This window comes from Garra rufa, chromosome 14 (assembly GCF_049309525.1).
Source record: "Garra rufa chromosome 14, GarRuf1.0, whole genome shotgun sequence".
Lineage (NCBI taxonomy): Eukaryota > Metazoa > Chordata > Actinopteri > Cypriniformes > Cyprinidae > Garra > Garra rufa.
The window spans coordinates 28,418,054-28,562,232 of NC_133374.1; the positions used below are offsets into that span (position 1 = coordinate 28,418,054).

Genomic DNA, 144,179 nt, shown 5'->3' on the forward strand with positions numbered 1-144,179 from the left:
AGCTTTATCTGGTTATTGACAATATTTGAAGATTAAAGGGATGTAGTTTGCTCAATATGGAAATTCTGTCATCATTTACTCACTCTTATGTTGCTTCAGAGCTGCGAGATTTCGTCTGCCGAGCACAAAATGAGAAAGTCAGAACGACTTTTTTTCATTCTGCAGATGTGACAAGAAGTTGTCGAGCTCCAGGAAAAGCATTATTAAAAATAACATAAAGGTAGGTTCAAATCTGCTGAATCTATACAATAGCTTTGTGTGAGGAACAGTTCTTTTGTTCTTTGTGAAAATTATTTAAAGGGAGAGGGTCAGCCAAAAAAGAAAATTCTGTCATTAGTTACTCACCCTCATGTTGTACTAAAACTGTAAGACATTGTTCATCTTTAGAACATGAATTAAGATGTTTTTGATGAAATCTGAGAGCTTTCTGACCCTGCATAGACAGAATGCAACTGACACATTCAAGGCCGATAAAGGTAGTAAGGACATCGATAAAATAGTCCATGTGACATCAGTGGTTCAACCGTAATTTTATGAAGCTTTGAGAAAGAAAACATAAATAATGACTTTATTTAACAAGTTCTGCATGTGTCGTGGTACTCTTGTGAACCCGCGTCGAAGACTGACAGGGAAGAGAAGAAAGTGTTGAATGAAGTTGTTATTTTTTGTTTTCGTTGCGCACAGAAAGTATTCTCGTACACTGTAAAAAGTTTTCACCAGTTTCAACTTAAAAACTTAAGTTTAGTAGCTGCCTTAAGATTTTAAGCTAAAACAACTTAAAGTGCATATTGCAGGTTAAAAAACAATTCGAGATAAACATATATTCGTGAATGAAAATACTATACGAACCGTTAATGCGCTATTTGAAAATATTTTACAAGACCTAAGGGCACAAATTTAGAAGACAAAGTGACGGTTTCCTTGACAGCTCTCAAAAACAGCTTTTTTTCCCACACCGCGTCATATGACGTCACGAGAGGGAGTCGTTCGCCTAGCTCTGATGCTATTCAGTAGGAGCAGTCTTGAGTTAGTGTGTTTTCGGTAGTTATTTTTAATTTTAATTGATCATCGTCATGGTAAATTATTGTATTTATGGAGGCTGCACAAACTCCAGCCTGTCAGGACATCGTGTCCACGGGTTTACTTACAATAAAAAGAACGGTGCTATCTTCTGTATATGGGTGCGTTTGTGCGGATGAAGTGACGGGCCTATACTAATGCATCTGCTTCGAAAAACGCGTTCACTTTACTCTGGAGGATTATCATCCCGGCGATATGATGCAGTTCAACATGAGATGCTGAAGCAAGAACCAAGTGAGGCTCAGAGCCGGTGCAGTTCCTTCGGTGCACAAAGCAGCTTCATCGGGTCCGCTGTCAGACTGTGGTTCGTCCGAAGCCGTCAGAGATGCAGCTCGACGAAAACGGGAACTGCACCGTAAGTTTTGTTTTTCTTCTCACAACTTCTCATAAATACCAAATCCGTGAACATATTTATTTAAATAATGAGACAACGAGATGTGTATACGTTTTTGTAAAGCACCGTAGCTAGCTTGTAAGCATTAGCAATATCATTTTAAGAACTGTGTAAAAACGGTACCATATAGGAGAAGGCATTACTGGTCAGTTATCCTCAGTTTGTTAATATTATAATCATCAAGTCTAGTTACAGCTTGTTCACATTGTTTGCACAGCTAATTTGTAATGTATTGTCATGTGTTGTGTTTATAGGGCTTTGGGAGACATTGCAAGACATGAGGCTGTGTGAAGATCTGAAGCAGTGGAGCCAGCTGTTATTAACCTTCACTAATGTCACACATTAGTGTGATACCCACACTGAAAATATTTTTCTTTCAGTAGTATATGTTTTGTACATCTACATGTATATATTAACAGTTGCAATGTTGTGTTTTAAGTTGGGTATTAACAGTACTATGAAATAATATTTATGATTTATTGCTGTATAAATTAAACTGAATTGAATTAGCCATAAATGCAGCTCTGCTTGATATATATGTTGTAAACTTCATAAAAAATGTATACAGTAAGACAATTTGTGATTGTGATTATTTTTTATTGTTTGTCACCAAAATGGGGCCATTCAAAACCTTTATAAAGTAATCCTTCCTCTGTAAACTGTCTAATAGCTGACACAACACATGCAGGTAAGGGCTTCCTGATGAGCAGACAACTTTATGCTGTCAATATTAAATGTCTTTTACCAATGGCATCAAAAAGTTTTACTTTACATGTATTTGTCACCTAAATATAGTCAAACTGTAATTGAGATAAAATGTTACTGTTTATTTGTACGTTTTTTATTTGTAAGTATTTAGCTCAGAGTAATAAATGATCTCTACCATAAGCTTACTCATGTCTGCTGGCCTGGAGATGCCCCTGCCTAAAATGCATTTAAGCTATATGTAGAACCTATTTTGATTTCAGACAGCAAGCCTCAAAGCCTGGGTGCAGAGTCAGAGACAGCACATCAAGTTTGGGGGTATTTCCCATATAAGCATATAATAAAACAAAAAGGTGTTTATCTCTCTCGCGCGCGGTAATAAAAACCCGCTATATCACGTAACGTTTGCATCGGAAATTAATGAGTATGACACGCTTGATCGACAACGATCATTCGTTTGTGTTACTGGTAAGTAGAATCAATACTTTTAGATGACAAATGCTATGATTTTGCCCGATTAGATATCGTCAGCTAACACTGATCTCTCTCTCAGACACCTGCCCTGTTCTCCTCACACCACAACTTAATTTGTCTCCTCTGACCGCTGTTCTGTTTAATCCTGGCATGTCCCTGCTCTCTTGGCCACATAGCAGTCTCATATTTGTGTCTGTGGTTCGTCATACAAGTGTAAATAAACATTTTAAATGTTCTCTGCGTCCGAACAGTCATTGCGATCCATTGTTTTCCTATGGTTTACATTGACCGCTCTCCCTCTCGTTACGTCACTACCGGTTTGCCAGTTTTTCAGATGCGGAAGTAAAATTCTCTCACAAAAACGACTCTAGAAGCCTTAACAGCGTATTTTGAAGTATATTTTAAAGAAAATCTGGTTCCTACATTATTTTTCTATACATCAATTCACCGGAGTCTCTAACCTGCAATATGCACTTTAAGTCATTTAAACTCACAAGTTATGTCAACTCATTTTTTATTGTAATAAGTTAAAATGACTTGTAGTTTTAAGCTGATTTAACTTAAAAACTTAAGGCAGCTGCTGAACTTAGGTTTTTAAGTTGAATCTGGTAAAAACTTTTTACAGTGTAGCTTTATAACATTGCGGTTGAACCACCTATTTTATCAATGTCCTTACTACCTTTCTGTGCCATAAAACATTTCAGTTGTGTTGCTGTCTACGCAGGGTCAGAAAGTTCTCAGATTTCATCAAAAATATCTTAATATGTGTTTTCCCGAAGATGAACGGAAGTCTTGCGTTTTTGGAACAACTTGAGGATGAATAATTAATGACAGATTTTTCCTTTTTGGATGAACTAACTCTTTAAAATAATTGAAAATCCATAAAATTAGATCAGTTTATTTTGCAACACTGTGTAAAATATCATTTACATCGATTCTATCTTTACTACAAGTGTATTTTGTTTTCCCTGAACATTGAGAATGCAGAAAAGAAATGTCACTGAATGGTAAAAGAACGAATATTTAATGCTTTCATGGCCAAGGGTACTATATACAGTTGAAGTCAAAAGTTTTCATACACCTTGCAGAATCTGCAAAATCTTAATTATTTTATCAAAATAAGAGGGATCATACAAAATGCATGTTATTTTTTATTTAGTACTGACCTGAATAAGAATAAGATGTTTCACATGAAAGACGTTTACATATAGTCCACAAGAGAAAATAATAGTTGAATTTATAAAATGATCCTGTTCAATAGTTTACATTCACTTGATTCTTAATACCGTGTTGTTACCTGAATGATCCACAGCTGTGTTTCTTTTGTTTGTTTGTTTAGTGATAGTTGTTCATGAGTTTCTTGTTTGTCCTGAACAGTTAAACTGCCTGCTGTCTCCTTTCCAACAATGACTGTGTGATTTTGAAGTCCATCTTTTCACACTGAGGACAACTGAGGGACTCATATGCAACTATTACAGAAGGTTCAAACACTCACTGATGCTCCAGAAGGAAACACAATGCATTAAGTGCCAAGGGGTGAAACATTTTTGAATTTGAAGATCAGAAGAATATTTTGTCTTCTGGGAAACATGCAAGTATCTTCTGTAACTTCTAAAGGTACTTAATAAAAAAAATATATATTTAGGCAAAATAAGAAAAATGTACACATCTTCATTCTGTTCAAAAGATAAAATGGTCTCTTAAAGGAATAGTTCACCCAAAAATGAAAATTCTGTCATTAATTACTTACCCTTCTGTCGTTCCAAACCCATAAGAACTTTGTTTATCTTTAGAACACAAATTAAGATATTTTTAATGAAATCTGAGAGCTTTCTGACCCTGCATAGACAGCAACAAACTGACACGTTTAAGCTTTAGCTATTTCAATTGAAAATTGATTAAACTTGATTAAAATATGATTTTTTTGCAGTTATCAGTATCAGCTTTTAATCTCATTTACCCTTGTACACATTTAAACTACACTAAATTTTGACATATTCCTCATTCAAAGTTCAGTGCAGCTTCGGCAGCCTTATTCTCTGTCATTGTATGGAATAGAGCAGCTTGCACATTGTGCTAAATATATCCTTATGGTGTTCCACAGGACGAAATGGCTTGGAATCATATGAAAGTAAGTAAATAATTACAACAAATTACATCAATATTTTATCCAAAATAACCAAATGGATCAAAAATGAATCAAAGCGTAAACAAAGGCAAATCAAAATCACAAACACTCTGACATGTTCAAAACGAACTTTTTTTATTATAAACAGAAGGCATCAAAAACAAAGCAACGTCTGTCCCTCATTTCCAAAATGATTTACAAGTCATCATCCATTTGTATAACTCTAATATGTACAAAATAATCTTTCAAACTCCTGAGAACTAAATATAAAAAAAAATGAGAAGATAAAAAGCACGTTTAACTAAGCGTGAACATCCGCCGCTCAATGTTCTGGCCTCATATAAAAATATGTTTATTCCATAGACAAATATCTCCCGCCAGAATATGTACAAAAAAATAATATATACCGCAACTGGCCATCGTAACACTTAAAAGTGCTACTGTTGTAAATTTCCAGTGAGTTTGCACCATTTCCGGTGCTTTTGAACAAGAGTCATCTTGTTAAAGAAAGGCAAATACAGAAAATACAGTAATAACAGGAACACAAATAACAGAAAAGCGTGTCATTGAATGGTGAAAGAATAAATATCTGATGCTTTTAGGTACGGCCAAAGGCACTATGCTTGTAAGTATTTATTCAAAAAGGAAGATATGTAGTATTTTATAACCATTTTTGTACAACTTCGGCCAAGCATGCAAGAGTCAGAAAAAATAAAATAAGTAATAATAAATAAAAAAGAAAGCTTTGTGTGTGTGTGTTTTTTTAACCTTTCTGTGTGAAATGAGAAAAAAGCCAATTCAAATCATTTTAGAGGTCCAAACTCAATTTTGGAGGTCTTTTTGACTTCCAAACCCTTTTACAGTGAGGTAAAATCTTACAATATTGTCTTTTAAGCATGTTTCAAGACTTTTTTCCTAATAATAAGGGATCCAAATAACTGTCCCGTCAAGCTACAGATGAGAAGCAGCCCAATCTCTTGAAGAAAAAAAGAAGAAAAAATAAAATAAATAAAAAAGAAAGCTTTGTGTGTGTGTGTGTGTGTGTGTGTGTGTGTGTGTGTGTGTGTGTGTGTGTGTGTGTGTGTGTGTGTGTGTGTGTGTGTGTGTGTTTTTAACCTTTCTGTGTGAAATGAGAAAAAAGCCAATTCAAATAATTTTAGAGGTCCAAACTCAATTTTGGAGGTCTTTTTGACTTCCAAAATCTTTTACAGTGAGGTAAACTCTTAGAATATTGTCTTTTAAACATGTTTCAAGACTTTTTCCCTAATAATTAGCGATACAAATAACTGCCCCGTTAAGATACAGATGAAAAACAGCCTGATCTCTTGAACAAAAAAATAAAAAAAGTAATAATAAACATGTTTTTGTGTGTGTGTTTTGAACCTTTCTGTGTGAAATGAGAAAAAAGCCAATTAAAATAATGAAAATACTGGGCTTAAATGCACTGTAAAAAAAATTGGAGGTCTTTTTGACTTCCAAAATCTTTTACAACGAGGTAAACTCTTACAATATGGTCTTTTAAACATGTTTCAAGACTTTTTCCCTAATAATTAGCGATACAAGTAACTGCTCCGTTAAGCTACAGATGAAAAACAGCCCAATCTCTTGAAGAAAAAAAAAGGAGAAAAAATAAAATAAGTAATAAAAAATAAAAAAGAAAGTTTTTGTGTGTGTGTTTTGAACCTTTCAGTGTGAAATGAGAAAAAAAGCAATTCAAATAATGAAAATACTGGGTTTAAAATGGACTGTAAAAAACATTGGAGGTCTTTTTAACCTCCAAAATCCTTTACAGTGAGGTACAATATGTGACCCTGGACAACAAACCAGTCATAAGGTTAAATTTGACAAAACTGAGATTTATACATCATATGAAAGCTTAATAAATAAGCTTTCTATTGATGTATGGTTTGTTAGGATAGGACAATATTTGGCTGAGATACATCTATTTGAAATCAGAAATCTGAGGGTGCAAAAAAATCAAAAAGACTGAGAAAATCACCTTTAAAGTTGTCCAAATTAGGTTCTTAACAATGCATATTACAAATCAAAAATTACATTTTGATATGTTTACAGTAGGAATTTTACAAAAAATCTTCATGGAACATGAACTTTACTTAATTTCTAAATGATTTTTGGCATAAAAGAAAAATCAAAAATTTTGACCCATGCAATGTATTTTTGGCTATTGCTACAAATATACCCCAGCGACTTAAGACTGGTTTTGTGCTCCAGGGTCACATATTGTCTTTTAAACATGTTTCAAGACTTTTCCCCTAATAATTAGCGATACAAATAACTGCTCCGTTAAGCTACAGATGAAAAACAGCCCGATCTCTTGAAGAAAAAAGAAGAAAAAATAAAATAAGTAATAATAAATAAAAAAAGAATGTTTTTGTGTGTGTGTTTTGAACCTTTTTGTGCGAAATGAGAAAAAAGCCAATTCAAATTACGAAAATACTGGGCTTAAAATGCACTGTAAAACATTTTGGGAGGTCTTTTTATCCTCCAAAATCTTTTACAGTGAGGTAAACTCTTACAATATGGTCTTTTAAACATGTTTCAAGACTTTTTCCCTAATAATTAGCGATACAAGTAACTGCTCCGTTAAGCTACAGATGAAAAACAGCCCAAACTCTCAAAGAAAAAACGATTTTTGTCTTGAAAACTCAAAACAGGCTGTACCGCAGCTGTAGCAACACTGCCGCTGATTTATGAACAACGAATCCAGGCATTAGCAACTGCCGTATCTTTTTCAACAGGCATGCAACGCGTGACCATCGAGACCTATGGAGAAAAACAACCTTGCGTGCTTGCGAACAGATGCTCGGCACAACTCGGAGACGGAACGGAACGAGGTCTGTTTGCAAGAGGGCCGAAAATATTAATTACAAAGTTCGATCTTTGAGGTGAGGCATGCTAGAGGAAGCTCATGCGGCACATGTCTGCTGCGCGCCAGACAGTTTATTCTGGGAAATCCGAAGCTCTCGACACAGGGATGGGAGTAGGGTGTATGAGTAGCAAGGGTGGAGAGATGGAGAAAAAGAAAAAAGAAATCAGCATCAAATTAAAAGGAGGGAGCTAAATTGGCAAAGGCCACATGGCTTCGGTAAAACCTCAGGGGCCGACGTGGTCCTTTTGATCTGTCGTGGCGAATGGCAACCCCCATCAGCCTATGACAGGTCCTCGGCGAAACCACATGAAACCGTTCTTCTAGGACTACTTGCATTGCTCTCTAACTTATCCATTAATGAAAAAGACACTGCTGTAGGAGGGGTGTGTGATGAAATAGATCAAAATATAGACCAGCTGGGATAAAATTGCATGTGTCAAGTGAAACAAGCTGTATTTCCAAAAAAAAAAAAAAAAAAAAAAAAAAAGAATGCTTATCAGTATTTTTGGTCTCTTTTTTTTTTTTTTTAGAAAAAATATGTACATATATTTAAAACTAATTAAATGTAGCTGAGAAGGAAAAATTGCATAATATACTTGATTTATGTTTTTTTTAAAATAAATGTATGTGTTTTAAACATAAACCTAAAAAAGATACTTAAAATAATAATAATAATAATAATAATAATAATAATAATAATAATAATTAATATATCCTTAATAATTACACTAAATGTAAATAACTAAATATTCTTTAAATGTATTTAATATATTTAATATATGAATATTATACGTTTTCAAGAAAATGTATCTTATTTTAGATTTTTATATATTTTCTTTTATATATATTTTTATATATTTTCCTGAGGAGCAAAAATTGTGTGAGATTGTATTAAGAATATTCAGAGATTTGCTTTTAGTAAATTTTATTTTATAGTTCTCTTTATTAAAAACAGGTTTTGTTTAAAACAACAACAAAATTGTCGGTGGTGTAAGGAAAATAAAATTGATTCAATATATATATTGTATTGTTTTACTTTCCATTTTAATTTATTTAATACATTTTAAAAAATAAAATAAAATATAATAATAATACAAAACCTTTATTCAAAGGAAACCAAACATAAATATTTTTATGTCATTTATTATTTTATTTTAAAAATATTATTATTATTATTTAAAACATTTATTGGTGTAAAAATATCACATTTTTTACTAAAAGTAATTTTTAAATATTCTTTATGCAATATTACAACAGTTTTGCTTCAAGAAAATGTATCTTATCTTAAATATTTTAAAATATAAAATTAAGATACATTTTCTTAACAACATATAATATTAATATATGTTTAATATATTAAATAAATTTAGTTGAGGAATAAACTTAGCATAATACATATTTAATAATGTTTATTTTTCTTACCCCACAGGCATTTTTTTATTTTTTTATGCTTAAAATAACAAGCATAATAATAATACAAATAGTAAACATAAATAAAAAATATTTTTATCTTATGCAATTTTTTCTTATCTTATTTTAAAGATATTATTATTATTATTATTATTATTATTAAAATATATTATTCTTACTCCAGTTTTGAACAAAACTTTTTAATAAAAAGAACAATAAAATAAAATTTACTGCAAGTAATGCAATCTCACACAATTTTTGCTTCTCAGGAAACTTTTCCTTCTTTTAAATATATTAAAACTGAAAAATAAGACACATTTTCTTGAGAATATAAAATAATATATTAAATAAACTAAATTTAGCTGAGAAGTAAACTTAGTAAATTATGCTTATTTTTCTTACCCCACTGGCATTTTTTCTTGTTTTAATTGTAATCTTAAAAATTGAATTTCTATGCGTAAAATAATAAGCATTGTATAAAATAATAATTATAATAACAATAAATACTTACAAAAAAAGCCATGGAAAACCATGTATACAATCTTATGCAATTTTTGCTTCTCAAAAAAAAATCTTAAAGATATTGATATTATTTATTATAATATAATATTACTATATTCTACTAAAAAAAAAGATCAAAATACTGATTAAAAAGAGAAAAGAAATGTGAGACTCAAGACTTTCAAACTCAGTTTGTGACTCTTGATGTGAAAGTAAATTAATGTTTTGCTCCTACACTGGAGAAGTCATATGTATATATTTAATAAAAAAATAAAAAAAGTGAGAGGAAGGAACCAAGAATACGCTGCACCTGGTTTTAAAGCTAACAGTCATGTGCAATGTGGTAACTGGAATGGTTACGCACACAGTGTAGCTTAATTTTAGCAGACTTGTTTTCTTTGTGTAAATCCACCCTATGATCATAAACCATGTAAACCTCTCCCTTTACATCCTGAAGTCGCAGCAGTTCACCGAACGAAAACCATCCAGAACATCTCTGCAGTAAATTACAGCCGTTTACTAAGTGTAAAACGTTTAGATGAAGTCGTAAACCAAGCACGAAGAATACATAAAATACATTTCGAACGTACACTTTATCTCACTCTGCCGAGTTAAATAACACTTTCTTGCTGATTTTAAATTATAGCTGTCCTGTAAAAGTCCCCCTGCCTTTTCAAACATACCATTCCCTGCGTGAAATCACAGATCCATCCACGTGAGACACGTAGTCGCTGTCTGTGCCGTTGTCGTAGCACTCGTTCTGCAGGTAAGGGGAGCCGTTGTGTAGCGGCGGCCCACTGGGGTTCACGCTATGATGGTTGTGGTGGTCAGAGTAATACGTGCCTTCTCTCTGAAGGCTGAGATTGTCCTCCCAGCCATCTATGTCTTTGTGGTCATTGGGATAATCGGGATAGATAATGTCTCCGTCGGGTTTAGGCTTCAAGTCTTGGCTGCCGTTGCCCGAGTCGTCTCCATAAACGTCCTGAAGCTCATGGGGTTGAAGGACGTCCAGTTGCGACTCTTTCTGCATGTCGGACGGTCCGATGTATTGTTTGGTGTAGTAGTCTCCTCTGAATGTTCGGCGTTGACGCATGTAGAAAGCCCCTGCTAGTGCCATCAGCAACACCAGGATCAGGATCCCACCGACGGCGCCACCAACGATAGTGCCCAGGCTGCTGTCCGGCGGAGAGGCTTGAGTCGGCGCGGTGAAGTGGGCACGTTGGTTGATGGGAGCTGTGATGGTTAAGCTGGAGTCTGGAAGAATGGGCTTGGTGGTTGTGGTGGTTGGGGCTACAGTGGTCGGTGGCGGCTCTGAGAGGGCGAGATATAGATGAATGTTAAAATAAAGGCAAACGGATATATAACTAAAGACAAGTTGTGAAGAAAATGCATCAATATTAGTATTCTGGTTTGTACTGGTTATCCAGTATTAACAGTGAAACAGTCGGAGTTATATAAAAAAAATGTCCTGGCTCTTTCAGGCTTTATAATGGCAGTAAATGGCTGTTGAGAAGCCCAAAAAAGTGCATCAATCCATCATAAAAAGTACTCCACATGGATCCATGGTTTTATAAAGGCCTTCTAAAGCGAATCAATGCATTTGTGTAAGAAAAATATTCATATTTAAAACTTTATAAACCGTAATCTCTAGCTTTCGCTAACCGTTGTATGCACATTCACAAGAGACTGGCTTTCCAGCGAAATACGTAGGATCCAAAAATGAAAATTACCCCATGATTTACTCATCCTTAAGCAATACTAGATGTATATGGCTTTCTTCTTTCATACAAATATAATTGGAGTTATATTAAAAACTGTCCTGGCTCTTTCAGGCTTTATAAAGGCAGGAAATGGCTGTTGAGATTTTGAAGCCCAAAAAGTGTATCAATCCATCATAAAAAGTACTCCACATGGACCCATGGTATTAATAAAGGCCTTCTAAAGCAAATCAATGCATTTGTGTAAGAAAAATATTCATATTTAAAACTTTATAAACTGTAATCTCTAGCTTTCGCCAACCGTTGTATGCACATTCACAAGAGACTGGCTTTCCAGCGAAATACGTAGGACCCAAAAATGAAAATTACCCCATGATTTACTCATCCTTAAGCAATACTAGATGTATATGGATTTCTTCTTTCAGACGAATATAATTGGAGTTATATTAAAAACTGTCCTGGCTCTTTCAGGCTTTATAAAAGGCAGTAAGTGGCTGTTGAGATTTTGAAGCCCAAAACGTGTATCAATCCATCATAAAAAGTACTCCACATGGATCCAGGGGATTAATAAAGGCCTCCTTAAGCGAATAGATGAGTATGTATAAGAAAAATATCCATATTTAACAAACACATCGATTAAATTCTTAAGGCCTTTATTAACCCCCCGGAGCCATGTGTAGTACTTTTTATGATGGATGGATGCACTTTTTTGGGCTTCAAAATTTCAACAGCCATTCGCTGCCATTACAATGCTTGGATAAGCCAGGACATTTTTTAATATAACTCTGATTATATTCGCCTGAAAGAATAAAGCCATATACATCTAGTATGGCTTGAGGATGAGTAAATCATGGGATAATTTTCATTTTTGGGTCCTACGTCATCCGCTGGAACAGTTTGCAGAAGCTAGAGATTTGGTTTATAAAGTTTTAAATATAGATATTTTTCTTACATGAGTAAATCATGGGATAATTTTCATTTTTGGGTTCTACGTCATCTGCTGAAATTCCACTCTCTTGTGTGCATTGATTCGCTTCAGAAGGCTTTAATTAACCATTATAAAGCTTGGAAGAGCCCGATTTTTTCTTTATATAACTTCGATTATATTCGTCTGAAATAATAAAGCCATATACATCTAGTATGCCTTAAAGGTGAGTAAATCATTTGATAATTTTCATTTTTGGGTCCTATGTCATCCACTGGAATGCCACTCTCTTGTGAATGCGCATACAACAGTTAGCGGAAGCTAGAGATTACGATTTATAAAGTTTTAAATATGGATATTTTTCTTACAAAAACGCATCAATTCGCTTCAGAAGGAGCCATGTGGAGTACTTTTTATGATGAATTGATGCACTTTTTTGAGCTTCAAAATCTCAACACCCATTCACTGCCATTATAAAGCTTGGAAGAGCAGAACTTTATAATCAACAGTAAGAAAGATAGATTTGCTAAAGATTAAATTTAACAATGTAAAAACACTTGCTTTATGACAACAAAATAAATCTAAATGTAAAAACAGGGGAAATGAACATGAATAATTAAATATCCAATAGTGATTGAATCTCTAATATTAAATGACAATTGTTCTCATAAATTTGTCCCAAAATAACCTGAGGAGAAAAAAAATAAATAACAGTCGGCAGATGCTGTGAGCTTCAGGAGAAAATAATGTTTAGAGGCAGGTGGTTACTTAAAGGTTATTATTCAAGATAAAAGGACAGAACCTGCAATGACTAAGAGGAAAAACAAAATCCTGCTGATGTAACAGCAGGTTCAGGCACCAAAGGGCACAATTATATGAATTTGGAGGCTTGTGAAGACACAGTACCAATGAACTAGTCTTCAAGACTGGCACTTAAATCTTTTCAGGGAAATTAAAAAGAGAAAGGATGATAGAAGTATTGCACTTTTGGCTGGTACAAAAGAACTATTTGATGTATCCATTTTCTGCATGGGACATCAACTGAGGATGACTTTAATTTGAAGAGAGTCATTCTAAACTTCTCCAAGGAACAGGAGCTAAGTTCCTGATTTTCCCTATATCATTTAGTTTTTCTCTATCCTTCTGTCATCCGTGTTTGTGCACTACGAAAGTCCAAAAGCTGCCACAATATTTAGATTATGATTTAACCACAGAGCTACATAATAAAGATTCCTCATGTTTTGCAGCCTGAGGAAGAGCCAAATATGTGGTAAAAAGCACAGTGGCAAAGAGCTGATTGAATTAAAACTGCTCAGAGTTTGGTCCAACTTTATTTACGTCATAGCAGAAACCTCCCAGGCCAAGTGTGGACAGTTTGGCACGTTCAGCAAGCTTTCAGGAAGAGCTTCTGCTAACAGTATTTTCAACAAGAGATTCAGGAATTCACGTATTCAGTAACAGGAAATACAGACTCAATGATACAACACAAATGTCAAACACAAGAACACATCCTGTGAGTTTCGTCAGATTCTTCCAGGCTGTTTCAAAATTTGCCAGAATGCTGAAACAAGTTTAGTGAACAAAGTAAATCTAAATCTATGAGAAAATAGAAGTTTGCATCACCCTAGTTTCCTCAACAAAAAGCCAATAGTATTTTTAAATTGGGCTTTGGATGATTTCAGAAAATGAGTTCTGTGTCTAACAAAAGTTCATGATTCTTACATGTTTTGTTCAAGATAAACTCCACAAATGAACACAGCTTTTAATAAATAGTTTGGTGTGATGACAATTAATGTCCCAAAAAACCTCTGTAGTCCCATTTAACTACTTTTTAGCAAGTGCCATTAAAGGGAACCCCAGGTATTAAGACTTGTATGGCTTAATATAACGAAGAATTTTTTTTTTTTTTTATTGAAATATATAATAGAAAACTCATGAAAGATTTACGTTATTTTAAAAATCCACATCGTTTTATACATATTTTGGACTATAGGGGACGCCATTATTTTAGTGATGCAAAATGATTGCACTTGGTGAGCTACTGGCGCTATCTGTTATTTTTACCGCAACCCAACTCTGAATAAGCCACTCGGAAAATAAAATACAGATACAATGCCACATTGTGCGCTTTTTAATTGTAATTTTCAGTTGAAGGGCAACAAGAGAAGCGATGTAAGTCTTCACTGGTTTCCTAACGATAAGAAGAGAAGAAAAGAATGGGAAGACGCCTGTGGACAGATAAAACTTTCTAAAGACCCGCGTCTTTGTTCTCTCCACTTCAGCCCTGATTCCTTTGAGACTTTTAGTAAACACAGCTACTGAAAGAGCTTACAAACGACAGAGACAAGAAACGCCAGATGCCATCCTGGGAGGATGTAAACATGTTGATGCTTGTCGTGATGCCGCGGCCACTGTAGGAGTTTGTCTGTGCGGATTCCACTCAATATCCGGAGGCGTTTAGACACCTTTTGGGAAAAATCAATGGTACAGCATTTGGTTCAAGCCTACAATTATATCCATCGCCAACGGTAAGTTTTTTTAGTAGCTGTGGTCATCGTATCAGTATTTTATTGTCCGAGTTTAGGTAGTGCCAGCAGCTCACCGAGTGCAACCATTTCACATCAATGAAATAATGGTGCCCCCCATAGTCCAAAATATGTATAAAACAATGAGAATTTTTTAATTTACAGTTACATAAATCTCTCATGGGTTTTCTTAGCATAATTTACATTATATTAAGCTATAGAAGTCCTACTAGTTAATACCCAGTGTTCCCTTTAAAGACAAGTAAAAGCTTTAAAAAATCTTTAAAAAAAATAATGAGTGGGGTAATATTGATGTGTTTTGTGTTGCAGAATAAAATGTGTAAATAGTTTGTGTTAACAACAGACCTTCTTTACATATTACATATTCAAAAACCCAATGGAATCCAAAGTCCAAAAATGTTTGTTTTCGCATTTTAGGACTCTTAGGATTCCTGCAGCACTCTATAATTCAATTAAATCATAAATGGTTTATTTATTCAGGACATTCGTTTGTTAAAGGAGAAGTTCACTTCCAGAACAAAAAATAAACCCTCTTGTCATCTAAGATGTTCGTGACTCTCTTTCGTTAGTCATAAAAGAAATCATGTTTTTTGGGGAACACATTTCAGGATTTCTCTCCATATAGTGGACTTCTATGGTGCCCTGAGTTTGAACTTCCAAAATGCAGTTTCAATGCAGCTTTAAAGAGCTCTAAACGATCCCAGCTGAGGAAGAACGGTATTATCTAGTGACAAACACTTGTCTTGTCTTGCTCTGCCTGAAGTTTGTTTTTTGTCGAAAAACTCCCATCTAATTTTCTCCCTCAACTTCATAATCGTCCTACATCACTGTTTTACAATTTTTTAAAAGAGTGTTTTATCTTCTTTGAATGTTCACTTGTTCAGAGTTTTTTAACCTACCCTAATTGTTTTGAACCAGAGATGCACAGACTACTCAAGAGGTTAGAACCTCAGGTTAAAAAGTACATAAATTGTAAAATAAAGAATTGCCAATCATTTGGCTAGATGAGACCCTTCTTCCTTGGCTGAGATTATTTACAGCCACCATAGAAGTCCACTATGTGGAGAAAAAATCCTGAAATGTTTTCCTCAAAAAACATAATTTCTTTATGACTGAAGAAAGAAAGACATGAACAGCTTGGATGACATGGAGGTGAGTACATTATCTGTAAATTTTTGTTCTGGAAGTGAACTTCTCCTTTACCTCAGCAACAAGTTAACAGCAAACTCAATATCAGTTGAGCCAATTCTCTAGTGCACCATGGAGAACTATAGAGAGCTTGCTGCCTATATAATGTTCTATGTCAGTTATGAGGTTCTAAGGTAAAAAAGTGTGTTTAAACATTGTAATTTTTATCCAGCTTCACAGAGTCACCAACGTTTTTCTGACAAATGCCTCACTTGAGTAAATGACTGTGTGGGTAAGTATGAATGGTGTCTCTTTCAAGAAAGTAGATAGAATGTCAGGACATAATTTATCACCCAGTGATCCTCCCTCAAACTTCATCCCCCCATTGAGAAAACATCATCACTGTTATCTGTGGACCTGAAAGGTTACAAGAAACTCACCTTGTACCATGAAGTGTACATCCTTAAAGTTCTGCCCAACATCATTCTGAACTTCACACCTGTATTGTCCAGAGTCGCTCGGCTCTAAAGGACGAGTAAACACCAGGCTGCCATTAGATATGTCCACACCTGCAGGCATTGGGGCGTCCAGTCTGGGGAGTGACAAAAGACATGATTATCAGTCTAGAGCTTGTTGACAAGTTTTGCAGCAGAAAACCACCCTGAAGAAATTCCCTGAAGCTCTTGAAGTTCACTATTGATCTGACATGTCCAATAAGATTGGAAGTAGCAAACTTTAGTTTAGATGACTGTACAGACCTGGTCCAGAGGTAGAAAGCAGCAGGTGGGTTGGCAGTGGCTCTACAGTCCAGCTGTACATTTTTTTGTCCCATGTACCACACGTCTTGCTGGCCCGTCACCATAACATCTGGAGGAACTGTAACATAATTTAAATCATTGTTACATGATTTATATATAATCATTGTTGATATATAATCTGAGGGTGCAAAACAATCTAAATACTGAGAAAATCGCCTTTAAAGTTGTCCAAATTAAGTTCTTAGCAATACATATTACTAATCAAAAATTAAGTTTTGATATGTTTACGGTAGGAAATTAACAAAATATCTTCATTGAACATGATGTTTACTTAATATCCTACAAATTTTTGGTATAAAAGAAAAATTGATAATTTTAACAAATACTGTGTATTTTTGGCTATTGCTAGAAATATACTTGTGCTACTTAAGACGGATTTTGTGGTCCAGGGTCACAAATGGTGGTTGTCATAAAAATGTATTACAATTCAAAGACTGATTCTTGGGATTTAAGAAATAGTATTGATTCATCAAAATGAATACTGATTAAAATCGAGTAATGGATATTGTCATCTCAGTGCTAATATTTTGTTAAACGTCTACGCTGTTCTTTTCTATACAAAGAAAATGAAACAACACTGACAAAAAGCCACCTCTGAAGTTGTGTACTGTATTTCAATTATTCTCAACCCATATGATAGCTTTGTAAAAGATTTAAATTATTCTCATTGTGTGCTCCATGACTGAGAAAGTCATACAGGTTTGGAACAACAAAGTTGACTAAATGATGGCAGAATTAATTTGTTTTTGGGTGAACTATCCTTTTAATCCACATAAATACTACTTTGGAAATTGACTTAACGTAGTCCTCAGTAATTTTTTTCCTCGGCAATAAAACTCTTATATTATTCTAATAAGACATTAAAATTGAGCACAAAAACCATTCTCACGCTTTGGATGCGAGTCCCAGAAACAGCAAGGGGAGATGTGATTGGCTAACTCAATTACACAGAAACCTCAGGATACTGAGGCTTAGCTGTGGCTGAGAAAATAAACCGACGTGTGATATGGAGAGAAGATTCAGGAGTGAAACAGAGAGCCTTGAGATTCAACCCCAGCAGTCTATATAACAACAACACGATCAAATTCTCACCAACATGGCTAGTGTTTTACTTTCTTATTGAACAATGCAAACACAAATCTGTGTGTAAACCTGAGATTTAGTAAAAAATCTATTTTATAATTTTAAAACTTAAAATGAATTTGCTTGAACAGCATGAAGTCAAAAGTTTACATACACCTTGAGGAATGTGCAAAATGTTAATTATTTTACCAAAATAAGAGGGATCATTATATTTAAGTACTGACCTGAGTAAGATATTTCACATAAAAGACCTTTACATACGCTTGATTCTTAATACTGTGTTGTTACCTGAATGATCCCACATCTAATTTTTTTTGTGATAGATGTTCATGAGTCACTTGTTTGTCCTGAACCATTAAACTGCCCACTATTCTTCAAAAAAATACTTCAGGTTCCACAAATTCTTGGTTTTTCAGCATTTTTGTGTATTTGAACCCTTTCCAACAATGATTGTATGATTTTGAGATCCATCTTTTCACACTGAGAACAAATAAGGACTCACATGCGACTATTACAGAAGGTTTAAACGCTCACTGATGCTCCAAAAAACCCCCGATGCATTAAGAGCCAGGGGTGTAAACTTTTGAACGAAATGAGGATGTGCACATTTTTCAAATTTTGCCTAGATATCCTATTTTTGTAATTTAGTACTGCCCTTCAGAAGCTACAGAAGATACTTACATGTTCCTCAGAAGACAAAATAAGTTAAATTTACCCTGATCTGAAAAGTTTTTACTCCCCGGCTCCTATCGTTCTAGCGACCTATAAAGTGGAAATACACTTTTTTACAGTGTTTGCATGGCCAGCTTTGTCTATGATAAAACCATTAGTATTAATACATGCATGAGGTTGTAAAGCTCAAAAGTAGTTTTCTCACTTTTAAACACTTTAGAAGGCAATGTGTGATTTATTGAGCACTAAAGCCTCCTTCTGTCAGTATGAACTCCCCCACTTGTATTTCCGCTCCTGTTGCTGCCCTTGCTGCGCTCAGATCAATATTTCATAAAGCACCTCCATTAAGCAGCGCAACGTTCAAACAGACAGCAGCCAAACAGTTCAAGATGCCAAAGAGAAGCACACTGAGGATTAAGATGTTAAAATTACTCCTAAATTGACATCTTGTGAGTTTGAAAGTGGCAAAAGTGAGCGATTAGCGCTCCTTCTGTCTTACAGGAAACCCATGGAGATCTTGAAATACAAAACAGGAGTAAAGATCTTCTACAGGGAGAGTGTTGATAAAAGCAATTCACACTCACAAAACACATTGAGCCGGTAGGGAATGCGGAAATCTTTGGATAGGGCCGGGTGACGAACAACGCAGCTGAGGGACCGGCCAAACGCATCCCGGGTGGGGGCCCAGAGGTACTGTACTAAAGTGGTGGTAGTGCCTTCAGGCTCCAGCTGAGTGTCGAGTATTGTCCGGCCCGGCAGGTCTGATTCCCAGAAGACCTCCGCTGCTGGACGACCCCTTTCAGCTGTACATGTCGCCACCAGAGTTTCGCCATACCCTTCCGACAGAGCCGGGGAGCCGGGAGACACATAGACCTTTGGCTCCACTGAAGAGAGAAAATGAGAAAGAGATGAAGCAAAAAAACTGAACAATAAACTCAGACAACATGAGCTACTGATATGGAACCTGCAGGATGATATACAACAAGATGAATAAATAAGTAAGGAAAGAAAAAAAAAAACATGTAAAGGGTGGAAACAGGCTTTAGTACACTCAGAATTGATTTATTACTCCAACCCTACAAATTCACATTAAAAATGGATGATCTGAAATTACTGAGTGCTGAGGTAGGAGTACAACAACATCCCAGAGTGCGTCTGAGTGGCTTCTGTCTCTACAGAAAGTGGCATATTAGTGTCTTAATATTATTGAGGGAGTCCGCATGGATTTAAAGAGAACAAAAGGAAAGACACATCGTGTATTACAGCCGAATCAATCATTGTGAAATGTTCAGCTGCCCTAAGCAACAAAACCCTACACCGCTTGAATTAAAACAACTGATTCAATTTCAGCTATTGTTTTTATTTCTGAAATAACGTTAGCAAAGAGACCACTCACCTCAAAGGTTACATTCACACTACAAGCCAGTGTCCAATTTCAATTTTCTGTTCAAATTTTTTTGTGAGGATATTCACATGACCTTATAAATGCGGTCCATATACTACACTACACAGGCATGCATATAAAATCCTAAAATGAATAATTTATTATATGAAAATTAACAAATACATTAAAAATTATATCTTCTTTTATTATTGCATGAAATTAGAAGAACTTCTTACATGAAAGTCTTACATGACAATATCATAATCATGACTTGATCTTTAAAATACTACCACTACCACCGCTACTAGTGCAAATGTATGATTTTTTTTAAACAAATACATTTCTGTTATATTTTATGTAGTATTTTTTTTTATTGACAAATGAGTAAAATAGCACAATTTATCACAGATTTGAATAACTACATATTAAATATATAAAGCTACAATTGTAATTAAATTATAACCCATTGTTGACATAATAATGTATTGATAGGTCCTTCCAGATATTTTCACGTTTGCTACCGTTTTGAAAGAATTCATTTTCTTTTAAACAAAAAATAAAGTAAAAACAGTAATATTGTGAAATACTATAACAATGTAAAGTAACCGTTTTCTATTGTAATAGATTTTAAAATATATTTTATTTCTGTGATGGCAAAGCAAAATTTTCAGTTACTATTACTCCAGTCTTCAGCTTGGAAGCCCGTTTCCGCCACTGAAGAAAGAATAAAAAAAGGTAATTGTGACTTTTATCGACTTTTTTTCTCAGAACTGCATGACATAAACTCGCAATTGCAAGTTATAAAGTCAGAATAGTTAGATATAAACTCACAAATTGGACTTTTTTCTCAGAATTGCATGATATAAACTTGTAATTTTATATCATGCAAAAAGTACTAAAGTCAGATTTTGTGAGATATAAACCCACAATTGCAACATCAACAACACGTAAAAAAAATGAATTGTGAAATTTTAACTAGCAATTGATAAAAAAAAGATCTAACAAAAAAATTCTGTGATATAAACTATATAGCAATCTTTTGTCCCCCTGAGAATTTTTATTCACATTATTATTCACAATTGCGAGTTTATATCTCACAGTTCTGAGACAAAAAGTCCGAATTGCAAACTTTGTTTATATCTTGCAATTCTGATAAAAGTTCTTGCAATTTTGACTTTTTTTTTTTTTTTTTTACAAACTTACAATTCTAATAAAAATAATTGAATGATTTAAACTCGCAATTGCCAGAAAAAAAGTCAGAATTGCGAGTTTGTAATTCTGAGAAGTTCTGAAGAAAAAAAAAGTGATATAAACTCACAATTCTGAGAAAATATAAATCTTTTGTCTCACTCAGAATTTGACATTATTTGTCACACAATTCTGAGAAAAAAAAATCAGAATTATGAACTGCATAATTCTGGCTTTTTTTCCTCGCAATTGCATGTTTCTATCACACAATTCTGACCAAATTTCTATATATTTTTTTTTTTTTTTTTTACAAACTCTCAATTGATAATTTTTTTTTTTTTTTTTTTGCAACTGGAAGTTTATATTTTCAGACTGACACATTTTTGACTTTTTTTTATAAACTCGCAATTTTGAGAAAAAAAAACGGCATTTTTTTTTTCTCAGAATTGCATGGTATAAACTTGTAATTTCTAGGAATACAGTCAAAATTTGCGGGTTATAAACCAGCAATTACAAGAAAAAAAAAGTCAGAATTGCAAGATTTAACCTTGCAATCGCAAGAAAAAAGTCCAAATTGTGAGATACAAACTCACAATTCTGAGAATTTCTAAAAAAAAATGTGTGATATAAACTTGCAATTCTGAGAAAATATCAATCTTTTTTCCCCCTTCAAAATTTGACTTTTTTCCTTGCAATTACAAGTTTATATCTCAGAATTCTTAATTTTTTTTCTTAATTCTTAATTTTGACTTTTTTTTTTAAACTCACAATTCTGAGAAAAAAGTTCGCAATTCTGTCTTGCAATTGTGAGAAAAACTCAGTTCATATCTCACAATTCTGAGAAAAATCTCTGAATTGCGAGCTGCACAATTCTGACTTTTCTTTCTCGCTATTTTGAGTTTATATCTTGCAATTCTGACCAAATTGCGTGATATAAACTCGTAATTACAAGAGAAAAAAAAAGTCAGAATTTGCAGCATATAAACTCGCAAAAAAACCTGAGAAATTCTGAGTAAAAAAACTCAGAATTGTGAGATATAGTTATAATGTCCAATTCTGAGTGGGAAAAAGACTTATATTTTCTCGGAATTGCAAGTTTTATATCTTACAATTCTGACTTAATAACTCACAGCTGTGTGTTATAAAGTCAGAAATGTGAGATTAAAAAGTTGCAGTTACCTCTTTTTTTACTTTATTCAGCAGCGAAAACAGGCTTCCATACTTCAGTGTCACAAGATCCTTCAGAAATCATTCTAACAAGCAGTGTTGTTTTTGACAACCATCTTAGATTTAATCTCAGTCTTTTGGACTAAAATGCTTATTAGTTTTAGTCAAATTTTAGTCACTTCTATATGTGATAGTTTTAGTCCAATTTTAGTCGACGAAAAGTCAAAAAGGTTTTAGTCTAGTTTTAGTCAAAAAAAGGGGAAAAAGTAGTCTTTTAACAAATTAATGTAGGTCAGTAAGTATTTTGCTGTTGGGTAGTGTCACTTATAAGTTGTGAAAATAGCAGCTCTATAGTTCAACACATTGCGAGCTTCCGGATGGACTATTTTCACCAATAATTACAATAATGAAGGAATGGTTTTAGACATAAAAGACATATATTTGAAATGCACCCATAGGTCCTCTCGCCGTTTGCGACCACCCTGTGTGCAAACTGCCGCCATCATGGTTAATCGTCTGTCTGTCTGAGTGACAACAATGTGACGTGTTGAGCACGTTGTGCGCTGCACGCCAGGTGGTGGGCGTAACCAAACAAGGATGGAATGCTAAAACGGCTTGCCATACTAGTATGGCAAAGAGTATTTAATTCTAAAACGGCTTGCCATAGCGGCAGATACTTTTTAGGTTTTAATTGGCATGCACAATAAGCAGAAATGTCGTGCATTTTAAACGTCTGCCGGACCACCCACTAACATTTTCGTCTATTCTCGTCTCGTCAGCGAAAACTCACACACGTCTCGTCATGTTTTAGTCATCAAAGAGCCATTTTTACCTCGCCATCGTCTCGTTATCGTCATGAAAAAAAGTGGCGTCAACGAAATGATTTCGTCATCGTCATCGTTGACGAAAACAACACTGCTAACAAGAAACATTACTTATTATCCAACCTAAAAACAATTGGGCTGCTTAATATTTTTGTGTAAATCGACATATATTCTTTTCAGGATTCTTTGATTAATAGAAAGTTCAAAAGAACCTATTTTATTTGAAACAGAAATCTTTTGTAACATTACAAATGTCCTTAATGTCACTTTTGATCAATTTAATGCACCCCTAATTTCTTTCAGATCTAGTAGTGTATTGCTTAACACTAGCAAAGGTCAAAACTAATATTTGGGCCTTAGAGGCTGCATTCACAGTTCACTGTTAATAAAATCGTATCAATACTATTTAAATTTGTCCTTTTCCCTCTTTCCTTTCTCCATCACTCTCTCTAGAGAATTGCAACAGCTGCGCTCTTAAGAAACAGTTTTGCCATGTGGGCCAGGAACGTCAACTTAATCCTACACGCAAGGCCGTCTGCTCCACACACCTGTTCTACTCTGTTTACAGCCTGCTCCTATATACGAGAAATCTAAATAACCCCAGGGACCCCTAATGCCAAAAATAGCCCCGCGGCACCTGAATGGTGGGGACCCACAGTGTATCACAGAGCGCTGACATCCGAATGCCAAAATAAGACCCACCCTGCATTCATCTAACCTGAACTTCATGCCATCTGCATCACACTGGAGCTCTGCTGACTCAGAGTTTGCAGGGGCATCTTGGCAACTCATTCACACCCAACCCTCCTGATAGAAGACAGGGAATGAGAGCTAGTTGATCTGATGTGCAGGTTGTGGGTGGGCGAAAGCCCTAGAGAGGGTCAGAGTATTGATTTATCATCAAACGGGGCAAGAAATAGGGCTGGGTCACACAAATCCTGCTCTGGGTTGCAATCCAAGGCTATCGCCAAAACCACAGTTCCCCAAACAATTTTTGTCATTATAATGGACTCCAAGTGAAAGCAAAGTAATTATGTTAAAAAAGGGAAGAGAATGAATTGTGGGTACAAATTATACCGCTTAGCTTGCGTGCCGCATCTGATGTGTTTTATTGTAAAAATTCACACGGCCATTGAGAATTCCTCCGATGATTCATCATTGTTAAATTTGCAGGAATAGGGATGGTGGCTTCGAGCTTGTGTGCAAAAAACACACAAACTCGAAGCAGCTGATGGGCCAGTGGCTTTTATAGTTTTAGAGGTTTAGGGAGTAAATTTCTCCCTTTTCTGTGAAAATGCCAAGGACTAATAGGGCTTCGCCTTAACGTCTAAATCAGTAATGGAATTTCAGACCGGATCGATAAAATTCTGATGTTTTACCACTTATAATAAAGAAAAAAAATTTGATTTAGTTTGACTGGGAATGCAGGAAATAAACAACTAAAATGGCGCCCCGCAAAACAGAATAGAAGGAATGTGCTATGATGCCAGTGTGTGACAGATATTTTTGTCATCTCTGTAGCGTCTGACAACACTTCATTTCACTCGAGCAGAAAAGGGGCTCTGTGAAGGGTGTTTCCAGTCCTTTCTATAATTACAATCTACAAAAATAAGCCATTCCAACTGAAGTTTCAAAATCACTTCGCTATAATACTAGTCTTGTTTTCAATAGAGGATTTTTGGAATGTTAGTTAATCACATTTAAGTGCCTTGCATAAATAAATGCATTAATAAAACCATAAATAAATAAACAAATGTGTTAGAATAGAAAAATAAATACTCAGAATTTGCAGGATATAAACTTGCCATTGTATGAAAAAAAAACTCAGAATTGCAAAATTTCAAGACAAAAAGTCAGAACTGCAAGATACAAATTTACAATTCTGACTTTTTCTTTCTTACCATTGCGAGTTTATATCTCAGAATTCATTTTTTTTTCTCTCAGAATTGTGAGGTATAAATTTGCAAATTGCAAGTTATAATGTCCTGTTCTGATGGGGAAAAATACTAATATTTTCTCAGAATTTTAAGATACAAACTCGCAATTCTGAGAAAATATCAGTCTTTTTTCCCCCCTCAGAAGTCAGTGCTCCCCATTTTTTTTGTGTGTGTAAATCAACATATATTCTTTTTTTAGGATTCTTTGATGAATAGAGTTTCAAAAGAACCTCTTCTGTTTGAAAAATAATTATTTTGTAACATTACAAATGTCTTTAATGTCACTCTTTGAATGATAAAATAAATAAAAGGATGAATGAATGAATGAATGAATGAATGAATGAATATATAAATAAATAAATATTTTTATCTATGATTTATTATTGTTAATGTTTGCGTAAAAAACAAACAAATCTGGGTAAAATAAATAAATGTATAAATAATAATAATAATGATATAGGGTTTTCTGTATTTGTAAATAAATAATAATATGATGCATACTAATTTTTATTTACTATTATTATATCTATATATTGCAATAGTACAAAAAGTACAATTTCTTTCAACAAAAACATTTCATATGACATCAGTTTCAAATCTCTTAGCAAGAACCCATGAATACAAACATGAATTCTTCTAAACATTAAAATAGCAATAGATGCTTTTTACACTAAGTGCAAATAGCAGTATATATATTTACACTATGTAAAAATAGTATTTTCTTTGCAATAATATTAGTTAGGTTCTATATATACTACTTTGTGCAAGTGGGAGATATTTACATATCAGTATTATAGTACATTATATAAAACAGTATGCACCAATAATGTATTGAGTGTAAATTATCACCTTTATTAAAATGATTAAATGGATGCCGCCTTATTGGGACAACAAAGCCCTCTTTACACCTACCCCAACCTTAACCGATAAACACTCGTGAGGCACTTATTTTCCATTTTTCGATTATTTCCTTGATTTTATTGCAAAAAAATACCTTTCTGATCTGATATGATGTGAAAAGAAAGAAGAACGAGTTTGGCAACAGGTGGATTCGAACTCGGGTCGTTCGCGTCAAAAAAGTCACCGCTACACGCTTTCCCGTTCATGGACAGAAGTTTGTGTAAACAGCATCTGCCAACAAGGTGGGCTATTTGCACTTAGTGTAAATAAACACTCTGTAAAAATGTATGGCCCAACAACTATACATACAAAATGATTCGCCTCAAAGAATTCACAGTTATATGGTTATATAATGTAAGAACTGTTCACAAAGATATACTCACCCATAATGTCCACAGTTGTGGATGCTTGCATGTTTCCAAGTTGGAAGGTGACCACTTTACAAGTGTAGGTCCCAATGTCTGCAAATCCCACGCCTTGCAGGACAATGGACACATCGTGCACTGAGGGCTTGATGAAGTGCACACGTTTGTTGTACTCGTCAGCTACGGAGGTCCCGTATTGGGGGTTGAAGACGGCTAAAGTGACGGTGCCGGAGGGCAGCCGCCGTTCCCAGGAACTCTGGGTCAGACTGAGGTTTGTGCTGACCTCCACCCTGCAGGTTAAAGTAACGTTTTTCCCCAGCACTGCAGTCACCTGCTCAGGAACCACAACCTTGTTGGCCCACACACCTGGAGAGATACAGATCAGATCATCAGGAATAATGATACAGGAAATAGATTAACGGTTGTCAAGTTTCCATTCAACATTCTAAAGAAGATTCCAAAAGGTGGGTTTGGAGCAATGCACCAGAAGAACCATTTTTGGTTCCTCAAAGAACCTTCTTAAAAGAACCATTTTTTTGGTGTGAAGAACATTTTAATCATCTAAAGAACTTTTTTCTACTAATACAAAAGGCATGTTATTTTTTATTTAGTACTGACCTGAATACGATATTTCACATAAAAGATATTTACATATAGTTCACAAGAGAAAATAATAGTTGAATTTGTAAAACTGACCCTGTTCAAATTTTTACATACACTTGATTCCTAATACTTTGTTGTTACTTGAATGATCCAGTGTTTTTTTGTTTGTTTTGTTTAGTGATAGTTGTTCATGAGTCCCTTGTTTGTCCTGAATAGTTTACTGCCTGCTGTTCTTCAGAAAAATCCTTTAGGTCCCACAAACTCTGTGTTTTTTAGCATTTTTGTGTCTTTGAATCCTTTCCAATAATGACTGTATGATTTTGAGATCCATCTTTTCACACTGAGGACAACTGAGGGACTCATATGAAACTATTACAGAAGGTTTGCTCACTGATGCTTCAGAAGAATTTGAAGATCAGAGTAAATTTAACTTATTTTATCTTCTTGGAAACAAGTATTTTCTGTAGCTTCAAAAGTTTTCACCCCCGGCTCTTAATGCATAGTTTTTCCTTCTGGAGCATCAGTGAGCGTTTGAACCTTCTGTAATAGTCTATATGAGTCCCTTAGTGGCCCTCAGTGTGAAAAATGAATCTCAAAATCATACAGTCATTGTTGGAAAGGATTCAAATACACAAAAATGATGAAAAACCAAAGAATTTGTGGGACCTGAAGGATTTTCTGAAGAACAGCAGACAGTTTAACTGTTCAGGACAAACAAGGGACTCGTGAACAGCTATCACTAAACAAAAAAGCTGTGGATCATTCAGGTAACAAGACAGTATTAAGAATCAAGCGTATGTAAACTTTTGAACAGGGTCATTTTTATAAATTCAACTATTATTTTTTCTCTTATGTGAAATATCTTATGCATTTGGTATGATTCCTCTTATTTTGGTAAAATAATTAACATTTTGCAGATTCTGCAAGGTGTACGTAAACTTTTGACTTCAACTGTAGCTGAGAGAAAAGCTCCTTAACTATAAATTGTTACTGTGAATCAGTTTAAAACGTTATATCCCTAGTGAAAAGAAAACAGCTAAAACTAGTTGGCTAGTTTTAGCTGGTCATAGCTGGTCAGAAGGCTGGCTTTAGAGGGGTTCTGGACACTTTTCCAGCCTAGTCAGACTGGGAGACTAGCTAAAACCAGCTACTTCCATCTTAAACCAGCTAAGACCAGCCAACCAGCCAAAGCTGTTTTTAGCTGTTTTTAGTTCAGCAGGGATGCTCTTAACCAGTTCCATCTGTCAATTCTTGCTGACATCACTTCCATCAGGAGAACCCTTGAAAGGTCATAACTGAAGTACAGTAGTGGGAGATCGCGTAAGGCAGATAATGAGGGCTCGTGTTTTCCCCAGCCTTAATTACGCCCCATGCGGGAGGCCTTCTTTCTCAACTGCAGCAGGCTGAGAGTGCTGTGCCACACAGCCCGTGCTTCACATCCATAATGAGCACCATACAGACCCCCGCGTCACACTGCGGGACGCTCCGACTGTCCTCTCTGTTAACTGTCTGAGCACCTTGCCTAATAAATCCGCTGGAACAAGATGAAAAACACCAACAGGCAATTTAGGAGTTTTTTACTGTTTAATAGGTCTCTTTAATCTGCGCCTGTGCCCTTTGCATGTTTATTTGAACATACTGGAGGTATTTGCTGATTCATGTAAACATGATATTCTGGCGAGCTGGCAGTTAAGACAATGGAAGAGAATGATTGAAAAAAGGTATTGGGAAGAGAAAGAGAACAGACAGGGTCCATAAGGGGTCCCATCAAAGACACAATGATGTTAAACTCAAGAATTTTGACAGTTTTAAAGCTATTAAGTTGGAAAAATTATCATTTTTCTTCTTCTTATTTGGGAAAACAGCAAAAATATTCTTGCTTCATACTGTACTGTGCATGTTTTATTTATGTTGAAATTAAATACCTCTACATCCTTTTACAAAAAAGTGTATATATGCTATCCCACAAAATAATATTTTATAAATATATAGAAATATAATTGCTATTTAAAAAAAAAAGTTTTTTACTTCAGTACATTAAAAAAATGTAATTTATTCCTGTGATGCAAAGCATTTTCAGCATCATTCAGAAATTATTCTAATATGCTGATTTGCTGCTCAAAACACATTTTTAGAACAATGTACATGTCTTCACTTTTGATCAATTTAATGCATCCCTGCTAAATAAAATAATTAATTCTTAAAAAAAAAAACTGACCCATGATTTTTAATGGTAAACATAAATGTAATTTTTTATGCAACATAAAAGCTTGTATTAAAAATTATATAAACATTATAAAATAATAAATTCATTAAGAAATAATTAATAGAAATATACTTTTTAATAATACTGTAAGCTTAAATGCAATGATTTTTTTTGTTGTGAAAAATTACCATAAAAGTCTGTATTAAATATAATACAAAAATGATAAAGAATTTATTTAAAAATAAATGTCAAAAGCATGTTTGTCATGTGGATGATTACTAACATTAATAATTCTAATTAATACGTTTTCAAAAAAAAAACCTGACCCATACCTTTTAATGGTAGTGTAAACAAATGCATAGATTTTTTTTGGTTGTTAAAAAATTACCATAAAAGCCTGTATTAATATGATACAACAATTAAAAAATATAATTTAATTTAAAAATAAATACCGAAAGCATGTTTGTCATGCTGTTGATTTCTACTAAGAATAATTATTTTTCATGAGTTTCCAAAAAAAAAAATAAAAAAAAATAAAAAAAAAAATTATGCATACTTTTTAATGGTAGTGTAAACATAAATGCAATGATTTTTTTGTTATTGTTGTTGCAAAAAAATGACCATAAAAGCCTGTGTTAAGTATGATACAAAAATGATTACAAAAAATAATAATTTAAAAATGAATGTCAAAAGCATGTTTGTCATGCTGTTGATTACAACTAAGAAAAATTCAGATTTAAGAGTTTTCAAAAATAAAAAATAAATAACCTGACTCATACTTTTTAAGGGTAGTGTAAACTTAAATGCAATGATTTTTTGTTAGTTTTGTTAGTAATATAATAAATAAATAAATAATATAAAAAATATATAATTCTGATTCATGAGTTTCGGGAAAAAAAAAAAAAAACATGCTCAATAATGCAACTATAATGAAAGTCAAAAAGAAAGTGTACTGGATGGTGAAGATTCTTTTTGTTAAAGCATTTACATGAACTCTTCAGTATGCAAATTCAGTTTTTGTAAGCCTTCTTTTCTAAGCAGTTGAACTTTTGGTGCTGTATTACTGGCGTACTTCTTGTTTGTTTCATGTAAACATTATTTTACAGATAGTTTCGTCACTTCCATTCCATGTTCTTTCCTAGTAACCTTGCATGGATACAAAGCAAAACTCACTAAGCTTGTGAAAAGATTGGAAAATAACACATCTTTAGAAGACTTTTTGCCCATACAATGAAAGCCAATGGGGTCCAAAACAAAACTTGATCTCCATACAGGTTCAATTTTCATTTTTGGCCAAACTATCCCTTTAACATTCACTCTTGTTTAGTAAACAACAACACGCTGCAGCTTAACCTCATGCAAGAAATCACAGTGTCCTGAAAGCAAAACAAAAGAACACATTTCCGTGAAGATCACTGGAAAACACAGAAATTATAGGCTACGCAATTGGAGCTGTGCAAAACATATTTTGAGAGAAACACCGAGCGGTGAAAATAAAATCTCCTCAGTCATTAAAGCCCACAAATTGCTGCACTTTGGATGGAAAAATTGTTAATCGAGACACTAAGCTTTCCTCTCTTTAAAAAGAACTAAGAGCATTTAATGCTGCTTGTACAAATGACCGTGCTAAGAAGTGTTCCTACCATCAAAACAGTCACAAGGTAAAACCCATACTATTTAAAATACATAGGCTGGGTATACGAGACCATATCATAAAAAGTGGGTCTATGGAGGCACTAAATAGTGGCTGATATTTTCAAACCTTGGCAGCTGCATACTAGTGGTAAACCTCTGCTATTATATCATGCCTGTATGGGTGCAGGCTCTCCCTCTGCCTGTTCCCCTGCCCACCCTGTAATTGCAAGAATACCACCACACACACACACAAAGACAGAGGGAGGGTGTGTGTGTCTGAGAAAGAGAGAGAGAGAGAGAAAGAGAGAGAGAGAGACTACACTGCAATCTGGCTGACTGCTTGAATATCAAATTTGCTGAGACCAGAGGATCACCCATTTCAATTCACACTGAGATCGTTAAAGAGTCATTTACGTCAATCGGCAAACTGAGTGGAGGGTGCACCGGTTTACCTGTAAGACTCAATTTTTACTGCTTTGTTATGGATAGATCACCCAAAAATTAAAAATCTTTAATTTACTCACCCTTATTTTATTCCTAATCAGTTTGACTACTATAGCATATACATATTCAAAAATCAGTAGTTATTAAAAAAGACATGTATAAAGAGCATCAAGAGCATTTCTTTGCATCCGTTTCAAGAGGACATGCCTTGTGTTAAAAAATCTGAGAGCAGAATACAGGGGTTTTCGAAAAGTGTCAATGTGACAATCTTAATTCAATGCTCATGACGTAAGACGCTGAAAAAACGACAATGCGAGACAAAAGATGTGCATAAATAGGACCAAAAGAATTTCTTTGTGTCCGTTTAAAGAAGATATGCCTTGTGCTTAAAACTCTAAGTGCAACAATAGAGCAGAATACAGGAGTTTCGAAAAGTGTCAGCGTGACACTCTCAGTAATGCAATGCTCATGACGTAAGATACTGAAAAAAAGGCATCTGGCGAGACGAAACAGCCAAAAACGTTTGCATGTGTATAAAGGCCAATATTTCAAAAATAGCACAGGCTCAATGCAAGAACACACAGACCACAGACAGATATTCAACAAATAAACAGACTTTTAATGCACAAAACTCACAGTTAGTAACTTTCTTGAAATGTACTGGTGGATTTAAAGCACCGTCACTAAAAATATAAGTATAATGAAATTCTAAATAAACTATACAATAAGGTAGTGATTCTAGTAGGGCTAGATTTTTTTCTGGTCGACTAGTAAAAAGTTAATTTTAAGCATTATTTGACTATTAGTTGTACTTTTATTAATAAACCATAGAAATCATAATAATGATCCTTTGATTGCCTAAATAGCGCACGCAAAAAGGTTTGCCACAGCACACCGGTAGATATAATAATTATGAATGTGTCAGGAAAAAACAGCAAGGAGACTGCATAAACGTTTGAATAATTTATTGGCTTAAGAGATGAAGTCGGGACACTGACTCGCCATCTCCGCAGTGTTGATGCGCCTGTATGCATGTTTCATACGGATTATACATAATCTAAGAATATTTGTTTTCTATTGGAATTTTTTTATTTAAAAGTAGGCTAGACATTTCACTCTCTCTATATATATTTTCATGTCTGTAAGGCAAGTATACATGGAGTTTTGAAGTTTCACGCTCAAGTTTGCAGAGACAGAGACAGCAGAAAGCACATCCCGTTTGCTTTAGTTATTTTACAAAAGCACAGCGTTTCGTTGTTATTGTGGGTGCACAAAAATAAATCTAGTCTTTACAGATTCGAAAGATGTATTACTTTTATATTTATTATTTTTATTTACACTGCACTGAACCTACTCGATAGTATGAACAAAACGTTAATGTGACGTAAAAAGGCAATCGCAAACATGTTGTTTTAGCTTGTTTTTACAATGTCTCATCTTTCAGCTCTTTCATCGTGAGTCATGTTTTTCAAGGGATTCTTACCCAAGGACTCCACATCCTAAGTCCAATTCCGTGGCAGCTGAGCTACCGAGCAAGCTTGTTACCTCCAAAAAGTGAAACGCATGGAGCTGTAATCATAACTGTGTAAGAAAACGATTACAAATGCTCGCTGTTTTACTGCCTCTAGTGTTCATTTCTGTTGGAAACTGCAGTGATATTTACTAATTGGTACGTATTTCACGTCTTGTGAAAAAGTTCCCACAGGTAGGATTTCGTCATGAGATCAGGTAGAGCAAAACAAATGAAGACACCCATTGACAAATGTTAATGAAGAGGAAATATCTAGAATAAAAATCATTGTCCAATTCAATGCTACAAGATTTTTAAATGTAAATTCTTTTTTTTTTACATTATAAAAATACCATGTGAAGTGACTTTCAACCAAAGCTGAGGGCGTTCAGTAAGACGTTATAATGACTACTTATAATGAATGGAGCTTAAAACTGTGCTTAACTATCAACAAAACTTAAAACCAGGCAAACTTCAGATGTGGTCTGACGTTTGATGTCGGGCTGCCACATCAAAACCCAGGTGAGCACAAGGAGATTTAGAGTTCTTAGAATGCAAGACAACATAATTTTTACTCTCAGTCCCCTTTTTGCTTCAATGACAGCGGTAATAGTGTTGCATGAGTATGTACTACCAGACAATCACTATTTCAAGCACTAGCTGAATACAGTTGTATTACTTTATCATTGGAAAACCAGGGTCATATGCAAAGGTCTGGCCTGTTATTTATGCTTTATGTTTACGGTTGCCCTGTGCATGTTTGTTGTGTTTAGGGCAGAACAACACACAGTCTGTGCTGTCTCCACTTCACTGCAGTCTGAGCTGTGGGAGCAGCTGTCACCTGTCTACCAGCCAACCCACCACTGACCTCGCAACCCTGCCCTGTCACGTACACACATACATTCTACAAACACATCCAACGGTGCTCATCAGGGAGGATAACGAACACACACTGACAAAAATATCGGCCCGCAGTCGGCTGTGAAAACAACTCCAAAAACCTATACGCACCACCCTGATGAAATTTGTGGTATGCTACACAGTTTGGACGTCCACAAATGGCACATGTTCCATCTTGGCCTGTCTAGAATCTCAGAAAAAGAGTGTGTGTGAATTTTGCCACAAACCACACTGATTAAAACAGAATTAAAGGAATATGCCAGGTTATACTCTATCGACAGTAAAAAAAGGAATTGTAAATGTAATGTAACTTTTCTAAAACTTCCCGTTTCTTAAAGCTGCAGTCTGTAATTATTTTGTGTTTAAAATGTACTAAACTTCTATAATACATTTTTTGGCTTATCCTGAATCACTATGGAACACCTATAAGAAGTTTATTATTGATTTTATTTTTTCTCTCTGTTATATAAAACAGAGAGAAGTATCTCTGGCTACAAAATTCTTCCACAAGACGCATTCAGTTCTGTTTATTAAACGCTACAGAGTGCCTAAAGTTACGGACTGCAGCTTTAATGATTTCATTAATGATTCTTTTAGTACTTTTAAAAAATACAGATAAAAATAAATGCCATTTAATGACTAAATTATGAGATTACATTTAAAATAATAATATGACTTAATAAATAATAAAACATAATAATTGGTTCTAACTATGCATTAAAAAACAATTCTAAAACAAATATATTCCTTCAATAAACATTTATAAAACACTAGTGACAAAATTCATAATGTGTACAATAAATTACACATTGTCATAAGAACACTTATTTAAGTCTCACAGTTCTATGTGTTTGATTTACTAAAAATAACAGAGTCATGTTGAGAAATCCCATTAGACTGATTGGGATGTGTTTTTGATTAAAGTAATCATTTGGGATTCAAAATACACTGGCTGCTCTGTGTTCACTTAAAAGAACCTCCTCATCTGTGCAAAAATGTGTAAAAACCATCAAAGGAAACAAAATGTAATTTTCTAATTTATCGTCAATGTAGTTTGTTTTTTTATCATTATTTTAAATTAGATTTTAGTTTTTTTGGTTCCCATCTAAAGTTTTAGTAATTTTGTTGTGTAGTTTTAGTTTACTTTATTTTAGTACTTCAAAAGATAGCTGCAAGCAGCAATTATGAGGCCAAGCACAATCAGAGGCAAAATAGGGAGCACGGAGTGGCAGACCAACTGCAACAATAAGTAATTAAAACCAGTTTAGGATGATTTTAGTCAAAATGGCTGAAAAATCATAAATACAACCTCTGGTAATATGATTTAAAATTTCGCTTTTGACCAATAGGTGGCACTGTTATCAAATCGATTTGGTGTGGTCAGAGTAAAGAGACAATTGCACATACAAAGTTAGGTGTCAATTTATCAAAGCTTTGCAGAGATACAGCCTCAGATGTAGTCTGGCATCATGCCTCAAATTTGTTGCGTCGCTATGCAAAAACGGTTTTGTTTATCGATACAAAATTCTTAACTTTTTATCGGCACAGTCTGAAGATGATCTGATTCGATTTTGGTGAAAGTCGGACCGACGCTCGAGGAAGAGTTTGAAAAAGTAGGTTTTCAACATAAATAAAAATGGCAGACAGGAAGTTTGTCTCACTATGGCATAATTGGTATCTATATTGTCAGCATGACCCAAGGAATATTTTGAGACCATTTTGTTTCATTGTAATAGGCTAATGCAATTAAATTTCATAATTAATGGTTAATGAATTACTTATCACTCTTGACCAATAGGTGGCGCTGTTATCAAATTTATGTGGCGTGGTCAGTGTGAGGTGTGAATGACAAATACGAAATTTAGTACAAATATGTCAAAGCTTTGCAGAGATACAGCCTCAGATACAGTTTGGCATCTTTCCAGCAAATTCGCTGATGCACTAAAAGAAAAACTATTTGTTTATTGACACAAAATCCATAACTTTTTGTCAGCATGGTCTGAAGATGATCATGATCAGAGTCAAATTTGGTGAAAATCAGAGTAAAAGTCTAGGAGGAGTTTGAAAAAGTAGTTTTTCCACATTAATCAAAAAGGTGGACAGTAAGTTCATCCAATTATGGCATAATTGGTATCGATGTTCTCTGCGATATCCAGTGAATATATTAAGACCAGTTTCATTACAATAAGCTAATTTAAACAAAAGTTATTTGCATTTTTCAAATTTTTTTTAAATTTCATTATACCTTTTGGCTGCCTCCAAACTTTTTGAGTACAAGTCAGGGCATGGTGCCAAGGACACATACCAAGTTTCGTAACAATACATCAATGCGTTCATAAATTCTAGCATTTTACAACAAAATAAAAAAAATGGCCGAAGCCCAAAATGGCTGACATGGGAAAATTGGGTATGGTTCCAAACCTAAAGAGACCAGTTTCGTGATTTTGAGAAGTCATAAGCAAAAAGAGCAATTTTTCGTATCTTCTGACCACTACTTGGCACAGCACCGAAACACTGCAGTTAGCCTCAGGTCATGCTTGTTATTACACACACCAAGTTTGGTCACAATACGCCAAACCATTGTGGAGATATAGCCTCATATCCATTTTTGTGTGCTTTTCGTAGAATTCGTTTGTGTGTTATTCGAGAACGGTTTGATTAATCAACTTGAGTTCCATAACTTTTTGCCAGCATGGTCTAAAGTTGATCTGAGCCAATTTTGGTGAAAATCTGACAAACCGTCTAGGACAAGTTCGAAAAAGTAGGTTTTTCAAACAATTAAACAGCAAAAAAAAAAAAAAAAACTTATGATTTATGAAAAAAAATCCGTCTATGCCTTATGGTGCGTTCACACCGGATGCGAATGAAGCGGCAAGCGCGAGTGATTTACATGTTAAGTCAATGCAAAGACACGAATAGCCATCCTGCGGCGCGAAACGCGCGAATTGAGCGGCGTGCATTGAGCGTTTCAAGCGATTGCCGCGCCATTTGCGCGAATCGCGCAAGTTCAAAAATCTGAACTTTGGCGAAAATCCGCGCCGCGTTAACCAATCAGGAGCTTGCTCTAGTAGTGACGGTGGCAGAAATCCGAAACAACAATGGAGGACAAAATCACCGTTGCTGTCTGTGGTAACTCGGAGCTGTACGATACATCTTTGGACTTTTCTAGAAACAGGAATAAAAATCTTGCTAGGAAGAAAGTGAGTGAAGAGGTCGGACAATCTGGTAAATTTTAAAAAACGCTCTTTACTCAATTTGACCTACATATACATAAATATTGAGACTACAAGCAAGCTAAAGCTGGCAAATTGAGCTCATTCACCTATTTTACAACTACTTTCCCGCTGACGAGTGGCAGACGCCCCTCCCATGACGCGAATTCGCGTCTGTTGTGAAGAAAATGTCTACTCAAATGTTCAAGCGTTCAACTACGCGCGAATAGCACGTTTTTTCCGCGCAAGTCGCATCCGGTGTGAACGCACCATTAGGGTTCAAAAACCACCCCTAACCCGGACCCTAAACATACCCCTCACAGAAAATGTACAAAATCGTTTGAGGTCGTACAAATTAGCCACCTAATAAAAGATGTACGAATTGGTAGTGAGATAGCGTTGGATCATTGCTATTTTTTCTTTGTTCTACCAAACTGAGGGATGCATTGAAATTCTTTTCAGGCCACAGATGCTGTCAATACCACTTAAGCTGTGTAACCCTGAATATTTCTTTAATATACAAAGTTCTTTTCGTAAAGTCTGATATGCAACAGTATAGCTATAGATGTCCTGCTCTTTAAATAGAGATGAACAGATGGCCTAAACCTCAGATATCTGAATCAAGGCCAGACAGGCAAATTTCTATTGGTTGCATTTGTTGTTAACATGAAATAATAAAACAAAGACTATGAAACAGTCTCTGATCTGTCATTTAAGGGACTGAAAGCCAATACAAACATTTAATGGATACGATTACACCATTCACAAGCATCCACAAGCATGCAAACTTTGCTTGAGGATATTTTAATCTAAAGGCTTCTATCGTTACCTCAATCCAGGCTTGGCTTAATACATAAAACTTCAAAAAGCAAGTAGGCCTGGCGAAAGTCATCTGAGGGCCAGCTCAGCCCTGCCAATCAGATTTTAAAGACTCAATAGGAAATGAGAGGTATAGTGTGACTGCGTTAAGTGAAAAAAAAATTGGCAAAGGTAACAAGGAACAAATTGAAAGGTCCCTATACAGAACGGCGAGGAAGAGTGAGAACAAGAAGGGGAAACAAATCAGAAATGAATTAATGAAAGAGATATGCTCGGGCTTTGAAGCATTCCTTGTGTTTGTTTTTCTCTCTCCTGACATCACTAACTACTACAAGCTGTTCATGGGGTCCAACTGTATATTCGAGCTCTCCGCTATGCATTCCACTCCTCGTCTCACGCGCCAAGTGCCCCAGCGTGAACCGAGATCCGAACCTGACCTCACCCTCTTGTGAAACATCTTAACTTCATTTCGGTGTGGGGAGACTTGTCCCAGAGCCCCTGGACTTTTTGTCAGGTCACTGGGAGGGGAAAACCGGCTGATGCATCCCCTACTTTCAGATTTCAAAAAAGGCAGGAAACATACGAGGCCAAACTCTTCTCTTGCACGCAACAGCTCACTCAGATTAGGGTTGTTTTTTAAGACCACGGTGATGTGGCAGGACGAGACCAATGAGAACATTCTAAATGAATGCTTTGTTAATGTCATAATGGCAGTGGAGAGGTGATGAACGTCACCAGAAGTGCACTATAAAAGATATAAGAAGCTTTATGAGAGATCAGACTGAGGTAGGGTTAGATGACAACAAGTCTTGTTGTTGAACAGTCCATCAACAATTCTGTCATTATTTACGTCTGATAATTTAATTCCAAACCTGTATGACTTTCCTTTTGTAGAAGTCAAAATAAGAACTTTTGAAGAATGTTCACACTTGTCTTTTCCACACAATAAAAGTAAACAGGGATCAAGAAAAGCAAGAGTTTTAGTGAATAACTGCTTAGATTTTAAGTCTATTCATTAAACGTAATAAATAAATACACAAACAAACAAAAAAATATCCATTCAAATGTTTTTATGCTCATCGAGGCTGCGTTAATTTGATTAAAAATACTGAAAAAATGCAATATTGTGAAATAATATTACGATGTTAAATAATGTTTTTCTATTTTAATATAGAATAAAATCAAATTAATTTCTGTGATCAAAGCTGAATTTTCAGCATCGTTACTCCAGTATTCAGTGTCACATGAATCTTCAGAAATCATTTTAATATGTTGATTTGTTATCAATGTTGAAAATAGTGCTTTTTAATATTTTTTTGGAACCTGTGATACTTTTTTCAGGATTCTTTGATGAATAAACAGTATTTAAAATAGAAATCTTATATATATATATATATATATATATATATATATATATATATATATATACACAGACACTACCGTTCAAAATTTGTAGTCAGTAATTTTTTTATAATTTTTTAATAATTTAAAATGACTTGTAGTTTTAAGCTGATTTAACTTAAAATTTTAAGGCAGCTGCTGAACTTAAGTTTTTAAGTTGAAACTGGTGAAAACTTTTTACAGTGTAAAACGTATAATGAAAACAGAAAATTTACCAATACAAGCTAATACAAATTATTAATAAATTCAATGGTAGAATGTAAATAATATTAAAATACACTGATTCAGATTTGGGGCAACATAACTGAAAAAAAAAATGACATTTTCATTTTGGATGAACTGTTCTTTTAAAACTCAGCAGTTTTTCCCTCTCATTATCCATGCAGAAAATAAGGGTGATGTGAGAAAAACCAACAAATAAAAAATGAAGCTTGACCACTAATGTGCATAACAAAAAACAAAGAAATAGCTGTGGTTAAACAACTCTATTCCATGACTGTCTTTAAAGCTGCTAAATACAGATTGACTAACAGACAGATAGACCACTGATTTAGTTTGCTGTCAGTTCTCATTAGATGTTTGCTTGAGGACAGTGTGACTTTAATTGAATTTCCTCACCTTTGGTCACAATGCCAATGATGTAATAATGAATGTCAGAGGCTAAAGAGACGTGACATGCAACAGCTGTCCTTGACATACCAATGCTAGTTAGCTGTGCTGTTTTGTGGCCATGTGCTATGGTCATTGAGTTTAGTGACAGGAACCATTCTCCTAGAGGGTCTTACAAACCCATGCCAAAAGAGGAAGGGAAAATAAAGTTATCAAAGTTCATGACTCCTAAAAAGACCTGATTGCTGGACCCACAGACACTACTGTGCAGAATAGAGACAGTACGCTCAAGGCTTGAACAAATGTTGAATGCATTAGGGATGATTATATTGGGTTCCAAAAGGAAATCATAAATATTTAAATATCTTTGTGGTTGGATGCCCCAAAGAAAACACTCTGTCTTAGGAATCAATCTATGTGGGATTAAAACCACAGACTGAGAAAAAAGGCTTTGCTGAAACTTGCTTTGCTTGAAAACAAAATGTTGACACACTGTGAAACAAGAATAACTTTAGTCCACTGAATCAGTAGCGCTATTAGGTTATAGTCAAGTTAGTCTTTAAAAGGGAAGTTCACTTCCAGAATGAAAATTTCCACTCCCCAGTGTTATCCAAGATGTTCATGTATTTTATTATTCAGTTGAAAAAAAATTAAGGTTTTTGAGGAAAACATTCCAGGATTTTTCTCCATATAGTGGACTTCAATGGGGATCAAAGGGTTAAAGGGTCCAAATTGCAGTTTCAATGCAGCTTCAAAGGGCTCTACACAATCCCAGCTGAGGAATAAGGATCTTATAGTGAAACGATCTGTCGTTTTCTAAAAAAAGAAAAAATATACTTTAACCACAAATGCTCATCTTGCACTAGCTCTGCGAAGCGCATGCATGTCTTCACGCATAGCGTAATAAAAGTCACACGCGGTTAGTTCTTAATCTGTGTACTTTGGTTAAAAAAGGTACACTCTTAAAAATAAAAGTGCTTTAAGGGGAGACACTGCAGACAAGAACTGTTTTTTAATGTACCTGTCAAGTTTGAGATTTGGGCTTTTTGGTTTTTCATAAAGTGTTTTTTTTTAGAATAGTGGAAAGAAAACATCCAAAAAACACTGTTAGGTGTTTCTTTTTAAGCACTTTATCTATTTGTGTCAATAGAGTTTCAATTACAAGGCATATTTTTAAAGGCTGTTTTCTCAAAATGAGTTTTTTTCTTCTACACTGAGCCATAAATCTACACTTCAGTAACACTTACACACGCCAAACTTTACATTTTTATTCCTGTCTATTTCCTGAAGGTTTTTACAGAGGGATTTGTTCATATATAATTTGCTTGGTTTTATACAACATTTTATTCGCCAAAAAAAAAATAGTGTTTCCTGTCTGTCTTTTTTTCTGAATTATGGCGTGATGAAATGAGATACCCGAAATTCCCTCTGTAAAAACTTTTGCCTCTAATATGTCAAACAAATTAAACAAGGATTTTGAAACTGACTTCAACCAGTGTTTAGATTTTGGTTTGCAAATTAGCACATATTTCATTAAATAATGCCTCATTTGCCTATTTAAACCTAACTTTTTAGAAAATTTGTAAGACAAAAAATTAATCAAGCAACTGGGTAAGTAGTAAGGTGATAACTATTAGTTATTTTCTTTACCCTATTTTCCTGCACTGTCTCAAAAGATTCTTTTTTTGGTTCCACAAATAACCATTAAGTCAAAGGTTCTTTAAAGAACCATCTCTTCCATACCTTTTTATAATCTGAAGAACTTTCTTTCACCACAAAGAACCTTTTGTGAAACAGAAAGGTTCTTTAGATGTTTAAGGTTCTTTATGGAACTATTTAGACAAAAAAAGGTTCTTCTATGGCATCGTAAACCACCTTTATTTTTAAGAGTGTAGGGTAGGGTGAAAAACTCTTCAAAATTGTCCAACATCATTGTTTTACTGTTTTTTTTTTGTAACGGGTGTTAGACTTTCTTTGCATGTTTCCTTTGTAAACACTGAGTCTTTACTTCTGCCTACATCACATGTGCATGATTAGGTAATGCGTGAGGTCGAGCTATTGCAAAACAAGCATTTGTGTTTAAAAAGTATATAAATTTGTATTTTCTTAGAAAATAGCAGATTATTTCCCTAGATAAGACACTTGTTCCTCGGCTGGGATTGTTGAAGCTGCACTGAAACTGCAATTTAGACCTTCAACCCATTGACCCTTTGAAGTCCACTAATTTGAGAAAAATCCTGGAACGTTTTCCTCAAAAACAACTAAAGACATGAACATTTTGAATGACATGGGGGTGAATAATCTATCAGGAAATGTTTATTATTTCAATGGGTTTGATAATTAAAGCATCCCTGTGGTGAAAATCAAGTTTTTACCACTGTTGTCAAAATGTTTAAAGACAAACAATGTGCAAATTCATCAGTCAACACTATTGCCGTGTATTACCTCCTGCATTTTCTGGTACAACTGGCAGTGTACAACAGGAAACAGGCAGTTTCCAGTTGTCACAAACAATCCCCCAATCCTGTCAACTTCGGGGTGGGGCTCTTCATATCATTAGCATATTACGGTAACAGGGTTTGTGTTAAATCAGCAACATATTATTAGCTGTTTGATAATGTAGTCAAGCCAAAGGCTAATGATATTGATATCAATTACTGTCATGTGTCTGACACTGTTGAGAGCGATACATAAAACACATTACCATTCGGATGAGGCAGGACTCTTTTGAAAATTCATGAATTCTAAATGAGGTAAGGCTGTTGAGTTATATTCAAGCCATTTTAAAGGGATAGTTCATTTAAAAATTAAAAATCTGCCATTAATTATTCTCCTTCATGTCGTTTCCAAACCAGTAACACCTTCACTCATATTCAGAACACAAGACATTTATGATGAATTCCAATCACTTTCTGATCCTGCATAGCAAGCAACTGACACGTTTAAGGTCCAGAAAGGTAGTAAGGACATTGTTAAAATAGTCCATGTGACATCAGTGGTTCTACCGTGATGTTATGAAGCTACGAGAATACTTTGTGCACAAAGAAAACTAAAATTACGACTTTATTCAACAATTTCTTCTCTTTCGTGTCAGTCTTCGCCACCATTCAAGTCGTTATTTTTGTTTTCTTTGCACACAAAAAGTATCCTCGTAGCTTCATAAAATCTAAAGTTGAACCATTGATGTCACATGGACTATTTTAACGGTGTCTTTACTACCTTTCTGGGCCTTGAACATGTCAGTTGCAGGGTCAGAAAACTATTGGACTTCATTAAAAATACCTTATTTTGTGTTTTGAAGATGACGATGACGATGACGAAATCATTTAGTTGACGCCACTTTTTTTCATGACGATAACGAGATAAAAATGGCTCGTTGATGACTAAAACATGACGAGACGTGTGTGAGTTTTCGTTGACGAGACGAGAATAGACGAAAATGTTAGTGGGTGGTCCGTCAGACATTTAAAATGCATGACATTTCTGCTTATTGTGCATGCCAATTAAAACTTAAAAAGTATCTGCCGCTATGGCAAGCCGTTTTAGCATTAAATACTCTTTGCTATACTAGTATGGCAAGCCGTCTTAGCATTCCATCCTTGTTTGTCTTTTATGTTCTAAAACATTCCTTCATTATTGTAATTATTGGTGAAAATAGTCGATCCGGAAGCTCACATTGTGTTTAACTATAGATCTGCTATTTTCAGAACTTATAAGTGACACTACCCAACAGCAAAATACTTCCTGACCTACATTAATTTGTTAAAAGACTACTTTTTCCCCTTTTTTTGACTAAAACTAGACTAAAACCTTTTTGACTTTTCGTCGAGTAAAATTGGACTAAAACTATCACATATAGAAGTGACTAAAATTTGACTAAAACTAAGAAGCATTTTAGTCCAAAAGACTAAGACTAAATCTAAGATGGTTGTCAAAAACAACACTGGATGAATGAAGGTCTTATGGGTTTGGAACGACACAAGGGTGAGTAATGAATGACAGAATTTTCTTTTTTGAGTGAACTGACCTGTTAAGTAAAGACTTTAAATAGTGGAAACAAACTAATTAACTGACTGACTGATCATTACATCTATACATGCATTTGTTGTACAGCGGATAAAGAATAGCAATAAAACTGAACAGAACATCTAATTTAAAGAATTTATAAGAAGAAAAATCCTTCTTTTCTTTATTTTGTGACACGGAAATAATGTTATTGTATGAGACTTCCAATTCATTAGCCACTAGGTAAATAACTAGAATAACAACAAAGTGCATGTAATGATACATTATTACTGTTTTTGTACAGCTAAAATACTGTATACATGCAATAAAATACCGAAATAAAGGAAGAACTCAATTCACACCTTGCACGCTTCATTTTTGTTGCATTAGCACTAAAAGTGCTTCTTATTTGTGTTGGAAAGTGAACAAGAGAAATATAAACTACATTTTTCAACACACCCATTTTATTCCAAACAAAATCTCGTCGTAATTATTATTCTGGACCCATTAAAAGAACCTCACAGGAAGACTATGTTTTATACATAAACCTACACTTTTGATTGAACAAATCAATGTCTCAGGGCCACCTGACCTGTGTTTATTGATATCTGGTAACATATGTTAATCATATTCTTATTAGTCGTAAAAACATCTGAAAGCTGATATATTTACTTCCTTGGAAACAATGAAACAATTCTCTGTGTGCCAAGAAAGCCTCCAACTTAATTCAAATAAAACACAAACATTCTGACAGGCCTCCTCCCTCAGTCAGGCTCCCTGAACATTTCCTTCTTCCTGAGGAACGCTTCCTCTCGCTCTCTATTATGGGCCTTTTCACATCTGATTAAAGACCAGCACTTAAAGGCAAAAAGGAATCAATAATGTTAGCGTTAAAGATGTCAGACGTTGCCGCCCCTTCACACCAAAATCAAGCCCCAAACAATGAAGTCTTTACTGAGACTCATTTGCCTGCAGTAAACACTAGCTACGCTCCACTTGTCATCTTGACTTCTTGACATCTTTTGAGACAAAACAAAGAATGCTTTCCATAAGCATTGCCATTAACATTATGAAAGGGGGTCAAAGGCGAACAATGTAAGGGTGAACTGCTTATTAGTGGTGAAAAATTCTTCCGTGTCTGTGTTATTCATTCTTGTGTGTGAATGAACAGTGGGTAATTTAGGAGCTGGGTAACAGAGGTTAGAAAAAGGGCCACCGCTCTGCTCCAACAGACTAAAAGAGAGCTTGTGTGCTTGTGACTACATTTAGTTTGAAAGTGACACTTTAAATTCTTGCACATGGAGTAACAAGGTTTTGTGTGTGTGTGTATGCGTATGTGTAGTTTCCCATTTAGCATTCACGTGGCAGCTGAATGCTAAATATTGAACTGAAGTGCAGTCAAAATCGTGGGACTACTTCATAGCTGTGCAGAAAATTAATCAAGACTTTAGAACATTTGTCAACCACTCAATCAAGAATGCAACGATCTTCATGGTATAAACATGAATTGATACTTAAGAGTGTAAAAGTGTAAAAGGCTTTGCAGAACGTGTTTTTTTTCCCGCTTTTGGTACAAATTGCATTTAACCATACTGTGCTAATCAACCAAATTTACTTGAAAAGCTTATTAAAATGATCAAATACACCATCATTCAAAAGTTTGGAGTTGGTATCATTTTTAATGTTTTGAAAGAAGTCTCTAATGCTCACCAAGGCTGTATTTACAGTTGAGGTCAAAAGTTTACATCCCCCTTTCAGAAATTTGTAAAATGTTAATTATTTTAACAAAATAAGAGGGATCATACAAAATGCATGTTATTGTTTATTTAGTACTGACCTGAATAAGATATTTCACATAAAAGATAATAGTAAAAATTACCTGGTTCAAAAGTTTACATCCCCTTATTACTGTGTTCTTCCCTGAATGATCCAGCATTTTTGTTTATTTGAACCCTTTCCAACAAGGACTGTATGATTTTAGGAATGAGGGACACAAATGCGACTATTACAGAAGGTTTAAAGACTTACTGACACTCCGGAAGGAAAAACCATGCATGAAGAGTCGGGGGTAAAAACTTTTGAAAAGTGAGTAAAAGTGTAAATTTTTCTTATTTTGCCTAAATATCATATTTTTTTCATCTAGTGCTGCCCTTCAGAGGCTACAGAAGACAGTTACATGTTTCCCAGAAGACAAAATAAGTTAAATTTACCCTGATCTTCAAATTCAAAAAGTTTTCTGAAGCATCGGTGAGCATTTGAATCTTCTGTAATAGTTGCATATGATGTCCTCCGTTGTCCTCAGTGTCAAAAGATGGATCTTAAAATCATACAGAAAGAGTTCAAATGCACAAAAATGCTGGAAAACCAAAGAATTTGTGGGACAAATTACCATACCATATTTCTAAAGAACAGCAGGCAGTTTAACTGTTCAGGACAAACAAGGGGCTTATGAACAACTATCACTAAACAGACAAAAAAAAAAAAAAAAACACAGCTGTGGATCATTCAGGTAAGAACACAGTATTAAGAATAAAGGGGATGTAAACTTTTGAACCGGGTCGTTTTTATAAATTCAGCAATTATTTTCTCTTGTGGATTATATGTAAACATCTTTTATGCGAAATATCTTATTTAGGTCAGTACTAAATAAACAATAACATTTTGTATGACTCCTCTTATTTTGGTTAAATAATTAACATTTTGCAGATTCTGAAAGTGGGATGTAACCCTGCTGAAAAAACCAGCTAAAACCAGCCTAGGCTGGTTGGCTGGTCTTAGCTGGTTTAAGCTGGAAATGGCTGGTTTTAGCTGGTCTCCCAGCCTGGCCAGGCTGGTCAGGCTGGTTTTAGCTGGTGGTTTCCCAGCCTGACCAGCCTGGCCAGGCTGGAAAAATGGCCAAAACCCCTCTAAAACCAGCCTGCCTCCCAGCTTTGACCAGCTAAAACCAGGCTGGTTGACCAGCTAAAACCAGCCAACCAGCCTAGGCTGGTTTTAGCTGGTTTTTTCACCAGGGAAACTTTTGTCCTTTACTGTCTTTACTGTCACTTTTGGTCAATTTAATCAATCCTTGCTGAATACATGTATTAATCTCTTCAAAAATAAACATCGTACAGACCCTAATTTTAAACATTAGTGTTAGGATATTTAAATGTAGATTTTTTTTTTTTACTTTTCCCTGCTGAAAAAACCCCCAGCTAAAACCAGCCTAGGCTGGCTTAAGCTGGAAGTAGCTGGTTTTAGCTGGTCACCCAGCCTGGCCAGGCTGGTTTTAGCTGGTGGTCTCCCAGCCTGACCAGCTAAGACCAGCCTTACCAGTCTGGCCAGGCTGGGTAAGTGGCCAAAACCCCTCTTAAACCAGCCTCCTGACCAGCTAAACCCAGTCTAGTTGACCAGCTAAAACCAGCCAACCAGCCTAGGCTGGTTTTAGCCGTTTTTTTCAGCAGGGTTAGTAGTATGTGTTTGGTAACTCGGAGTCTGAACAGTTTTAACACAGAAACCACAGTTAAGCTCAAGTACAATTGCACTCATTCTAAATACTGTTGGAGACTCCAAATTTAGCACCTTCCTGACCCGTAAGACTTCCTTTTGCAGTTTCTAAAGAGCCACTATTCTCTTGCTTGCTCAACGATTTCCTCAGAATACCACATTGTTCTGAAAAACGATCCTAATTTGAAATCCAAGCTGGAAACTCATTTTAAATGCACTACATTAAGCATTATTCCTCTGAGCGCCTGATTAAAATGTGAGTTTCAAAACAAGGTGACTAAGGTATGGAATGTGAGCTGTTAATGAGGCTTCACAGAACAGCACGCTATCCGAGTATACAAGGGCTGGGTTTTTGACTTCCTTCCCAAACTCACTGAGAACTGTTTTCCTTCCCTTCTGAGTCTTGGTGTTCATGCATACACTGACAGGAAGCAGAGCTCAACTTAGGGCTGTTCAAACAAAAGGGGTGTGAAAATCTGTTCACATTCTTCGGATCACTAACACAATGATTCGGTTTGCGAAACAACGTTACCAGAAACCCGCTATATGTCCTCCAAAAAGTCCACTGAAACAAGTCTGCTGGCATGTGCCAAAATCAAAGGATGAGATGTTGTTCCTCAAGGCTTTCAGGGGGTTGAAATGTTGCCAACAAAGACACAGGACACTCAAGATGTCACAAAGGGAAGGGCACACAAACAAGACTGAATTAAAAAGCAAAGTAATGCAGCAGTTTAGTCAACATGAAACACAATGGACTTAGTTTACTTTCTCTGCACACTCCCTTTCTTTTCTTCACCCTGTCCACAAAATGGCAGACCAGAACACTAATCGGTATTGATAACCAATACCACCCACCTTGAGCGCTTTGTCCTTAAGTTTGCCTGGATTCCATCAATTTAATACCTTCTCCACCTGTGCAACCATTAGCTGTAAAGTCAACACGCAACATTAGCACAGGTGGGAAAGATTCTGCGACAATTTAGTGTCAGTTTACCTAACAAATCAAGTACTTGTGACACTTTTGACACAGATCATGAAGCTATGTATAAAAAACCACCATGCTAATGTAAAGGTAACACTTTACAATACGGTTCATAAGTTAACTGTAGTTAACTACAGTAGTTAACATTAACTAAGAATGAATGGTGTTGATTTCAACATTTACTAATGCATTATTAAAATCACCAATAGTATTTGTTAACATTAGTTGATGCACTGTGAGCTAATAATGAATGACTGTAATTTTATTAGCTAACATTAACAACAATGAATAAATAGTGTAATAAATGTATTGTTCATTGTTCGTTCATGTTAGTTAATACATTAATGTTAACAAAAGACAACTTATTGTAAAGTGTTACCAGTTTAAAAAATGAAATTTAAAATTTTAAAATTTCACATTTAATTAAATGTGTTACTTGTTATGTATGTAAACACACACTTTTATTTTGCATGCGATTAATCGCGATTAATCGTTTGACAGCCCTACTTTTTACTTATTTACTATTTTTTACACATACACAGATTTATTACAATGTGTTACTTACTGTTTATTTGTAATTATTAGTCAAATTTAGCAATCTTTTCACCAGTTTTTTTTTTTATTAAATCCTACACCAATTTTCTATCCAGGGAGAATCTGGTCAATTATACAATGCTGGTTTTCCAAATATATACATTTTTAAAATACATTACATTAAAAAATGTATCTCGTGACTTTTTCAGTGATGAGCATACTTTCCTTTTTTTGTATTCTAGTTAATATAGATTTTTTGAGAGCATAAATTAAAAACGTCTAGGTGATACAATTGTCCTGATATCATCATTAACAAAAAGCCTCATTCAAAGAAATTAATTCTTAAGATTAAACTTTTTAAAGCAATTTAGCATCTTTCTGCCCAATAAAAAGTCATATGACATGACCAACAATTATGAAACATACCATAAAAATAGAAAATATCATAGAGACCTTCATGATTGTTTGTCAAACTACTATCACTAAACAACAACAACAACAACAACAACAACAACAACAACAACAACAAAAAAACACAGCTGTGGGTCATTCAGGTAACAACATAGTATTAAGAATCAAGGGTATGCAAACTTTTGAACAGGGTCATTTTTATAATCTCAACTATTATTTTCTCTTGTGGACAATATGTAAACATCTTTTATGTGAAATATCTTATTCCAGTCAGTACAAAATAAACAACAACATGTATTTTGTGTGATCCCTCTTATTGTGGTAAAATAATTAACATTTTGCAGATTTTAAAAGGGGGGTGTAAACTTTTGACCTCAACTGTAATTTATTTTTTAATGACAAGGTCAGAAGGTTTGTTCAGGATGTTAAATGTCATGTGTGCGACTCCCCAAAAATGTAATGGTATTCATGAATTATTCATTCTTGATATTTGAAAGAAAAAAAAAAAAAGTATTAATTTATATTTTAATATTTAAAAAAATGCATGCTTTAATTTTTCTTCTTTTTTTAAGAATTCTCTTTACTGTTCACACTTATGACACTTAATGTCATTGACCCTTATCACATGGTCTCAAATGATGGTAATACAGGGCACATAATTTAGTCAGGTCTCTGCAGATTCACCCACCAAAGGTTAACCAAGTTCAACAGGAAATCCTTATAAGGCTGTTAAATAATCATTACAAGTTCCACAATAAAGCTTCCCTGTCATACCAAACCATGGACTCGTGCTCTCATGGGGTAGCATGCGGTCATATTTACAATAGAAATAAAATTCCACTAAAACCACCTTCATGTCTCTGCAGGACCTTTACAAGGACCCCACACCCTTCGTATCCCTGTGATTGCCTCATACATCAACAGCAAAAGAGAACGCAGCCGAGGCCTCATCAACATCACAGCACATGGACTGCGTTCCTGCCGGTAGCCCTCGTTAAAAACTTCCACAGCAACTAACAATTACAAAGACAGCATGGAAGATCATTGCACATAAAATGCCCTCTTTGTTCCAATGCCCAGACAGAGGGGGCTCTCAGAGCAGTATGAACAGATGGATTTGATTCTGTAAAGGAAACTAGAGGTCGTTCAGCACCAATCACATGAGTGATGCACCCGGAAAAGATCTAAATATGGTCAATGCATGTGCTGCATCGATCTGATGTTACGGCATAAGCATTGCAAGTGACAATACTGACTGTGACCATGCAAATACAAGAATGGAAAATACATTAATTCAATGACATGCCATGCATTCAATCAAGACAATTGGGTCAATGACAAACTACAGCTATTTACAGCTATTTACTGTTTTTTTTTTTTCTTTCAGCACCTTTCTGCATGAATTGGCACATTTTAAATGAATTTGTAATACTTTAATAATGTAATACATCTCTCTCTCTTTCTCTCTCTCTCTCTCTCTCTCTACATTTCTAATGCTTTCTTTTGAAGAAATGTGCCTTTTAATGTGACTTTTCTTAATTATAATGTCAGGACAGCAGTATCCTCCTGACATTTTTTAATTTTATGCACCCCAAAGTATTCAAATGTTTCAAATAAGTTTAGAAAATAAAGTAACTGTATGTTCGAGTTGCATTTTTTGCTGGATTTTTTAGGGGTTTAAGCGCATAGCACTGAATGGCCAAGGATCAGCAATCTCAACGTACAACTGAGCAGGGAAACCAAACCGTAGAGACTTGAAACTTGGAGGGATGATAGTACTCACACCGTTTACAACGTCACCAAGACTCACCCCGATCGGCCTGGCGGGGGCGCTACAGCGATCAAAAGTACGAAATCACTTATAGTTCTTAAACCGTTCGGCACAAGCTCAAGTGTCTTATGCCACTGAAATCTTTGACTCATGCCAGACAAAATGCACGCCTGGGATTCAGAAAATTTCTGGCATTGCGCATTTTTTGAAAAACCTACTTTTGAGAACTAGTCCTAGGTTTTTCGCCTAATTAAACTTTTAACTTTTGGATGGAATATGATATCTTGGCCAAAATCACAAAAAGTTTGTAAGAGCTGAATCTGAGGTCACGTGAAAAAAGTTTTGGAAAAAGCTTGGCTACTTGGTGGTGCTATAAGAGGGGAGAGAAAAAAAAAAAAAAAAAGCGGCCATAACTATTAACCCGCTTGTCCTACCGACATGAAAATCTGTATGCACAGTCTTAGGACATTTGCATATCTCAAAAAACAAAACAAAACATGGCCACCGTAGGCCGATGAACTTTGAGCACCTATTAGACAAGCTTAACGGAGGTCGATTGGAACGAAACTTGGTGGACCTGTTTGACTCATGGCCCTAAAGGTCTGTGACAAATTTGAAAGATATTGCCCACTGGGGGTGAGGCGAGGCGCTATCGCATTTATAGAGGGCGTAAATGATTGTACATTGTGCACATACACATTTCACACATACGCACAATATACATATCATACAATAGACCTTTTGAAAAAAAAAAGCCTCTAGAACCACTGCTGTCAATTAAACCTTTAGTTAAATGATTGAAAACATCTTAAAACCCTACTTTTGCAAACTAGTCCTAGGTTTTTTTGCTTAATCTGAAAAAAAAAAAAAAAAAAAAACACTGCAGTGCAATTCCCTGGACTCTTTACATGAATAATAATAATAATAACAACACTGAAATTTAGCCTTTGGGAAACTATAATGGGGTCGTTTAGAAAAGGGGCCTGTCCAAAAATGCCCAAAAGCCCATAAAGCCTAAATGAAAACTACATTTAAAAAAAAAAACATAATATTTCTGTGTTAAGTGACCTGCATTTGCCATTGATTTTATCATTGATTTAGGACATTACAAGCTTGATAAGAGTAGCTACTGGTTGTGGCTCACGTTAAGTTCAAGAAATTGATGCTTGCATTTAGAACAATCACAGGCTCTGCACCCGCTTACTTTTCACCATTATTCACCATTTCACCATTATGAATTCTGAGATCCGCTAGTGAGCAACGCCTCATGGTACCATCACAGAGAGGCTCAAAATCACTTTCCAGAACATTTTCATTCAATGTTCCTGGCTGGTGGAACGACCTTCCTGTTCCTATCCGGAATGCTGATTCCCTGACAATCTTCAAGCGACAGCAGAAAACTCATCTCTTTCAACACTATTTGATTTCATCTTGATGATTAAAGAAAAGTTGTTCCCTTTATTTATTCCTTCCCTTTTTAGCTTGTACTTGTTTGGAACAATGCCTGAAACATGGTATTACGAGCACTTTCTGTGTCTGTTTGCCTCTTTAAGATGAATCGCTTTATGTATTCCCCAATGGTAAGTCGTTTTGGATAAAAGCGTCTGCAAAATGACTAAATGTAAATGATAATATAGTATATCTTTTTTTTTTTTCACATGTGCTTAGATGCCCTGAAACCTTAAAGGCACTTAAACCCTGGTAATTGCTGCCTGCATTTTACAATTAAAATTAAACAATAATTTTAGATTGTACTATTTTAAGAGTTTACACCGTTTTATAAGAGAACTCACTAACTTTTTTGCGTCAGGTAGGGTTTAGTTTATGGCACTTCCCATTCATTTCTATAGTAGCCGTAAACAGAGACTGACTGTTGCACACCTCTGATGGAAATTCAATGATGTCAAGGCTGTAATGTGATTGGATACCAAGGCACACGTGATCCAAGTTGACTGTTACGCTTTCTCCAATAGTAAGTAATACAGACCAACTCTGATTTTACTAACATGGTGTTTTAATGAAGCCAGTTAGTTAAGAACTCTAATAAAGCATCATCCAAAACACCAGCATATGCCGGTGACCACCCTGCTCTTTTCAACAAAATAAATACACTCATAACAAGGAACAGCACTTTCCCAGGGCTGAAGGTTACTGCATTACATTGTTTAATGGAGAGCAGCCCAGTTACAGAGCCTCTGATTATCACATCTTCCAGGATGGAAGACATTCACAGCAAAATGCTTCACTGCGGTCATGGCTCGCGCTCCGTGCTGCCTCAGCTCACAATAGGCTCTAATAGTCATTTCCTGATGGAGCTCCTTCAAAAGAATCTTTTAATATGATTGTCAGATTCCAGCCTGCAGTTATAGGCTAAGTGAGATTAAAATGAAGTACAAAGACTTGCTGGATGATGCAGCACACATAATAAAGACTGTTTGAAAGTATGCATGCATTCTGGATCACTATTGACATGCATTGGTTTCTTCTATGCTCTATACAAAGCGGCTAAACTTAAGTATCTTTTCGAGAAGCAAGCCAACAAAAAACAATTAGCCTAAATCACAGTCTGGCTGATCCGTTCAGCACGCAGCAATGAAATAACACAGGCTAACCTATATTTGTGTGGCGCATTACCTGCATGATGGAGGAGCTGAGGCTGCATTGCATTCACCTTGGTCTAATTTGTCCGGTCAGGGTGACACTCGCTTACTGTATTTCCATAACATAGATCTCTCTCAATCTACAGCAGCGAGGGTATCACAGACACCCTGTCCTTAGGTGACCCTGGATTAGTCTGCATGTCATTTGCCGATAGCGAGCGCAGTGAATGGCCTGTCAACTGAATGTATACTTGAAATGACCCTATGGAATCAATCTGCACACTGCAGAAAAAACAAACTGCTGATTTTACAAAGCCTCAAATCTCATTCTCTCTTCAAATTACATACACGTTGGATTTATGATGCATGCATGAAAGGTTATTGGCTACAATTATTTATCTCCCCAGACCAAAATGCTATATTGCAGATATATGATTAATACAATTTAATGATGAAAAATTATATATATTTAATATAAACAATTATATAATTATTTAATTACATATAATCCACGTAAGGAATAATTGACGACGGGCTGTTGAATTCTTAGGAAATAATGCAATTTTTCACTGAATTCAACGAGCCGATGTCAATTATTCCGCTTATACTGCGGTTACCACACCTCAAGACATCGATCAGATGATATATTTCAAGACAATCGTCCAGTTTTTGTCCTTAAAACGTTATTGTGAGTAGGATTAATTTCTTACGAACCTCATCCTAAGCCTTTGTTGCTAATTCCGAAACGTCATTTTAGACCTAGCAACGACATTTGAGCGTTTTTATAGCAAACTAATGCAGTTAATATTGAAGTTTAGACAGACCGGCAGACAGACGGCAAGAGAGAGGGAGAGAGATATAAAGCTTGTGAATTACCTTTCTGAGTCTGTGCATCTCTCAAAAGTGATCGGCAGCATTGCCTCTACTAATAGTGAAACTTTAAGTTAATTTTCTTCAAAATTGTCATGTAGTTTTCAAGTTAATAGTCAGATCAGCGCTAACAACATTAGCGAGTATACTAACGTGTGTGCTAACTGTATGTGTGTGTGTCTGTGAGGAAGAGAGAGTGGGAGAAATTGAGTATGCGCTTTCTGTACATAAAACGTAATTTTGTGGGAAAACATGGAAATAATCTGTCATTTTTATCCTATTGTTTACTGTATTTATTTGTTTGGCCAGTGCTGTTGTGGGTTTTGGTTATTTAGCTGTTTTAGGCTGTAAGACCTTTGAAATAACTGAAATCGTGTGGCGGAATAATATAGACATGTAATGCGGTTAAGTGCTGCCTGGAACTATGTTTTCCCTGAAAATAATGCACAACATTAGAACGTTCGTCAGCCAATCAGATTCAAGCATTCAACGGACCTGTAGTATAATGTATGATATATATACACATGTTAACAATCAAAAAACCTCTTAAAAGGATAGAAACTTCTGTCACCCTCATGTTGTTCTAAATCCGTAAGACCTTCGTTCATCTTCAGAACACAAATTAAGATATTTTTGATGAAATTCAAGAAAATGCACACTTGATGACACTTTCAAGGCCCAGAAATGTAGTAAGGACATTGTTAAAGTAGTCCATGTGACATGGTTCAAACGTAATTTTATAAAGCTATAAGAATGCTTTTTGTGTGCAAACAAAACAAAAATAACAACTTTACTTCACAATTTCTTCTCTTTCGTGTCAGTCTTCGACGCATGTTCATGAGAGTACCAAGAAATTGTTGAATAAAATCACTATTTTTGTTTTCTTAGCACACAAAAAGTATGTTCTTACCTTCACACAGGGTTTGTCCAGATAATGCAAAATTCCAGGACTTCAAAGGTTTTCTCAAGCACTACATTTACTTCAATCAAAGATCTCTCTTATTAAACAATGTCTTCCATTTCAAATTCTAAAAATAGAGAAACAGATAAATAAAAATATACTAATAAAACAAAATGGCAAAAAATAAAGTGAAGCACATGTGAAGTATTACTACTAAAGTATTACAAAGTATACTACCCTTTTACTATAGTAAAACCACTGTTTACTTTCTTAAGGGATTTGTATTTGTATAGGCCTATACTTTCTTTATTCTGTCTTTTTGTTTGGTTGTTTTTTTGTTTGTTTGTTTGTTTTTATAACTGTACTGCATTAATGGTGTGATGTTTTCTACTGTTTAAGAAAAAAAAAAAAATCACAGAATCGCTCCGAAATCTTTCTCTGAAACAAATGATTTGTGAACCCACACAGAAGTCCCGATCTGAATCAAATGATTTGCAATTCACGCTCCGAAGTTCCTATATAAAAATCAAACTTCAAATCACGTATGGCGAATCATTTGATTTGAAACATTCAATATGTGCTCCGAAGTCCTGTCCTGAATCAAATGAAATTCAAAAATTCACTATACGCGATCCGATTGGAGCGCTTCGAAATAGTGAATTATTTTGCGACGCAGTAGTTTAACTGATTCAGAGTTTCGAAAAGCTCTGTTTAACCCATAACTACATGCGGTACAAGCAATGTCAAAATTTGAAAATGTCTCTTTTAATTTGATCTGTTTTTTGCTAGTGAATCGCTTGAAATGAATGATCGAAGTCACGAGTTTGAATCCATCGGAGCGGTTGAAGCACAAATGACTCAAGTGATTTGATTCATCTGTTCCTCTTTTAGCATCTTCAGCCATGTGTACATGTTTACGACACTGGCAGTACTTGCTTAGCTTGATTATTTTCTGACATTAAGTAAAATAAGTGAAAAAAGGTATGATGTTTTTTGAATTGCGTGAATTTTGTGTGAAAATATATGTGCTTATTGACAAAATGAAACACTTATTTCATAGATACATTGTCTTTCAATAATTCAAGCACTTTTCAAGTACCTCTTTGGGAATATTGCTATTTTCAAGGGTTTTCCAGGCCTTAAATTTCAAAAAGTCAAGTACTTCAAGCACTTTACACGCCTTGTACGAACCCTGTGCATAACATTACGGACTATTTTAACCATGTTCTTACTAGTTTCTGGGCTTTGAATGTGTCAGTTGTGTTGCTGTCTATGCAGGTTCAGAAAGCTCTTGGATTTCATCAAAAATAATATCTTGTGCTCCGAAGATGAACAAAAGTCTTACGGGTTTGGAACGACATGAGGGTGAGTAATCAATGACAGAATTTTCAATTCTGGGTGAACTATCCCTTTAATTATTAAAGTGACATAGTCTGCCATACTCTTGTAACTTCATTCCACATCCATTTGTGTTTCTTATTACTTAAGTCAGCATTTCTCCTGTCTGACCTGTAGAAAGCCAACATTAGCAGCTAGTCTGTGAAAGCGTACTATCATGACCCATGACCTAACCCTGCCATTTTGCAAATGCTTTATTTATGCTTGCAGAGTTGCTTGCTGCATCCATTTTTCCACCCTTCCCATTGGGCCACAAACTATATGATTATAGTCATTCTGTTTAACATACCACTTCCTCTTGCAGTGTTTTTTTAAAGGGCAGGCGGAGAGTTTCTCCTATTTTAACCTAATATTTAAGGCAACAAAAGTGGAAGGTGCCACTGGCAGAGTGCCCAATAACAGGTCAATACTTCCAGACTCTGCGGCTTCAGTCCTTTTCCTCTCAGGCACTAAAGTACGCCCTTAACCCCCTTGCTTACACACACCCACCCTTTCACTTGTTCTACACCAGATACATTTACACAAACACTTTTTACAACCATTCCATTCTGGTTCATCAGTCCGGGTGTTTCTTACATGGAATCATCACTGAACATAGAAGTCTCAGGTAACAAATTTAGGTTATAAAAACATTGTGGGAACATTGTTTTGGAATGTTTCTGAAACACTGAACTTTCTTGTCTTGATTAGAACATTAAAGTTTCCAAAAAAACAGTTCTTAGAACATTCATCACGTACAAATAACATCATAAGGATTTTCCAAGAATGTTGTTCTCAGAACGTTTTCTCTCAACATTATGAGAACGTTCATCAAGTGTAAAAAGACATTCAGAGAATGTTGATCTCAGAACGTTTTCTCTTAAAACTTGAATACAAAACCAGTCATAAGTCGCACGGGTATATTTGTAGCAATAGCCAACAATACACTGTATGGATCAAAATTATCGATTTTTTTTTTATGCCAAAAATCATTAGGATATTAAATAAAGATCATGTTCCATGAAAATATTTTGTAAATCTCCTCCCGTTAATATATCGAAACTTAATTTTTGATTAGTAATATGCATTACTAAGAACTTCATTTGGACAACTTTAAAGGCGATTTTCTCAATATTTTGATTTTTTTGCACCCTCAGATTGCAGATGTTCAAATATTGTCCTATCCTAACAAACCATACATCAATGGAAAGCTTATTTATGATGTATAAAACTTAACTCAATTTAAAAAAATTTACTCTTATGACTGGTTTTGTGGCCCAGGGTTACATATATGTCCCATAAACATTACTTTAAGAATGTTTTGTCCTAACATGTACAGTCGTGGGCAAAAGTTTTGAGAATGACACAAATATTAGTTTTCACAAAGTTTGCTGCTAAACTGCTTTCAGATCTTTGTTTCAGTTGTTTCTGTGATGTACTGAAATATAATTACAAGCACTTCATAAGTTTCAAAGTCTTTTATTGACAATTACATGACTTTTATGCAAAGAGTCAGTATTTGCAGTGTTGGCCCTTTTTTTCAGGACCTCTGCAATTCGACTGGGCATGCTCTCAATCAACTTCTGGGCCAAATCCTGACTGATAGCAACCCATTCTTTCATAATCACTTCTTGGAGTTTGTCAGAATTAGTGGGTTTTTGTTTGTCCACCCGCCTCTTGAGGATTGACCACAAGTTCTCAATGGGATTAAGATCTGGGGAGATTCCAGGCCATGGACCCAAAATTTCAACGTTTTGGTCCCCGAGCCACTTAGTTATCACTTTTGCCTCATGGCACAGTGCTCCATCGTGCTGGAAAATGCATTGTTCTTCACCAAACTGTTGTTGGATTGTTGGAAGAAGTTGCTGTTGGAGGGTTGTTTTGGTACCATTCTTTATTCATGGCTGTGTTTTTGGGCAAAATTGTGAGTGAGCCCACTCCCTTGGATGAGAAGCAACCCCACACATGAATGGTCTCAGGATGCTTTACTGTTGGCATGACACAGGACTGATGGTAGCGCTCACCTTTTCTTCTCCGGACAAGCTTTTTTCCAGATGCCCCAAACAATCGGAAAGAGGCTTCATCTGAGAATATGACTTTGCCTCAGTCCTCAGCAGTCCATTCACCATATTTTTTGCAGAAGATCAATCTGTCCCTGATGTTTTTTTTTGGAGAGAAGTGGCTTCTTTGCTGCCCTTCTTGACACCAGGCCATTTTCCAAAAGTCTTGGCCTCACTGTGCGTGCAGATGCGCTCACACCTGCCTGCTGCCATTCCTGAGCAAGCTCTGCACTGGTGGCACTCCGATCCCGCAGCTGAATTTAGGAGCTCTTTAGGAGACGATCCTGGCGCTTGCTGAACTTTCTTGGACGCCCTGAAGCCTTCTTAACTTCCTAACTTTCCTTGAAGTTCTTGATGATCCTATAAATTGTTGATTTAGGTGCAATCTTAGTAGCCACAATATCCTTGCCTGTGAAGCCATTTTTACGCAACGCAATGATGGCTGCACGTGTTTCTTTGCAGGTCACCATGGTTAACAATGGAAGAACAATGATTTCAAGCATCACCCTCCTTTTAACATGTCAAGTCTGCCATTGTAACCCAATCAGCCTGACATTATGATCTCCAGCCTTGTGCTCGTCAACATTTTCACCTGAGTTAACAAAGACGATTACTGAAATGATCTCAGCAGGTCCTTTAATGACAGCAATGAAATGCAGTGGAAAGTTTTTTTTGGGATTAAGTTAATTTTCATGGCAAAGAAGGACTATGCAATTCATCTGATCACTCTTCATAACATTCTGGAGTATATGCAAATTGCTATTATAAAAACTTAAGCAGCAACTTTTCCAATTCCCAATATTTATGTAATTCTCAAAACTTTTGGCCACGACTGTATATAAATTTTAAAAAAGGTCAGTTAAAGTTGTGAAAACTTTCCCTGTCAGCTGGGATGTCTCAAAGTATAATAGCCCTTTTCATTATGTAAAGCTGTAACTGTCGAGTACAATAAGTGTGCAACATTTCACACTTCATTACTTCATTTTTTAGTTAATTAAGTGCATCATCTGGGAATTTTGATATGAAACTTTTTGGAAGTGAACACACTACTCACACTGTTATAGAATAGTGCATAAGTACGTCCACTGGGATGCACCCAGTAAGTTTTTGTTAATGTTTAGATATCAATAATCAGCTACCAGTGCTTTTAAACTTCATATTGACACCTATTGGCCGGGATGCACTTCACATATTTTGATATTAATATGACACTGACACTTTATATAAATTGACAATAATATCTGAATGCATCTTTAAAGTAATAAAAAGCCATGGTGCTACTAATTAAAAGTCTAATAATGGTATCTGGTCATCTCCCCCCCCCCCCCCCAAAAAAAAAAAAAAAAAAAAAGTTAGATCATATCAAACTCGCACAAATAAATATTTAGATTTTTTTTGCATTCATTTTCATTTAAGTATATGTTATGAAGTATAATAGACACGATTTTTTTTAACTTAAAGTGCCCAATAATAGAGTTTATTATTGTAATTTTAAAAACAGTTAATTTTAACTCTTACAGTAAACGGAGCATATACACTAGGCATGCTATCGCAGGCACCCCATCCCAGCTCGCTAGGTAAACTTCACCGCAAACTTGCATGTTAACTTTAAGGAAGGCTAAGCCTAATTCAGGATGACATGTTATCATACTGAAAAAGATAGGGTACCCACCAGTGCAGACGCTGAACAGAAGCCCCATGAGAGGTAGAAGTCCATGGAAAAACGTGCTATTCCCAAAGATGTGTCTTACTTCCTCTGCCATGGTTTCAGACTGCAGTAGTGAGTTCCTCCTTGTTGAATCAACTCGGTTGTCTGATCCACAGCAGCCGAACCACGCGTGGGCGGTACCTTCAGTCCAGCAGCGGTTTCCGACTAAAAATAAACCCGTCAACAATGCGGAGCATTGCGATGCAGTTAGCATTTACTCTCTTTCAGACACAAATGATTGATGGAATTATAATAGCAGCAGCTAAATGAATGGAGAAAATACGACTGCACAAGTCAAAAAGCGAAAGGGTGTCCCGGGATATCTTTAAGGTTTTTTGAAGCGCCTTAATCACTGCGGTCACACCATCTGCGCTTCGTAAAAGTGCGGTCACGCCATCTCCGCCTAAAGTTACGTTACGTTGCGCGCCTATATAGATATTTACGGTAACAAACACCTCCGACCTAACGCGGCGCATTTCATGTTACTAAACTGCTTTTAAGAACTGCATACCGTAGTCAGGACCAATGCTATTAACAATCTCTCTATCTCTGTCTCCCCCCCCCCCCCCAAAAAAAAAACTATTAATCTGACATGCGCAAAAAAATCATAAAAATATAAAAATCGAATTATTTTCTTCAAACTCCAACAGATTTTTGTTCTGCATCCTATCACTGTGGTGATTTACATGCTGTTTAACGGTTTCATTATTTTATAATTGAATACCAAAGTTTTTTTTTATTTATACCATTTTTCTCAATATAGACATTTTTTTAAATCATAAAAATATGAAATCAAACTAATACTCCAGCAGATTATTGTTCTGCATGTCCTGTATGTTATATGCTGTATCATTTATTTTAATTACATACCAAAGTCGACATATGCTATTGACATTGCTATATAGGCATTTTAAAAATTCATAAAAAAATGAAATCAAATTGTTTTCTGAAAACTCCAACAGATTATTGTTCTTCATCTCCTCAAGTACCACTGTGGTGATTTTCAAGTTGTTTTACTGTATCATTTTTTAATAATTTCATACCAAAGTCGACATATGCTATTGACATTGCTATATAGGCATTTAAAAAAATTCATAAAAAAATGAAATCAAATTGTTTTCTGAAAACTCCAACAGATTATTGTTCTACATCTCCTCAAGTACCACTGTGGTGATTTTCAAGTTGTTTTACTGTATCATTTTTTAATAATTTCATACCAAAGTCGACATATGCAATTGACATTGGTATATAGACATTTTAAAAATTCATTAAAAAATGAAATCAAATTGTTTTCTGAAAACTCCAACAGATTATTGTTCTACATCTCCTCAAGTACCACTGTGGTGATTTTCAAGTTGTTTTACTGTATCATTTTTTAATAATTTCATACCAAATTCGACATATGCCATTGACATTGTTATATAGGCATTTTAAAAATTCATAAAAAAATGAAATCAAATTGTTTTCTGAAAACTCCAACAGATTATTGTTCTTCATCTCCTCAAGTACCACTGTGGTGATTTTCAAGTTGTTTTACTGTATCATTTTTTAATAATTTCATACCAAAGTCGACATATGCTATTGACATTGCTATATAGGCATTTAAAAAAATTCATAAAAAAATGAAATCAAATTGTTTTCTGAAAACTCCAACAGATTATTGTTCTACATCTCCTCAAGTACCACTGTGGTGATTTTCAAGTTGTTTTACTGTATCATTTTTTAATAATTTCATACCAAAGTCGACATATGCAATTGACATTGGTATATAGACATTTTAAAAATTCATTAAAAAATGAAATCAAATTGTTTTCTGAAAACTCCAACAGATTATTGTTCTACATCTCCTCAAGTACCACTGTGGTGATTTTCAAGTTGTTTTACTGTATCATTTTTTAATAATTTCATACCAAATTCGACATATGCCATTGACATTGTTATATAGGCATTTTAAAAATTCATAAAAAAATGAAATCAAATTGTTTTCTGAAAACTCCAACAGATTATTGTTCTTCATCTCCTCAAGTACCACTGTGGTGATTTTCAAGTTGTTTTACTGTATCATTTTTTAATAATTTCATACCAAAGTCGACATATGCTATTGACATTGCTATATAGGCATTTAAAAAAATTCATAAAAAAATGAAATCAAATTGTTTTCTGAAAACTCCAACAGATTATTGTTCTACATCTCCTCAAGTACCACTGTGGTGATTTTCAAGTTGTTTTACTGTATCATTTTTTAATAATTTCATACCAAAGTCGACATATGCCATTGACATTGTTATATAGGCATTTAAAAAAATTCATAAAAAAATGAAATCAAATTGTTTTCTGAAAACTCCAACAGATTATTGTTCTTCATCTCCTCAAGTACCACTGTGGTGATTTTCAAGTTGTTTTACTGTATCATTTTTTTATAATTTCATACCAAAGTCGACATATGCTATTGACATTGGTATATAGACAATTTAAAAATTCATAAAAAAATGAAATCAAATTGTTTTCTGAAAACTCCAACAGATTATTGTTCTACATCTCCTCAAGTACCACTGTGGTGATTTTCAAGTTGTTTTACTGTATCATTTTTTAATAATTTCATACCAAAGTCGACATATGCAATTGACATTGGTATATAGACATTTTAAAAATTCATAAAAAAATGAAATCAAATTGTTTTCTGAAAACTCCAACAGATTATTGTTCTACATCTCCTCAAGTACCACTGTGGTGATTTTCAAGTTGTTTTACTGTATCATTTTTTAATAATTTCATACCAAAGTCGACATATGCAATTGACATTGGTATATAGACATTTTAAAAATTCATAAAAAAATGAAATCAAATTGTTTTCTGAAAACTCCAACAGATTATTGTTCTACATCTCCTCAAGTACCACTGTGGTGATTTTCAAGTTGTTTTACTGTATCATTTTTTAATAATTTCATACCAAAGTCGACATATGCAATTGACATTGGTATATAGACATTTTAAAAATTCATAAAAAAATGAAATCAAATTGTTTTCTGAAAACTCCAACAGATTATTGTTCTACATCTCCTCAAGTACCACTGTGGTGATTTTCAAGTTGTTTTACTGTATCATTTTTTAATAATTTCATACCAAAGTCGACATATGCAATTGACATTGGTATATAGACATTTTAAAAATTCATAAAAAAATGAAATCAAATTGTTTTCTGAAAACTCCAACAGATTATTGTTCTACATCTCCTCAAGTACCACTGTGGTGATTTTCAAGTTGTTTTACTGTATCATTTTTTTATAATTTCATACCAAAGTCGACATATGCTATTGACATTGGTATATAGACAATTTAAAAATTCATAAAAAAATGAAATCAAATTGTTTTCTGAAAACTCCAACAGATTATTGTTCCTCATCTCCTCAAGTACCACTGTGGTGATTTTCAAGTTGTTTTACTGTATCATTTTTTTATAATTTCATACCAAAGTCGACATATGCTATTGACATTGCTATATAGGCATTTAAAAAAATTCATAAAAAAATGAAATCAAATTGTTTTCTGAAAACTCCAACAGATTATTGTTCTACATCTCCTCAAGTACCACTGTGGTGATTTTCAAGTTGCTTTACTGTATTATTTTTTAATAATTGCATACCAAATTCGACATATGCAATTGACATTGCTATATAGGCATTTTAAAAATTCATAAAAAAATGAAATCAAATTGTTTTCTGAAAACTCCAACAGATTATTGTTCTTCATCTCCTCAAGTACCACTGTGGTGATTTTCAAGTTGTTTTACTGTATCATTTTTTAATAATTTCATACCAAAGTCGACATATGCTATTGACATTGCTATATAGGCATTTAAAAAAATTCATAAAAAAATGAAATCAAATTGTTTTCTGAAAACTCCAACAGATTATTGTTCTACATCTCCTCAAGTACCACTGTGGTGATTTTCAAGTTGTTTTACTGTATCATTTTTTAATAATTTCATACCAAAGTCGACATATGCAATTGACATTGGTATATAGACATTTTAAAAATTCATAAAAAAATGAAATCAAATTGTTTTCTGAAAACTCCAACAGATTATTGTTCTTCATCTCCTCAAGTACCACTGTGGTGATTTTCAAGTTGTTTTACTGTATCATTTTTTAATAATTTCATACCAAAGTCGACATATGCTATTGACATTGCTATATAGGCATTTAAAAAAATTCATAAAAAAATGAAATCAAATTGTTTTCTGAAAACTCCAACAGATTATTGTTCTACATCTCCTCAAGTACCACTGTGGTGATTTTCAAGTTGTTTTACTGTATCATTTTTTAATAATTTCATACCAAAGTCGACATATGCAATTGACATTGGTATATAGACATTTTAAAAATTCATAAAAAAATGAAATCAAATTGTTTTCTGAAAACTCCAACAGATTATTGTTCTTCATCTCCTCAAGTACCACTGTGGTGATTTTCAAGTTGTTTTACTGTATCATTTTTTAATAATTTTATACCAAAGTCGACATATGCTATTGACATTGCTATATAGGCATTTAAAAAAATTCATAAAAAAATGAAATCAAATTGTTTTCTGAAAACTCCAACAGATTATTGTTCTACATCTCCTCAAGTACCACTGTGGTGATTTTCAAGTTGTTTTACTGTATCATTTTTTAATAATTTCATACCAAAGTCGACATATGCAATTGACATTGGTATATAGACATTTTAAAAATTCATAAAAAAATGAAATCAAATTGTTTTCTGAAAACTCCAACAGATTATTGTTCTTCATCTCCTCAAGTACCACTGTGGTGATTTTCAAGTTGTTTTACTGTATCATTTTTTAATAATTTCATACCAAAGTCGACATATGCTATTGACATTGCTATATAGGCATTTAAAAAAATTCATAAAAATATGAAATCAAATTGTTTTCTGAAAACTCCAACAGATTATTGTTCTTCATCTCCTCAAGTACCACTGTGGTGATTTTCAAGTTGTTTTACTGTATAATTTTTTAATAATTGCATACCAAAGTCGACGTATGCAATTGACATTGCTATAAAGACAATTTAAAAATTCATAAAAATATGAAATCAAATTGTTTTCTGAAAACTCCAACAGATTATTGTTCTACATCTCCTCAAGCACCACTGTGGTGATTTTCAAGTTGTTTTACTGTAAAACTTTTAATAATTTCATACCAAAGTCAAAATATATATATATATGATATCAAATTGTTTTCTGAAAACTCCAACATGTTATTGTTCTTCATCTCCTCAAGTACGACTGTGGTGATTTTCAAGTTGTTTTACTGTAAAACTTTTAATAATTTCATACCAAATTCAAGACATATGCTATTTACATTGCTTTATAGATATAAAAAATCATCGCGGTCATCGCGACGGCAAGGTCGTGGCAGGGGAATCTAACGTCTCCGTTCCCTCCTTCACGGAACGAGGGTTACCTACATAACCTAAACGTTCCCCTTCAGTCGAATCACTTCCACGTTACATTGGGAACAAGGCAAGGCAAGGCGAGGCAAGGCAAGGCAAGTTTATTTATATATCACATTTCATACACAATTGCAATGCAAAGTGCTGAACATAAAAGGAATTAAAATCATAATAGCATAAAAATCATAAAAATTTAAAATAATAATCACAACAATAAAAACAGAGAATTTAAGAACATTTAAGATCATTTAAGATGAAATGTATTTTAAAATTAATTAGCACAGTATACATAAAATAATGCAGTCTGTTCGGACGTAGCACAGTGCTCATTCAATAAATGCACAACTGAACAGATGAGTTTTGAGTCTGGATTTAAATGTGGCTAATGTATTAGCACATCTGATCTCTTCTGGAAGCTGGTTCCAACTGCGGGCGGCATAATAGCAAAAAGCGGATTCCCCTTGTTTTTTGTGAACCCTTGATATTACTAACTGACTCGATCCTAGTGATCTGAGTTGTCTGTTAGGTTTATATTCAGTGAGCATATCTGCAATGTATGTAGGTCCTGTAGTGCTTTATAAACAAGTAAAAGTACTTTAAAATCTATCTTAAACATAACTGGTAGCCAGTGTAAGGACCTGAGAACTGGTGTAATATGCTCTGATTTTCTGGTTCTAGTCAGAATCCTGGCAGCAGCGTTCTGTATGAGCTGCAACTGTCCAATGGTCTTATTGTGAAGGCAAGTGAGGAGGCCAGTTGTACGGAAGCATGGTTGGGGGGCGGAGCACATGAGATCTTTCCATGTGGAAATAAAAATAATTCAATATATCCATAAGTTCTTAGGGACATACGAGGGAAACAGAGGCCTTCTGGTTGACCACCGGAAAATACTGAAACATATATTGCCACAACCAGCGGGGCGAAGGAGACCCGGCAGGAGCACAGTCAGGAACTACTCCGCAACTAGCCCTGACTGCGGGGCATGGAGGACCCAGGGTTAATGGGAAAATAGCACACGGATCCTCATGGGAATGGCGCAGCAAGCCGACACCAGCCGACCTCCCCTCACCTGAAGTCCTTATGTTAGGACACGGGAGGAAACAGCCTCTACGCGAAGGTTATAAAACCTAGCGAAGGTATTCAGTGTCGCCCAGCCCGCAGCTCTACAGATATTTGCTAGCGAGGCGCCATGAGCCAACGCATAGGATGAGGCAACACTCCGTGTGGAGTGGGCACGAACACCTAAGGGGCATGGCAGTCCCTGATACAAGTATGACAGGGAGATGGCATCTACCACCCAATGAGCCAACCTCTGTTTGGAGACCGCATTCCCTTTCTGCTGACCTCCAAAGCAGACAAAGAGCTGCTCGGTGCGTCTGAAGGGCCGAGTGCGGCTTTCATATATGCGTGAAGCACAGACTGGACACTACATAGCCAAACCTCCTCCAGGGTCAGAGCTTGCAGATTCACCACCTGATCGCAGAAAGGCGTGGTGGGAACCTTGGGCATGTAGCCGGGTCTCAGGATAACGTGAGAATCGCCTGGCCCGAATTCTAGGCACGCTTCGCTAACAGAGAAGGCTTGTAGGTCCCCTACCCTCTTGATGGAAGCCAGGGCAGTCAGGAGTGCTGTCTTAAGTGACAGAAATTTTAGCTCAACTGACGCCAGTGGCTCGAATGGGGCGTCCCGCAGGCCTTGGAGGGCGAGGGAGAGATCCCAAGAGGGTACGAGGTGCGGTCTGGGAGGATTGATCCTCCTCGCACCTCTCAGGAACCTCACGATGAGTTGGTGCTTACCAAGCGATGTTACACCTACTGCATCATGATACGCTGCGATAGCAGCAACGTACACTTTGAGAGTCGAAGGGGACAGCCTGCCCTCCAACTTCTCTTGCAGGAAGGAAAGCATTACTGCAATCGTGCATCTCTGTGGGTCCTCTCCGCAAGAGGAACACCAGTCAGCAAACAGACCCCATCTCAGTGCAAAAGCCTGCCTGGTAGACGGGGCTCGGGACTGAGCGATAGTTTCTATCACGGCCTGAGGAAGGAGAGGTCTGCGGGTGTCAATCCTTGCCCTAACAGGGAGGGGCTGCCGTGAGGGAGACCTAAGTCCGGGTGGGCCACTCCCATGGCGCAACCAGCAAGACTTACACCTCGTCCTCCCTGGACTTGCACAGACGTACTTGAGCCCCGGAGGTCAGCTGTGTGCCAGTGCCACTTTGAGAAGAGGCGACTGGCAAAGGGAGGAATCGGGAAGGGCGAGCGAATGTGGCTGGGCATTGGCGAAATAGCGTCACGGGGTGGAGTCGCCATTCCGCAGGGTGGTTGGACTGCCGTGGAAGCCAACAGGCCGTACGGTTAAGTTTCCCTGGCATCATGAGAATGGCATGTAGCAATGTCTGCCACGTTTGACTCCGTAGGAGCAGATGGTGGATGAGCTCTAAGTGCCCGTTGCACACAGCATCTCAACCTGTGGAAAGCCACGGGCTGACTAGTCAGCAACACTGCAGGAAAACTCCAGTCCAGATTGAGCCGAGATGCTATGTCCATCTCAGGACTCGATCGTGCTGAAGCGGTCTCACATGAAACGAGCTCAACGGAAAAACGGCTGAAGCTGTCATGTGCCCCAGGAGCCTCAAAATTTTGAAAAGGACCGATGAGTTGTGCCTGCATAATCATAGGCACTACAGCACTGACTGCGCACTCTTGGTGGCAAGGCGGGCTGTCCTGTTGACCGAGTCTGGCTCCAGCCCGGGAAAAGACATCCCCCTCTATTCTAGAGGGAGTCTGCTCTTCTCTCGGTTGGCCTGAAGGACCAGATGGCAGAGGTGCCGAAGCACCAAGTCCCCAAATTCGCACAACTGAACTCGCGAGTGAGCTGAAAGGCACCAGTCATCGAGACGGTTGTAAACGCGAATCCCTGTCTGCCGAAGAGGGGACAGGAAAGCTCCCGTGGCCTTAAGAAGGATGCGGGGAGAAGGGGACTGGCCAAATGGAAGCACTTTTCACTGAAACACTCGACCCCCGGGGGCAGACCGCAGAAGGGGTCTGAGCCGGGGAGGAATCGAGACGTAACAGCGAGTGTTCTTCAACCCACCCCTGGAGACGGAAGCATACTCGTATGCACTTCATCGTGAGCATCTGATCCGATAGCCTGAAAAGGGGCTGAAACAGAGCTCCATCCAGGATGGGTGTTTATCCACCATTCTTTCTGGGCACGTTGAAGTAGAGACAGTAAGACCCTAACTTCAGCTCGGCTGGAGGGGCAGGCTGGATCGTATCCTCCGCAAGCAGGACAGAGGCAAGCTTGAAAAGGGTACCTCTGGTAACAAAATGGGAACAAAAATGTAAAGGGTACCTCTGAACCTGGGCGGACGCCTGGAGAGCTGAATTGCAAAGCCAAGCCATGCCGTACCGTCCGTATCAACCACCGTGGCAGTAGCAAGGGAATTGACCGTCGTGACCGTGGTGGGGCAGCCTGGGGGGAGACAGGGAAAAGAGACTGAACCCAGAAGGATGTACGTCCTGGAGAAGAGTCAACCTGCACTAAGCAGTGCTTACCTTCTTCCCTGGTTTCTCTTTTTGAGAAAATGTGGGTACCGTCGAACTGGGGGCGGAGGGTGGCGAGGGGAGAGGAGCTGGGGAGCGGGCAAGATGAAGAAGGTGCCCGCCACATTTTGACCAGCTCCTCGTGCACCTCTGGGAAGAAACCTCGGAGGGGTGCTGCGCCGCCGGGATGGCATCCTCACTCTCAGACTCTCCCTCTGATGCTGCAACAGACATCTCCCCCTCCTGTGGAGTGCCAAAGGAGACGCTCAGCCCGGCATGCGGGGAAGCGTACTGCTCTGGCATCTCGGCGGGACCACGCTGAGGTGCGGAAGTCCGCAGGGCGTTTGGGGCCGGCGGAACGTTTGGCACAGTGATCTGCAAGTCTCCCTCGTGTCTCCCACGGTGGCTGAAAAACATTGATGGTTTAACCGCCTACTGCGGGACGATGAGTGGAGCCGTCTCACGAACGAGCGGTGAGACTTCAGCATAGCCATGGTCATGTGTTCGCAATGAACCCACAAACCATCCGGGAACGCTGCCCCAGCATGTTCACGACCTAGACATGTGAGACAGCGTTCATGTCCGTCCAGAGAGGTGAGGTAACTGCCGCACCCACAAACGCACGGCCGGAAAGCCTTTCTTAAAAGAACGTCTAACACAGCCGTGAGAAATTGCTCTTTTAGTCCCGGTCTGCCCAGGCAGGAAACCGCGGCACCACTGTGCACTCAATGGGGCTTGCTCGCTGGAGGCTTTGTTGAGGCCGTGAAAACGGGCGCCTGCAGGAACACTTCTTTTTCTTCTGTCCCAATGTAACGTCGTAGTGATTCGACTGAAGGGGAACTAATAATCTGTTTTTAGAGTTTTCAGAAAATAATTTGATTTCATATTTTTATGTTTTTATTAATCATGTATTTATAGAGAAATATTATTGGTCCAGATTTGGTATGCAATTATAAAAACAATTAAACTGCATGTTAAGCTGCATGAAAATCACCACAGTGGTACTTGAGGGGATGAAGAACAATAATCGTTTGGAGATTTCAGAAAACAATTTGATTTCATATTTTTATAAAAAAATGTATATCTATAAAGCAATGTAAATAGCATATGTCGACTTTTTATTAAAAAAGTATACAGTAAAACAACTTGAAAATCACCACAGTGGTGCTTGAGGAGATGTAGAACAATAATCTGTTGGAGTTTTCAGAAAACAATTTGATTTCATATTTTTATGAATTTTTAAAATGCCTATATAGCAATGTCAATTGCATATGTTGACTTTGGTATGGAATTATTATAAAATGATACAGTAAAACAACTTGAAAATCATCACAGTGATACTTGAGAAGATGCAGAACAAACATCTGGTTGAGTTTTCAGAAAACAATTTGATTTCATATTTTTATATTTTGTTTATACCTATAAAGCAATGTAAACAGCATTTGTCTTGACTTTGGTATGAAATTATAAAAAAATGATACAGTAAAACAACTTGAAAATCACCACAGTGATACTTGAGGAGATGTAGAACAATAATCTGTTGGAGTTTTCAGAAAACAATTTGATTTCATTTTTTTAATGAATTTTTTTAAATGCCTATATAGCAATGTCAATGGCATATGTCGACTTTGGTATGAAATTATTAAAAAATGATACAGTAAAACAACTTGAAAATCACCACAGTGGTACTTGAGGAGATGAAGAACAATAATCTGTTGGAGTTTTCAGAAAACAATTTGATTTCATTTTTTTATGAATTTTTAAAATGTCTATATACCAATGTCAATAGCATATGTCGACTTTGGTATGAAATTATTAAAAAATTATACAGTAAAACAACTTGAAAATCACCACAGTGGTACTTGAGGAGATGTAGAACAATAATCTGTTGGAGTTTTCAGAAAACAATTTGATTTCATTTTTTTATGAATTTTTTTAAATGCCTATATAGCAATGTCAATAGCATATGTCGACTTTGGTATGAAATTATTAAAAAATGATACAGTAAAACAACTTGAAAATCACCACAGTGGTACTTGAGGAGATGTAGAACAATAATCTGTTGGAGTTTTCAGAAAACAATTTGATTTCATTTTTTTTATGAATTTTTTTAAATGCCTATATAGCAATGTCAATGGCATATGTCGACTTTGGTATGAAATTATTAAAAAATGATACAGTAAAACAACTTGAAAATCACCACAGTGGTACTTGAGGAGATGAAGAACAATAATCTGTTGGAGTTTTCAGAAAACAATTTGATTTCATTTTTTTATGAATTTTTAAAATGTCTATATACCAATGTCAATAGCATATGTCGACTTTGGTATGAAATTATTAAAAAATGATACAGTAAAACAACTTGAAAATCACCACAGTGGTACTTGAGGAGATGAAGAACAATAATCTGTTGGAGTTTTCAGAAAACAATTTGATTTCATTTTTTTATGAATTTTTAAAATGCCTATATAGCAATGTCAATTGCATATGTCGAATTTGGTATGCAATTATTAAAAAATGATACAGTAAAACAACTTGAAAATCACCACAGTGGTACTTGAGGAGATGTAGAACAATAATCTGTTGGAGTTTTCAGAAAACAATTTGATTTCATTTTTTTATGAATTTTTTTAAATGCCTATATAGCAATGTCAATAGCATATGTCGACTTTCGTATGAAATTATTAAAAAATGATACAGTAAAACAACTTGGAAATCACCACAGTGGTACTTGAGGAGATGAAGAACAATAATCTGTTGGAGTTTTCAGAAAACAATTTGATTTCATTTTTTTATGAATTTTTAAAATGCCTATATAGCAATGTCAATTGCATATGTCGAATTTGGTATGCAATTATTAAAAAATGATACAGTAAAACAACTTGAAAATCACCACAGTGGTACTTGAGGAGATGTAGAACAATAATCTGTTGGAGTTTTCAGAAAACAATTTGATTTCATTTTTTTTATGAATTTTTTTAAATGCCTATATAGCAATGTCAATGGCATATGTCGACTTTGGTATGAAATTATTAAAAAATGATACAGTAAAACAACTTGAAAATCACCACAGTGGTACTTGAGGAGATGAAGAACAATAATCTGTTGGAGTTTTCAGAAAACAATTTGATTTCATTTTTTTATGAATTTTTTTAAATGCCTATATAGCAATGTCAATAGCATATGTCGACTTTGGTATGAAATTATAAAAAAATGATACAGTAAAACAACTTGAAAATCACCACAGTGGTACTTGAGGAGATGAGGAACAATAATCTGTTGGAGTTTTCAGAAAACAATTTGATTTCATTTTTTTATGAATTTTTAAATTGTCTATATAGCAATGTCAATAGCATATGTCGACTTTGGTATGTAATTAAAATAAATGATACAGCATATAACATACAGGACATGCAGAACAATAATCTGCTGGAGTATTAGTTTGATTTCATATTTTTATGGTTTAAAAAAATGTCTATATTGAGAAAAATGGTATAAATAAAAAAAAACTTTGGTATTCAATTATAAAATAATGAAACCGTTAAACAGCATGTAAATCACCACAGTGATAGGATGCAGAACAAAAATATGTTGGAGTTTGAAGAAAAGAATTCGATTTTTATATTTTTATGATTTTTTTGCGCATGTCAGATTAATAGTTTTTTTTTGGGGGGGGGGGGGGGGGGAGACAGAGATAGAGAGATTGTTAATAGCATTGGTCCTGACTACGGTATGCAGTTCTTAAAAGCAGTTTTTTAGTAACATGAAATGCGCCGCGTTAGGTCGGAGGTGTTTGTTACCGTAAATATCTATATAGGCGCGCAACGTAACTTTAGGCGGAGATGGCGTGACCGCACTTTTACGAAGCGCAGATGGTGTGACCGCAGTGCCTTAATCGATAGCCTATATATTCCGTCGTCTATAGGCTGCGCATTTGAGTTGTCAACGCTACTATTACAGATTCTTCAACTTCATTTGGTCGTGCTGGAATGCATTTTCTAAAATGTTACTTGTAACATTACAAAACTAGATATATTGGAATGGCTTGGCTCAATGGGGTGCTGGGAGATGTCGCCCAGTTCACTCAGATTAAAGAGTGAGCCATGCTGGGCACGCTTTCCATGATCCTTGTGTTTTATTTATGTCTTCCAAGAGTGATAAATCCCCAGCTGAGTGGTGCCATTTACACCAATCAATCATTTTTATTGGCCCTCTTTTGAATGTAACTCTTCTGTCGCTAAAATGCAAAGAATTTTGGAACTTGATACACACACAGACAAACATTTGCGTGGAGCTCGAAGAGGAAACATCGAATTTTCTCAAAACTATTAGGTAGTTAGTTTAAAACTTTGTAACTAAAGATCTGCTGATCATTATACAATGTATCGTGATAGTGTGTTCTTGTCGTTACCATAAAGTGTTACAAAAAAAATCTAGCAAGAGTTTTATACTGGGGGCCTCCAAATGAGTCCATACACAGAAAACCCTTCACTTGGAGGATTCTCAGTATAAATACAAGCCATATCAAGCCTTAATGAACATAATTTCAGAAAATTAAATGTATTAAATCTATTTCGTAACATTAAGTGTAAAAAATTTCAACTCTCTGATCACCTAATAATTTTGTCATCATCTCTGGAACACAAAAGTAGAATGACAGTTGTATGGAAGACAATATTAATGCATATTAAATATTACGGAATAGATAAATTATGCATTAAAATGTATGGTGACTGGGCCTGCCATTCTGCATACAATCTACTTTAGTGTTCAGCAGAAGAAGAAAAAAGTCAGTGATTTGGAATGATTACAGAAATCTATTTTGGCTATCCAATTACTATTATTTGTTTACAGGTAATAACAGACTTCTGTATTGTAATTAGACTATTATCACGATGCTGTTTTTCCACTGTTTTCCATGGATAATAATAAGCATGACATTGCCCTCTGTTGGTCAAAACTGTGAACTTCCACATGCAATTCACTAAAAAGAACAAGTGCACCTTTCTGCAGCCTTCAGATCGAGGCGGGGCTGAATCTGGGGTGGGGCTGCACGTGTCTCCCCGCCCACATGCCTTCTCATTGGTAGTAGGTAAATTAATGACGTCGACGCAACATCCCTCCCACAACTCATCTCATTGGTTAGTGAAATGGATTGACGCCAAATGCAGTTGGAAACAATACTTATGAATTATACGTTTAATATAAACGCTGAATCCTTTGCTTATTTATTCAGCTTTCAGATGTGTACAAATCTCAATTAAAACGTACGCTTATGACTGGTTTGTGGTCCAAGGTTACATACATTTACAAGCATGTTATGCAATGTTAACCAGTGGTGTTTATTTACAGCTTTTTTTAATTATTGTCTTAATTGTTAATAAGATACATAAATGTGGAAAATTATCAGCAAGAGTGTCCACTATCCTTATGTTATTAAATTAATAAATAGAAAAGTGTTGATAAACATCAGAGTTGTTTATAAATACAAACATTTATGACACATGAATGAATTATGACGACACATGAATGAATTTCACTGTTATTTATTTAAGATAATAATGTTCACAGTTATTTCTGATTCTCACTCCCGATCTTTGACACGCGAAACAGCAGTCTGGGTCCTCTGTGCTCATACATTAATTTCTCTAAGAAATTGAAATAACACCCTATAACCATCTGTTGACCCTATACTAAATTGAAACATATTTTAATTTCTTCTAATTTCGCTATTAATTTACCATATCGGATTACTTCCTTGTTTAGTCAAGCCAGCTAAGGCATTTCTGGTCAACTGTACTGTGCCGTAATATGAGCGTACTTTGTTCGTTTTCTCTACATAATCCATTCACAATCGAAGAAAAGTGTTGTTTGTCTAAGAGGAACAAACGTCCATGTATACCGTTTCAAGAATGACAGAAAAAAATAGAGTAATTCGGCTAAATATGCGCGATTCATTGCTATGATTGACAGTAATAACTGGACCAAACATCTGACAAGCTGATGGCAAAAAAGAGCTTAAATGATTCAGACTAAATTTAGAGTAACAAAACTACAGCGGGAACAAGTATGGTTAATAGATCAATTTTAGAGTTCAAGATAAAACTTAAAATATGTTATTAAATTTTATAAAATATTTAATATTCCTATCGATTCACATTGAGTGCATTATTTAATTATTATACCATAATTATTTAATGTATTTGTAGTGAACTATATATTAGTATTTAAATAATTTACCCTTATAGGCTGTTTGTGTGTGAGCTTAATGATTTTCTGCACTTCCTATACTATATAGGCCTACTTAAGGACGGTACTACAATGTAGTACTACAAGTACTACAATTTATTATACTAGTAATTTTATAATAAATCGAAAAGCAAGACCTCTTGAAAAATTTAGGGAGTTTAAAAGGCAGCTGCATAATAAATAATCCTGTGCTGCCATCTTTTGGTTATATGGGTAATTCCATATTACGCTCCAAAGTCAATTGTCTTCTTTCAGTTTCATATTTCCTGCACTCTAATATGACGTGTTCCACTGTTTCTTCATGCCCGCAATATTCACATTTCCCTGTGCCATGTTTACCTATTTTCAGTAATGTTTCATTTAATCCCGTGTGTCCAAACCGAAGCCTTGATATTATTGTCTCTTCTCGCCTATTCCTCTCTGTACACCTTATTTCTCCCACTCTCCTTTGAATCTATGAAACCACCGTCCTTTCCTATTTTCTTCCCATTGTTGTTGCCATTGTTTCTTTAATTTATTTTTAATAATAATTTTTGTTCCTCTAATAATAACTGTAAAATCAATTTGATTATTTTTAGTAACTTCCTTTGCTATTTTATCTGCTATTTCATTTCCCTTAACTTCATAATGTCTTCAACGTCATTACTTTGCCACCAATGAGATGAGTTGTGGGAGTAACGTTATCTCGACATTATTCATTTACCTACAACCAATGAGAAGGCATGTGGGCTGGGCGACACGTGCAGCCCCGCCCCAGATTCAGCCCCGCCTCGATCTGCAGGCTGCAGACAGGGGCTTCTCGAATTAAACATCTCAATTCATTGGACAGGGCAATAATACCATTAAACACCCCTCACATTTCAGCAACTGTCCCCTGAAAATTACTCAACATACAGCCAAAAGTGAGTACACCTTGTCCAAAGTGTCAATATTTTTTGTGTTAGCACCACTGTTATCTGGCACTGCCTTAATCATCCTGGGCATGGAATTGACCAGAGCTGCACAGATTGTTGCTGGGATCCTCTTCCACTCCTCTATAATGACATCACAGAGCTGCTGGACATTAGACACATGGTGCTTCTCCACCTTATGCTTGAGGATGCCCCACAGGTGCTTAATAGGGTTCAGATCTGGTGACATACTTAGCCACTCCATCACCTTAACCTTCGGCTTCCTCATCAAGGCAGTTGTCATCTTGGTGGTGTGTTTAAGAGTCGTTATCATGTTGGAAAACTGCTGTTCGGCCTAGTTTCTGGAGGGAATTCATGGTTCCCTCAATGAACTGCAGCTCCCCAGTACCAGCAGCACTAATGCAGCTCCAGACCATGATGCTACCACCACCATGCTTGACTGTAGACAAGACACAATTTTCTTGGTACTCCTCAACAGGGCATCACCACACATGCAGGACACCATCTGAGCCAAACAAGTTTATCTTATAGTCTCATCAGACCACAGGACATGGTTTCCAGTCAATCATGCTCTTGGACAGGTTGTCTTCAGCAAACTGTTTGCGGGATTTCATGTGAGCCTGCTTTAGATGAGGCTTCTGTCTGGGACGAAGCCTATGCAAACCGACTTGTTGCAGTGTGCGGTGTATGGTCTGAGCACTGACAAGCTGACCTTCTTCTTCTGCAACCTTTAAAGCAATGCTGGCAGCACTCATGCATCTGTTTTTTGAAGATAGACTGCTCAACTTCGTTGATCGACCCTTGTCAGGCCTGTTCCGAATGGAACCCATCTTGGAAAACCTCTGTATGACCCTGATCACTGTAGTGTAACTCGCTTTCAGGGTGTTACCGAACCTCTAATAGCCTTGGCCATCTTTGTGGAGAGCAACAATTCTAAATCTCAAATCCACAGAGAGTTCTTTGCCATGAGATGCCATGTTGAACATCCAGTGGTCAGTATGAGAGAATTGTATTTAAAGCACCCAATTTTAACTGTTCTAATACAAGATACACAACTTTGTATGGTCCTGCTAAGCAGACAAAAACATAAACATGATAAATAGGACATTTGGCTTTGCATGGTTAAACCATGTACTGCTGTTATCACTTAGAGTGTACTAACTTTTGTTGCCAGCTGTTTTGACAATAATGGTTGTATGTTGAGTTATTTTCAGAGGATAGTAAATCTATACTGCTATAGAAGCTGCACATTGACTACTTAAAATATATCCAAGTTTCATTCTTATAGTATTGTCCAGGGGCATAGCAACCGGGGGGGACATGTCCCACGCACTTTTTTTGACCTAGCACCAATATTTCCGCCATTGTTCTCTGATTTGTTACTTAGATTTGAGTGAACTAACATTTAGCCAATCACAGCGCAAATCTCTTGGGTGTCCTCAAATTGCCACTTTGGTGCTGTAAAATGCCCATTGTTCCTCTATTTAGAATTTATTATACTGTATGAACATCACCATACTGTCCCCCCACTTTTAAATTGGCTGCTACACCCCTGGTATTGTCCCTTGAGAAGATATACTAAAATGGTTGCTGAAATGAGAGGGTGAGATACATAGATATGTATCAATTCATTTTAAAATTGCAGTCATCATATCTCAGTTCAAGAATTCACACATTTTGCCAAAAAAAAAATTCTGAATAAAATTTCCATTTATTAGAATAATAAATAACAGTTGATCTCTAGAAATATAAAACATTGATTGCAACTTTGTAATATCACGTCACATGATTTCATTGTTGCTTAAACACACATGTAACTGCGCTAAAAAATAAACAATATGAAAAATATATACATATATACAAATACTCAGTGTTACTTCTAAAGCAATTTCTTGGCAAGCTTCTGCTCTGCATACATTTTACAATCTGTATTAATTACTTTAATACTTAAAATACATTTTTTTTTGGACTTTAACCTGCTCTTATGTTATGAACATAAACCATATACATTCAATGAGGCCTTCAAAAACTTTGCTTCTTTTAATTACATAACCAATACTGATTGCAAATTCATATCAAGGTGCATTCTCGATTCATTCATACTCATTGAGTGACTGCCGGCTACAGAACACCAATGTCACGAACGTGTAGTTTTGTCTAGTCCTCACGAAGGTAGGCCTCAGGAATATCTTCTAGATCATTGATGTCAATGCTGGAGGCATACTCTGCCATTCTCTGGATTTCTTCTGCTTTCGTTTCAGCCAGTTTTTTCTCTGCTTCTTTTGAGATCATTCTAAGCTCTTCCACTTTGCACTGTGCCACCTGTAGATTAGTCTTTGTTGCTGTGCATGCATGCTCTGCTCCTGTAAAACATTAGGATTGAATCAATCGACAGACCAAACCAAAGTCACATGTACAATAAATGCTTTCAGATCGCATAGATCAAACATAAAACATTAATTCAGGATAAACATACCTGAATTGTAAGCTGCTTCTGCTGACAATTCACAGATGTTAATGGCATTCACCCAGTTTGACTCAAACCGTCTGCATTCTTCCAATCTATCACTAACCTGGAAAAAAGAAAAGCACTGTGAAACCTCTGATATCAACAAGGTCTGTTTATTTGTCTTGATCATGATCTATACTGTTGCAAAATGTAAACACCACTCAGATAAACTAAAGCAGACCTTGTTCTACAAAAAGTAAATAAACACCTAAAGGAACTGAATTTACCTCCACTCGCTGGCCAATGATCACCTGCCAAATGCTGTCCTCTTCAGCAGGGGCCAGTTTTCCTATTGAGTTTATGTATCGCTTTTGAAGGGCAACGAGTGTATGTAGTGCCTAAGAAAAACAAACACAGTAAAATTACTTTATAGTCCATATACTTCAACAGAAACAGAAGACCTTAGTCAGCATACACATGAAGTACACCTTACAAAGCTAGTTTTACTGAGTGAACTATAGGTTTAAGATGCAGTGTTTGCAAGACTTACCTTGGCATACTGTGTGAGGGCATCCACAAGAGCCAGTGTGGTCTGAGAGAGGTACGTGTTGGCACTGTCTGTGACCAGACACGAGGCCCGACGAATCAGGGATTCATGTGAGAGGTTCTCAACCTGCTGAAGAAAAAAAAAATGGATGCATTTTATTACACTTGCACAATAGTAATAGTAATATAGGGAACCCATCGCAGATTTTTGACTGCCAAAATGATTCCTTTCGGCGAATAATTAAACATACAGCGCGACCAGTGTAGAGTGATTCTCAAATGAATGACTCTAATGAACCGACTCTTTTTAGTGAATCACCCACACTATATAAACGAGTCGGAGCGGTTAATGAATTAGAACTATTACGTTCTTGTATATATTATATACATATTTCTGACTTATTTTGTTATGTTTTTAATCTGACTGACTGCATTCAGTAAGCATTCTATACGAAAAACATTTCAGTTTGCAAAAAAACAACTTAAGAAAATAGTTAATGCGACAGTAACTGAATCAGAATCGACTCCACATCCACACAAATGAACAAACGCATGCTGTCACGCTCTCTATACCAGCGTTTTACAAGTTTGTCACTTTTTTTCACTATCTATACCTTATATGCAACATTATGTATGAAGGTTACCTGTGTGAAAGGAACCGCACAAAGGCTGCTGCCGACACTGAACGCGACTGTATTGCATCGGGCGACCTCCGGCAGGCGCAGAAGACGCTGATGAACGGGGCTTCTGCAGAAGAGGTTGGCCTTGTCCCTTTAAAATAATAAAACAAATTAGACTGAGAATAGAAATTACGTGAAAACCAGCAATTTCTACAACGACGTCCTGCTTAAAAATCGCAAAATACAAACGCAATCTTACTTGAGAAGTTGCACACAGGCAGCACTCAGTCGCAGAGCTGCCATGTTTCTTCGGGAAGCCAGGAAGTCGGTCCGGCCTTTAAGAAGAGTCCCACTAGCACACAAACCGCAGTTTCTAAAAACTTGCATATTGCCTTACAGGCTTTCACGAATTAAAACACTTCTGGGTTTATCCCTTAAGCCTGTATTTGTCTTTAAGCAAAGCTCTACAATGTTTTAAGTTGAGAGCGATGCCCACCAGTATTTATATACTGCTGAAGGACTCTGCCCTCCATGCCGTCTATTGATCCGTTTATTCGGACCTTTAATCTTGATTTTAGCGGGTTAAGTTCAAGGAAAGATAGGGTTTGACGTACATCTACACACTACGTCAGCAAAAAAGATTTAACAGGCTGTGGTAAACACTAGTGAGCTCTTAGTGGTTGAGCTGCAGCACATGGTAACACACCTCCAGATGTTACAAAACTGTGTATTGAGAACATAACAGGCATAGGAATTGATGAGCATGGCTTGGACGTCTGAAAGAGGTGTGGCAGAAAAGTCAACATGATAAGAAAAAACACTTAGTGGACAAAAATATCATGGCAACACAAAGTAGCTACTGTGTTTACATGAGTACCTGAAGAAAGCTCTTGATAGAGCAATTCAATTGGTTTGAATGGTTTCTCAACGGTTCCCTATCAGCATGTTGGGAGACAATTAAACAGCACTATTTGTACTGTTTTTGTTATGCCTCAAGGGCTGTATGGAAACTTTTGCAGCAAAGGAAGCCTAAACTGTTAAAACATAATAAAATAAAGACACTCCTGTTTAAAAGTTTAGAAGAAAGGTTTAGAAAGAAGTCTCATCAAGGCTACATTTATTTGATAAAAAAAAAAAATACAGTACTGATTTGGTGCTCCCAAAGTAGTGCTGCTTAATATGTTTGTGATAACTTTGATTGAAACAAAAACTTATGTGAGGTTTTAAATGTCCATACTGTCACTTTTGATCCATTTAATACATCCTTGCTGAATCAAAGTGTTAATGAATGAATTAATTTCATTTTATCATGTATTATTTCATTTGTGATTCATTAAATCGTGGAAAAACAGAGAGATATGCATGGAAAAATTCTGATTTTTAGATAACAAATATTTCAGAATATTCTCTTTTGGCCAGTATGTTTGCTGCACTAAAAAAAGAAGATAGCATATTGAAAGTTCAAGGTATCTGTATGACAAATGTTTAATGGTGCAAAAAGTCTATTCCACAAATCCATTTGCATCCAAAAGACCTTTAAAATTCCATTTAAAGAGTATTCATAAAAAGAAAGACACAGCAATGAGAAGACCCTTAAAACGTGATGAAACCTGAGTTCAGAAAGTACTTATCTTAGGCAGGAGTATAAGAATGTACAGGTAAACAAGGAGTTTATAGAGCTCAGGGTCCAAATCACAAGAATACACAGAAATCACAATAAAGTTGTTGGAAGTCATGATTGCAACATGTCACAGTGGCATGCAAGGCCACAAAACATTATAGACATGAAAAACATTTGGAAGACAAAACAACTGAGGGCTTAAAAATCCAAAATGTAAAATTATTGGCTTGAATAATTGTTTATTAGTACATATTTAAAGGATTGTATGTTAGACCTGAAGACTGCAAAAGACGATTTAAAATGCTTGCTATGTGTCCTAAGGGCTTTCCTTTATTTATACAGGAATAATTGACTTTCATTACATTGACATGATTTTAATCCAAGATTAATCATATTAATTGTCATAAATACAGGGGTTGAGAATTAAAAATCCACAGATTTGCCTGCATGTTGCATAAGGCATCCATTTCACAACAGTCATGGGTGTACTGCATAATCTAATTCTTATAATCAAAGAAATGTGGTTAAACAGTCATGTGAGTGAATATAAAGCAAGTAATGTAAACATCCAAGTCTAAATTTCACTAATAATGCTTAATACGACCAACAGAGGTCGCTATTAAACAATATACTGAATGTGAGAGGTGTCTTGCATAGACTGTATTAGCCAGACAAATACAAACTCTGGATTTTGTATCATGGAGTACTTGTTAACCACTTTTAATGCATTTGCTTTATAAAACGGTTCTAAAGAATATGTGACCCTGGACCACAAAACCAGTCATAAGGTTAAATTTTACAAAACTGAGATGTATATATAATATGAAAGCTCAGTAAATAAGCTTTCTATTGATGTATGGTTTGTTAGGATAGGACAATATTTGGCCGAGATACATCTATTTGAAAATCTGGAATCTAAGGGTGCAAAAAAAATCAAAATCCTGAGAAAATCACCTTTAAAGTTGTCCAAATTAGGATCTTAACAATGCATATTACTAATCAAAAATTACATTTTGATACATTTACAGTAGGAATTTTACAAAAAATCTTCATGGAACATGATCTTTACTTAATTTCCTAATGATTTTTGACATAAAAGAAAAATCAATAATTTTGACCCATGCGATGTATTTTTGGCTATTGCTACAAACATACCCCAGCGACTTAAGACTGGTTTTGTGGTCCAGGGTCACATATGTGTTGTATTATACAAATGACTTAGGCCTGTTAAAGTAACATGGGCGATCTTAAAACATTAAACAATATGTAGTTTGATTAAAGACTTTACTAAAAGACAGTCATGATTGTTTAATTGTGTCAGATGAGATGGTGTTGTTTTTGCATCTGATATAATAAACCATAGCTGCGTAGAATTTCTCATCTCTAAAGCCATAGACGAGAGGGCTCACTGCCCTAGAAGTGATACTAAATGCAAGGAAATTTACAAATCGGACAGTCAGGTATGTTTGAATATCATACTGCATAACTACAGCCTCAATGTAAGGACACATGACCTCAGCCGTGCATAAAAACAGCTGAAGGATATGAAGAGAAATAGTGCGCTGCCCTTTCGATGCTGACTTCTTATTGTCCCCAGACGCTGCACGTGCAGCAAGGTATATCATTACATAACAAAAGACTTCAACTGTCAAAATCACCACAAGCCCCACAATATACAACAGTCCCCTAGCAAAGTGACGAATCTTTTCTGGGACCATAATCTCATAGTGGCAGTGTGTGAGCTGAGACAAGTATTCACGAGAGGCAGTGCTAATGAGGATAAACATATCAACAAAGGGGTTTATGGAGCTCAGGATCCAAATCATTAAAATCACTATTAGGGCTCTTCTAGAGGTGGAGATGGCATGGTGTCGCAGCGGCATGCAAATGGCCACATAGCGCTCCACACACATGGCTACAATCGTAAGTGGTGCACATGCTGTGATCGCTTCCATTAACATGCAGATGGGGATGCAGAAGTGCAGAGGTATCAAAACAAAGTTGTATGATAAGAGCAGGACAAAATCTGTCAGACAAAGAAATATCAGGTCTACCAAAAGAGAATGACCAAACAATATATAGCGTGTCTCTGTTCTGAAAGTCTCTTTCTTGGAGAATATTAAGAGCATGAGAAAGATGAGATAGACAAAGGGCCACACAACGATCTGAGTCAGCGCCAGTGAAATGTTCCTCCGGACGGGGTCAACTTGAATCAGTTGTAGTTGCTCATAGCCACTGGTATTCTGACTGGCCATTGTGTGCACATCTGAGAGAAAAATAGACAAAACACACGTGAGACATAAATGATGAACAGTCCTTGATAAATAAATAATAGGTATTCATAACATACACTATAAATAATCTTAAATGCAACTGTTATGTCCCAATAATAGTTATATAGAGATTGCACTTTGACATATATTCTCAATATTTATATATAGCATACATTATCAATAAGCTTCGAATATTTACATAGCCATACATATATATAATGTCAGTTTACACAATTGAAGGTCATGAAATTATCATTGCTGTAATACTTACTGACAATATGGTTCTATTCTTGAGCCATGGTCATATATCAAGTGTAGGAAATGACAATGTGCACTGTGAACAAACATTTATATAGAGTTTGACAGAGCAAACTCCTGTGGATGACATCAGCTTAGCTGATGGCATCTAAAGCTAAATTTAGATGTGCTTGTGTTTGGGGATAGACATGGAGCACTGAGACACAATCTTGCATTTACATTTCTTTTATTTGCAATATGCCATAAAAGTCCAAATCTGTATTAGTACACAAACTAGAGTTAAAAACTTAAATGGTGTTTGGCCAGATTCTAATCCTCAATTGATTCTTTTTTAAAGAAATCCTCAATGATGAAATATATAGGGGAAATAGTATTTTATTCAATAACAACAAAAAAATAAAAAAATAAAAAAAACACAAAATGCAAAAAAATGTAGGTGCATTTTGATATGAACTTGTACTTTATGAAATTAAAATGCAGTAATAAATATGTTAACGAATTCTGTAAGATTCTGGATAAATTGAAAAACAATTTTCTTTTATAAATTGAAGATCAAGATTCTGAATAAAAAAAGGAATAGAAATCTAAACAAAATTACGTAATTTACTAGGGGTTCTGACAGCATGTTCATTGCTAGTCTATATTTGAACAAAATTAAAAAAAAAAATTAAGGAGCCAGTGTCTCAATTAATAAAGTTTCACTATTGGAATCTCTTGAATGTATAATTGAATGACAAACTTTTTTAAAACGTGCAGTTGTCGCCACCTCCGGAAGAGGATAAGTGTTACACTACATACGTGTTAGAAGATACTTTCGTTTTGATCGCTACTGTAGATAATAAGTGTTTATACCCAAACTATAAGCTTTTATCCCAGTACTTATGTTATTTAAATGTCTGTTTAAACAAAGAAATAATCATGATTATGTGGTTAAAAAGACTGTTTGTGTTGCTTTCTGAAACAGCTGCAGTAAAAATGCAGATTTGAATGTCTTCAATAACTTTCACATCGTAAGCGTCAGTAGAGCGCGTGAAACAGTTGTAATAGACACCGCTGAATCGTTGTCATTCATGAATAAGATAGCGTGGGTGTTTGAATAGAGATCTTGATATTTTAAGGATTAGTCATGCAGCTCTAATGTAAATACTCCAAAATGTTTTGCCATGATATTGTCACATTCTGGCAAGACCAGTCAGATCTCACGTCACACCCCTAAGAATAATAATAAAAATGATTCTTGAACAGCAAATCAGCTATTAGAATCATATTAGAATGATTTCCGAAGGATCATGTGACACTGAAGACTTAAGAAATGCTGAAAATGAAGCTTTGATCACAGAAATAAATTGCATATAAAATATATTCAAATATAATAATTTTAAATAATAAATATATCAATTTTACAATATTACTGCTTTTGCTGTATTTTCGATCAAATTAAAAATTGCTGGCTTGGTGAGCAGAAAATAATTCTTTAAAAAAAAACATTAAAAATCGTACTGTTTAAAAACTTTTGACTGGTAGTGCCAGCAGATGCAGATCAACGATGATGTGATCGGCCTGGAATGTTTTATTCAAAGATCTATCTGAACCGTCATGGGGGCATCAACGGAGAATAGTCAAACGATTAAATTTATACTGAGGGGCAGAAGAACATCTAATACCAAACTTTCCAGTTTGGCCACCACACCCAGTGGTGAGTACCTTTTACAAAGACTCTACCTCAAAAGGAGACCCTGTTCGCAAGAGTTAAGCATCTCAGGATCCACTGCTGGAGGATCCACTGCTGAAGTCATCCTGGGATGCCCGTGGATGCCTCAATACACTCCAGTAGTGAGTTGGAACACTGGAGAGATCCAAAAATGAAGAAGATTGTTTGTCTTCTGTCAAGAAAACTGTAATCTTGTCAGTTTAAACTCAACCAGTCATCTTCTGCCAACATTTTCAACCTCAACTCCACCACCATCGAGAGCCTAGACACCACAACTCAACAGGAAATTCCCCTCGAGTAGCAGGCATTCCAGAATGTTTTCAGTAAGCAGTTGTCAACCAAACTACCGTCCCATCGACCATAGTACTGTACCATTAAGCTGCTGCCAGGGGCAACTTTACCCAAGGGTAAAGTGTATCAGTAGTCCTGGAACAGAAGGCCATGGAGAAGTACATCAAGGAGGCACTGAAACAAAACCTCATGCTACCATCAACCTCCCATGCCGCTTCAAGCTTTTCCTTGAACAGTAAGAAGGATAGAGGCTTGCGGCCATGCATTGATTACTGGGCTCACAACTCTCAAACAGTCAAGTTCCGATATCCCCTTTCTCTGTTCCCATCCTGGAACACCTTTGTGAAGCTCACATCTTCACCAAGTCGGAATCGGCGAATCGGCTACAACCTCATCCGGATACGTGAGGGTGACGAGTGAAAGACCTCCTTTGTTACATCATTAGGCCACTATGAATCACATAATAGCTTATGAACTGTCCAACTCACTCTCCGTATTTCAGGAATTAATGAATGAGGTGTTCTGGGAGTTCCTCCATTGCTTCATCATTGTCTACATCGATGACATTCTGATCTACTGCCAGAAGTTGGCCAAACATCGCCAACACGTAACACAAGTCCTCCAGAAGCTCAGGGAATACCACCTGTACCTGAAGCTGGAAAAGTTACTGGATTTCCACCACAAGGCTATTCACTTCCTCGGTTATTTTACCAGTGGGCATGGCATCGAGATTGACCAGAGGAAGGTACAAGTCATCCAGGACTGGCAGCAACCCTCCTCAGTCAGGGACGTGCAACGTTTCCTGGGCTTCACCAACTTCTATAGAAGATTCATTGCCAATTTTAGTTAGATCTGTGATCCTCTCGTTGCTTTGAAACCAGCCCAAGACTCTGTCCTAGAACTCTGCTGCAAAAGAAACATTCCCACATCTGAAAGAAGCGTTTTGCACAGCTCCTACACTCATCCATCCAGATCTCGAGTTACCATTCATCATTGAGGGTGACGCTTCCACCACCCGAGTAGGAGCTGTGTTATCCCAGCGGCAGGGTGAGCTTCCAGTTCTCCATCCATATGCCTTCTACTCAAAGAAACGGTCCCTGGGGGAGTGCAATTATCGGCAATCGAAAACTTCTTGCTATCTGGCTAATCATTGTGAGTCCCATTCAGTGGGTCCTCAAGGGCCAGATAATTGAAGCCACATGCTCTGAGCTAGCTCCACTGGGAGGTCCTGAGGGACAGATCTTTGTACCATCAGCTCTTCAATTGTCCCTAATGGACTCAGTTCATATATATCTAGGCTCTGGACACCCAGACAGCCAGCAAACCCTCTCGCTCTTCTGCAATAAGTATTGTTGGCCCAACATGACCCAGGATGTCTCCTAATATGTGAAGGGATGCGCATTCTGCACCATGTCTAAGGCTGATGATACATGGGGCAACTTTTTGAGCAATTTTATCAGGCAACTTTTTTTGAGCAATGTTGCTTGGGCACTTTCCCATTGAGAATGGGTAAAACATTCTGTATCTGGATAATTTAGATCAGTTGTGGGCCCTGTATCACACCTGGCTGCCCGTTGACGGCAACATTTGCCAAAGTTGCCCGGCAACATTGCTCAAAAAGTTGCCCAGTGTATCATCAGCATAAGACCCTACAACACCTACCTGAGAAAAAAAAACTGGTCCCACTCATTCCTAGGCCACCATGGTCCCACAATGGAGTTTATTCATAACCGATCAGCCACCCTCTGAAAACCACACCTGTATTCTGGTCATTGTAAACCGATTCTTCAAGGCCTGCAAACTAATTCCCATACAGAGTTTACCCACCTCATTGGAAACTGCAGAATTACAATTCTATCAAGTTTTCCATCATTTCGGTCTACCTGAAGATGTTGTGTCGGACCGGAGTTCACAATTTATCTGTGGAATTCATTCTTCAGGCAACTAGGAGTTTCTGTCAGCCTGTCCTCAGGTTATCACCCTCAGACTAATGGCCAGACTGAACGGAAAATTCAGGAGATTGGAATATACCTGTGGCTCTACTGCCACAATCACCAGCACAGCTGAAGTCGCTTCACGGGAATACACAGAAATCACAATATTGGCTGTTTGGAGGTCATGGTTACATTATGTCACAGTGGTATAAAAGGCCGCATGACATTACTGACATGTAGCAAACATAACCACTGATTATTTATTTATTTTATTTTTTTGTAAAAGGCCTCAAACAGAGAGCAGCATTAAGAGTGACCCATGTCTGTATGGTAAATGCCCTAACCTAACTTTATAGAAGTTACACTTGAAAAACTTTTGGAAGACAAAATAACTGAGGAACTAAAAGTCAAAAATGTAAATGTGTTGGTTTAAAAAAATGTTTATTAATACATATTTAAATTATTGTATGCGAGTTTGATGTTCACCTGGAAGCTAGAAAAGATAATTGATGCTTGCCTAAGTACTTCATTTTATTTGTACAGGAATAATTTACTTTAATTACATTGGCATTATTGTAATCCAACATGAATCATATAAATCCACCGGTTTCCATGCATGCTGCATATTACATTCATTTCACAATAGTCATGCATGTAATGCACGAGATCATTCTTATAATAAAAGAAATGTTATTATAAAGCAAGTAATGTAAACAGAAGTGTAATCATGCTTAATCTGGTCAGCAGAGGTCGCTGTTAAACAATACTGAATGTGAGAGGCACCATGCCAAGACCTTACTTGCCAGACAAATGCAAACTGTATTTTATTTTTATTTTTTACATGGAATAATATGAAGTACTTGTTAACCACTCTTAATTAATTTGCTTTATCAAAACTGTTCTAAAGACTACGTGTTGTATTATTCTAATAACTTGACATACATTTGTCAAACAATATATAGCGTGTCTCTGTTCTAAAAGTCTCTTTCTTGGACAATATTAAGAGCATGAGGAAGATGAGGTAGACGAAGGACCAAACAAAGATCTGGGTCAGCGCCAGTGAAATGTTCCTCATGAAGGGGAACAATCTGAAGTTCAGTTCATCAATCTGAATCAGTTGCATTTGCTCATAGCCACTGGCATTCTGACTGGCCATTGTGTGCACATCTAAGAGAAAAGTAGACAAAAAAAAAAAAAGGAAAGAAAATCACTTGTGAGACATGATGAATAATTCTCGATAAATATATAATCAGTATTTATTATATACGCTATCTTCAAATATTTCTGTAACCAAAAAAGCACATAATTTCATGATTGGAAATGTACAATATGAATTTAAGCTACTGAAAGCACTTTGTGATCCTGAAATTGGTGTGTAATCCATTTTGTCATAGAGTAATATGCGTATTCATATAAGGTGAGGTCAGCAAAAGTGGGACACTTTTTTTGATAAACTATGTATTGAATACAATTAAATCTATTCTACCAACACTATTTATGCTTTAAACAAATTCTCAAAGTCTCTTATATCTGTTTTTTTTTTAATATAAGAGATTTAAAAATGTGAAGTGCCTGATTTTAATGTTTTTAAGGGACACTGCATCTGCTAAAGTGGGACGCACATTTTTATTTAGTTTCTGCCTAGTTAATACAGTTTCAACAGAACGTTGTACAAAATAATGTGTTTTTTAACAGAAAATGTTCAGAATATAAAAGAATAACTACAAAAAAAGACATGCTAGCAGATTGTGCTGTTGATTGTAAACTCATAAACACTTAACATTAATTAAAACACTTAAAAAGAAGAAGAATTTAAAGAATTATTAAAGCACTCCAACAGAAATAGAAATGTAAAGAATTAAAACAAGAACAAAAACAAAGAATTCAGTCACTTCAATACAATTTCTCACATTAAGCAAAGTATTATTTGGTCATTCATAGAATGTCCCACTTTATCTGAATGCTACTGTCCCAATTTATTTAACATGTTGAGGTAAATTGGGACAGTAACATAACTTGATATATATATTTTAAATAGCAAGAAGAAACTTGCACATCATTTCATAAAATTGAATAATCACATGAACATATGTAGGCTAATACAAATGTCTACTGTTACTGAAATACTGTTTGTATTAAAATTTAAACCTTAACACTTTTAATAGACTTCAACTATATATGGGCACTTACCATGTACTTTCTGACCTTCTAACATTTGAGTGGTAGCCACACCCATATGGTTTGCATTTGACCAATCAAATGTTCATATTCAAATTAAGTACAGTTATTACAACATTTCAAGACCACCCAATTATTACAGGGATCTTGGAGCACTACACCAAAAGATTATTTTTCACATTTTAGCTTAATTATGGAATATGAAAATAAGGAATATGGATTTTTTTCAAATAAATGAACACACTCTGAAGAAAAAAAAATCACTGATGTTAATATAGGGGAGAGTGGGGACGGTTGCAACACTTTTTGCATTTCCTTTAGTTTCTCAGAGACAGTTTGTATTAGAAAGTCGAAATTTTTATAAAATAAAGCCGCATCTGTCAGCTACTCACCCATATTGCAGCAACATGTGTGCATATTATAATATACGTACACTTTACACTTAAATAGACAAAGAGAAATGTTGCAACCGTCCCCACAATAGGGGACAGTTGCAACATTTAATAAAGTGGTAAAATAAGGTAAATTGGCTGTAAAAAAAAAAAAAGAATAGTAAATTAAAAACATTGTTAAGTAACAAGTAGATTTTTTACCGATTCACTTAAAAAAGGAGAGATAACTAACCATTAAAGGGGTTCATTAGTATTATCATTATAAAATTACAATTATGTAATGTTATGGCAAGCTTTTAAATCAATATTGTGGTAAGGGACAGCATGTTGGGATGGTTGCAACAGTGTGTTCCAACTGTCCCCACAGGGATAGCCATGATAAAAATTGGTATATTAGCTTGACAACATATCATTTGTCATGATCGGGGCTGTGGGTCCCCCCTCAGCCTCCTGAGGTCGCAGTTCCTACACTGCACTTCCTGATTGCATTCACCTGTCTTTGTCATTAGCACTGATTCATTCACATCTGTTCACTATTATCTGGTCTTTAAAAACTCTCACCTTTCACTCCTGCTTCATGGCTGCATTGTCTTCTGTCAACTGTCTGTCTGCTCTACGTTCCTGTATTCCTGGCCTTGGTTTTTGTGTATCTAGTATTTGAGTTTATGTTATGTTCTGCCGTGTTGGCCCATACCGAAATGTAATATATGACATATATGTCCCTATATCAGAAGTGCTACTCTCATATATGTTAAATATAGGGCAATATATTATTATCACATATATACATCTTCTGGATATATGTAGATATATGTTTATAACATATATGAATTTCCCATAGTACAATTTGTATATAAACATATATTGAAAGTATATATATGGTCAACTTTTATATGGTATTGCATGTTATGACCATATATGTTTACAATATATATTAAAATTGTATATTGTATTATATGATAAGACCATATATGTTAACAATATATATCAAAAGTACCAATGTATATATTGAATTTATGCAAGTTTATTAACCATTTATGCCTAAAAGATACTGCTTATTGTAAATCACATAACAAAATATTTTTTTGCTTAACTTTATTGTTTCAATTCAGTTTTCTGGGGAAAAATACAGATGAATATATAACCTGTTCAAAAAATACCAATGTACTAGTTACTTGTAGTAAAACGAATGTATTATGAAGTTATTGAGGGGGAAAACACTTCATGTAACTGTTTGGCCATATGTGCTGTCATCATCAATGAACTAAAACGCATTTCATTAAAATATGAGCGATTGAGTGCGTGTCACAATACCGCTACTGCGCATGCGCCAAAATTCAAACTCACCCGCACTAACGGCAGAGTCTGAGCAATGGCTGGGCAATGATACAAGTCATCTGCGGTAAGATGTTTTTCTTAGCAAGTGGAAGGATAACAAATGTGCCAATACATTCACATAATTAACAACAATGATTTTATAGACGGGCACGAAGACAGACCGACATCACTGAGAGGAAACGATGAAACGCCTTTGAATGTGGCAGCGGTGCAGGTAATTTATGCTAATTTACTCAACGCTTTATTCCTACGCTAATATTTCATAGAAACTAACGTTAAGTGTTATATGATTGTTTTGGTCTGCAAGAGCCTCTGTCTCTATATAGAGCAGATAAGTTTTTTAAAATATTCCCTTGCATTGTTTTATATATGATGTTATGATTAGCCTACAGCTGCATTGATGTGTTTTGCAATTTGCTTGCATTAAAGTTAATTTTAGCTAACGTTACTGGGTAGGTTAATGAACAATCTGAGATACTGTGAGCTCATTGTTTTCACTGGATAAGCAATGCCACATTTGGAAATTATTTAAAGCTGTCTGACAAAAATAACGGAGGAAAATTATTATAATGTTTATCTCTGAGATGTAGTCTAGACTAGAACTATAAAACTGCAAAAAATTTAATTATTTAAATAAAAGCACCTTGAATTCATATAGTAAATTACAGTACTTGGTTATATTGCACCAAGTGCATTGACATGTCAGTGACATGCCTAGAGCGGGTGCATTAGAACATGTATGTTGTGTACATTGCATAAATGTAACAGTACACTAAAGGATGAGATTTATGGGGTTTTAAAAATATGGTTAATTTATCGTAGTAAATTTTGTTCATATCTTTGCTGATAATTGTGCTTTTCTCGTTTGTGTCACATGAATAGGTAATGAGTCCCGAAATTCTCAGAAAACAGAAATGGAGGCCGAACCTGCAGATGTGGATGGCAGTGATCTGAATGATGGAGCGTACACAGAAAAGGTTAAATATGTAGACAAATCAAATCAACAAAATATGTCTCCGTGTACTATTTTATAAAATTCTAGTGCATTTAATCTATTAAATAACTGTAGAGGTTTTGGATATGGTAAGATTAAACTTATTTTAGTGAATGAAGTACCACATTTTAGCTATCATTTTGTTAGGGTGGGTACACAAAATATTATTTTATCCTTGCTTCAAGAAAATCCTCAATCTATCTGCTTTCTAACAGCTTCATGTGGCCGTAAACATTTATCTTAAACGTGGCTTTAAGCACTATAGATTATTAAAGTTTCACTTTCGCTGTGACAAAGGCAGTAAATGTGGTGCGGGAAACTATTAATTGATTATTCTTCAATTAATTGCACTATAAATTACACTACAATGCAAAACACAGTAAATTGATAAACTGTTTGGCGTGATGACGTTTAATGCCTCCGACAGGCCCTGTAGTCCCATTTAGCAGCATGTTAGCAACCATCTTTTTTAAGAAACATAAGAGTTTAAAAATTAAAATAAGAATCAAAAGTGGGGTTTAACTGGTGTTTTTTTATGTCATAGAATAAAATGTGAAAGTATTATGAGTTTGTGTGAACGGCGGACCTTATTTTAGGGGATTTAATCAAAATTGTCTTTCAAAAATCCATGTAATAGTTCCACCCCTGTTTTCTCCAGGCCAAAACGATGCACATATTAGGTATTATGAATGTCAACACCTCATTTAATTGATGCTAAATAGCAAATTAAATTGTAACCTTAGCTGTGAACTCTGTTATTGAGCATTTGGGTTACTATATTTTAGTTCTTCATGTATATAGAGACATATTATTTGAATGGCCATGCAGGCTGTGCTCTGTTGTTCTGCCATGTCCTTGTGGTATCTGGGAATATTTTACAATTACAACTTACAAACATATATACATAATTAGTATTCTGCAGTTTTAAAAGAATCTTTAACTTTACCAACTGTTTAATATTCAGTATATTTGTCATCTTATAGTAGTTTATCACTTTGGTACAATGTTGGATTGCAAGTCTTAAGTATATGGTTCAGAAAATTTATTGTAATTATCTTATCAAAATCTAACTTTTATCTTTTTTTATATACAGATGCTGGAATCCAGACATTTCTTCACCTGGGGCCTTCTGGGGATGGCAATAAACCAAAAACTAACCAAGCTGTGGGAATACAAACCTGTAGACCTTTAGCTGGACCACTACAATTGATGTTCTGTTTCTTATGCCTGTTCAGTGTTTTGATCAGTTATATATGTAATTGTTTCTTTTTTTTCTGTTTGATTGTGCATGTCAGTAACATTTTTTTTTCCTATTTAAATAATTTTTGTTTAAATAAAGATGTTTCTTTGTGTAGCTTACTGTACCATTTAACATTTAAAGCTTAAGTTGTGAAATGTGCAATGCACTGCAACTTTGTAGAGTGTAGTTGTCTCACATGTGTCCTGTATTTAAAGATCAAAGATCACATATTAAAATATTAAATATGCATGAAATATATGGTTTCATATATGTCTAATTTGTATATAACATAATAAAAAAATGCATATATCTCACATATATAAAATAATTATATACATTCCATATATGGCAATACATGTATTATACATACATAATCATATATTTTTGTATGGGGTAGACTTATATGTCAATATATGAAATTGTTCCATTTTCTAATAGGAATCATATATGGATATGGCATATACAAGACATGTATTTAATACATGGGTATTTCATATAAGCACATATATTACATTTCGGTATGGGGGCTTTTTGTTTGTTTGTTTATTTTGTTAACATCATTAAAATTACTTACCTGCTTTTGGACCCAGACCTCCCTTACTCACCCGTGACATCATTGGCACACGCTAGCTATGCCTATTAGAAACTAAGAACGCACAGATTAAAATGTTATGTTTTTACAATTCGTCACACAAACAACTTAGACACTATGACCAAAAATCTAATCTTTAAAAAAAAATTACTTTTTTACCAAGAAAATGATTTTGGGTAGAAGGAATGATCACATGTGACTGATTTCTTCCAGGAAGTATGAGGAGCCAATAATGCATGTGCAGTATGAATATTATCACTGTATCTTATTCCTGCTTGAAGAAATAAGCAATGTTGCAACTGCCACACGTTGCAACTGTCCCCACTCTCCCCATACTCCTGAAGAAGTAAGATAATTTCACAAAATTAAGGGAGTGTCTTGAGTTTTACTCACTGTAGCCTTTTCATATTCGAATGGTAAATATTATTATTACAGAATCACATTTGAAAGACATTTGGAGTTTTCAAAAAGGAAAAAATAACTAACCCTTTACCAATGAGTAATTACTAACCCCAACTTTTGATTAATTCAAATTATATATATAAATGACTGGCTGAAGATTTAAAAATTTTAGTTCTTTCAAATTCGTGCAAATTAGTCCATATTTACATTATTGTATGTTAGATTGACATGTCAATGAAGTTCACTTGAAGGCTGCAAACGATAATTTGAAATGCTTGCTATGTGCAAAGTGCTTTTCTTTATTTTATGTATGCAGAAATAAATAAAAATTTCATTAAATACATTGACATTATTTTAAACCAAGGTTATTCATATGAATTGACAATTTCATTTATTTATTTAAAATAAATACAAGGGTTACAAAAAAAAAACAGATTTTCCTGCATGTTGCATATTGCATCCATTTCACAACAGTCATACTTGTAATGCATGTGATAATTCTTTTGGTCAAAGAAATGTTATTACAAATCTTGTGAGTGAATATAAAGCAAGTAACACAAACAGAAGGGTAATAATGCTTAATCTGGTCAGCAGAAGTCGCTGTTAAACGATATCAAGAAATTGAGAGGCACTTTGCAAAGATCCTATTGGCCAATCAAATACAAACTCTAGTATTGGATTTGGATATGAATTTAGACCTGTTAAAATCATATTTGTACTCTTAAAACTTTACAAAAACATGTAGTTTGACTGGATTATTAATTTTTAAGACTGTACTAAAAGACAGTCATGATTGCTTAACTGTGTCAGATGAGATGGTGTTGTTTTTGCATTTGATATAATAAATCAGAGCTGTGTAGAATTTCTCATCTCTAAATCCATACACAAGAGGACTTACTGCTCTGGAAGTGATACTAAATGCAAGGAAATTTACATATCGGACAATCAGGTATATATTAATATCATACTGCATAATTACAGCCTCAATGTAAGGACAAATGACCTCAACTGTACATAAAACCAGCTGAAGGAGATGAAGGGAAATAGTGCGCTGCCCCTTGGATGCTGACTTCTTATTGTCACCGGATGCTGCACTAGCAGCAAGGTATATCATTACGTAACAAAAGACCTCAACTATCAAAATAACCCCAAGCCCGACTATATAAAACAGAGCCCTTCCAAACTGATGAATCTTTACTGGAACCATAATCTCATAGTGGCAGTGTGTGAGTTGAGACATGTATTCACGAGAGGCAGTACTAATGAGGATAAACATATCAACAAAGGGGTTTATGGAGCTCAGGATCCAAATCATTAAAATGACTATTAGGGCTCTTCTAGAGGTGGAGATTGCATGATGCCGCAGTGGCAAGCAAATCGCCACATAACGCTCCACACACATGGCTACAATCGTAAGTGGTGCACATGCTGTGACTGTCCCTATCAACATGCAGATGGGGATGCAGAAACGTAGAGGTATTACAATAACATTATATGATAAGACCACCACAATATCTGTTACACAAAGAAATATTAGGTCTACCAGGAGAGAATGACCAAACAATATATAACGTGTTTCTGTTCTGAAAGTCTCTTTTCTGGAGAATGTTAAGAGCATGAGTAAGATGATGTAGACAAAGGGCCACACGAAGACCTGAGTCAGTGCCACGGAAATGTTCCTCCGCACAGGGTCAGCTTGGATCAGTTGTATCTGCTCATAGCCACTTCCATTTTGACTGGCCATTTTTGTGACCATCTGAGAGAAAAACAGAGAACAAAAACACATGAGACATAAATGATGAATAATCCTTGAGAAATAATTATGTATTTATAAGATACATTATAAATAATTTTCAAATATTTACGTAGCCATCTAAAAGTATATAATTTCATTTGACATAATTGAAGGTAATGAAATCAGTGACATATGCTACAAAATATTACATAATCTTTCTGTAATACTTACTGACTTTAAGATTCTATTCTTGAGCCATGGTCATATATCAAGTGTAATAAATGATGATGTGCACTGTGAACAGACAGTTATATCGAGTTTGACAGAGCAAAACACCTGTGGATGACATCAGCTTAGCTGATGACATCTAGAGCTAAATTTAGATTTGCTTGTGTTTGGGGATATACATGGAGCACTGAGACACAATAATGCATTTATTTATTTTATTTGCAGCATGCCATAAAAAACTAGATTAGTGCACAAACTAGAGTAGAAATTAAGAGAAAGAGAAAAAAAAACTGAAATGTCGTTAGGCCAGATTTTAATCATAGATAGATCCATGTGACATTAAAGTAACATTCTGCACATAGTGTGATTTGCAAACTTAAAGACAAAACAAATATATTATATACTTATTTGTTTTGGTAACTGTCATGGACTGCATGGGATGCGAAAGTAGAGGATCCAAATGCAGTATTTATTGAAGGGCTAATCCACAAACAAAGTCCAAAAACAGGCAAAGGCAGACAGGTGTCTAGGGGGGAGTTAGACATCAAGGCGGGGCTGGCGGAGCATGAAGCCAGGGCGAAAGGACAGAGCGGGAAGCCAAGGCAGAGCAGGAAGCATAGGTGGAACAGGAAGCCAGGGTAGAGACGACAGAGCGGGAAGCCAGGGCAGAGACGACAGAGTGGGAAGACAGGGCGGAGCCGGCAAAGCCGGAAGCCAAGGTGGACCAGGAAGCCAGGGTAGAGACGACAGAGTGGGAAGCCAGGGCAGAGCGGGAAGCCAAGGCGGACCGGGAAGCCAGGGTAGAGACGACAGAGCGGGAAGCCAGGGCAGAGACGACAGAGTGGGAAGACAGGGCGGAGCCGGCAAAGCCGGAAGCCAAGGTGGACCAGGAAGCCAGGGTAGAGACGACAGAGTGGGAAGACAGGGTGGAGCCGGCAGAGCGGGAAGCCAGGGCAGAGACGACAGAGTGGGAAGACAGGGTGGAGCTGGCAGAGCAGGAAACCAAGGTGGACCGGGAAGCCAGGGCAGAGACGACAGAGTGGGAAGACAGGGTGGAGCTGGCAGAGCAGGAATCCAGGGCAGAGACGACAGAGCGGGAAGCCAGGGCGGAGCTGGCAGAGCGGGAAGCCAAGGCGGACCGGGAAGACAGGGTAGAGACGACAGAGCGGGAAGCCAGGGTGGAGCTGGCAGAGCATGAAGCCAGGGCAGAGTTGACAGAGTGGAAAGACAGGGCGGAGCCAGCAAAGCAGGAAACCAAGGCGGACCGGGAAGCCAGGGCAGAGACGACAGAGTGGAAAGACAGGGCGCAGCCGGCAGAGCGGGAAGCCAGGGCAGAGACGACAGAGTGGGAAGACAGGGCAGAGCCGGCAGAGCGGGAAGCCAAGGCGGACCGGTAAGCCAGGGTAGAGACGACAGAGTGGGAAGACAGGGTGGAGCCGGTTGAGTGGGAAGCCAGGGTAGAGACGACAGAGCGGGAAGACAGGGCGGAGCCGGCAAAGCCGGAAGCCAAGGTGGACCAGGAAGCCAGGGTAGAGACGACAGAGTGGGAAGACAGGGTGGAGCCGGCAGAGCGGGAAGCCAGGGTAGAGACAACAGAGTGGGAAGACAGGGCGGAGCCAGCAGAGCGGGAAGCCAGGGTAGTGATGACAGAGTGGGAAGACAGGGTGGAGCCGGCAGAGCAAGAGGCCAGGGTAGGGACGACAGAGTGGGAAGACAGGGAGGAGCCGGCAGAGCAGCAATCCAAGGCGGGGCCAGCGTAGATAAAGGAGACTCAGGAGGGCTGGACGGGACCAGTGGAGACTCAGGAGACGAAGGATAGAGAATAGGGATGGAGAACTCCAATGGGAGTGCCATGTCCATAATGTCTATTATGTCCATTGGCTGGGAACTCTGATGTGGTGGCCATCTTGGCCGGGAACTCTGATGTGGTGGCCATCTTGGCTGGAGACTCTGGTGTTCCTGGGTGCTCGGAGGCCGGCTGACATGACGTCAGATAGACGGGCTGACTAGAGTGCTGAACGGCTGCTGGCAGTTCTGGGCTGAGGACGAGGTCTGCGGCAATCATCAGGAGTCAGAACTCGGAGCAAATTGTAATTTTTTAGTCCCATCCGGAAGCATGCATTGATCATGGCATTGCTCCATCTCACCTGGTGGAACATGCTCAGCAACTTCTCCACATATTCCTCCAATGATCGTCCCTCATGTTGAATGTCCAGGAGGTAGTCTGGTAGTTAATGGTCTGGTCTTCTGTCATGGTACGTAGGATGCAGGAGATGCAGGGATAAACTTAACGGTCTTTTATAAAGCCCATGTATTTAAACGAATCTAATTTATTTTTCAAACAAATTAAAAAACTGAAAAAATCACTGATACTATTATTATAACAAGTGAGTTTCACTCACTGTAGTCTTTGCTTGTTTGAATGGTAAATGTTATTATTACAGATAAATTACATATGAAAAACATTTAGAGTTTTCAGAAAGAAAGAAACAATCTATATCAGATCTAAATGCTAGATTTAGCCTAAAAATTGTTCACCTATACTGTTGTTATTGTTTGAGATACTGACATGTCAGCGATTACGGAAATCACTAACATTTATTAGATGCTCTTTGACCAGAATGAATGGTAATAATAATTTGTGAATAAGTTATTTAAAATCTGAATCTAAAGCATTCAATCTGAGACCTACTCTTCTTTTCCAACAAATTTATATTAAATACAAATTGAAAATAATCACCCATGCAATTGATTTTTATTTAAGGGACAACTATATATATGACGTATATATATATTCACAAAATTCTTAAAAGTATTACTGAAATGTGAATATCTTAATCAGTTATGGGGTGTGCTAAATAAAATACCCTCCTAAACACTAATATTTGTGAGAAGCATCTTCCCCAGACAGTTGCTGTTCATCAGACAATTTCAAAGTCTAGATCTTCACTATTTAACCAGAAAACTGCAGTTTTAATGTGTTACAAATTTTACCTGATAACATTTTGAAAGAAATGTAAATGCTTTAACTGAAGAAAATCACGTTTGTTTATCACTGTCAGTAGAGATTACATTGTTTTTGCATCTGATATAATAAATCATAGCTTTGTAGAATTTCTCATCTCTAAAGCCATAGACAAGAGGACTTACTGCTCTAGAAGTGATACTAAATGCAAGGAAATTTACAAAACGAACAGTCAGGTATGTTTGCATATCATACTGCATAACTACAGCCTCAATGTAAGGACACATGACCTCAGCCGTACATAAAAACAGCTGAAGGATATGAAGAGAAATAGTGCGCTGCCCTTTCGATGCTGACTTGTCACCAGAGGCTGCACGTGCAGCAAGGTATATCATTACATAACAAAAGATTTCAATTATCAAGATAAACACAAGCCCCACAATAAACAACAGACCCCTAGCAAACTGACGTATCTTTTCTGAAACCATAATCTCATAGTGGCAGTGTGTCAGTTGAGTCAGGTACTCATGAGAGGCAGTGCTAATGAGGATAAACATATCAACAAAGGGGTTTATGGAGCTCAGGATCCAAATCATTAAAATCACCATTAGGGCTCTTCTAGAGGTGGAGATGGCATGATGTCGCAGCGGCATGCAAATGGCCACATAGCGCTCCACACACATGGCACCAATGGTCAGTGGTGCACAAATTGCGACTGATTCCAATAACATGCAGACGGGGATACAGAAATGCAGTGGTATTAAAACTAAATTGTATGATAAGAGCACCACAAAATCTGTTAGACAAAGAAATATTAGGTCTACCAGGAGAGAATGACCAAACAATATATAACGTGTCTCTGTTCTGAAAGTCTGTTTCTTGGAGAATATTAAGAGCATGAGGAAGATGAGGTAGATGAAGGGCCACACAATGATCTGAGTCAGCGCCAGTGAAATGCTTCTCCGGACCGGGTCAACTTGAATCAGTTGCATCTGTTCATAGCCACTGGCGTTCTGACTGGCCATTGTGTGCACATCTGAAAGACAATTATACAGTCAACAAAAAACACATTTACAACAATACACAACATTCCTGACTATATTTTTAAGCCCTGGTCATATCAGGTGTAACTTTACCTGCATAAGCCAAATGATAAAGTGAGCTGTGAGCAAACATTTATATAGAGTTTGACAGAGCAAAACTCGAATGGATGACACAAGCTTAGTTAATGACATCTAAAGCTAAATTTAGACTTGCTTGTGTGTTGGGGATAAATGTTGAGCACTGAGACGCAGTCGTGCTTAAAACATTTAAATTATGCAGTAAGGTCAAAAACATTGACCTAAACCAGGAATATATGCAACACAGTAGTTTTACAGAGTTTGGCTGTATCATACATGCTCTGCTATTGAAACCAAACACAAATAGCCAAAGTACATAAATCTGAGGTTAATAATTTTCTTCTGCTATCAGGGTTTCTATTTATAATCAATGCTATTTATTAGTAGCTAAGAATGAAAGGAAAGTTATGCAATTTGGGCACACAAATAGAGGACAGTCTGAATATTAACCGTGGCAGAAACTCAAACCATCAAGCAGCACTGAATGTCCAAAGTTGAATTTATGTTTATGAGCAAAATTATTGTTTGCTCTGATTCCTTGGCTTATTCCAAGTCGACTGCAGTTTTATGGATTTTCTGAAAAATCCACTTTTAAGAATTTATCCTAGACAGTTTTTTTAGAAACATCTAAGTGAATCGTCTTTAGACCTTGTTGACAAAAAGTTATAGAATTCAAGATCATTCTAAGTGGATCATTTTCAATGAACCTACGATCGAATCAGAAAGAGCATTGTGAAATGGACCTGAGGCTTTATTTTTACAATGCCTTAGCATTTTTAGGCCAAACTTGGTGTGTGTTATAACAACCATGACTTGTGTGTACATGAGCAGTTTCAGCATAACAACATCTACTGGTCAAAAGACATGAAAAAAAAAAGAAAAGTGCTGCTTATAAGTATTTAAATGTTTGACCATTAATCACAAGACTTGTCTCTTTAAATTTGCAGTGGCAAATGAGTCAAACGATACCTGATTTTCCTGTGTAGGTCTACGCAATTTTAGGCATCTGCCATTTTGAATTTTGTCTTAAAATTAGGGCTGTCAGTTTAACTTTAATTAATGAGTTATGAAAAATAACACGATTCTGCCCCCAGACCTGTACATCATCTTATATTTCATATAGCTGACTGTTGACAAATATGACGCAGGGCAACAACTCCATAAATGCAGTTATGCCCTAAAATTCAAGATATTGGTGCAAAAAATGCCCTGTATGTGTTTTGTCTCATATTTATATCACGTATCACACATTATAGTACGGGGCCTTTGAATGCTTGAATCTGATTGGCTGACGAATGTTCTAATGGTGTGCATTATTTTCAGGGAAATGCACAGCGAACGTAGTTCCAGGCAGAACTTGACCACATTACATGTCTTTATCACTTTGCCACACAATTTCAGTTATTTCAAAGGTCCTTACAGCCAAATACAGTAAAAAACCCACAATGACACTGGACAAACAAATAAATACAGTAAACAACAGGATAAAAACGACAGATTATTTCCATGTTTTTGCCACAATATTACGTTTTATTATGTATGGAAAGGACATACTCTATTTCTCCCACTCTCTCTCCCTCGCAGACGCACACACATACAGTTTGCACACACGTTAGCATACATGCTAATGTTGTTAGCACTGTTCTGTCGAATAACAATTTAAAAACTACATGACATTTCTTAAAAGTAAGGTAACAAAATTAACTTAAAGTTTCACTATTAGTAGACATGATGCTGCCAATCACTTTTAAGAGATGCACAGACTTGAGAGAGGTAGGCCTAATTCACAAGCTTAATCTCCCTCTCCCTCTCTGTTTCTGTCTGTCTACCTGTCTGTTGGTCTGTCTAAACTTCATTATTAACTGCATTAGTTTGCTATCAACGGCTCAAGTGTCATTACTAGGTCTAAAATTATGTTTTGGATCTAGCAATGAATGCATTGGATGAGCTGCATAAGAAATTAATCCTACTCATAATAGCGTTTTAAGGACAAAAACCGGAATAATTTATTGAAATATATCATCTGATCGATGTCCGCTTCGCATCGTGGCCGCATCACCACCTCGCTTGTGCATTATTTTCTAAGAATTCAATGACCCATCGTCAAGTATTCCTTACATATCACACAGGCAGCAAGAGCAATATGACACCAGTGCTGATTTTGTCCTGAGCATAATTGTGATTTTATACAACAGCTCAGTAAATAAGAAGTTGATATTGTGTTATATTTTAAACATTATATTATGTGTTTTTGCTCAATTTCGCAGAGAACATAAACATATTACCTTTGAAGCCATAGCAGAATTGTTGCCACATAATTGTTGCACATGAAAAAAAGTATTTTATAGACTGTTGGTAACAAAGCTGTTTTGGTTACCATGCCTTTCATTATATGAACAAAAAATACTGAGATGTTTCTCAAATGATCTTCTTTTATGTTCCATAGTTTATGTTAGGCTGTTGCAAAATTTATGCTGAATCAAATAACATATTTCTTTCTAAAGTTACAATTTGTAATGTCTACTTGCTACTTTCTCATTTAACACAAAAATAGCTTTAAATGATCTTTTGTGGGTATTTCACAGTCAGTATTTTTCAATTAACATGCGATTAATTAGATTAATGAATCGAGACATCATGTAATTAATTTGATTAAAAATTTAAATTGTCTGACAGCCCTACTTAAAATACAGTATTTTATGAATACATTGGCATATCATTATTAAAGTTGGTATATGTCAAAAGCACCATGCCTTAACTTTGCTCAAAAAATGCCATATCATTTTACAAAATGCTAAGAGCTTTTGATTAGTTTTCCTTATTGTCATCAGACTTCTTTATAGATTTCTTCAGTCATGAATACATTGATACCAATGATGGCATATTTGGCTGTAAGCCATTTTTAATTTCTTCGAAAACCTACCATTTTACACTTTGCCCAGATTGTTGGTCTGATTTTCATGACAAATCTGATTTTTTTCAGACATTTTGTCTGAAATCATGAACAAATGTCTTTAAATACTACATTTTCGTTCATTCCTGGTTGCTGCAGTTCACAATCCAGTGGAAACTAATGCAAATATAATGGAGTGCATTAATGAGACATAATAAATGGGGCCTTATTATGTCTCATTAATGCACTCCATTATATTTGCATTAGATTCCCCAGTGTTCGTCACATTCTGCATGACTATATCTTGAGGTTGTGAAAGTTGGCTTGCACTGTTAGTCAACATGAAGATAAAAGGATTTTGTATATAAATGTGTGTTTGTCTGAACATAGTTGTGGTGAGTGCCACAGTACAGAGTGTACTTGATCAAATGAATCATAGTGTTGCTATTTACAATTTTACCTGAAAGTCATCTTTATTTAGTTAGTAAGTTAGTTAGTTATTTACCTAAGCATGACACTTAAAGGGAAAAAGAGTTAGTATTACCTGTTATTAATTATTCAAAAATGCTCATTAGTAAAACGGTTTAACGTCATGAGTATTGCTCTCTTTTGGCTAGTGTTTACTCAAAATACTTGCACCATAATGACATGAGGGCTTCTGGGGCCTAATGAGTGCCCAAACAACACAAAACACACAGTTAGAAATATTTTATGACAAGCAGCTTTGAATATGCTGTTTGTTGTCAGTAATACGTGTATACCTCAGGGATCTCAGTCTAAGCCCACAGACAACCCTAATGTGTCTGATGTCTTTTTGCTTGATTTTGGGAGGGAAAAAAAACAAAGGATTATCGTTGCATTATGTAAAAACAATTCTGGTTGGCACTCATATGATTTGGTTTGAAACTGTCTATCAAATCTTTAGACATAACATATAACAAATATTTTGTAGATACAATTATTATTTTTTTTTTTTTTGGATATGTGTTTTTTTTTATATTTGTCATATTTTATGCCATGGGTGGATAACGTCAGTTCAGGACAGCCACTGTCCTGCAGAGTTTGGCTCCAGCCTTGATAAAAACTCACTGCCCTGTAGCTTTCTAGTAACCCTTAGACCTTGATTAGCTTGTTCAGTTGTGTTTGATGGGGGTTGAAGGACTGTGGTTTTTTAAAATAAAACAAAAAGAAATAAAAAAATATCTTTGCTTTTATATATAGGTTACAATGGGGCTAGAGCACTTTCCAAAACATCCGCTTTTTTAAGATACACATGTAATTTTGTCTGATCCTTGTCCGCGGGCAGCAGTGCAGAGTCGTTTCTGTGCTTGATGTAATATTTGATGTTTTTTAAAATGTTGTTGTCACACCCCCGGACTTCCATGTTGGTTTCTCCCATCTATTCCCCCCGCAGCTCTGTGTATTTTGGTTCATCCCTCATTGTCTGCACCTGTGTTTGTAATCAGTCTGTGTATTTAAGGTGTATGTTTCTCCTCATTCTCCTCATTCTAATGTTTTCACTCCGTGTACCCGTGTCTGCCTGTCTTCCATTGGATTTATTAAATACTCTTACTTTTATTATGTTGTTGTTCGTGTGTTCCTGCATGAATCGTGACAGAAAGACCGACCTAAACAGTTTTTTTTTGCGTATTCCACCCCGTTTTGTTTATCGTTCTGTTTTACAGTCTTTTGTTTCCATTGTGTCTCTACTATGTATCACCTCCGACCAGAATTCGTCCTCCTCCGGCTGAAGCAGGGGGATTTACCACTCGAGGGATTTACGATCATGTTCCAGCTTGTAGCAAACATCACCAGCTACCCAGACGACGCGCTCTGTGCGTTCTATGACGCTAGCCTCAACGCGTCATGCAGAGCGCCGTCGTCCGAGGACGGCCCTCGAGCGAATTTTGCCACGTTTGTGGAGTTGACACTGGCGAGAAACAGAACCTCACTCCCCACCTGTTCCATGGACAATCTGCAGACCCAGAGCCCAGCCAGCCACCCCGACCCGCGGATTACGAGCCTAAGCCCATCGTAGACGAAAAGCCCGAGCCCGGAGTGACAGCAGTATGGAGCGAGAGCCGGCCACTACATCTGCGACGGTGGAGTGCTTCGTGGAGCAAGAGAGGGCAGTAGAGAGCCCTGCCCACTGCACCACCACTGGGAGTGAGCATGAGCACAACTCTGGGGACTTAATAGACTTTGTCACGGAAATACCTGTCTGGCTGGATTTCCCACCCACCCTCCCACTTCTGTCTATGCCTGAATCTCCGCTGGTACCGCCCAGCCTTCCAGAATCCCTGCTGTCTTCTGTCTGTCCCCTTGCTCACCCTCAGCCCACCATCTGTGCGGTGGGTTCGCCGCGGGTCTGCCAGTCTCCATCGGTGTCATGGCTGGAGGGTCCCTCACCATCGCCTCCAGCCTCAGAGTCCTGGACTCCGCCTCGGCCCTCCGACCCTGCGGCTCCACCTCGGCTCTCTGCTCCCTCGTCTCCACCGTCGCCCGTCGGTCCACCAGCTCCACCAGGCTCCATTTGTACTCCATTTGTACAGACTTTGTACTGTTTTCCTTCTGTTTGTCGGCACGAGGACGTGCCTTCCGGGAGGGGGAGGTAATGTCACACCCCCGGACTTCCATGTTGGTTTCTCCCATCTATTCCCCCCGCAGCTCTGTGTATTTTGGTTCATCCCTCATTGTCTGCACCTGTGTTTGTAATCAGTCTGTTTATTTAAGGTGTGTGTTTCTCCTCATTCTCTGTCGGTCTTTAATGCTTCCACTCCGTGTTCCTGTGTCTGCCTGTCTTCCATTGGATTTATTAAATACTCTTACTTTTATTACGTTGTTGTTCGTGTGTTCCTGCCTGAATCGTGACAGTTGTAGATTTAAGAAGCAAATGAGAACCGCTAAAATCCTTAAATATATCTTGAGACAAAGGTCTTCTTAATGATTTTCAGTTTTGTTTAAGATAATTAAAACAACAGTTTTTAAATAATGAAAGAATATGTAAAATGGTATTTGGGGTAAAAAGCATCCCTGCTGTTGGGGCTAAAAGGCACAATAATAACATGGTAATTATTAGAAGGCAGACTTTTCTATTTGTTGACATGACATTGTTAGATTCAGATGGTAAATATCATATATTATGTTGGGAGTCCATCTTAAAGATAATCAAATGTTTAGAATGAAACCATCATATTTAAAAACATGCTATAAAACACATCATATAATACAATACAATTTTTTGGTATTACTGTAAATCTATAATAAATGAATATGGGATCTCCTTCAATGCTTTCAGAATCTTTACATTTTAAAATGATTTTGTTTCTGTATTTTAAAATATATGAGTTATTTTAACATATTTTAATGACAGTAAACAGACAGTAATTCTTGTATTTATCAAAATAAGCAGAACATAGTACAAACTTTGGTCTAGTAATATTAGGGACATATTTTCAAATAAAAGTTTAAAACGTTAAACATGCAATATTCTAAATAAAATATTCTCCAAATACTTTCTTTTTTACTTTCTATTCCAACAAGCACACTCAGGTAAGTCATAAGAAATCAATACATTGGTTGTAAAAGGTATCTTCCCAAGACATATCTTGTTGTTGGCCTGATAATATCAAAGTCTTGATTTGCTTAACTTAGTTGATGACATCCAGAGCTAAATTTAGATTTGATTGTGTTTAGGAGATAGATATGGAACAATGAGAAAGACCAAAAACAAAAAAAAATATGCAACAAAACCATTTTACAGTCATTAGACTTATCACAAATCACAATCTTTGTTACTGCAGCAAAATACATGTTGCCAAAGTTTAACGTTTTGAAAGTTATTGTAATTATTGTCTTCTGTTATAAATGGAAATTATTTGTATGTGTATTTGTATGTGTTATCAGTTATACATTATATTGATTTTGGGTTTGTTGATTTATTGGCATACTAACATCAATAATGCATATATAAATCTTAAATTTATTATTATTTTACTTCATGTTACATTGGTCTTTTCAAATTTAAACATGAATCTGAAATTCATAATAAGATGCAAACTCATGCAATCATATTTACTTTTAAGACAGAATGCTTTTTTAACGAATCAGGCAATTGTTAATATGTGTTAATATTTTAATATTTGCTTTATTGGCATAATAATGGCAAACTCACAATTTCTAAATATGTGTTCTGTATGTTTTATACTCATTTATACTCATATTGAAAAAATAGATGTAAGCATATGCTATCATAGGTTCCGTAATATGTTTCTAAATGATCCAAAGGCCCTACGGCTCTCCAATTCTAAAGTCCATCCTGCTGTATTAAAATATCTTTAAATTGTGACTCAGCAGTTGTCTGAATGTAGACAAACACAAGTACAGGTCGTATTTGATTAAAGAGACCACAATGTTGCTCCAGTATTGACAATTTCAGTACACCCCGGATCATTGCTCCCAATTTCATCTGGATGTGATATGTCCAAAATTTTGTACCTTTTTCAAAACGTTCTAACCTTCAAAAAGTTATATAAACTAAAAAGAGTGGTGCACTGAAGCTCCCTTTAGAAGCTGGCTTCTCTTTCTCACAAGTGGTTATTCAGCAATATCATTACATAGCTACTACTAATGTATATTTGTTCAAGATTTTTTATTATAATCTTAATCTTAGTCTTTTTTTAATTATGATTACATAACTTTTCTTTTTTGGTATCTTGGGTGCTGCACTTTTTTTGGGTCAATGTTTATTAAACATATTTACATCATTCTAACAGACCGGTTCTGTCTAGTGGTGGGATCACTCTGGAGATTAATCAGAGCAAAAAGTCATTAAATAAACATTTGCTTTGGAGCTTGGTTTGGTGCAAAGGGATCAGACAGCTTGGCCTCATCCTGCCAGGTGGGTTGCATCATTGCCAAACAATTAGGTAACACAAATTATACTAATATGCAAACGTGTGGTTTACAACTGATGGCCTTCTTAACAACCTCTGAAGCACATAATTAGTCACGTAGGATTTGACTCTGGGAAGATTTGGTCAACTATTTTCTGTGATGCATGTCTGATCCTAAGAGATTTTACCAGTGTTAGAACAGAAGGCCTATACATATACACACATACAGTCAAGCCCAAAACTATTCATACCCCTGGCAAATTCTGACTTAAAGTTATACTTTTATTCAACCAACAAGTTTTTTTTTTTTTTTTTTTTTGGACCGGAAATGACACAGGCTTCTCCCAAAAGATAATAAGACGATGTAGAGGCATCATTGTGGAAAAAATAATTACTCATCTTTCGTTTACATTTGAACAAAAAGTGGTATGTCCAAAATTATTCATACCCTTCTCAATAATCAATAGAAAAGCCTTTATTAGCTATTACAGCAATCAAATGCTTCCTATAATTGCTGACCAGCTTTTTGCATGTCTCTACTGGTATTTTTGCCCATTCATCTTTAGCGATGAGCTCCAACTCTTTCAGGTTGGAGGGTCTCCTTGCCATCACCCTGATCTTTAGCTCCCTCCACAGATTCTCAATTAATTTAAGTCAGGACTCCCAGGCTGGGGTTATTGTCTGCTAACCATTTCTTCACCACTTTTGCTGTGTGTTTTGGGTTGTTGTCATGCTGAAATTTCCATTGGTGCCCAAGGCCAAGTTTCTCTGCAGACTGCCTGATGTTGTTGTTGAGAATTTTGATGTATTGCTCCATTTTCATGATGCCATTTACTGTGATTAGGTTCCCTGATCCACCGGCTAAAAATAAATCCCAAAACATTAGGTTCCCACCACCATGTTTGACAGTGGGGATGGTGTTCTTAGAGTTGAAGGCTTCTCCTTTTTTACACCAAATGAAGGCTACATCATTGTGGCCAAACAATTCAATTTTTCATCTGACCATAAAACAGAAGACCAGAAGTCTTCTTCAATGTCCAAATGCCAAGTGGGCTTTTGTGTCCCTTAGCTGGTGGTGTCCTCCTTGGTCTGCGTCCGTGGAACCCAGCGGTGTGCAGACTGTCTGCCTTGAGATGTTGCCACCAGCAGAGCCCAGATTCATCAGGATGGCCTTGGTGGTGATCCTTGGATTCTTTTTTTTTTTTTTTTACCTCTCTCACTATCCTCCTGGCCAGCACAGGTGTCACTTTTGGCTTCTGACCACGACCTCTGAGATTTTTCACAGTGTGGAATGTCTTGTATTTTTTAGTAATACTTTACACTGTAGCCACTGGCCACTGGAACTTCAAAACATTTAGATATGGTCTTATAGCCTTTTCCTGACTTGTGAGCAGCCACAACGCGCAGCCGTTGGTCCTCAGTGAGCTCCTTTGTCTTAGCCATGACTGTCCACAAACCAACAGCAGAGAGCTTCTGTTTTTCACCTGTTGGGTTGATTAAAACAGCTGTTCCCAATGAATCAGGGTAATTAGGATGCTTTAGAACAGCTTGGACTATTTGGAATGGTATAGAACTTTGGATTTTCCCATTGACTGTGACAGTTTGCAAAGGGTATGAATAATTTTGGACATGCCACTTTTTGTTCAAATGTAAATAAAAGCTGAGAAATATTTTTTTCCACAATGATGCCTCTTGTACATCATCTTATTATCTTTTGGGAGAAGCCTGTGTCATTTCCGGTACAAAAAAACAAACAAACATGTTGGTTGAATAAAAGTAACTTTAAGTCAGAATTTGCCAGGGGTATGAATAATTTCAAGCTTGACTGTATGCATATACGTATCCTGTATGTATACATATACATATGCGTGTTGCATTATTGGCAAACAATTATAAACTATACTGATATTTAAAATTGTGGTTTACCACTGATAGCCTTCTTAACCTCTAAAGCACATAATTAGTCACATAGGATTTAACCTCAGATGATTTGGTAAACTCTTTTCTCTAATGCATGTCTGATCCTTAGAGATTTTACCAGTGTGAAGGCCTATGTATACATACATTGCTGCTTGAAAGTTTGTGAACCCTTTAGAATGTTCTATATTTCTGCATAAATATTACCCAAAACATCATGAGAAGTCCTGAAAGTAGACAAAGAGAACCCAATCAAACAAGTGAGAGAAAAAAATATATCCTTTGTAATTTATTTATTGAGAAAAATGATCCAGTGTTACATATCTATTTGTTGCAAAAGTATGTGAATCTCTTGGATTAGCAGTTAATTTAAAGGTGAAATTAGAGTCCATCTGTTGCCGATGTGTCTTTAGTCAGTGCAATGACTATCAAATGCCGGTATGTGACCTGTTTAATTTAAAGAACAGGGATCTATCAAAGTGTGATCATGTTTGTGGAAGTAAATATGTTGTGAACAAAGGAGATAACTGAGGACCTTGGAACAAGAGTTGATGTTGCATGGTGGTGGTAGTATCATGGCTTAGGCCTTTTTTTTTTTTTTGCTGCATCTTTGCAAGGACTGCCTGCTATCATTGATGAAACAATGAATTCTCAATTAAACCAGCAAATTCTAAAGGAAAACTTCAGGACATCTGTTTAAGAACAGAATCTCAAGAGAACGTAGGTCATCCAGCAAGACAACAACCCCAAGCACACAAGTCATTCTCCCAAAGAATGTTTAAATAAGAACAAAGTTAATGTTTTGGAATTTGGAAAGTCCAGACCTTAATCCAATTAAAATGTTGTGGAAGGACCTAAGCAAGCAGTTCATAGGAGGAAAATTTCAAATGACTTTCTTATTGTGTCAGACCAAGACTGCATCTCATTGTTAGTTTTACTTGATCTTAGTGCTGTGTTCGACACTATCATGACATACTCATAGATCGATTACAAAACGGTATTCAGGGGGAAACTGTATGTTAAGATGGTATAGATCTTACATGTCCAACCATTATCACTTTGTTTATTTAAACAGGGAATCATCTCAGTTAGTAAAGTATGGAGTGCCGCAAGGATCTGTCTTACGCCTTGTTTTCGATATACATGTTGCCCCTTAGTAATATTATTAGCAAATACAGCATTAGTTTCCACTGTTGTGCAGATGTTACTCAAATATATATTTCAACAAGACCAGATAAAACCTCTTAATTATCTAACAATTAGGTAGCACAAATTACACTGATAAGCTTGTGGTTTACCACTGACGACCTCCTTAACAACCTCTAAAGCACATAATTAGTCACATAGGATTTGACTCTGGGATGATTTTGTTAACTCTTTTCTGTGATGGACATCTAAAGGCCATTGCATATTGAGTACGAAATTTCTGTCTGAAATTTTTGCACTTTAAAAGATAAATACGACCTCACGTGATGTCAATCGAGTACACACACTGCCTCCAAAACTTTCGTCCATCATTAAAACTTCAGATCAGGTTCGAGTTTGTGCGTTTTCGCATCCGTAACAAGCATTTTGATAGGAAAGAATGTCGAATGTGAGAAACACATACGAAAATTGTGCAATTGTGCATTGTGCAATGGCCTTAATACTGAGATTTACCCAGTGTTAGAATAGAAGGCCAGATAAAATAAAATTAAATACATTAAATCAAATAAATCAAAATAACAATAAATCAAAATATATATGCTAAAACTAAAATGAGCAAAGATATATCCAAGTTAATATAACCTTTTATTTATTATAAGTATTCATTTTATATATTATAAGTTTATTATTGTTTGATATTTACATCATTCTAGTCAATTAAATAGCTAGAGAGCTGCAGCGATTCTTGTTGTTGACCTAAATCATGCAGACAGGGATATGCAATCTTTCAACCCCCCCCCCCCCCAAATGCTCCAGATCTTCTTTATCATAAAGTTTGTTGTTTGCTCTTTTCTGTTCGATGTTTTCCCTTTCCCTCCATATTTAAGGTCAGTGCACTTCAGAAAACAAGCAGCTGTGAGCTACGTGTCTTACTGCCCTTATGAGTGACGCATATGACACTGCAGATCAAGCTGCCAATGTACTTTCGTCTCTGAGTATGACTTTTTCTGCCGCACAAACAAAATGGTAAAATAAGGCAGAGCACCACAGTTCACAGTCAATAATTGATAGCTCTGTTAATGACTAGCTATAAGAAACAGACAAACATTCTGAGTATGCTTATCCAGCAGTGCATATTTGACAACTTATATAAGATTAGTTACAATGGAAAGACAAATTGACTTTACTGAAAGTTACTTAATACATTGAATGTTTTATTGATATATAATGTATAACTTAGTTTTATAATAGTTTTAAGTAATTAATTATTTATTTTAAAGACAGCAATAGCAATAGGCAATAGGCCCTTGTTAACCAGATTAAGAAAGTAGGTCTACATATAAAATTAATACAATACATACAGTCAAGCCCGAAATTAGCAAATGGCCTGTCAAATTCTGACTTAAAGTTACTTTTATTCAACCAGCAAGTTTTTTTTCTTGACCGGAAATGACACAGGCTTCCCCCAATAGATAATAAGACGATGTACAAGAGGCATCATTGTGGAAAAAAGTATTTCTCAGCTTTTATTTACATTTGAACAAAAAGTGGCAAAAAGCATATCCAAAATTATTCATACCCTTTGCAAACTGTCACAGTCTATGTGAAAATCCAAGTTCTATATCATTCCAAATAGTCCAAGCTGTTCTGCTCACAAGTCAGGAAAGGGCTATAAGACCATACCTAAATGTTTTGAAGTTCCAGTCGCTACAGTGTAAAGTATTGTAAAAAAATACAAGACGTTCCGCACTGTGAAAAATCTCAGAGGACGTGGTCGGAAGCTAGAAGTGACACCTGTGCTGGCCAGGAGGATAGTGAGAGAGGTAAAAAAAGAATCCAAGGATCACCACCAAGGCCATCCTGATGAATCTGGGCTCTGCTGGTGGCAACATCTCAAGGCAGACAGTCCAACGGACACTGAACACCGCTGGGTTCGACGGACGCAGACCAAGGAGGACACCACTTCTCCAGATAAGGCACACAAAAGCCTGCTTGGCCTTTGCAAATGCTCATCTGGACAAAGAAGAAGACTTCTGGTCTTCTGTTTTATGGTCAGATGAAACAAAAATTGAATTATTTGGCCACAATGATGTAGCCTTCATTTGGCGTAAAAAAAGGAGAAGCCTTCAACCCTTAGAACACCATCCCCACTGTCAAACGTGGTGGTTTGAACCTAATGTTTTGGGGTGTTTTTCAGCCGGTGGACCAGGGAACCTAATCACAGTAAACGGCATCATGAAAAAGGAGCAATACATCAAATTTCTCAACAACAACATCAGGCAGTCTGCAGAGAAACTTGGCCTTGGGCACCAGTGGACATTTCAGCACGACAACGACCCAAAACACACAGCAAAAGTGGTGAAGAAATGGTTAGCAGAGAAAAACTTTAATGTTTTGCAGTGGCCCAGCAAGAGTCCTGACTTAAATTAATTGAGAATCTGTGGAGGGAGCTAAAGATCAGGGTGATGGCAAGGAGACCCTCCAACCTGAAAGAGTTGGAGCTCATCGCTAAAGATGAATGGGCAAAAATGCCAGTGGAGACATGCAAAAGCTGGTCAGCAATTATAGGAAACGTTTGATTGCTGTAATAGCCAATAAAGGCTTTTCTATTGATTATTGAGAAGGGTATGAATAATTTTGGACATGCCACTTTTGGTTCAAATGTAAATAAAATATATTATTTATTATATATTATTATTATAATATTATTTATATAAAGATAATATTTTTTTTTCCACAATGATGCCTCTTGTACATCATCTTATTATCTTTTGAGAGAAGCCTGTGTCATTTCCTGTCAAAAAAAAAACACTTGGTGTTTGAATAAAAGTAACTTTATGTCAGATTTTGCCAGGGGTATGAATAATTTCGGGCTTGACTGTAGATAAAAACATTTTAAAAATGTATGTACATTTAAAAAAAAAAAAACATATAACTATTATCAATGGATATTCAATCACAAACAATCCAGTCTTATTAACCAGATGAAGAAATTAGGCCTTCATATAAAGCATTGGATAAAACATATGATTATGCAAAAGCACATTATCTATCGACTCACAAACAATCCTTCAAGTTACAGCCAACTCGATTTGATTTGTTTGGATTGTTTAGTGGGTAATTGCTATAATGACGCTGTGTGTTCATAGCGTGAAATTAATCCATCTTTTGGGAAAACAAATCCCATTCTTTAGTCATGAAGCAAATCATTAGCAGTATAAAAGTGGGCTACCCATCTCTAATGATCTTTTAACTTTTCTTCCAACAGAGGCAGTGTGGTGAGTGAACATGCATAACGTTTATTTCATGAATGGAAAATAAACGTTCACATTTCAAACATAATAGATGTTCTTTTGCAAACTTCTTTCAGCCTTTATAACACTTTGCAGAGTGCTTGAAACCATGCAGAATCTGACAGACCTTTCAGGCAACACGACATCCAGCGTTAACCTCTCTGTCATTGTGAAGGTGTGTGTGGTGATTCCGTTCTTCATTGCCTTCCTGTTCTTCATCCTCCTGACGCTGTACACCTTTGCATCTCACAGGCAGTTTTTTGACAGCTCTCGCTATATCCTCTATATCTACATGCTGATCAACGACACCTTGCAGCTGCTCTCCTCTGTATCTCTTTTCTTGCTAGTGATGGGTGGTGTGCAATTTGCAATTGTCTTTTGTGCTCCATTGCTGTTTGTGTCCACTGCTACCTTCCTAAACACCCCACTCATCCTTTCCACCATGTCATTAGAGCGCTACGTAGCTATCTTCTACCCGCTTTACCGTCCTGCCATCTGGAGACCTGAATGGATTTGGATCATCATTCTAAGCCTGTGGATCATCAGCTGCATCCTGCCCACCGTTGACTTTGTCTTGATGCGGCTCAAGCCAGACGTAGATGTTCTTTCGACCCCTGTGTTGTGCAAAACCACTGTGCTCAATGCTTCTCCCATTCAGGCTCTGTTCAAAGTGATCCTCAATGGGATCTTCTTTGCAGTGGTCGCTGTGGTCATCCTCTTCACGTACATTCGGATCCTGCTTGAGACCCGGCAGATGCGGCAGGACCGGGTGTCAGTGAGAAAGGCTCTGCACACAGTGCTGCTTCATGGGTTCCAGCTGCTCCTCAGCATGATGGCCTTCTCCCTGCCTGTAGCAGAACTTTTACTTTTCCAGCGTGTAAGCTTGTCTCAAGCAGATATGGCTTTTATCTATTTTTTTTGCTTTATCCTGCTTCCACGCTATCTGAGCCCGCTTATTTATGGACTTAGGGATGAGACCCTGAGAAGCTATATGAAGAAATCCATGCCTTGTTTTGGGGCTCGCATTGAACCACATAAAGATATCAAAATAACTAAATGATAATCTATCTATCATATTTCTGTCTGTCTGTCAATCGATCTGTGTTTGGGTTGATAAATATATTTTTTAAAATGTTATACCCATGTTTGATCATTTTAAATAATAATTGTAGTGCATTATTTGCTGTTAAAGCAGGCTGAGAATCTCTGAGAATGAAAATATATTCCATTCTGTGAAATGTACTCATAAAAATAAAGGTGCTTCACGATGCCATTGAAGAACCCTTTTTGTCTAAATGGTTCCATGAAGAACCTTTAACATCTGAAGAACCTTTCTGTTTCACAAAACGTTCTTTGTGGCAAAAGAAGGTTCTTTAGATTATAAACTAGTAGGAAAAAGATGATTCTTTAAAGAACCTTTGACTGAATGGAACCAAAAACGGTTCTTCTATGGCATCGCTGTGAAGAACCTTTCGAAGCACCTTTATTTGTAAGAGTGTATATGTCAGGGTTCTGTCACTTTGGTCTAGTTTTCTTGTGGTTTTGTGACAGAGCCCTGACACTTGTCTTGCCATGTCTTGTTTTCATGTTGTCTGCGTGCCTTGTTTCTTGTTGGAGTGTGGTGTTCGGATCCCGACACTCATGTCTTGTTGAGTTTCGGTATCATGTCGGGGTTCGGACACTCGCGCTCCATGTTCTGTCCTGTTGTCTTCTGTCATGTGGTTTGTTCTTTTCTTGTTGTCTTGTGTTGTTGCACGCAGCTCATGTTTTTGGCTGCGCGTGTTCTTATGTTATCTCTTACCTTGTAGCACGCAACTTGCTTTTCGCTGGCTGTGTGCTTTCATGTCATTGTTTTGTGTGAACACTCAGCTTCCCTGCTGAAAAAAACAGCTAAAACCAGCCTAGGCTGGTTGGCTGGTATTGGCTGGTTTAAGCTGGAAGTAGCTGGTTTTAGATGGTCTCCCAGCCTGGCCAGGCTGGAAAAAAGGCCAAAACCCCTCTAAAACCAGCCTGCCGACCAGCTATGACCAGCTAAAACCAGGCTGGTTGACCTGCTAAAACCAGCCAACCAGCCTAGGCTGGTTTTAGCTGTTTTTTTCACCAGGGTTATGGGTTTTCTCATTAGCTGTGTGTTCGTGTCTTGTTTTGTTCAAGCACATGGCTTGTGATTTTGTATTGCTGGCCATGTGCTTGCGTTTTTGTTTTGTGTGAGCACATGGTTTTTGTCATGATTGGTTTCTTGTGCCATGTGCTCTCATGTCTATTGTCTTGACCCCACCCATCTTGTTTCCTGATTATTGGTTAATTTGCCCCACCTGTATTTCCCTCGTTACCTGCCTCATTTGCTCCCTACTTATTCTCCTTGTTGCCAGTTTGTCAACTTATTTCCCTGGATGGGTCTTGCCCTACCTTGTTCCTGCCAAGCCAAGCCTTGTCCTTTTGCCTGCCTGCTTTTCCCCCTCGGGGTATTTTTGTTTATTTAATTTTTCCAATAAAGCCCATACTCCTGCATCATTGAGTCCTCACCTCATCCCTTTACCTGAACCCTGACAGTATAATTCAGAATAGTTTGTTGTTGTTGGATAAATTAAGTCTGGTACTAATAATAAAAAGAAGAAGCAAGAAGAAAACAATCATTTGGCCTACAGTTACACAAACATTGAAACATTTGGGGTTGGTAAGATTTGTTATGTTTTTGAAAGAAGTCCTTACATTTACCCAAGCTTGATCAAAACTATGATAAAACAGTAATATTTTGATATATATATATATATATATATATATATATATATATATATATATATATATATATATATATATATATATATATATATATATATATATATATATATTAAAGTAGCTGCTTTTATTTTAATATTTTTTAAAATGTAACTTATTCCTTTGAATTTTCAGCAGCCATTAGTCTTTGTCACATGATCCTTCAGAAATCATTCTAATATGCTGATTTAGTGCCCAAGAACCATTTCTTCTTATTGTTGTTGAAAACTGTTGTGCTGCTTACAATTTTTGTGTGTAAACCATTATATACTTTTGTGTGATTCTTTGATGAATATAACATTATATAGCTTAGAAACAGTAATATATTGCAATATTATACATGTCTTTATTGTCAGTTTTACTGCCAGTTGTATGCATACTTGCTGAATAAAGTATTAAATTCTTAAAAACATAAAGAACTTACTGAACCTAAACTTTTGAACTGTTTTTTTTTCTTCTGTATAGATATGGAGCCTGTTATCAAGTAAAAACGAATCTGACCATTTAAGATGCTCAGTGTCATCTGTTACACTGCACTGCATGCTTTTTTGAAGTAGCAATATATAATAATATATTCTCAATATAATATATATATAGCCAACTAGTGTGGCGTGACATGTTCTTTTTTTAATCAATGCTATTGCTCATCTTTACGACTGTTTTTGGCTTTTACAAATATTTAACTAATGAAAAGCATTTAAAAGAGCTTGTGACTAAACGAAACCTTATAATTCCACCACCTCAACTATTCAGAATGCTGTTGTATGCACAGTTTGGAGATTGCAATGCAAGGGTAAATAAAGAACTGATGTTTGAAGAAGTACAGCGTTTTCTTTACTCAAGAAACACTATGTATATTAATGCAATTTTTTATTTATTTATTTTTATTTATTTATTTTTTTGTAGTAACTGACACTTGCTGCACTTAATGCCTCAGATGCACCCATTCTAATGACGGACATAACACAAATCTCCGTCATTCGCTGGTCAAAAATCTCGTAACTCAATATGATATTGATATTAATGGTACATAGCAAATAGTAAGCAAAATATGACATTTCTGCAGTTTACATCATGCTTTTCAGCCCTTATTGCGCATAACACCTTGTTTCTGACAGATATCTTTTGACTTACAGTGTGAATAGAGGATGAACCTGCATTTTTTGAAATACCTGAAAAAGTAAAAGTCAAGTGATAATGATTTTATGGTAGATAATCTAACGCTTACTGTATATGCAAATTCGCAACAAGTGTCTGTGGTATTAGCACGCTGTTTTTTATGTGGATGCTCCTTGCTACTTTCTGAAATCTATGTGCTTGTGCTATCACCAGCAAAGTACATCATTTTAGTGTGTATTGTAAGTATACAGACAATATGCACTAACTTTTAATTTTCTTAAAGGGAGACACTGCAGGCAAAAACAGTGTTTTTTTCATGCAGCTGTCAAGTTTGAGATTTTGTGCTTTTTTTTATAAAGCGTTTTTTTTTTCAGACTAGTGGAAAGAAAACATCCAAAAAACACTGTTAAGTGTTTCTTTTATAGCACTTTATATATTTGTGTCAGTAGATTTGAATTACAATACATATTTTTAAATGCTGTTTTTTTTTTCAAAATGAGTTTTTTTCTCCTACACTGAGCCATAAATCTCCACTTCAGTAGCACTTACACACACACACACACACCAAACTTTACATTTTTATTTCTGTCTATATCCTGAAGGTTTTTACAGAGGGATTTGTTCATATATAATTTGCTTGTTTTTATACATGTTATTCCCCCCAAAACTGTAAAAAAAATCTATAGTTTTCTGTCTGTTCTAGGTTTTTTCTGATTTATGGAGTGTCGAAATGAGATACCCAAAACTCCCTTTGTAAAAACATTTGACTCTTTATGTCAAAAACATTAAACAAGAATTGTGAAACTTTTGGCTTCATCTAGTGTTTTGATGTTTGTACTAGAAATTAGTGCATATTTCATTAAACAATACCTCATTTGCCTATTAAAACCTAACATTTTAGAAAACTAATACAAACAGTCATTTATTTCAGCTAAAGTCAGTTTATTGTTGATTCAGTTATATCATAATCCAATCCAGTTCAATTTCAATAGTGTTTGTGCAAATAAATTCCACCTGTATATGTTTCATGTGCTTTATAGAGTCATATTTTAATTGAAATACATCTGTATATTCTACATGAAACAATTAAAAAACCCTGATTTCAGGAAATAAATAAAAGGACACCCATGTGGTTGGCATATAACAAATAAACAGAAATGAATGAATACCAGCATATAAATATCAATAATTAAATAAACATTTACAAATATAAATGAATAAAGGACAAATTTGTCACAGTTTCTGTTCATTATTTGGACTCTGTTTGTGTTCTCATGGTTCCTGCCTTAGTTAATCGATTCAGTTCTATTTGTGTTTGATTGTCGGGTCTCGTCTCTGTGTAATTTGCATTAGATGTACTGTTGGAATTACCCTGTGGAGTAATAAAGCCTGTTTACCTTCATCTTCTTTGAGCGTTTTGTCTCTTGCCTCACAGAATTACGTAATTTATTTGTTAAAATTTTATGTAATTTATTTGTTTATGTAAAATGTCATGTGATCGGGGCGATATAGAGAGCAAATATTTATTGACCACATACATAAAACAATACTAAATAATAAAATAGTTTGTGCTTATTAGACGTGTTATGACAGTCAGATTGCCTCCCTTGGGCCTAATTAAAGCACAGAGTGAAATAAACATGTTTTCATTCCGCTTTGGGTTAACCGACAAAGGTAACAATCAACAATGAGTCGTCTCATGTTACATCAGTCCTTAGTTACCAGACGCTCCTCCAAACAACTAAATTACCTCTGCTGAGCATAAAGAGCCTTCATTAATTTTGTTTATTAACTTTATTAGATATAACGTCTGCTATATTTAATAACCAGCTATCACCAATCAGCAATTTGACATATTATTCCAGCAAGCCATAAACATTTCAGGTCCTTATAACAAAGCAGGACTATAGAACATTTGCTAATACATTAGTAAAATTGAAATGTTATTTCTAACACCTGAGCTGACATGAATTAACAAGCTATCAGCTAACTTTAACAAACAAAATTAAATTCATCTTATCATTGATTCAGTGATATCATTGTCTAGCTCAGTTCTCTTCTCTTCCCATAGTGTTGGTGCAATCAAGTAGACAATGTTGCCAATTATTAATTGTCCCTAACTAAGCCAGCCAACAGTGGCAAGGAACCCAAATGCCAGATGGAGGAAAAAAAAAATCTTTGGAGAAACCAGGCTCAGTCTGGGGGCCAGTTCTCCTCTGGCCCGATGAAACCAACATGGTGAGCTTTAATTCCAGGCTGCATTACCAGTCAAACTGTGGCTTGGCATCACTAAGAACATCCATCCAGTTCCTTTCGCCTTGAAGATTGGAATACATCACATAGTGAAGGAGTCGAAGCTGGCCACAGGGTCTGTGCAGAGAACTCTGGTTCTCGTGGTCTTTGCTGAGGATTTGTGCCAGTGGCCATCTAGTTGATGAGGTCTTCACAGGGGATGTGTCTCTAGGGCTCATATTGTTGTCATGGTCTCCACTGTCATGGCCTGTTGTAGTTGTCTCTAGGTGCTCACCCACCATCTGATCTGGATATTGCCTGATCCAGGAGACATCAGTGACCTCAGAATAAGAATGAAACAGACAAAAATAAGAGTAGATGCCATTATTCTTCAGATGTAATAAGTCCATCAGGTGTGGGAAGTGTTCTCGGTTCTGGACGACCTACTTAATGCAACCTAACAATCCTTTGAAATATTATAGTGTGTTATGTGTAAGCCAGGTTAAAGAGATGGAATTTTAATCTAGATTTAAACTGACAGAATATGTCTGCCTCCCGAACAACACTAGGATGACTGTTCTAGAGTTTGGGTGCTGAATAGGAAAAGGATTTATCACCCGTAGTTAAAGGAGTAGTTCACTTTTAGAACAAATATTTACAGATAATGTACTCACCCCCTTGTCATCCAAGATGTTCATGTCTTTCTTTCTTCAGTCGTAAAGTAATTATGTTTTTTTGAGGAAAACATTTCAGGATTTCTCTCCATATAGTGGACTTCTATGGTGCCCCCGAGTTTGAACGTCCAAAATGCAGTTTAAATGCAGCTTCAAAGGGCTCTAAATGATCCCAGCCAAGGAAGAAGGGTCTTATCTAGCGAAACGATCGGTTATTTTCTAAAAACATTTACAATTTATATACTTTTTAATCTCTACACAGAGTACACACAGAGCTAGACAAGACAAGGTTAAAAAGTATATAAATTGTAATTTTGTTTTTAGAAAATAACTGAGCGGTTTGCTAGATAAGACCCTTTTGAAAGTTCAAACTTGGGGGCACCATAGAAGTCCATTATATGGCGAGAAATCCTGAAATGTTTTCCTCAAAAAACATAGTTTCCTTACGACTGAAGAAAGAAAGACATGAACATCTTGGATGACAAGGGGGTGAGTACATTATCTGTAAATTTTTGTTCTGAAAGTGAACTACTGCTTTAATTTTGATATTTTATGTATTATCAAATGGCCAGAGGAACTCATTATCTGTCAACAGCTGTTTCATATCAGTAGGATTATTTAAGATGCACACATATACACTTTTGTGGGGTTTTTTTTTGTGTTGCTAGTCTTGCAATTTTTTATATCAATTATGCATTCCGTTAATTTTGCAAATTAGTGTGTTTCACCAGGCCACTAAGAAATATCATCAGCACTATAAGAGTATCATCAGCATCGCAGTAAAAGCTAACACTATGTTACCTGATGATATAAAAGAGTTTAAAATTAGATTAAAATTGCTCTGATGTTTGGAAATTTTAAATCATCAACTTATGACACTAGCAAAGACTTCTCCATTCAACAAGGCAGGGGAAAAATCACCACAGCAGCAACATGTATCTGTCAGTATTCTTTCTAAATGTGAATAATGTGTTCAAATTAATAGTAAAAAAAATATACTGTTTTTATTCATTTTTATATATTTTTCACCCACACCGTGCTTTGTGACTGGTTGTTTCTTATAACCAATATATTCCTGATCCTTACCTTTCTCAATGTTACAATACCTAGGAATATGTAAATTGTCACACATTGGAAGTACTTAGCATTGCTAGCACACTCACCCTTGCAGCTATTAGTCTGGAGTAGGCTACTTTGCCATCTGTATGCCTCTGCAACACTCTCAAATCTCCACTTTGTCCAGATCGATCCACTGCATTCTCATTATCCATGTTCTTTGCGCCTTGGATCCCATTATGATCTTTTTCATCTTCATTGCCTTAGTTCCATGCCTTTATGAAAAAGCTCTGTGTCAACTGGAAGTGCTTATTGTCCACATGTGACAGGCTCTGAGATCAGTTTTTATTCAGGTATTCTTTTGTGACCATTTAGTTTTCTTGTGTCAAAATCATATATGCTGCAAAAATAGCAAGCTCTAATAATAGTAATCTGCTGTATAGGATTCTTAAAAACTGATGTTTTACATAGATTCCAGTTGTTGCTTTCACTCATTCAGCGTTTGGGTCTATTTGTACACTGTAAAAAGTTCAGCAGCTGCCTTAAGTTTTTAAGTTAAATCAGCTTAAAACTACGAGTCATTTTAACTTATTACAATCAAAATGAGTTGATTTAACTTGTGAGTTTAAATGACTTAAGTTGAGTTAACTTAACATTTTAAGGCAGCTGCTAAACTTAAGTTTTTACGTTGAAACTGGTGAAAACTTTTTTACAGTGTATAACAGGCATTGTTAAATGTTGATATTTACAAAGGACCTTAGGTATTTTGATTATATTGTGTTTATGCTGGTCCACTTGTGCATGAATGGTGGGATGAATGATTTTGCACTGCTTTGAAATATCTTAAATTTTGAGCCCAAGATTTGCTGATGCAGATTTTTATTAAAAATCTATATTTTGTGTCTGAATTTTGAAATACAAAAGCAAATATTTAATTAAAGAATCAGAAACATTATAGCAGCATCATAATCAAAGCGAATATTGCAGAACATGCAAGCATATTTTATAAGAGTGGCAAAAGCTGTATAAAGCATAATGTGTGTGACATGTAACTTTGCGGCATATTAAAAATGAAAATAGAACATCTGGATTAGTAAACTTTATTGTAAAGTTCAGTTACCACCATCTAACCACTCAATGCATTTGTTTTCCATATTACAGTTTTTTTCAATTGTTTACACACAATTTTGAAAACTGGGTTCTTTTTTTCAAAATATAATCACAATTATCCAAACACCACACTCATTTTGCGGAATTCCTAGATTGTTTGCAAAATGACACACTTCAGTCAAAACATACACATTTCAGTCAAAACATATACACATATTTGTGAAAATGCTATTAGTTTTCATTTAACCAACACAGTCCTCAATGATCAGACACTATTGCAGACAGTTTCACACTGCTGTGATAAATAAAAAACACATTTGTAAAAAAAAAAAACTAATTTTAGGAAATAGCATGTGCTAGATTTTTGGGCAGACATTGTTATGTAAGGGATCATTTCGATGACAAAACGAAATAGTGACAAACAACATTCTTCATGATTAGTTTGAGATATAGGGAGAATGAACACAAATAGGCCTACTATAAACTTGTGGTCATTGGCAATCCGGGGCTTTGTAATGACAAGGAAGTAACCTCACAATCCTTATCTGTGTCTAAGGTGTCGAAATGTGTGTAGAGTTTTACAAATCACTGTGTGTAATGTTTTGCAAAAAGAGTGAAGCAGACATTGTGTGTAATGTTGTGCAAATCTGTGGCGGTGTTTTGCTCCTTGGAGTAGAATTTTGCAAATTGTGTGGAAATTTTTATTTTAGAGTGTAAACAATCGTAAAAAACTGTAAAAACAGGCCTTGTATTTAAATCAGGGGACAGTCTCTTTTATCATAAATGCAAGAAAGCACAGCTAAATGGCACCATCTTGTGTCTGAAAATGGTTACTAGTCTACCTGGAAAAGTTAACATAGACTGCAGATTATTACAGTTTTTTAAGATTGTTTACACTCTAAAATAAAATTTTTCACACAATTTGCAAAATTCTACTCCAAGGAGCAAAACACCGCCACAGATTTGCACAACATTACACACAATGTCTGCTTCACTCTTTTTGCAAAACATTACACAGTGATTTGTAAAACTCTACACACATTTCGACACCTTAGACACAGATAAGGATTGTGAGGTTACTTCCTTGTCATTACAAAGCACCGGATTGCCAATGACCACACTAATGAACAAATTGGATAAACACATCCACAAGGCGTGGAAGCACACATGTGCTAATTTGAAAACTCAGCACTCAGGTGTGCTATAAAAGGCAGCAGGTGAGTTCACCTGTATTCATCAAAAATGATGTGGATGAAATCTTATGGCCTGATCCAGCCAGACGGAGAGATGAGGAATAGTTACAGTATTTGTGTTGCTTTTTTTTTCAGAGTCAAACTGTATGTACCTCATGCAGTAATTTTTATTTGTCTACAGATTTTATTTGTTTCATTGATTTCATTGTTGGTTGATTACTGTAACTGATTATGGTAAGAAATACTGTATTTCTTGAATTGAAATAAATACTTGAAATATTCAGTCTGCAGCATTGTGCAGTGCTTGGTAAGTTTATAGTAGGCCTATTTGTGTACATTCTCCCTATATCTCAAACTAATCATGAAGAATGTTGTGGGTTTGTCACTATTTTGTTTTGTCATCGAAATGATCCCTTACATAACAATGTCTGCCCAAAAATCTAGCACATGCTATTTCCTAAAATTAGGTTTTTTTTACAAATGTGTTTTTTTATTTATCACAGCAGTGTGAAACTGTCTGCAATAGTGTCTGATCATTGAGGACTGTGTTGGTTAAATGAAAACTAATAGCATTTTCACAAATATGTGTATATGTTTTGACTGAAGTGTGTCATTTTGCAAACAATCTAGGAATTCTGAAAATTGAGTGTGGTGTTTGGATAATTGTAATTATATTTTGAAAAAAAGAACCCGGTTTTCGAAATTGTGTGTAAACAATTGAAAAAAACTGTAATGCTAAAGAATATAAATGAAGAGTATATATTAAAAAAACTCTTTTATAACCAAAAGATCTATGCAGGACACATAGCAATGTTGATGTTGTATTAAATTAAATTATCATCATTGTTCTCTGCTTTATTTTGTCTGAACATGATTCTGTCAGCAGGTTTAAGTGTAAAATTGCAGTTTCAATTCTTGTGTACCTTATAAGTTAATATTTCAGGGCCGATATATTGTGGGAGCTCTATTTCTGAGGTTTGTTAAAAGCAGTTCTTCAGACCTCATTAAAATTACACGGTCAGTCAAAATATCAGTATTAATTCTTCACTGCACAATGACTCTCTTTTAAAATGTTCCAGCTGTTCAGTAACATTGGAGTAATAGGATACAGCGGCAAGAAAGCAGTAGGAATGCTATTGGTTCTTCAGTGGACCTCACATTTAGTTTTTGAGGAAGATCTTTATCCTGGGTTGGTAATTCACACAGTTCACGACTAATTCACAATTTTGGCACCTCAGTGTGAAAGTTCAGGGCCTCATTACCTATAAGCTTTACAGCAGTGCTACAATTTTGAAATGTTTCAAGCGTTATTTGTAGAGTGAAAACCATATGGGACATGAACACAATGACTCTTTTTCCATCACCAGGACACCTTGACTCCACATGTTTGTGACTCAGTGTCCAGTTAAAAACATTTCTGTTTAATTTTTGTAAGATTTATGATTTAAAAGTTGTTTATAAACATTTATTTGTGATGCCATGATATTTACTTGCCTTTAAGAGGCCTAATACGCTTTTTAAAGCCTCTAGGATATATTTGAAAAACAGGATTGTTTAAAAGTAATGAGACCAAAGGACATTAAGTCTTTTTTTTTTAAATCCAATTTCTATTCTGTATTATACTTGTTGATAGGCTATTACTCAAACCATCCCGCACCCCATTCTCTCTCTCTCTCTCTCTCTCTCTCTCTCTCTCTCTCTCTCTCTCTCACACACACACACACACACACACACACACTCAAGTGCGCGAGCGCGCGCGCACGCACTGATGGCTCATCATGAGCTGTGCACGTTCTTTCATGTCCTGCGTGAGAACGTATTTCGCTTACGTAGAGGAATGAAAAGCTGTGGAATAACGTATTCAACGCTTTAATATGTAAGGCCTAGTAAACATCTTCCTTATAAAATGTCTTCATACATTAGTTTATTTATGTTTTTATACGTAGTTAATTTATCTGACAAATCGTTCGGTGAGATGTTCACTTCAATGATGAGCGTGAAGCAAGCAGTTTTCGCAGAAAGACAACTCATCGATTATTTAAGAATTTACTTAGAACACGAAAAGCAAAGACTTGACGATATTAAAAGGTAAGAGAAAGCAATTTGACCATTTATGTAAACTTGTAAAAGTAAAGATTTTTAATGTTTATAAAAAAGTCTTTTATGCTTATCAAAGTCCCATTTATTTATTCAAAAATACAGAAAAAAGTACTATAATGAAATATTATTGCAATTCAAAATAACAGTTTTTTATTTGACTATTCTTTAAAATGTAATTTATTCCTGTGATGCAAAACTGAATTTTCATCAGCCATTACTTCAGTCTTCAGTGTCACATGATCTTCAGAAATCATTCTAATATACTGATTTATTACACACAGTTGTGCTGCTTAATATTTTTTTCGGAAACTGTGACACTTTTTTCAGGATTCTTTAATGAATAAAAAGTTAAAAAGAAGAAAAGACTTTACAATCACTTTTTATTAATTTAACACATACTTGCTGAATAAAAGTATTAATTTCTTTCAAAGAGAGAAAGAAAGAAGAAGAAAAATAAATACGGACCCCAAACTTTGAACAAAGTGTTTATTGTTGCAAAAGCTTTCTATTTTAAATAAATGCTGTTCTTTTTAACATTTTATTTATCAAAGAATCCTGAAAAAAAGAATCGCAGGTTCCAAATAAATAAATATTAAGCAGCACAACTGTTTCCAACACTGATAATAAATTAGCATATTATAATGATTTCTGAAGGATCATGTGACACTGAATAATGCAGTAATGATGCTAAAAATTTTGATTTGCATCACAGGAATAAATTATATTTTATTAGTATATTAAAATAGGAAACCACTATTTTAAATCGCATTAACATTTCACAATATTATGTTGTTTTGTTTGTATTTTTAATTAAATAAACGCAGCTTTGATGAGCAGAAAAGTCTTTAAAAAACCATTAAAAGTCTAACTGATCCCAAACTTTTGAGCGGCAGTGTATGTATTTTAAATTTTGTAAATATAAAAATTAAAATGACAAAATTGTATTATCATATTGTTTCCTTAACATGGCAGTTATGCTAACAATGAACCTAATAAAACAGCTGTACCCTGCTGGAAAAACAAACAAACAAAAAACAATAGAAACAATCAGAAATTCGGTTTTCCACTACAAATACCATTACCAATATTACAAACCATCATCTTTTAACCATTAAAACAATTAACAATTGTAACAATTGTTTTGGGACATATTCCATTAGGATTTAGTGGTTTTACCAAGCCACCAATAGAAAAAACAGTTACCAGTAGAAACCCACAGGGTCCATACAGTTTCCATTAAATCCAGTACAAGTCCCATTATAACCAGTAAAACAATTACGAATTTTGTCATGGTGTCTATTGATTTTTTTTTTTCAGCAGTATGAATAATTCTTTGATTTTTTTTAGCTTCTTCTCAAGAGTCACATCACTGCACAATGGGATATACAGTGAGCCATCGGCTACCATAGCTAATCCAATTGTTGCATTCAAACTGGTCAAAAGACTTAAGTCTGAATGGTGGAATGTTGTCCAAAGCAATGAAGCCGAAGAAAACATTAACGGTAGTTTGCTGACCTTCACACACACACATACGCAGCTTCATAACTGTAACGGTAGCTTCATATGTTATATCACTGCAATTTTGGCTTGCTTGTCTCACTTAATTCTACCCCTTCACAACCCCCATTTACTGTTTTCCTTAAGCCCTCAGGGAGGGATACAGAAGGATGGAAGGCAGCTTACCCAAGATGGAAGATCTTCAGGGGGCAGCCCAGGGGCTGATGAGACTTCAGGATGTGTATGATCTACGTGTGGAGGGGCTTGTGCGAGGTCACTTCCAGCGAATCACTAATGGAAATGCTGTTGACATTTACAAACCTCCTGTGTCTGATACGCTGTCTGGGGATGATTGCTTCCTCGTTGGAAAGGTAGGACACACTGTATTATTTCCAGTCTGCAAAGCATAGCATGGTATTAAAACTAATCATTTCTTATTTGTCACAAGCTTAACTTTTTAGAGGGCTTGAGAAACACTGCATGCCCACGCTCTCACAGTTTGGAATGTGTTGTGAATCACTGGGAAAACCTTTGGAAAAATGTGTTCAGAATGTGCTCCCACGTGAGCATAATATTACTTCCTGATGTATATTCCATACTGCTCAGCTTTGTCTAGAAACTGGTGCCTCTTTTGTGGTGAATAAAATACCAAATGATTTATACTATTTCTTCATGCATGAAGAAAAGCCCTGTATTGCTGCCTTCTTGTAATAAGCACCATCTGTTCTCTTCACCACCATCCAGTCAACCACCAAGTAAAATATGCAGTGTTGCCAACGATTGGCAACTTCTTTTAACATTCATAAAGCAACACATTGAACAACCAGTGACTAAAAAAATATAGTCCAAGTGTCAGATATGTAGGATGTCATCATCTTTTTTCCATGTCATATTTGTATTATGCTACATCTGTGAGAGCTTTATGCTTGTAGGTGGCCTATGATTTGGAAGATTACTACCATTCTGTGCAGTGGTTTGAGGAGGCAGTTCGTCTCTTCCGAGGAACAGATTGGAGTCCAGAACATGAAGGCACACTTGAGGATGCCCTTGACCATTTAGCTTTCTCTTATTTTAAGGTATGGAACTGTTTTTAAATAAATATGTTTACACAAGGTATTAAGATCCATCCTGGGTGATCCAATCCATTGTAGACAGGGTCCTAAACAGTGTCAAATCACATTTGGAGATACTCAGAAATGTACCGTACTGATGTGCAGTGTTGGGAAAAGTTACTTTAAAAAGTAATGCATTACAATATTGCGTTACTCCTTAAAAAACTACTACTAAACTAACTAATTACAATATTTAGTTACTGTTTATGGAAAGTAATGCGTTACATTACTTTTGCGTCACTTTTTAAATCTGGGCAGGGCTTGCTTGTTTGTTTTTAATATAAAAAGTTCGGTTTCAAATGTAAAAGCCCTTTTACACCAAAAAGTGAAATGAATAAGCCTAAGGCTGAAGGAAAAGTAAATTCACATCTGCATAGTAGAACTGTAGGAAAAGGAAGTTCAGCACTCTTCAGCAATGAGAAAAGTTAAGCACAAATGTTAGTTAATCTAAAGTAAGTTTTGCTTATTAGTATGGTTAAATTAGATCAACAAAGTTCAGCAGCAAAGACACTGGTTAATAAAATGAGATTAAATACGAAAAGGAAACAAAAAGTAACTTGCCGTTACTTTTCTGAAAAAGTAACTCAGATAGTTTCTTGTAAATGAAAAAGTAATGTGTTACTTCACTATTTACTTGAAAAAAGTAATCTGATTATGTAACTTGCGTTACTTGTAATGCGTTACCCCCAACACTGCTGATGTGTACCAGTTAATAATGAAAAACTGCCTAGTTGGTTGGGTGACAGGATTATTTTAGTTAACTTAGACTAAAACCACTAGAAATAAACTTAAAATAAAATGTATGTTAACTGAACTTAAATAAAATATATAAAAAACCCTTCAATTATTTTATTTTGAGCTAGTTAGTAAAGCAACATTTCTCATTTTTATTTAGTTCAGCCTTATGTTCTGAAATATATAGACATATGAAAAGACACATCAAAATTACTAAAACTTTAACTGAAATGAAAATGAAAAATATTCCCCTCAAAATCTGGGCTCACAGGAGATACATTTTACAAGCAGATGTAAACAGCAATGTGTCTTTGCTGACCACTTGTGATTGGATCAATGGATTTTAATACTAGGTAAAAACAGGGTCAAAGATTCTCATTTTATGGATACATTTTGCAATCTAGTGAAGAATTTATACTTGTTAACTATTTTTAATGTTTTTTTAGACTGGAAACATATCTCACGCCATCAGTCTCTCCCAGGAACTATTGCTTCATGGTAAACCTCTGCAGTCTACTATCAGCCAACAGCAATAACTGAGACAGTGAGAAAACAAAAAGTTGGCCAAACAGATCCTTTTTTGTTGATTTTAGGAACTTTAACATGATTTTTTAAAAATAATAATAAATAATAATAATAATAATAAAAAATAAAGATACATTAAAATGAGATGTGTATATATATATATACAGTCAAGCCCAAAATTATTCATATCCCTGACAAATTATGACTTAAAGTTACTTTTATTCAACAAGCAACAGGCATCATTGTGGAAAAAATTATTACTCATCTTTTATTTGCATTTGAACAAAAAGTGGCATGTCCAAAATTATTCATACCCTTCTCAATAATCAATAGAAAAGCCTTTATTGGCTATTACAGCAATCAAACGCTTCCTATAATTGCTGACCAGCTTTTTGCATGTCTCCACTGGTATTTTTGCCCATTCATCTTTAGCAATGAGCTCCAACTTCAGTTTGGAGGGTCTCCTTGCCATCACCCTGATCTTTAGCTCCCTCCACAGATTCTCAATTAGATTTACAGTTTTTTTACAGATGCTAGGACACATTTCTCAATACTTAGGTCACTTTTGCAAAACTCTTCACACAGTGAGCACAACAGAAGACTATGTGGGCTAAACTGAGGATCAGTTATCATTGTTTTGGCACAAAATGCATTCAGTGACTACATCTCTCAAATTTCATGAATTCTTTTCTCACTCAGACACAACAACTGACAAAAATCTTTGTACGTACAGGACATTTTGCACATGCTTACATACTGTTTTCAAAACTGTTAAACTTATGTTCAAAACAATAACATAATGCAAAACTGAATAAGACAGCAAAATTCAACAGCAATATTTTATTGAAACATATTTCAAATTTAAAAATGCGAGTAGATTAGCATTACTATTGTATCTGTATCAGTGGATGGTGTGTATACAAATTCTTGTATTTTGGAATTACTTAGTGCAAAAAAATAAAAATAAATAAACAATATAAAATATTGACAAATTCTGCATCATTTCTGATTCATTCCAGTAACATATATTGCAGTTATAAACGATATATATTGCAATTATAAACAGAGATGTGCCCTTGTTTTACACAAGAAAACACTGTGTAATGCTACATGTTGTTAGTGTTTTTTAGGTCATTGTTTTGTGGGTGACAAAGTGTGTTTGTCGGCTGTCAACCTTTGCTAGTGTTCTGGAAGAATGAGTTTATTTGAGACCTGAATAAAGTGTTTTGGTAGTTGTTGTGCATTTTGAATGTGAAATGAACTGCTTTGCCAAGCTGAAAGTCGGTTAGGAGAATTGTGTGAAGAGTTTTGCAAAAGTGACCTAAGTATTGAGAAATGTGTCCTAGCGTCTGTAAAAAACTGTAAGTCAGGACTCTGGCTGGGCCACTGCAAAATGTTAATGTTTTTGTCTGCTAACCATTTCTTCACCACTTTTGCTGTGTGTTTTGGGTCGTTGTCGTGCTGAAATGTCCGCTGGTGCCCAAGGCCAAGTTTCTCTGCAGACTGCCTGATGTTGTTGTTGAGAATTTTGATGTATTGCTCCTTTTTCATGGAGCCGTTTGTTTACTGTGATTAGGTTCCCTGGTCCACCGGCTGAAAAACACCCCCAAAACATTAGGTTCAAACCACCATGTTTGACAGTGGGGATGGTGTTCTTAGGGTTGAAGGCTTCTCCTTTTTTACGCCAAATGAAGGCATCATTGTGGCCAAACATTCAATTTTTGTTTCATCTGACCATAAAACAGAAGACCAGAAGTCTTCTTCTTTGTCCAGATGAGCATTTGCAAAGGCCAAGCGGGCTTTTGTGTGCCTTATCTGGAGAAGTGGTGTCCTTCTTGGTTTGCGTCCGTTGGACTGTCTGCCTTGAGATGTTGCCACCAGCAGAGCCCAGATTCATCAGGATGGCCTTGGTGGTGATCCTTGGATTTTTTTTACCTCTCTCACTATCCTCCTGGCCAGCACAGGTGTCACTTTTAGCTTCCGACCACATCCTCTGAGATTTTTCACAGTGTGGAACGTACTGTATTTTTTTTTTTATAACACTTTGCACTGTAGCCACTGGAACTTCAAAACATTTATATATGGTCTTATAGCCCTTTCCTGACTTGTGAGCAGCCACAATGCACAGCCGCAGCTCCTTTGTCTTAGCCATGACTGTCCACAAACCAACAGCAGAGAGCTTCTGTTTTTCACCTGTTGAGTTGATTAAAACAGATGTTCCCAATGATTCAGGGTAATTAGGATGCTTTAGAACAGCTTGAACTATTTGGAATGGTATAGAACTTTGGATCTTCCCATAGACTGTGACAGTTTGCAAAGGGTATGAATAATTTTGGATATGCTTTTTGCCACTTTTTAAATAAAAGCTGAGAAATACTTTTTTCCACAATGATGCCTCTTGTACATCGACTTAATATCTTTTAGGAGAAGCCTGTGTCATTCCCGGTCAAAAAAACTTGCTCATTGAATAAAAGTAACTTTTAAGTCAGAATTTGCCAGGGGTATGAATAATTTCGGGCTTGACTGTATAAATATATGTACATATACACAAACACATAGATGTCAGAACAATGGTACAATAATATCCATTAATCTAACATAATACATGTTAAGCCAAGTTACCCAGAAAATAGATTTGGATCAGCTTCCTTCAAAAATCCTATAAAGGCATTCCACACTTGATTCATTTATTCTTAAATATAAGTCTGTATGTAAAATTCTCTATCGTATTTCATCATAATGCAATTTCAATCTTGTCTTTTAGATCCTATGAACAGTAGGGTACATTTCAATGTGGAGAAGTATGAGAAACTCCTTGATGAAAGTCCAGCTGTTACTAACCAAAGCTTGGTTTTGAAAAGGCCTGACTCCACCTATCTGAGAACAAGGAATGCCTATGAGAAGCTGTGTCAAACAAAAGGTTCTCAGGTATCATTCCACTCTAAGCTTCACAGCTTGTGATTCAAACAATGTAGTGTTCAATGTTTATTAAAGACTATATCTTGCGATTCAATACCATCTGTTGTTGGAAGTATCATAATCTACACAACTATTAAATGTTAGCACATATATTAGCAAAAGAAAAGTATTCACTCAGAAGTAAATTTAAGGATCATTGCAATTCCACTAAACTTCTCCAAAATGACTTTTTATGGTTCCTATCATAAAAAGAGAAAGTACAAGTACAGCAAATCCTCTGTGGAACTTTGTTAGAATTCCTCTCATGACAGCCTGAAGAAAATTGCACAGCAGTGTACAGCAGTTTGGATCATAAAAAAGGTCACATTAAATAATGACCAGCTTTAAATGTTAAGCATGCAATTTCTGCACGACTAGTGGCACCAAATGGGATTTCAGTCTGATTGTTTAGGCCACTCAATCATTTTAGACAATGACAACACTGGCTCAACCAATGGTGTAAACTTGGTACTTGTATAATAATAATAGTAATATAAATAGTATTAATAATGCACTTTCTCTTTACAGCCAAAGCATTTTGAGAACCCCAGGTTGTTCTGTGACTATTTCACCAATGGCAACCCTGGTCTACTTCTGCAACCAATTAAACGAGAGCTAATCAGCCTGCACCCTTATGTTGTGCTCTTCCATAGCTTTGTCAGCCGAGCTGAAGCTAGAAGCATCAGAGAATGTGCTGTTCCAGGGGTGAGTGCCTTTATGTGGAAACATACAAAATTGGATTTGCAATAAGTATCACCAGGACTTTTACCAAGATGTGAACGTAATTTATTGGAAATGAAACAGGGCATTACTAATGATGCATCATGAATAAAGTAGCCTCTGATATTAAGTACAATCGAGCGTGAGTGTATTTTGGACCATAACTAGAATGTTATTAAGTCCTTTACGTTACTTGGATTAAATTTGGTTTGAGGGAAAATGGTTGGCAAAGACTACAGCTCTCACTTGTTGCCAGTTCTCAGCTGTTTTTCCTGCTTCGTTTTCTAATTGGACCTCTTTTAAACAAAACATTTTTCACTCATTTGTCATCTAACTGCTTAAACAAACTATGTATGCCAGCTACTGGCCTGCTCAACGTGGATAGACTCTTCAAAGTGTCTGTATAAACCAGTTTCTCAAGAGAGACAGACTTTTGTGTGCTAGTTTTTCCTATACTTCCAGGCATATTTAACCGTACAACACGAGCCAGTCTTTACTAAACTGGAGAGAAGATGAAGAGCACATTATGTGAATAAGTCATGCGGTCGGAATCAACTGTTCGCACAGTTCGTCAGTTATTCCACCCAGAGTGTTTTTTTCTTTTCTTTCTTTTTGGTGGGAGCACACTGAGCATTAAATCATGTGTTTCCATCCTCTTTTTTGTTGGATTAAAACTCCCTGCCAGTAGTTTTTCTTTTTTTTTCACATAACAGAAACTGCAAGAGATTATTTTGTTCTGATTTGATCTATTAGTATTTTTAAGTCACTGTCTACATCTCTCTTCAAATGTAAACTTTTGTTCGTCACAGTGATTAAAATCTATATTTATGTTTCATTTAATGTTTTCCTTTAGCTCAGAAGATCAGTGGTGGCATCAGGAGTAAAACAGGCAACTGCAGAATATCGCATCAGCAAGAGGTACAAGTCATCAAAGTTAAATCAGATCAACTATATGCTAGTGTAGCCTACTGCTAAACATTCAAAACCAACATATCTCAATGGTAAATGTGACCCTGGACCAGAAAACCAGTCATAAGGGTCATTTTTTTAATAATAAAAAATAATAAATAAGCTTTCCGTTGATGTATGGTTTGTTAGGATAGGACAGTGTTTGGCTAAGATACAACTATTTGAAAATCTGGAATCTTAGGGTGCAAAAAATCTTTAAAGTTGTCCAAATGAAGATCTTAGCAATGCATATTACTAATCCAAAATTAAGTTTTGATATGTTTACGGTAGGGAAATTACAAAATATCTTCATGGAACATGATCTTTACTCAATATCCTAATGATTTTTGGCATAACAGACCTATTAAGTGTATTTTTGTCTGTTGTTCCAAATATAGCCGTGCTACTTATGACTGGTTTTGTGGTTCTCTTTTTTTTGTACTTCTACCTTAGTGTGTAAAGTGGCTCTCACATTACAATGTTTGTCAATGATCTTTCAGTGCATGGCTTAAAGAGTCAGCCTATGGAGTTGTGGGCAAAGTGGACCAGCGAATCACTATGGTCACTGGGTTGAATGTGCAGCCTCCTTATGCTGAATATCTCCAAGTTGTAAATTATGGCATTGGCGGACACTATGAACCGCATTTTGACCATGCCACAGTGAGTAACAAAAATTGCACTCAAACATTCACAATTCAGAAATATTAAAGTGCTTTTCAATGCAGAAATTTCCTGTTGATAACTTATGTAGTTTGTACATTATGTGTCATGATCCAGACCCATTGTGGATAATGTGTTTCTCTTTTTTAATGGCAGTCTGACTCTAGTCCTTTGTACAGACTAAAAACTGGGAATCGAGTGGCTACATTCATGATATATGTAAGTTTATGTTAGTTTAGCTCTTGATTGCTTGCTTCTCAATTAAAAGACAATATCCTAGAAAGAAAGTATGTGAGTTTTGGAAGCATTCAGCAACTTAATTAAAATGTTTCTCTCTTTAGCTGAGCTCTGTGGAGGCAGGAGGATTCACAGCCTTTATTTATGCCAACTTCAGTGTTCCTGTAGTGGAGGTAAAAAATTCCATACATCATTCTCACATTCAGATTCAATCAAGACAGAACACAACCAGAGTTTACATTGCACAGCTTTCAGAATGCTATGCCCTGCCATGCTGAGTGATAACAGATTGTTTTCTATTAAGGTCAGACATTTCATTGGATATCCTGTTACAACAAAAGCTTTAGGGTTGGGAGTCGGTGTTGTTTCAATAAATGAACTGTTGGAGGAACCTGACAGATAGCTATCCAGAATTTTGAACTTTCCCCTTCAGGCGCTCAAGTTTTCACCACCCACTAAGGGGATTTTATCCCAGCATAACCTCTTGCAGGGGATAAAAGGGAATATGCATTAACAGAGGTTCAGGAGTCAGGATTTTGGCTATTACATACACAGTCAGCAAAGCTTTTAGTCTACATACAGTGCCTTGCAAAAGTATTGATACCCCTTCATTTTTTTCACATTTTGTTATGTTGCTGCCTTATATTAAACTTCTTTAAATTACCTTTTTCCCACATCAATCAACACTCCATACACCATAATGACAAAGTAATGACATAATGAAAAACTGTTTTTTAAGTCCAGAGCATTCAGAACCTCAGACTAGGCAGAAGATTTACCTCCCAACAGGACAATGGCCCTAACACACAGCAAGAGTGGCTTATAGACAACTCTGTGAATGTCCTTGAGTGGCCCAGGTTTTTGGAGAAACCTCAAAATGTGCATCTCCCCCATCCAAGCTGACAAAGCTTGAGAGGTGAAGAGGTGGGGAGAAGAATGGCAGATAATTGCCAAATGCTGATGTGCAAAGCTTGTCGCATCATACCCAAAAAGACTGAGCTAAGGGTATGAATACTTATGCAATGTACTTATTCAGTTTTTTTTTAATTAATGAATTTACGAAGTTGTTACAATTCTGTTTTTGCTTTGTCATTATGGTGTATGATAATGTAGATAAATGTGTGAAAAATGTAATTTAAAGCAGTTTAACATAAGGCAGCAACAAAACAAAATGTGAAGAAAATGAAGGGGTATGAATACTTTCGCAAGGCACTGTAAACTATACTGTAACTGTAACCATATTGTGATTTGTTATTTATTCTTTACTTATGTTATAGGATTTACAGTATCAGCTAATGGCTTACATTGAGAGTATTTTTCATTTTCATTTTTTATTGCTTTCCAGAATGGTGCCCTCTTCTGGTGGAATCTTCATAGAAATGGTCAAGGAAATGTTGACACGCTTCATGCTGGCTGCCCTGTCATTGTTGGCGATAAATGGGGTATGATTGTTGTATCACATGATGTCTTGTTTTATCCAAAGCCACTTACATTGCATTTAAGGTATACATTTGATAAGCTGATTTGATATAAATTCCCTGGAAAACAAAAGTTCTGCTACTATTTACTAATTTACTTTCCTGTTATGCGTACATTAAAAACATTAAAGATGTTCTTACATGTGCTATATTTCAAGATGTTTGAAGCCTTATGATTTCTGTGAAAAACATACCAATATTAAGACATTAGTCACTGGCTTTTCTTTTTTAGTTGCCAATAAGTGGATTCATGAGTATGGGCAGGAGTTTCAACGTCGTTGTAGCCTTAATCCCGAGGAATGAAGAAAGCAATGGACCATTTAAAGTACAAGAGTCAACCCCCCTTACAGGAGCAACATTGGCAACGCGATGGAATGAAAGGCTGAAAATGAAGGAGGAGAGAGATGTCTGCGTTTATGAGTGATTTGAGACCACAGCCTTAAGGACAGAGATGCATCGATAATTCTCATGGCTGTCTGAAGAGCACAGGGAAATAAAGAGATTGCCACAGTGTATGTTTGTGTGTGGGTTAAGTAGTTTTTTGGCATACAGCCCTAAGGGCAAGCTGACCTCTTCTTCCAAGATTGCTTTCCAAGATAAACACCAGAATGTTTGATGAAAATGAAAAATACAGATGTTTGTCATCTGCTGTCATCTGTTTTGACAGCAAACAATGTGATGTGTGTGTGTGTGTGTGTGTGTGTGTATATATACACATATAAACACACCAAAAAGGATAATAATTTCCCCACTTGGATGTTTGTTAGTCTCGACACACTGTATCCAGTGTAAATCTGGAGTTGCAAAGTAACCCCTCTAAATGTTCTAAACAAATAAATAACGAAATGAGACTTAACCTTTGTTACCTTTTTTTTGTAAAGTATTTACCTCAAAATGAAATGTAGTGTTTTTTATGTACAACGTATTGTGATAATGGCTATTGTGTAACATTGCCAATTGTCATCAAATATAGTGGCAATCAGAACAGTTTTCACTGTTTGGTGAGTCTATTAAACTCACAACACAAGGAAGTTAAGAGTGTAAAATTGAAAGAATACCTCCCATGTCCAGGGCTGTCCTTAGCAAGGAACAGAGCCCAGAGTGAGAGGATGCAAGGTCCTGCAACCACTGTCTGGGGGGTTGTACTGTCATAACAATGGCCTTTCCCAGTCTGGGTGACACAGTTTTTACCATTAGCACAGTCCGCGTGTGACTTTTTTTTAAAGTTGAAAATCACTGAACTAAAAGAGAACACAAATGAAGAAAGGAAGAAAGAAAGAAAGTACAGAATACCTTATCTAGCTATTCTATCATAAAGTCAATTGTAAGTTTAAGTCCCACCAGAGATGTGGCTTTTGTTAAACTACTAAGGCTACTTTGCCCATCGCCCATTATAGATAAACTAACATGATCTATAAAGTTGCAAAATGCATTTACTTACACATATTTAAGAAGTACTTCTTGATGAAGTAAAGATGTTTGGGAATAATTTTTACCAAAAAAAGGAAAAATTAAACAAAACATAGGCCTAATTTAAAAAAAAACAGTCCCCTTTGGAAAAGGACATGTCTTGTAAACAAGAGATCCTTGGTTCGAATCCTAGCGGTGCCTCTGGGGGAGCTCTGGCACTTCCCTGGGGAGCGTAGCTTTTCTTTCCGAGAACGGAAAACAAACGGGTGCAGAGGAGCAGCAGGTTGTGCTTCACAGGCACAAATCTGAAAGAAAAGCTTTCACATGGTCCATCCTAATACCCAGACGTGCTCTGTGGCGCAATGAATAGGCCATTGGGCTGCTAGAGTATCAGATGAAGCCATTCAAAGGATGTGGCTTCAAATCCCACCAGACTCGTGGCTTTTGCCATTTTGTTAAGCCCATACTGCGCAGTGTTGCCCTTTTTTAAATACATTGATTTAAAAAAAATGTCGATCAAATTGAAAAGGTAGCAAAACATGCCCAAGAACCTAATTAGTGAGGCATGGCAATCACCGCGTGCGGGTAGACACCTTGACTTAGTTGGTTAAAACGCCTGTCTTGTAAACAGGAAATCCTGGGTTCAAATCCCAGCGGTGCCTTTGGTGGCGCTCCAGTCCCACAAGCGCTTAATTTTGCAAAACGCCCCGACTCAGTTGTCGGCAAATACCTTAAAACTGTCCAGCGCCCGGCCAGCCAACCTCAAGCTTCTTCTCTGGAAGCCTGGATCCTCTGAGTCACCCTCCCACAGGATGAACATGCGGCCAGTTGCCGTGGCTTAGTTGGTTAAAGCGGCTGTCTCGTGAAAAGGAGATCCTGGGTTCGAATCCCAGCGGTGCCTCTCCACCGTTGGCTGTCGCCCTCGCCGTTGGACGGGAGACCCCGACGACGCCCTGCGTTTTTGAACCGGGCCTCAATTGTGCAAAGACCCGAGGACCTGTCTTTCTGCCCACACAGCGTGCCCCTTGGCCCAGCTGGACGGGCACAAATCTGAAAGAAAAGCCTTTTCGTGGCTCAGCCAGCCACACCGACGGGCTCTGTGGCGCAATGGATAGCGCATTGGACTTCTAGATTGCCAGATGAGGCCATTCAAAGGTTGTGGGTTCGAGTCCCACCAGAGTCGTGGTTTTTGGCATTTTTTTTAAGCCCATACTGCGCAGTGTTGCCCTGGGGCAGCAGAAACCATTTTGAGGCCTCCTGTTCTCAGCGTACATTGATTTAAAAAAAGAAGAAGAAAAAATGTCAATCAAATTTAAAAGGTAGTAAAACATGCCCAAGAACCAATTCAGTGAGCTATGGCAATCACTGTCTTGCGTCCTGTGGAGGCAGCAGGGCATTCAAAGTGTTGATACGTGCATCCTCTGAGCCACCTTCCCCACGCCTAACATGCGGGATGGCGCCGTGGCTTAGTTGGTTAAAGTGCCTGTCTAGTAAACAGGAGATCCTGGGTTCGAATCCCGGCGGTGCCTTTGGTTGCGCGCCTCAATACAGCCGAGCACGTGCTTTTCCAAAAAACGGAAGGCAAACGGGGACACAGAGGAGCTCGAGGACAGCGGGCGGTTTCTCATGCAACACCACCCTCTCACCTGCTTTTGAAGGGTAGCATCCCAGGCTAACGGGCCACACCAATAAGGCGCCGTGGCTTAGCTGGTCAAAGCGTCTGTCTTGTAAACAGGAGATCCTGGGTTCGAATCCCAGCGGTGCCTCTCCACCGGTGGCTGTCGCTCTCTCTGTCCTCACCGTTGGATGGGAGACCCCGACGACGCCCTGCGTTTTTGAACCGGGCCTCAATTGTGCAAAGACCCGAGGACCTGTCTTTCTGCCCACACAGCGTGCCCTTTGGCCCATCTGGACGGGCACAAATCTGAAAGAAAAGCCTTTTCGTGGCTCAGCCAGGCACACCGACGGGCTCTCTGGCGCAATGGATAGCGCATTGGACTTCTAGATTGCCAGATGAGGCCATTCAAAGGTTGTGGGTTCGAGTCCCACCAGAGTCGTGGTTTTTGGCATTTTTTTTAAGCCCATACTGCGCAGTGTTGCCCTGGGGCAGCAGAAACCATTTTGAGGCCTCCTGTTCTCAGCGTACATTGATTTAAAAAAAGAAGAAGAAAAAATGTCAATCAAATTTAAAAGGCAGTAAAACATGCCCAAGAACCAATTCAGTGAGCTATGGCAATCACTGTCTTGCGTCCTGTGGAGGCAGCAGGGCATTCAAAGTGTTGATACGTGCATCCTCTGAGCCACCCTCCCCACGCCTAACATGCGGGATGGCGCCGTGGCTTAGTTGGTTAAAGCGCCTGTCTAGTAAACAGGAGATCCTGGGTTCGAATCCCAGCGGTGCCTTTGGTTGCGCGCCTCAATACAGCCGAGCACGTGCTTTTCCAAAAAACGGACGGCAAACGGGGACACAGAGGAGCTCAAGGACAGCGGGCGGTTTTTCTTGCAACACCACCCTCTCACCTGTTTTTGAAGGGTAGCATCCCAGGCTAACGGGTCACACCAACAAGGCGCCGTGGCTTAGTTGGTTAAAGCGCCTGTCTAGTAAACAGGAGATCCTGGGTTCGAATCCCAGCGGTGCCTCTCCACCGGTGGCTGTCACTATCTCTGTCCTCACCGTTGGATGGGAGACCCCGAGGACGCCCTGCGTTTTTGAACCGGGCCTCAATTGTGCAAAGACCCGAGGACCTGTCTTTCTGCCCACACAGCGTGCCCTTTGGCCCATCTGGACGGGCACAAATATGAAAGAAAAGCCTTTTCGTGGCTCAGCCAGGCACACCGACGGGCTCTGTGGCGCAATGGATAGCGCATTGGACTTCTAGATTGCCAGATGAGGCCATTCAAAGGTTGTGGGTTCGAGTCCCACCAGAGTCGTGGTTTTTGGCATTTTTTTTAAGCCCATACTGCGCAGTGTTGCCCTGGGGCAGCAGAAACCATTTTGAGGCCTCCTGTTCTCAGCGTACATTGATTTAAAAAAAGAAGAAGAAAAAATGTCAATCAAATTTAAAAGGTAGTAAAACATGCCCAAGAACCAATTCAGTGAGCTATGGCAATCACTGTCTTGCGTCCTGTGGAGGCAGCAGGGCATTCAAAGTGTTGATACGTGCATCCTCTGAGCCACCCTCCCGACGCCTAACATGCGGGATGGCGCCGTGGCTTAGTTGGTTAAAGCGCCTGTCTAGTAAACAGGAGATCCTGGGTTCGAATCCCAGCGGTGCCTTTGGTTGCGCGCCTCAATACAGCCGAGCACGTGCTTTTCCAAAAAACGGACGGAAAACGGGGACACAGAGGAGCTCGAGGACAGCGGGCGGTTTCTCTTGCAACACCACCCTCTCACCTGCTTTTGAAGGGTAGCATCCCAGGCTAACGCGTCACACCAACAAGGCGCCGTGGCTTAGCTGGTCAAAGCGCCTGTCTTGTAAACAGGAGATCCTGGGTTCGAATCCCAGCGGTGCCTCTCCACCGGTGGCTGTCGCTCTCTCTGTCCTCACCGTTGGATGGGAGACCCCGACGACGCCCTGCGTTTTTGAACCGGGCCTCAATTGTGCAAAGACCCGAGGACCTGTCTTTCTGCCCACACAGCGTGCCCTTTGGCCCATCTGGACGGGCACAAATCTGAAAGAAAAGCCTTTTCGTGGCTCAGCCAGGCACACCGACGGGCTCTGTGGCGCAATGGATAGCGCATTGGACTTCTAGATTGCCAGATGAGGCCATTCAAAGGTTGTGGGTTCGAGTCCCACCAGAGTCGTGGTTTTTGGCATTTTTTTTAAGCCCATACTGCGCAGTGTTGCCCTGGGGCAGCAGAAACCATTTTGAGGCCTCCTGTTCTCAGCGTACATTGATTTAAAAGAAGAAGAAGAAAAAATGTCAATCAAATTTAAAAGGTAGTAAAACATGCCCAAGAACCAATTCAGTGAGCTATGGCAATCACTGTCTTGCGTCCTGTGGAGGCAGCAGGGCATTCAAAGTGTTGATACGTGCATCCTCTGAGCCACCCTCCCCACGCCTGACATGCGGGATGGCGCCGTGGCTTAGTTGGTTAAAGTGCCTGTCTAGTAAACAGGAGATCCTGGGTTCGAATCCCAGCGGTGCCTTTGGTTGCGC

The 144,179-nt window shown here is 36.5% G+C and overlaps 7 protein-coding genes, 1 long non-coding RNA gene and 11 other non-coding genes across 20 annotated transcripts; 14 read left to right on the forward strand and 5 right to left on the reverse strand.

The window, feature by feature from the left end:
• Nucleotides 1-10,040: 10,040 nt before the first annotated feature.
• On the reverse strand, nt 10,041-60,336 carry nectin3a (nectin cell adhesion molecule 3a). The gene is made up of 6 exons (XM_073818498.1): nt 60,246-60,336; nt 26,256-26,603; nt 19,057-19,356; nt 16,658-16,775; nt 16,340-16,491; nt 10,041-10,893 (listed from the first exon to the last, which is right to left on the reverse strand). Exons 1-6 carry the CDS (start codon nt 60,334-60,336, stop codon nt 10,256-10,258), a joined length of 1,647 nt encoding a protein of 548 aa, XP_073674599.1. The 3' UTR covers nt 10,041-10,255.
• Nucleotides 60,337-78,136: 17,800 nt separating this feature from the next.
• On the reverse strand, nt 78,137-80,543 carry diabloa (diablo, IAP-binding mitochondrial protein a). 2 transcript variants are annotated; one of them, XM_073818012.1, is made up of 6 exons: nt 80,319-80,543; nt 80,084-80,210; nt 79,444-79,566; nt 79,181-79,291; nt 78,921-79,017; nt 78,137-78,807 (listed from the first exon to the last, which is right to left on the reverse strand). In XM_073818012.1, exons 1-6 carry the CDS (start codon nt 80,444-80,446, stop codon nt 78,602-78,604), a joined length of 792 nt encoding a protein of 263 aa, XP_073674113.1. In that variant the 5' UTR covers nt 80,447-80,543; the 3' UTR covers nt 78,137-78,601. The 2 variants fall into 2 exon arrangements, with proteins under 2 accessions (XP_073674113.1, XP_073674112.1); XM_073818011.1 differs by having other exon boundaries at nt 79,444-79,569; nt 80,319-80,542.
• Nucleotides 80,544-82,978: 2,435 nt separating this feature from the next.
• Nucleotides 82,979-83,935, reverse strand: LOC141284601 (odorant receptor 131-2-like). The gene has a single exon (XM_073817591.1). It carries the CDS (start codon nt 83,933-83,935, stop codon nt 82,979-82,981), a length of 957 nt encoding a protein of 318 aa, XP_073673692.1.
• An 8,095-nt stretch (nt 83,936-92,030) lies between these two features.
• On the forward strand, nt 92,031-94,538 carry LOC141284255 (uncharacterized). The gene is made up of 4 exons (XR_012338392.1): nt 92,031-92,119; nt 92,199-92,269; nt 92,938-93,032; nt 94,143-94,538. It is a non-coding gene; the product is annotated as an uncharacterized lncRNA (long non-coding RNA).
• A 1,532-nt stretch (nt 94,539-96,070) lies between these two features.
• LOC141284284 (odorant receptor 131-2-like) lies at nt 96,071-97,027 on the reverse strand. Its single transcript, XM_073817290.1, has one exon. It carries the CDS (start codon nt 97,025-97,027, stop codon nt 96,071-96,073), a length of 957 nt encoding a protein of 318 aa, XP_073673391.1.
• Nucleotides 97,028-99,999: 2,972 nt separating this feature from the next.
• On the reverse strand, nt 100,000-101,236 carry LOC141284239 (odorant receptor 131-2-like). Its single transcript, XM_073817236.1, has one exon. It carries the CDS (start codon nt 101,234-101,236, stop codon nt 100,286-100,288), a length of 951 nt encoding a protein of 316 aa, XP_073673337.1. The 3' UTR covers nt 100,000-100,285.
• Nucleotides 101,237-115,585: 14,349 nt separating this feature from the next.
• or95a1 (odorant receptor, family 95, subfamily A, member 1) lies at nt 115,586-116,536 on the forward strand. The gene has a single exon (XM_073817361.1). The coding sequence runs from the start codon at nt 115,586-115,588 to the stop codon at nt 116,534-116,536; it is 951 nt and encodes a 316-aa protein (XP_073673462.1).
• Nucleotides 116,537-127,439: 10,903 nt separating this feature from the next.
• Nucleotides 127,440-139,464, forward strand: p4ha3 (prolyl 4-hydroxylase, alpha polypeptide III). The gene is made up of 13 exons (XM_073818005.1): nt 127,440-127,726; nt 129,086-129,240; nt 129,383-129,606; nt 130,168-130,311; nt 131,529-131,580; nt 134,372-134,535; nt 135,094-135,270; nt 136,139-136,203; nt 136,734-136,893; nt 137,050-137,112; nt 137,235-137,303; nt 138,476-138,572; nt 138,841-139,464. Exons 1-13 carry the CDS (start codon nt 127,545-127,547, stop codon nt 138,909-138,911), a joined length of 1,623 nt encoding a protein of 540 aa, XP_073674106.1. The 5' UTR covers nt 127,440-127,544; the 3' UTR covers nt 138,912-139,464.
• Nucleotides 139,465-141,111: 1,647 nt separating this feature from the next.
• Nucleotides 141,112-141,201, forward strand: trnar-ucu (transfer RNA arginine (anticodon UCU)). Its single transcript is given in 2 exon segments — nt 141,112-141,148; nt 141,166-141,201. It is a non-coding gene; the product is annotated as a tRNA-Arg (tRNA).
• A 272-nt stretch (nt 141,202-141,473) lies between these two features.
• On the forward strand, nt 141,474-141,547 carry trnat-agu (transfer RNA threonine (anticodon AGU)). The gene has a single exon. It is a non-coding gene; the product is annotated as a tRNA-Thr (tRNA).
• A 163-nt stretch (nt 141,548-141,710) lies between these two features.
• On the forward strand, nt 141,711-141,784 carry trnat-ugu (transfer RNA threonine (anticodon UGU)). The gene has a single exon. It is a non-coding gene; the product is annotated as a tRNA-Thr (tRNA).
• Nucleotides 141,785-141,985: 201 nt separating this feature from the next.
• On the forward strand, nt 141,986-142,075 carry trnar-ucu (transfer RNA arginine (anticodon UCU)). Its single transcript is given in 2 exon segments — nt 141,986-142,022; nt 142,040-142,075. It is a non-coding gene; the product is annotated as a tRNA-Arg (tRNA).
• A 272-nt stretch (nt 142,076-142,347) lies between these two features.
• trnat-agu (transfer RNA threonine (anticodon AGU)) lies at nt 142,348-142,421 on the forward strand. Its single transcript has one exon. It is a non-coding gene; the product is annotated as a tRNA-Thr (tRNA).
• Nucleotides 142,422-142,584: 163 nt separating this feature from the next.
• trnat-agu (transfer RNA threonine (anticodon AGU)) lies at nt 142,585-142,658 on the forward strand. Its single transcript has one exon. It is a non-coding gene; the product is annotated as a tRNA-Thr (tRNA).
• Nucleotides 142,659-142,859: 201 nt separating this feature from the next.
• trnar-ucu (transfer RNA arginine (anticodon UCU)) lies at nt 142,860-142,949 on the forward strand. The gene is given in 2 exon segments: nt 142,860-142,896; nt 142,914-142,949. It is a non-coding gene; the product is annotated as a tRNA-Arg (tRNA).
• A 272-nt stretch (nt 142,950-143,221) lies between these two features.
• On the forward strand, nt 143,222-143,295 carry trnat-agu (transfer RNA threonine (anticodon AGU)). The gene has a single exon. It is a non-coding gene; the product is annotated as a tRNA-Thr (tRNA).
• A 163-nt stretch (nt 143,296-143,458) lies between these two features.
• trnat-ugu (transfer RNA threonine (anticodon UGU)) lies at nt 143,459-143,532 on the forward strand. Its single transcript has one exon. It is a non-coding gene; the product is annotated as a tRNA-Thr (tRNA).
• Nucleotides 143,533-143,733: 201 nt separating this feature from the next.
• trnar-ucu (transfer RNA arginine (anticodon UCU)) lies at nt 143,734-143,823 on the forward strand. The gene is given in 2 exon segments: nt 143,734-143,770; nt 143,788-143,823. It is a non-coding gene; the product is annotated as a tRNA-Arg (tRNA).
• A 272-nt stretch (nt 143,824-144,095) lies between these two features.
• Nucleotides 144,096-144,169, forward strand: trnat-agu (transfer RNA threonine (anticodon AGU)). Its single transcript has one exon. It is a non-coding gene; the product is annotated as a tRNA-Thr (tRNA).
• Nucleotides 144,170-144,179: the final 10 nt, after the last annotated feature.

Bases quoted from the DNA above. Each gene is read 5' to 3' on its own strand.
- p4ha3 (XM_073818005.1), top strand. From the start codon at position 127,545: ATGTCTTCATACATTAGTTTATTTATGTTTTTATACGTAGTTAATTTA. The intron at 136,894-137,049 runs GTGAGTAACAAA...TTTTAATGGCAG, and splicing joins CGCATTTTGACCATGCCACA to TCTGACTCTAGTCCTTTGTA. The intron at 137,304-138,475 runs GTAAAAAATTCC...ATTGCTTTCCAG, and splicing joins TCAGTGTTCCTGTAGTGGAG to AATGGTGCCCTCTTCTGGTG.
- LOC141284284 (XM_073817290.1), bottom strand. From the start codon at position 97,027: ATGGCCAGTCAAAATGGAAGTGGCTATGAGCAGATACAACTGATCCAA.
- nectin3a (XM_073818498.1), bottom strand. From the start codon at position 60,336: ATGGCAGAGGAAGTAAGACACATCTTTGGGAATAGCACGTTTTTCCAT. The intron at 26,604-60,245 runs GTGGGTACCCTA...GTATCTCTCCAG, and splicing joins TCTGTTCAGCGTCTGCACTG to GTGTGTGGGCCAACAAGGTT. The intron at 16,492-16,657 runs GTCTGTACAGTC...GTCACTCCCCAG, and splicing joins GCTTTCTACCTCTGGACCAG to ACTGGACGCCCCAATGCCTG.
- LOC141284239 (XM_073817236.1), bottom strand. From the start codon at position 101,236: ATGGCCAGTCAGAACGCCAGTGGCTATGAACAGATGCAACTGATTCAA.
- diabloa (XM_073818011.1), bottom strand. From the start codon at position 80,446: ATGCAAGTTTTTAGAAACTGCGGTTTGTGTGCTAGTGGGACTCTTCTT. The intron at 79,292-79,443 runs GTAAGTCTTGCA...TGTTTTTCTTAG, and splicing joins CCCTCACACAGTATGCCAAG to GCACTACATACACTCGTTGC. The intron at 78,808-78,920 runs GTATGTTTATCC...AATGTTTTACAG, and splicing joins AGAAGCAGCTTACAATTCAG to GAGCAGAGCATGCATGCACA.
- or95a1 (XM_073817361.1), top strand. From the start codon at position 115,586: ATGCAGAATCTGACAGACCTTTCAGGCAACACGACATCCAGCGTTAAC.
- LOC141284601 (XM_073817591.1), bottom strand. From the start codon at position 83,935: ATGGCCAGTCAGAATACCAGTGGCTATGAGCAACTACAACTGATTCAA.